The 144,179-nt window shown below is 41.5% G+C and overlaps 1 protein-coding gene and 1 pseudogene across 1 annotated transcript; both read left to right on the forward strand.

Moving 5' to 3' along the window:
* The first annotated feature begins 7,147 nt into the window (after positions 1–7,147).
* On the forward strand, positions 7,148–7,622 carry LOC114701620 (annotated as a pseudogene).
* Positions 7,623–23,510: 15,888 nt separating this feature from the next.
* Positions 23,511–114,202, forward strand: LOC114701622 (hedgehog interacting protein). Its single transcript, XM_028881753.2, has 12 exons — positions 23,511–23,824; positions 38,537–38,780; positions 39,521–39,722; positions 86,154–86,305; positions 86,808–86,981; positions 87,542–87,685; positions 91,573–91,694; positions 93,730–93,853; positions 94,686–94,816; positions 97,114–97,195; positions 109,096–109,244; positions 111,854–114,202. The coding sequence occupies exons 1-12, from the start codon at positions 23,530–23,532 to the stop codon at positions 112,045–112,047; spliced, it is 2,013 nt and encodes a 670-aa protein (XP_028737586.1). The 5' UTR covers positions 23,511–23,529; the 3' UTR covers positions 112,048–114,202.
* Positions 114,203–144,179: the final 29,977 nt, after the last annotated feature.

The following is a 144,179-nucleotide window of genomic DNA, read 5'->3' on the forward strand; positions in this document are numbered from 1 at the left end:
ACACAGGTTATATAGAGCGATGATGTGCACATTGTTTACACACAGGTAGGAGGGATGATGTACACACTGTTTACACACAGGTAGGAGGGATGATGTGTACACTGTTTACACACAGGTAGGAGGGATGATGTGCACACTGTTCACACACAGGTAGGAGGGACGATGTACACATTGCTTACACACAGGTAGGAGGGATGATGTGCACACTGTTTACACACAGGTTATATAGAGCGATGATGTGCACATTGTTTACACACAGGTAGGAGGGATGATGTGTACATTGTTTACACACAGGTAGGAGGGATGATGTGCACACTGTTTTTACACACAGGTTATATAGAGTGATGATATGTACATTGTTTACACACAGGTAGGAGTGACGATGTGCATGCCACTTACACACAGGTTATATGAGCTTATAAGACCACCTTGAGCCCAGGCTCTCTCTCTCTTTCTCTGCCTTTGACAACACAATTGCCATGTTGCAAGCTTGCCTGTGACAAAGTATTAGAGAGCACTTGAGACAGAAGCCAACACATTCTTTTTTAAATTTTTTAAAATTAAAATATAATTATATAATTTTCTCTTCACTTCTCCCCAGCTCCTCTCACGCACACACCCCTTGCTCTCTCTCAAATTCATAGCCTCTAGCTTCTTTTGCTCTAACTCGTGTGTTATGTATATCCCCGAATATATAAATACAATCTACTCAATCTGTAAAATGTACTTGAATGCACATGATCTCAGGGCTGACTGTTTTATATTGAATAACTACTGAGCACTCTCCCCTGGGAAAGACTGTTTCTCCTGCTCTCCCAACACAGTCTTTAAGCTTATATTACCCAAACTACATGAACTTAAAGAGGCTTCTTACTCAGTCTGACTTTAGTTGACACACCTCAGCCCACATCTCTAGAGCCTCTTCCAAAGACTCAGCACCAAGTCTATTCTCTTAACCTATCAAAATTCAGGGAAATGAGCGTACATTGTTTTGTAGTTCTGCTAGGTTGGTGAGGATAATTCAGAGAAAGCACATATAACTAATGGGGAGAACATCCAGAGAGAGAAATGTCAATCCACATGGGACAGTAAAGGCCAGAGCATTCTCTCAACAATAGATGGGTATGGCAACATGAAGAAAGGAGTCGGGCAGATGATAGGGGAAACTTCAAAGCCATATTGTGTTGTCTCTTCTGCAGTGACCAAAGAGCAAAGTGTGATAAGTGCAAGCAAAGTCAAGCTTTAAAGACACACTATCAAAAATAAGAGCTGAGGATGACTAGATGTGTATCTGCAGGAAGCTGTGGATTTAGCTAAATGACTGGAAAATAAGCAAGATGGCTGGACACTTATCTACAGAAAATAATCCCAGCTTGCCCCTTTGGAAGCATCCTAAGAGCAGATCAACATGGTCTTAGCCTGTGTTTGTGTTCATCACAGCTCTGTGACTTTAGCAACCACATAACCACAAGAAATCTTGTTTCTTAAGTATAAAATGTATTGAAGTCAGGCTGGGCAGATGCATTAGTTGGTAAAGTGATGTGAAAATTAAATCCCCAGAATCCATTTAAAAAAAAGAAGTCATGTGTGGCACTTTGCACTGGCACTCATGGAACTGGGACATGGGAGACAGGTGGACCCTGGCCAGCTAGTTTAGCCTAATGGGGACAAGGCCAAGGAGAGACCCTTTCTCAAAAAACAAAAACAAGCAAACAAAACCCAAGAATGGCTCCTTAGGAACACTCAAAGTTGGCCTCTGGCCCCAACATGAATGAACAGACATACACACTTATAGCCATACATATGTGTGCCCACAAGAATTCACACAGACGACTATTGGTGAAATTATTAAGGCCACTCCACATAGTTAAAATGATATTTATTTAATGGCGTAACTCACAAATTAAGGGATAGGTAGGTTGCAGGGTCTGGGGGAGATGTATCACAATCCAGCGGTGTTCTCTGGAGCTCTGCTTGGTTCACCTCCACCGTTCAGGGTCCCAGCACAGAGAGAGCACTGGCCCATCCAGATCTCGGGTCTCCAGGTGCCTCCCCTGTCCCTGCCTCATAGGCGTGACAGTTGCCAGAATCTCAATGGGGGTTGGAACTTCCAGATCCAAGCTGGAATGACTACCCACTATATCTCCCCCTTTTTGTCTAAATAAGAAGGTTCTAAACTAATACAAGACTATATACAAAGGAATGGTTATCAAATATTGTCCAGGAATAATGAAGGATAATGACCTAGATAAGATGGAACTACAACCAATGCAAACAATATCAAGCAAGAAACACATACTAAAATCCAGAGAAGTATAGAGCATAGGTAAATGGCATGTTATAAAGATCATTCCAAAAGGTGTCCTATCCTAAAGAACCTGAATCTAATACTTAATATGTTCTATCTAAGATATTATATATACTAAGTTGTAACTATAACTGCTAGTCTTCAATCCCATCAAAGACCTGAGAAGGAACATAATGGTACCTGAGAAATGGTAGATGGATGCAAGCAACTTTCAGGAATCTTGCAAGAGTAGACCAAGACAGCTGGCAGCCTGGATAGTCACATAATGTTTCTCAGGATTGTTGGTGCATTCAAATTGGCTACAGGCCTAGAGTATCTGACATACCATTTTCAGAAGCAAGAATTCTGAAAGACCATCTTACCCTGTCTTGGCAGAGTACGGTGGTCACTTTCCTTGTGTCCCGCTTGTCCAGAAAGGACAGCATTGCATTCATACTGTCAGCCGTCAAGGCAAGGGCAGTTCTTTGTCCAGTAGGCCATTTTGTGCCAAGAAGACAAACTTCCAAATGGGAATGTCTTAGAAGCCCAATATTCTCTTGGGATCAAATTGGTGTAGCCAGGAGCAATTGCGTCTCACGTCAACAGAATTCTAAGTTATTTAAATGCCATATTCTCTAGGTCTATGAAGTGTTTGAAGATTACCTGTCCATCTGACCTATGTATCTGTAAATCTGGATAACCTAACTAATGTAACTATAGAGATGACATGCATAGATGACTATAAATCTATAAGTCTTATCTACCGAAATAACCTAAGGACTAAGGCTTCACGTAAACAAGGTAAACAGTCTATAAGCAAATGTATGGTAAAGAACAATGACTTCAAAATTGTGACAATACACAAGATATTTATAACAGAGGTAGGAATATATAGTGCGATATGCAATATGACAATTATCTTAAATATATATCAATATACCAAATATCCTAAACGGAAGTAGAACATACATAAAGCATGACAGATATAAACTTACATTTGTATCAATATAAAAATATTTCAAATAAGAGTAGAAATACACACACACACACACACACACACACACACACACACACACACACACCGAGAATGTGTTAATTCACTGCATGCTGGTTAAGTGAGATAATAGAAGCACAGTTCTCATCACCATCAGAGCACCTTCCATTAGAGAAGGCTTAAATGAAGTCTTCTTGTTGCACGAACCCACTCTTGCAGGCTGAGGAGTTGGGGAATTAAGAGGTGGCTTGCTCTGCTTCTCTGATCTTTCAGCTTTCACCCTGATACCCAGTACCAAGTTTTTATTAAGACCAATTAGGATTCATGCAACATCTTCTGACGACTCTTCACTGGAGAAACTTATAGATTCAGAAACTGGACAAAATGTCACATCTGAACTCAAAGATGGACTGCTTTTAGAAGAAACCAAAGTGAGAACAAAACCCTTCAATATTCAACAACAGAAGGAACTGAGAAGTCCATTGTGCTCCAGTGAGAATAAAGAGGGAAATGGTCATTTGTGAAGTACACCAGGTTAGGCCTGGTTACAAACTTATAGAACAAAACACCAAGTTTTTTTAATACTGTCTTGTTTTTCCCTTGAGTACTAAATTGACATCCATCCTCCATGCAATCAATAGTGTGTGTGTGTGTGTGTGTGTGTGTGTGTGTGTGTGTGTGTGTGTGTGCATAGAGACCAGGGAAGACATTGGTTATCTTCCTCTGTCACACTCTTCCTTCTGTTCTCACGAAACTGAAGCTCACTTTCTGCTGGCTGGCTAATCAGCAAGGCCCTGGGTCCATCAGTCTCTCCCTCCACCCTGATTCTGGGGTTAAGAAGCACATGTGACCGTGCCCCGAACTTTATGTGGGTGCTGGGGATTCAAACTCGGACTCTCACATTTACATAACAAGGGTTCTTATGCACTGAACCACCTCCCCAGCCCTCCATCAACACACTTCTCAGGAGATGGTTTTCTTACTCTTGAGCGAAGACTCTGAGGCTGTGCTGGATCTCCAGCTTTGGGGCTGACCTCACGTGTAGGACAAGAGTAAACCTGTCCTGCTTTAGGAACTTAGTCCTACCGAGCCGTCCCTTTAAAGCAGCAAACAAGGCAGCTGCCATGGTTAAAGCAGAATTGTTTCTCACAGGAAAACAAAGTTTGGCTCAACAAGTTTTTAGATATGTTCTCACAAGAAAGAAAAACATAATTCTTAATTCTTTAATAATAAGAGAAACTATATTTTAAAGGATATGGAATCCTAATTATATAATTAACACTTGCAACTATAGAAATGTGTTTCAAGAATTAGTTGGTGCTTGAGAATATATACATATTTCATCATTTTAAATGAAAAGAACATTCTTTTTTAGTGCTGTGGGCAGAACCCAAGGCCTTGTACAGTCTAGGTAGGTGCTGGACCGCTGAGCCTACCCAGCCACTACCCCTTGTCGTATTTTACGTAATGGGAACAAACTCAACCCCAAAGAGCTGACTCTAATGGAACCCCAGGTCTCATGAAACACAAATAGATCTGGAACTTAGAAAGCTTTCCCTTATATTCAACATTTATTCTAAGTTTACACGTATGAAAACATCTGTAATGTCTACAAAATTCCCAGGTGTTTGAAACCATTAATAAATGAAAATGTTTGCAGAATTTCATGCCCTGGGGCAGGACATAAAATTTATGCTCATTTTTCAAAAAAAAAAAACTGAAGAATTTCTTTATAAGTAAGCCATACACTTTGAAAATAAAAGGATATGTATAATTCATGAATTGTGGAACAGAGCAGAATCTATGATCTTGAACTACACCATTCAAATAATGCTTTAGCTTTATCACATGCTATTAAATTGGTTATTTTGTTGCTTGGAGTTTAATGAATATTTCTTTGATCCAAAGATTTTGAATGCTATGTTTTTGTGTTAGTTAATCAAAATAACATTTCAGCAATGTCTCTACCTGTTTCCGGGCTAAAGAACCAAATGCTCTTATGCACACACAGAAGCCACATTAAATATTCGTGTCATACAACATCTTCTTCAGGACAGTTATCTCTGGGGGATGTTTTAAATGGATGTTTTTGACGTTTAAATGTTTTCTATCATATATTTAGATTTGAATTCAACCAGGTTTATAATACACTTATCTTTTGTATTTTCAAAGTAATGTTTTACTAGATTGTCTAATTACCAAAATTATACACAACTTAGGATTGTAGATGATTAATTCTGTATCATGACTAAAGTAGCTTGTTTTGAATAAACTCTAATATATTTACATTACTATTTAATTAAAAACATCCTCAAATGAAGCATGTTTTCATCAATCATAGGTTAAATGTTCATTTACATATTTTGTCTCAGTGGTTTAGCTACATGTTTAGCTAAATGATGAGTAGCTATCCATTAAGGAATTACCTTTTGCTACAGGGTGGTCTTGATGTGAGGCCCAGCCTGGAGACTAGCTCAGTTTCCGACACCTCGTGCACAGAAAGGAGTGGACTGGGCAGCTGTGGCTTCCCTTCTGGGAGCTCAGTGTGTCTTTCATCTTTTAGTAATTGTCTTCAGAGCTAAGGAGTTACATTTTCTCACACTGTATACGTATATGTTGAGATAAAAATGGAGTTCCCTTAATTGATGTGATCATTAACTACTGAGTCATCTCTGCTTCATTCATTCTGATTGTGAGGTGATTTCATGATGTAGACTGCTTTTCATTGTTTCATAATTAAGTGCCACTTCCATGCACCCTCTAGTCTCATTAACTCACCCTTCCAATTGCATCAAATGGAGGAAAATGTATTAGCAAATTACAGCACCATGGCTAGTTCAGGTATCACAGGAAACTGACATTATTGAAGAGAAACCTCTCACATGTGCTGTGAAAACCAGTTTAAGTCACTACCCCTAAATCAGGCCACCTCTTTTCAGTTAGTCTGAAAGACCCTGGTTTAAGAGACACCAACCCCAGGAAGCCCAGTCTACAGATGGTGTCAACTGTTCACTGACACTGACCCTAGTCAATGTGCACAGCAAGTCGGCTCAGCAGGAGCATCAGCAGAGCCTTGGAGACTCAAAAACTCATACAATTTAAGGTTGGGTGGACAAGGAGGCTGGGGTGGGATGTCAGGGCACACACAGCTGGGTGGACAAGGAGGTTGTGGGGTGGAATGGCAGGGCACACACTGCTGTGTGGACAAGGAGGCTGGGTTGGGATGGCAGGGCACACACAGCTGTGTGGACAAGGAGGCTGGGTTGGGATGGCAGGGCACACACAGCTGGGTGGACAAGGAGGCTGGGATGGAATGGCAGGACACACACAGCTGGATGGACAAGGAGGCTGGGGTGGGATGGCACAGCACACGCAGCTGCATCATGGTTCAGTCTTTAGTGCCAGCGGAAGAACTCTGGATCGCTCATGTAGTACCATCTGCTAGCAGGTGCTGCCCTTCTAGGAACTGTATATGCAGCAACATCTTTTGCAGATGAATTTACTATAAATGGAATAAAAGAAAAACTCATCAATTAGCGAAATAAAATTGGTTTATGTGAATTAAATTGCAACCATTAACATCTACACAGTAACTTTAAGAGAAAGTGGCATGGGGATGAAGCTTGAAGACAGCAAAACCAACTGATCAGTGTACCATTTGGGCAATTTATTAACCATGCATTTAAAAATAAGTCTTGCTCCCATATCCTGAATTCCTCTCTGGGTTCCTTTTTTTTTTTTTTTTATGAAATCAGTATGCTTTTCCTTAGACCCAAGCATGCCACATTTCCATTTCTGATATAGTCAAAGTTTTTTCTAAATGCTCTAGTGCTCTACGGTCTGTACATCATTGCTTTTTCAAAAAAATGGGCCTGACATTTCCCCTGCCATTGAGTTGCACAGAGGCGAACAGATCGGGTGCCTCAGCCATAATCCACCACACAGCCGAGGAAGGCATTGTTGCTGGAGGTGTAAGGGATGTCAACGCTGCTGCACAAGAGATGCCGAAGACCACCCTCATTCACAGTGTCATAACATGCGGCAGTGCATGCACAGCTGCCAACGGCTTCGACACGTGTCTAGCCCGTCTTGATGTGCTTGCACCCCATTGCAATGAGCCTGTGGGTGTCAAGATGGCTGAGGCACCCTGTGCTGAGCATCAAGTCAACCTATTAAGGTTGATGACAACAAGACACTGGGGGAATGGGTAGGCCTCAGCAACTGACTGCGAGGGGAAGCTGTGCAAAGTGCTTGGCTGCAGTCAGTGTCCTGGGTAAGGACTATGGCACAGAATCGCAGGCCAAGGATGTCATCCAGGAGTACTTCAACTTCAAGACATGAAGGAATAAGCCTTTGGGCTCACAAAAATAAATGGCCTCATTCTTCAGCTCCCACAAATGTACAATCAGTATTTGTAACTTCTCCACTGTAAGAATTCTATTTCAGAAAATTTGCAACACTTATAAATGTGGAGCAAGAAACAGGTATGTCAGTGGGGAGCAGATGATAAATACTCGTATTTTACTATAGAATTTGAATTTTATTTGGAATAAAAATTCACTGAAGATTTAAATGAAAAGAGTGACATGAAGTGGTTTGTGATATGCAAAAATTAACTTAGTTGCCATGGACATAATGGAGTAGAATTGAGAAAAAGAAATCAAAAGCATGGAGAATGTAAGAAGTTTTAAAGCTAATGAGAAAGGATAATCCAGGCTAGGGATACCCGAGCCATAGAGTGCCTGCTAAGTAAGCACAGGGATGTAAATTTGATCTGCAGATCTCACATAAAATGTCAGCAGTGGTGGTAGGGTCTTGTAGCCAAGAATCGGGGAGGTGGGAACAGATAAACGCACGGAGCTCCCTGACCAGCCAGGCCAGCTTAATTGGCAAGGCCTGGGTAATAATGAGGGAACTTGTTTCAAAAGAGCCAAGTAGACAGCTGTCCTGAGGAATGGCACTCAAGGTTGACCTCTAGTCTACACACTGGGGCACACACACACACACACACACACACACACACACACACACACACGTGCATTTGTACACACTTGAGCACACTCATGAACACAATGTAATGGATAGGTATAAGCACTTCCCCAATTATGTACCTAGACAGTGATCATCGACAGATGTTGAAACCACTGCATGAAATCTCAAAGGAATTCTTTTCAGTGAGTGAATTAGTATAACAGCAAAGCCACTAAAAAAAAAAAAATATTTCCATTGCAAAAAATGAAACATTCATATGTTTTGTTTCCTGATATAATAGAAACCAACCATGAAGCAATATTGCAAAAATTCATATCAAGGAGCCAAACAAGATGGCTCAGCTCATAACGGCGTTTTATGCTAAACCTGACAACCCTAGTCTGATCACCAGGACCCACGTCGTGGAAGGAGAGACCTGATCCCCAAAAGTTGTTATCTAACCTCTACACGTGCACAACTACATGCCTGCAACACAGCCCCCTTACACACACACACACACACACACACACACACACACACACACACACACACGCGCGCGCGCGAAAAAAAAACACTTTTTTAAAAAGAAGATGAAGACAGCTCCTAAGTTTCTGGACAGATGGTTTGAAGTCTAGAATTACTACTCACAGAAGCTGAAGTTGTCTGTGGAGGAGCAGGGCTGCAAAGGAGAATAGCAAGTGTAGTTTGGGCTATGCTGGGCTTAAAAGACTAGCTGGCTCTCTAAATAGAAGTGTCCAGTCAGCATCCTAAGAAGAGAAAACAGTGCAGGGCAGAAAGCTGAGGTGTGAAAACACGTAAAACTGAACAGAGAGGAAATGGATAAGAGAAGGTCCCAGATAAACGAGAGACAAGAGTTGCTGAAAGACACAATTTTAAAGGAATCGTGCCAGTGAAAGAATAAAGAATAAAATGAAAGCAGCATTCATATATACACATGTATATATAAACATATATAATATACAGTATAGTACACATCCCTAGCTAAAATTATGTTTTATATAAATTATATTTATAATAAAATATAAAATAAATTTTTATATAAAATTAATTATAAATACTAATATATGTATACACACACACGCACACACACACACATATATATATATATATACATATATATATATATATATATCATTTAGCTATGGGTATATACTCCAGTGGAAGAGCATCTGCACTCAAAGAGAAATTCTTTATGTAGAGAAAAGGAGAATATTGAAGGTTACCCACTGTTGTTCGGCACAAGTTCAGTATTACAAACTGAGCCCATGGGTCCCTCTCCTCTTGTTCTTCAGATCCTCACAGAGAGAGGTCAGTACAGAACAAAGAAATGAGGAGGGAGAGTTTGTGGGTGGATGAGCTTCATTGTTTCAGAAACTGGGAAGCCAGTGGAGTTTGAGGCAGAGTAGCAAAGGATGTTCAGAACAAACAGTTGTGTGGGCCACACACAAGGAAGGAGAATTATGCCTCCTGGGAGCAGGGCAGAGCCATCCACTCGAGAATGCAGGTACAACAGGCAAGGAAAGATGAAGGAGATTGAAAGGGCAGCTTTTTATTTGGGGCTGTTTGCTGCAGAGCTCCTCCTCCAAACAGTCAGAATACACAGCAGGGAGGCATAAAAGTATACTTTTAAGCAGAAAGACTTCTTTATTGTGTATTCTAAATAAATTCACAGACCATCTAGCACAAAAGAAGGACCCTTGATGCTGAAGGACCAGAAAAAAATAAAAAATTAAAGACACTGAGAGTCAGTCTCCTGGAGGTGAGGCAGAGGAAAGAAGGAATAGTTTGGTCTGTGGGTGAACAGAACTAGAAGGCTAAAGGTGTAACATGGGGGCATGAGGTTAGGATCACTACTCATCGTGTAGGGCAAAGGTGGAGAAGACAGAGATGAATTCACAGCATCTCTTTGTGAGGATACAGTCTGTGATATGGTCTGAATAAGGCATATGTCCCCATGGGTTTAAATTTTAATTCCCAGCTAATGATGCTGTTTTGGCAGGTTGTGAAACTTTCAGGACGCAGTGCTTCGTTGGAGGAAGCAGGCTGCTGGGGGCAGGCCCGAAGGGCTGGATCCCCCCCAGCTCCTGTTCACTCTGCTTCCTAAGTGTGGATAAATCGGAACCACCACCTCATGCTCCTGCCAATGGGCGTTGTTCCCTTCTCGATTACGTCAGAGGACGTTTCTGTCAATGAAGCTGCCTGTGTTCTGCCTGTATTCTGAGAACCTGAATAAGGCTGAATTAATAAGTAATGGGCTAGCTGAGTTGTTGAAGAAAACTTTCAAAACAGGCCCACAATCAAGCTGAGTCATTGCTGCTCTCATCGAGGTCTACGAAAGAGAGAGCAGCAGGTAAAGCAGAAAGCTATGGAAAGTGTATGCTTGGGTGAGGACAGCAACACGAATGGGTTTCCGAGCTGTGTAAAAGGAAGGTATGAAAACAACTGTGATTCTTAAAGAGAAACCTGGTGCCCCACACAGAGAGAACAGGAAAGCTCCTCAAAGCAAGACTCCACCCACCCGTCAGAGGTGCCAACTCAAAAAAAAAAAAAAAAAGTAAGCACCTTTGAAAGAAGAGAGCCTAAACTGAGAATGCCACTGAGGAGGATCCCTGCCCAGCAGCAACACAAGTGTCCCCACAGGGTCAGCACACAGGCCAGCTAAGCCTATGGGACCAGGCTCCACCTCACGTAGGCCGCAGATCTTGGTGGTATTGTCTTCCCAGTACTGGTGTTCCAGGCATGAAAGACGCAAGAGTGGGGGGCTCCAGCTGGCTGGTACCAAGCTTGGAGAAAGCCTTTTAGATTGGGCAGTGTAGAGCAGGGTCAGATTCCCTGCAAAGATGCCCTAAGGTTTTGTGAAGTTGGAAAAGTCTGTATTGCAATGGAGATCCAGGATGCTGGAGATGGTGGGAATAGCTGCAGAGGAAAGACGCAGGCGCAGAGTGAAGATGGCCCAGGAAAGACGCCTTGCGCTGCAGGCAGTGGAGTTGGAGGGTGGGACTGCCCAAGTCTGCTGCAGCTCAGATCATTCCATGAGGAGCCCACCATCCTGGGCTCCATGAAGACATGGAGCTTCAAGGTATGTGGTTTCCTTGCTGGATTTTGGTCTTGTTTTGGTCTCTTTGTTCTTTCAACATCCTTCCATTCTAGAATGGGAATTCTACTCTGTGCTACTGCGTATTGAAAGTATGTAATTTGTTTTATGATTTTATAGGGATTCAGAGTTAAAAACTTGTCATGTTTTTGGAAAGAACATTTTGGACTTTTAAATGTTGTTGGGATCGCTAGAGACTCTGGGGACTTTTCAAAACATTTTGCATTATGAGATCGCTATAAACATCCAGAGGACAGAGGTAGAATGTTGTGGCTCAAATGTGAAGTGTCCCCACAGGTTTATGTGTTGAACACTTGGTCCTGAGCTAGTGGTGCTGTTGGAAAGGTTGTGAGAGCTTCAGGTAGTGGGCCCTCCCTATGGGAAGGAGGTAATAGAATAGTCATAAAGGAAACAGAAGGTGCCTCTCTGAAGGGACTTTGGGGGCCTCACATGGTTTCAGGAAAGTTCTGACTCCAGGGAACAACTTTGTAATAGAGAGAGTATTTCAGAAGCAGATGACCTTTCAGAAGATAGGCCACACAGCAAGTCTTGATGGGGAAAGCTGAAAATGTTCAGAATAAGCTACATCTTCTTTGATAAACAAGAATAAATACTGGGCTAGAGAGATGGCTCATTGGTTAATAGCACCTGTTGCTCTTTCAGAGGACTCATGTTTAATTCCGAGCACTTATATGACTAACAATAGGCTATAACTTGAGTTCCAACAGACCTGAAACACTCTTTTGCCCCCTCAGGCACTGCATACATGTGGTACACAGACATAGATCAGGCAAAACATCTATATACATAAAATAACAATGACTTTTTTTTTAATTGAAATGAATCTATAAACGGAGGCTTCATAGCTCTGGATTATTACTAACTAGCTCTTAAACTTAAATTAATCCATAATTCTTATCTATGTTTAGCCATGTGGCTTGGTACCTTTTCTCAGTTCTGCCTTCACATCTTGCTTCCTCTGTGTCTGGCTGGTGACTCCTGACTCTGCCCTTCTTCTTCCCAGCATTCTCCTAGTCTGGCTCTTGTGTTCAATCTCTTCCTGGCCAGCCATTGGCCAATCAACTTTATTATTTACAATGAGCATAATCCACAGCATAAATCACTCACAGGCTTGGTGACTAGACCTGTTTTATGTGTGTGTGTGTGTGTGTGTGTGTGTGTGTGTGTGTGTGTGTGTGTGTGTTTAAATGACACAAGTAAAGAAAACTCAAGCAATGTATCTAGAATGGAACTGTCTTAGTAGTAAAGAAAATAATCCTTCATTACAGATGATTCTGCATTCACCAGCAAAACTTAACAACATGCTTAAGAGAACCAAACAGTCTCAACTGCTATAACTACACTTTATAGCTGAAAAAAAATGACACTGACAACAACTGAGTGTATGGTAACACAGTGCCAAGCACCCAACATCATAAAAGCACCGTTTGGAATCTGTCCTCATTACTTCAGCCACCTGAACAGCTGGAAGAACAGTATTCCGTTTTGTAGTCCCAGGGCTTGGAAGTGCAAGGCAGGGCTTCAGCATGGTCAGGTTCAGGTGAGGCCCCCCTTCCAGGATGCAGACAGCTTAGGAGGAAAAAAGTGAGAAAGCCCTCTGGTTCTCCCTTATTCTGGGAGATATTTTTTGTAATTTTCCACTACACTTTGTTAAGTTGTATTAATCCTTCATTAACTTAACGTCAATGCTTTAATATGGTACATCTGGATGCTTGCTTGATGTATGGTTTCTTCCTGTTTTGAAAGACTGTGGCCATAGTTCTTGTAATAAAGTCTGAAGGTGATGATCTTATTTTCATTTCTTAAATGGCAAAAATTTATTTTTTTTTTTTTGCCTTCACTATTGAGGTGCTTTTCACTGGTCTAGATTTTTAGGTTGACAAGTTGTCTGTTTTTGCGTTCTTTCCTTTTAGACAGGTTCAAACATGGGAGGGGTGGACTTATGGTTTGTTTTGTCCTCTTTTACTTTGTGGTGCTGTGAAATGGATACTCAGTAATATCTTTACTTTCAGTTATTGATATTCATCACTCCCTGAGGGTATGGGCTGGCATGATACTTAAGGTGCTGGGTAGCAGCAGTGAGTCACAATGACCGGGCACGAGATCTCCTGGGGAAACAGCTGATCTCTTCCATGAAAACTCTGGCTCAGTACCTAATGGCCTCAACAAAGGTCTCCCTCTAGATACTATACTACTCAGAGGTATAGTGTGTGTGTTTTTGTGTGTGTGTGTGTGTGTGTGTGTGTCCATACATCTGTCTGTCTTAATTAATGACTTGCAAACAGAATGTCAGAATGTTCTAAACTAACAGAGTAACAGCTATAGAAAGCAAAAGAGAATTAAATGTCTTAAAATTACTGTAAAGGGAGCCTATGAGAAATAACAAGGGGAAAGAAGTTTCCATGTAAAATAAGTGAGCCATTTCTAGATGGGCAAATATAATCAAGAAGATGCAGGGAAGGAAGACAGGAGGGGTGTCTTACAGGTGTCCAAGGTGCCCCTCAATTTACATTCTAGTAAACTGTAGTAGGAATTGTAATAAGGAAAAAATGAACTCAATGAAGAGCCAGAGCTCTAGTTTATACAGCGGACTCAGTACACAAGACCCAGAAATCATTGCTGCAGTTGTTTATTTCACATGTTCAAGAATGTAGAAGAAAGCCGGGCAGCAGTGGTGCATGCCTTTAATCTCAGCACTCGGAAGGCAGAGCCAGGCAGATCTCTGTGAGTTCGAGACCAGCCTGGTCTACAGAGCAAGTTCCAGGACAGGCACCAAAACTACACAGAGAAACTCTGTCTCGAAAAACAAACAAACAAACAAAAAAAAAAGAATGTAGAAGATATGTAGGAAGTAAAAAAATTGCATCTCATGCACCTAACCTAGGGTGATCACTCTAAATATAAAGGCTCGAGCCGTCTTAACCAGGAATCGTAGAGTCATAGGTTGCCACATCGCAGGGGCGGGTGGGGGAATACAAAAAACCCAACCCTATGCAGCTTGCTGAAAGTTTTTGATAAGTAAACAAAATAGGTTAAAAGAAAAAGGATGAAAAAAGATACTTCGTGTCAATGGCAAACAAAAGTAATTCTGACCAGGGATAAAGGACTTCTGATCACCTTCATAATGGCCAAAGTGTCCATTTAAGCCGTAAATCATAAACATTTATGCAAACGAGCTCAGAGCTTCAAACAATAAACTAGGTGTCAGCATGACATCAGTAAGAACTGATAAGACAGATCCGATCAATAAGAAAGAGAAGATCCAAATACCATCTACCAATGTGGCCTGACTTGCATTTAGACTACACACCTCTCCACAACAGAACAGGTATTCTCTTCTACTGTACATAGAATGTTTACCAAGATAGAAATTTTCCTGCCCACGGAAAAACCTCAAACATTTGCAAATTCAATTTGTCTTGAATATACTCTGACTACAATGAGATCAAGTTAGAACTAACAACAAAAAGTCTTCAGAAAAAAATCTCTAAGTATTTGGAAATTAAATCAGACAGTTTTCAATAACTTCTGTTTCAAAGAGCTTGGGCAGTAGTTAGGGCAGGGAGGGGAAGTTAGAACATATTTTGAATGAAATGGAAAAGAAATCATATTATTTCAAAATCAGTGGATGTGGCCACAGCAGTAATAATGCCTAAATTATAAAATTTTCTAAAAAGCCAGAGGCCAAAGGAAGAGGAACAGGACAAGTCCTCTCCTCTGAGTTTACTGCTCCTGTCTCCATCAGGCACTTGTGACTGGATCCTGTGTTATGCAAAGAATTGTTTCTTTCAAAGGATTTTTTCTCATTTTTATTATGTCTTGGAGAGGTCATACAATGTGTTTTGATCATATTCATCCTCTCCTCAACTCCTCCCTACTCACCTAACTTGGTACCCTCTTTTTTTTAAATCCATCAAATCCAATGTATGCTGTCTGTATATTTTTGGCTGTTTGACCTTCCACTCTAAGGAGGTCAGCTTTAAAGAAAACTAGGTTAGTCAGTCTCTCTTTCTCCCCTTTCTCCTCTCTCTCCCAGCAGCTGTCACTTGCCAATAGCTCCTTAGCTAGAGTAGGACTCCTGCCCACCTCCCCCTCTATGCTGGGATTGTGTCTGGTTTGATCTTCCGCAGGTCTCATGTCGGCTGTCGCAAATGCTGTGAGTTTAGATGTGCACACGACCTTGTGTGTCTGGGAAACACTGTTTCCTTGTAGTCTCTCTCTTACAGTTTTTCCTCCCCATATTTTTGCAATGATCCCTGAGCCTTGGAAGGTGGAGGTGTGATACAGACACCCCAATTGGTGATGAACATTCCATAGTTCCTTTTTTCTTGCACCTTTACCTGTTATTCAGCATTTACTGCAAACAGAAGCTTCTCTGGTGAGGATTAAGAGATGCTTTAACATACAGATATAACAATAAGTCATTAGGAGTCAGTTTAACACTGCATCTCTTTAGCAGAGTTATAATAGCAGCTTCTCCTCTAGGACCTATGTGACCTGTCTAGCCACAGATTCTTACCCTGATAGTGGTGCCAGGCTTGGGTTTTATCTTGTGCATCGGGACTTAAGTCCAATCAGAAAGGGGTTGGTTACTCCTCCAATGTTTGTGTCACCACTGTACCAGTGGGCGTGTCTTGCCAGGTCAATCATTACTGTAGCTCTCAGGGTTCACATCTTAGTGAATGATGCTTGGTTTTCCTGCCCAGTAGTGTGAAAGCAATTTTCTGTCTAGGAAAGCTAGCCAGTAGGGACTGAAGCTTCCACATGAGTACCAGCTTGATTCCTCCGTGTTCTATGATACACATGTATGGTGTCTTCAGCAACAGGGTCTTACTGTAACGTTTTGGAGGGTAACCAAGAACACTATCAATACACTTTAATGCTTTGGGGGGGGGTCTATGAGATCTCACTGGCCAATAACTATAAAAGATGTAACCTGTTCCTGACATTGAGTTTTTCATTTGCTAGCCTATGGTTTATGGTAGGGGCATTGTTACCACATTAAAAGTTAACTTCATTTTAATTCTTTTTATCGCTGCCTTTGCATATAGTTTAGGTGGCATCTACCATAATAGGTTTCCAAATGACTAGTGCTGTCTATCCCTCCCTGTATTCTCATCTAACTCTGCCTCCTCATTTCCAACCCCACTTTAACTCTTCCTGTTCCGTCATCCCCTTAATCCTTTATACCAGTGAGTTTTCTTCCCTCCCTTGAAGATTCCCACACACTGATCCTTTAGTAGTTTCCTGACCCTTGTGGCATTTCAAATGAAACACACGTATCTGAAAATCAAAACTAACATCTACAGATAAAAACAAATGTGCAACACTTGTCTTTCTGTGTCTGGGTTACCTCAATGATTTCCAGCACCATCCATTTACCTGCCAATTTCATTCTTTCCTTTTTCTTAGCAGCTCAATAATATTCCATGTGTAAACATAACACATTTTCTTGTCCATTCATCAACTTATTTATCATCTATACATCTTATAGAGAGTTAGTAGCTAAAACATAAAATAAACAAACAAACAAATAAATAAATAAACACCAACTCTCAAAGAATTCTGAATCCCTGTCAGTATCTGTGTAGTTCACCTACTTTGGAAGTAGCATCTTCACAGATGATTAATATATGGTTATTAGGATGGCCACTAACATAACTAATGTTCACGTAAGATGAAGAAATTTGGATATAAACAAACTCATCCATAAGCAAGGCACAGAGAGCTCACTACCTGCAAACAAGGGAAAAGGGTGATGGAAGTTACCAGAAGTTAGAGAAAAGTCCGGGCAGTTAAAAGGAACCAGTCCTAGACATCAGATTAATAAGTGATTTCTAGCCCTAGAACTCAGAGACAGTGAATTTCTGTTGTTTTAAGAACCTAAGTCTGTGGTGTTGGTTATGGAAACATTAAGAAAGGTATTTTTCTTGTCAGAGTTAAATGAGTAGTCTCCATCTTTCTGCCAGCGTTCTCTTGATCCATTTCTCCACCTTGGAGGAGTCAGCACTGGCTAGTGGACAGGCTCTGTCTCCACATCTCCCAGCTCTTCCCTGCTTCCTCATCACTAACAGTTTGGGCCATGGTTCCTTTGACTTCCATGTCTCCTTTATGCTGTCTAGTTCTCTGATACTCACATACTTAATTCCATATTTTTAATTCACTCTGTGAAAGCACCCAGAAGTTTATTTCCGAAAAGACAACTGGCTGGAGCAGGGCATGGAGTTCAGTGATAGAGTGCTTGCCTCCCACGGGAGAGGCATCTGCTTACGAGTGGAAACTTCAAAGGTCCTATATGGCCTGGGACCCGGCTGCCTCATGATGCTGCCTATTCTTATCCTTTTCTGTCACTCACTAGTGTCCATTCTTGAGGACTGAGCCTCTTTGTCAGTCCTTGGATATACCAAGCTTTAATCATTTTGCCTTCCTGTTCCTTATGCTCTGCGTGTTCACTGCTGTAAACTTCAAAATGGTCATTCCTCTCAAGGTCTGCACCTTTCTTCCCATGATCTCTTTTCTCTCTGGTGGACATCTGGTACAATCCAACTTTTCTACCTCCCCCATTAGAGGAAGTTCCAGGAGAGTTTTAAACACCCATGTCTTCAGTGTCCAGAGCAGAATTTGACACACAGGTACTGATTAAACAGTGTGTGTGTGCGCGCGCGCGCGCGCGCGTGCGCGCACGCATACATACCAATGAGTGCTGTGGTGCATGTGTGGATATCAGAAGACAACTTGTGGGAGTTGGCTCTCTCCTTCCATCATTCAGATCTCAGAGATCAAACTCAAATTATCAGGCTTGGGGCAAGGGTCTTTATCTACTAAGCCATCTTGCTGGCCCAGGTACTAACTTTAACAAGAAAAATTGAATAACTATATATAAATTCAGCTGGCTACCCTACCACTGTGCCAATCACTATACCTGGACTATCACCATCTATAATTGTTAAATGATCCGTGGTCTTTCTCTGTGGAGTCACACTGTAGTTAGTCATTTAATTTGAAAAGATCTTTTAATTCATTTGAAACCTTCAAAAAGTGTCAAGTAAGATGCCAAAGGGTAACATTTATTGAGAGTTGGTCACAGTAACTAACATTTATTGAGAGTTGGTCACAGTAACATACGTAAGGCCAAATTAGACTCAGCTGGGGTGATCAAAAAGAGAAATGTCTAATGCCTGGGTCTGGTGCTTGTAGCTCATTCACACATGATAAAGTTTCTGATGGTCACCAACAATACACAGATGAAAATAAATACAGTATGTGCACACTTCTGAAACAAGGTATAATGGCCGAAAATGATCCTTCGGACTCTGTGCAGATGTGCAGATGGCTCTGATCCCCTGTTGCAACTTCCAAGGAGGCTTTAAGCTTAGGAAATACCCTAGTATTGATCCTTGATTCCTACAAAATTAGATTTTTATAGAATATTATTTTAAGATCTGTTACATTTATTTATGCTGTGGAATGTTTGTTTAATAATGCAAAAATGTATTGCATTCTTTTATGTTGCATTTGTTTAACTCTTTGAAGCTGTGTTACTTTGCCTGTCTAAAACACCTGATGGTCTAATAAAGAGCCGAATGGCCAATAGCAAGTCAGGAGGAAGGATAGGCAGGGCTGACAGGCAGAGAGAATAAATAGAAGGAGAAATCTGGGGAAAGGGCATCAAGGAATGAGAAAAGGAGGAGAGGAGAACTTCCGGGGCCAGCCACCCAGCTACACAGCCAGCTCGTGGAGCTCCGGGGAGTCCACATGAAGAGAGGGAGGGAGGGATTATATAGGCCCTCTGCATATGGATGACAGTTGTATAGCTTGGTCTGTTTGAGGGGCCCCTAGAAGTGGGACCAGGATCTGTCCCTGGAGCATGAGCTGGCTTTTTGGAACCTATTCTCTATGGTGAGATGCCTCCCTCAGCCTTGATACAGGGAGGAGGAGCTTGGTCCTGCCTCAACTTGATATGCCATGCTTTGTTGACTCCCATGGGAGGCCTTACCCTTTCTGAGGAATGGATGGGGGGTGGGTAGAAAGGAGGTTGAGGGAGGGAACAGGAGAGGAGGGAAGGGAAACTGTGGTTGGTATGTAAAAATTTTTTTAAAAAGTAAAGAAAGGTACACAGAAGTAGAGAAAGATAAAAGCCCAAAGGCAAAAAGTAGTCAGGATAATTTAACTTAAGAAAAGCTGGCTAGAAATAAGCTAAGCTAAGGCCTGGCATTCATAAGAAAGAATAAGTCTCCCTGTGATTTATTTGGGAGCTGAGTGTTGGGCCCCCCAAAAAAACAAGGAGTAAAAACAACCAACTACATTAGATGACTGACCTGCTGTGGGTAAAGTTTTTAATTGGCCTCTGGGGGAAAATCAGAGGTTAGTCCACCTGTGAAACAAGAGTCAGGTACTACTTAGAAATTGTGTCTTGCCGGGCAGTGGTGGTGCACACCTTTAGTCCCAGCACTCGGGAGGCAGAGGCAGGCAGAGCTCTGTGAGTTTGTGGCTAGTCTGGTCTACAAAGTGAGTTCCAGGACAGCCAGGGCTGTTACACAGAGAAACCCTGTCTCCAAAAACAACAACAAAATGAAACAAACAAAAATAAAAGCACCCTCCCCCTAAAAAAGAAAATAATTATATCAATGACCCAAGGAATAAGCTCAAGTGTCCTACAAGGGACATGATTACTTGTTTTTCATGGTGAATCATGCACGGACCAGGTCCAGTTGCATGTGTCGACACAGAATAAGGGAAGGGATTTAGCTCAGTGGGTAGGGTGTGTGCTTTGTGTGTATGAAGCCCAGCGATTATTTTTTATTTAATTTTTCCCTCATACAATACATCCTGATCACAGCTTCCCCTTCCTCTGCTCCTTTCAGTTCTGCCCTCTTATCTCCCTCAGATTCACTCCCACACCCCATCTCCTCCCAGAAAAGAGCTGGCCTCCCAAGACATCAACTGAACAGGGCACAGCGAGATACAACAAGACCAGGCACCAAACCCCATATCAAGGCTGGGCAATGCAGCCCAGTAGGAGGAAAAGGGTCCCAAGAGCAGGCAAAAGAGTCAGGGACACCCCCACACCTGCTGTCAGGAGTCCCCCCAAACACTAAGCCAACAACCGTAACATACATGCAGAGGACCTAGTGCAGACCCATGCCTCTCTGCAACTGCTGCTCCGGTGTCTGTGAGCCTCCATAAGCGCTGTTAGTTAATTCCTACAATTCCTCCTCCCCCTCTTCTGCAGGGTTTCCTGGACTCCAAGGGGAGGGACCCAACGCAGACCTCCAAACTGGGCTCTCTCTTAGCCTAACATTGGCTGTGGGTCTCAGCATCTACTCCCGTCATGTGCAGAGGTGGTCTCTCTGATGATCGCCTGAGGCATCAGTCTATGAGTATCGCAGAACATTGTTAGGAATCATTTCATTGGGCTTTTTTGTTTGGTTTTGTTTTTTGGCCAGTCAAGTTTGGTTCTGTCCTAGTCTCTGGAAGCCCTGGGATTGTATTCTGAGCACTGCCTCAAGCAGGCACCATGGTCCTTGTTTGTAATCCCAACACTATGGAGGTGGATGCAGAAGGATCAGTAGTTCAAAGTCATCCTGTAAGTATCAGGCCAGCCTGAGATACATGAGATTTTTATCCCAAAAAGACAGGTAGGAAATACACTTGTCTCTCTATTTGATCATTTATAAGTGTTTGGCATCTTGACATTTAGGATAATAGCTTATAATGGAAGCATCATTTTGTAAAATTCAGTATTAATTTACTTTAGGTGCCCTTACTCTGTGAGTACACAGCACAGGAAGGCCTGCCCCAACACTACCAACATCAATTTATCACTTAAGAGTGGGAGCTTCAGTGACTGAGATGTGACTTTAGAAGGATCTTCATTTTAGGAAAAGACATTAAAATTTAGGAATAAAGCCTTAAACACATTCTAGACAGGTTTCTGGGATCCGAATTACATGGAATTATGCCAGTGGCTTGATCATGATAGAACTCATCTCTAAAGTGAGAGCTTTTAAAGTCTTAAAAATCCTTAGTGTGATTTATTCTATAGTCATAGACTTCTAAGAGGGAAGAATGTTAGATAAACCACATGGGAGCTAGAGTAGTGTTCACAATAGCATGTACACAGTAGTGCATGACGGTGTCCCTGTACACAGTGGTGCATGATGGTGTCTAGAAGGGTTAAGTTTGGTTCTAGGGCATTTGCTTTAGCTGAGGGCTAGGCCAAATTTTCAGTGGCTTTAGGTTTATTCTAAAAGGTCACTTCTGTTGCTTAAAAACTCTAACTTCTCACATAAAAATGTAATTCAGAATCCAGAGATTGAAACGGACAAGGCTCACCTAGCCACTAATATCACTTTCAAAGCAGTCAGTTACCAGCCTCAACCACCACCAACCTTCACAGGAGCTGGTGAAATCTGTGTCCAAATATGGTGAACATTCCTCTATTGCCAAAATGGGAAAAACAGCCTTATCTCCTCATCAAAAGCCATCCACCAGGAAATCAGCTTCACTGTTTAGTACCCAAATAGACGAAAAGCACATTTCACGTGCAGCTCCTGGGAGGCTTGTCCCAGTGCCAACTTGCAGACCTCCAGTAAACATGAAATCATAGCTCTTGATAATGTCGACATCTTTCTAGAAACGCTCTAGGCAGAACTTGCCCAGTTAGGGGAAAGGTGATTTTATTCGTGCATATGGAGCTAAGTAGGGCTTGTGCTTCTGCACTTCAAGTCGGAGACTGAATTCTTCCTCCTCTGTATTTCCACACCAGAAAGTTTGTGCACGAGTGTGTGTATGTACTTTACAAATGCGCACAGAGCTACAGGTGTCTCCCAGGCGACTTAGTCTGGGGTTACAGGTGGCCCCTCGAGGCTGTCTTGCCTAAATCTGGAACACAATCGCCTGGAGAAGGACTCCGGTTTAGCCTGCTCTGGGATACCCAACCCCACTACATGCACGCGTGTCTTGATGCCACTACAGAGCTCCAGAAACTTCAGCAAGGACCCGTGGGTGGCCCCTCAGCCAGCCTACACAAAAACCTGTAGCATTTGGGTTCCCCTTTTGTCTCTAAATCTCGGGGATCACTGTGGACCAGAGGTGTCTGTCATTGCTCCAGGAGAGGGAAAGGCACGGACAGGCTCCTAGCGCCGGCTCCAGCCCACAGAATCCATCCCTTCCTGGACTAACTAGGTAACTAAGCCCAGACCAGCATGGGCGAAGGCAGGGCAAGATCCTCCTTTCTCACCTCGCGTGGTCCCTTCTTACTCACAGGGTCTGGGAGCCTCAGCCCTGTCGCCTTGAGCTGCAGCAAGGTCCCCGAGGCACTTTCGGCCCAGGCTGGGCATCGCGGCTGGGCCACCCCCACCCCGGCACGGTGGCGCTCTGGGTTCCGAGCCCCGGAGGCTGGCTCCGAGGGCTCCCCCCTCCCACGTCCCCTGTCCTCCCTCCTTCTCCCCCGCTCCGTCCCCGCCCCGTCGCAGCCCGAGGCCACCCTGGGTCCGGGCAAGCGCTAGCTCCCGGGCCGGCTGCCCCCTCCCCTCTCCCCCACCCCGGGCGGGGGCGCGCGAGCAGCGGTGACGTCAAGGGGCGCGCGGTGGCAGCACCTCCCCGCGCGCTAGTTAAAAAGAAGAAGAAAAGAGGGAGCGAAACATGAGAGGCTGTGTGAGAAGCAGCAGCCGCCGGCAGAGGAGACCTCAGCATCCTCGGGAGCCCAGCGCCAGCCCTGCCTCCGCCCGGCCCGCCGCCGCCACCGCCGCCCTTTCGGTTCCTGCTACTGTCTCACCTAAACAACTCCCATTGAGCGGACAAGCGAAGTTCCATGACTGTCTTCTCCTATCCTTCCTCCTCCTCTTCCAACTCCTTCTCCTCCCACTTCCCAGCCGCTGCGGAAAGCCCCTAACCCAACTGACGCTGGCAAGCCTGCGGACAGTGTCATCTGCACTTTATCTCGCTGCTCCGGCTGCCCTAAGGCAAAGTTGCGTCGCTCTGCATCTTTCTCCCCTCCTGCCACCTCCCTCTGCCTCTGAAGCGTCCCGCCGCCCCGCAGCACTCTCCTGGAGCTGCGCCCTAGTGCCCCTGCTGGGCAGTGGCCACCCCCCCCCCCCCCATCCTCCCGCGCCCTGCCACTGCTGCTCCGGGTAGACCATGCTGAAGATGCTCTCGTTTAAGCTGCTACTGCTGGCCGTGGCTCTGGGCTTCTTTGAAGGAGATGCCAAGTTTGGGGAAAGGAGCGAAGGGAGCGGAGCGAGGAGGAGAAGGTGCCTGAATGGGAACCCCCCGAAGCGCCTGAAAAGGAGAGACAGGCGGATGATGTCCCAGCTGGAGCTGCTGAGTGGAGGAGAGATCCTGTGTGGTGGCTTCTACCCACGAGTATCCTGCTGCCTTCAGAGTGACAGCCCAGGATTGGGGCGTCTGGAGAACAAGGTAGGCACTCGTAGATGTGGCTGGCTGAGATGCTGGTAGCTGCAAGAGAGACCAAACTTATTTCGATAGTTCCTATAACTTTTCTAAGGTGAATAGGTGTTTGGGGTGTGTGTTCCTCAGCGGTGTGCAGATACCTCTCTCTCCCCTGGAGTCCGTTGTGGGGATGCCGGTCAACTTTGCCTATCTCTAAAGAGACGTTTCTGTGGTACCCGCGCCCTGGGCTGGGTAAATATTTTTTAAAAATCGGGATTAGCAGTATATTTTGGATCAAACCGAGCACTTGGTGAGGTGAAACTGTAAATTAGGGTAGCTGTGGTTTCCGGTTTATTTTTCTGGGGTAGAAAAGATTTGTTCCGTTTCTCCACGTGCTATAACTAGTGAGTGGATTGGATTCTAAAGGCTATCGCTATCGAGGCACTGTGGGTTTACCATCCCAAGCCCAGGCTGAGGGGTCTAGCTTGCATGACAATGGTTAAACCAGCGAAAGGAACTCCTGGTACGTTAAGAACTTGGAGATTTGACTGGAGCCTCCTACTCAGTGGTTTCTCTGTCTTGTAACGTTATAAATCCAGGATTTTGCCTGGACAGCGTTGTCTAGGAGGATTTTCTCTAGAAACTCATTTTTATGAGTGATGACATATGCACTTCCCATGCGTTGATTAGTTTAGCCAAGAAGTGTCTGTCCGGTGCAAGTCGTCGTTGGTCTTGATTCTGCATGAGATTTTTTTCTGGGGATGCAGTGCTGTGTGCCGTCTGTGGGATCCTGTCATTAACAATCACTTCACGGGGAATAGACAATCAGGTGTCTCTGCTCCCCCTGTCTTTGCCCATTTTAGGTTTAATTAAGAATTCCTCTGTTACAGTCCTGCAGTTGTCAAGGTCTGAGAGACTCGGAAGACTTGTGCTCCACTCTTGCTGGCCCAGGCATTAAAAAAAAATGCCCAGGCTGAATCTAATTTTTATGCTCAGTTCACGGTAGATTTCACCCTATTATCATGTAAACAGCTCCTGCGAATCAACATATGTGTCTGGGTGGTACCTCTCACTTTGTTTTGTAACAAAAAGCCATATTGCATCATTTAATTTGCTCAAGTCATGCAAATAGGAAAAAAATCAATAGGACAAAAAGGGGTCGACTTCTCCTCCTCCCCACTAACTGCTGCCCACACACAGCGTCCTGTTGCTTATGGCCAAAGAATAACAACACCACCATTGTATTTGTTAGTTGGTTCACTAATGGGTGAAACTAGAGAACATCATTCTCTTTCAGTCCCCAGCTCTGTCCAAATGTTCATGCCTTTTGAGGGAGCGTTTGTCCAACTCGTTCTATTCCCAGATGAGTGAGAGCTGTCTTGCTGCGGGTTTCAGCTGCAGCTCACTCTTTATTCTTACCATATGCAGCAGTAGTCTGAGATGCGGGGAACAGATATTCCAGCGTTTTATTCACAACAATGTCATTAAGCCCCAGCCTCCTAATTGAATGAAGCTACAGAAACAGCTCAGTCAGAGCATCTTAAAGGCTTCCCAGGAGTCCCCACCCCCATCCCCAAGGGGAAACTCAGAGAAAGGTGTAGAAATATTTACTCACCATGAAGTGCCCCTGTGTGTAGTGTATGCTGTGAATATAACAAGGATCCAGAGACCCCTGCAGTACTGACCTCTTCCAGAAACATGTGGAATGCAAACTTTGTTCTTACTAACTGTAGTGGGGAAGGGGAGGAGGGCAGACTTAGGGGCTTATAATCCTCAAGAGAAGATACATTAGAAAAAAAAAAACTTAAAGAAAGTAATTCTTTAGGAAAGGTCTGCCATGTTAGCTGTGCACAATCCTGTCTAAGCTCTTCCAATCTTCAACAAATTCTGATTCCTTTGGGAAATGCCTGTGAATCAAGTTGGGTGCTGCATGCTCTGAGGCTCCTTTGCAAGTGGTTTACAAGCAAACAATGCCAAAGTGTTCAAGGCAAGAGACTTGTCACAGCCGTGCTCATGAATTCTTGACCTATGTTCTCAAATTTGAATAGTTTTAAAAACATGTTGTTTTATAATAAACATAAGCATTTCCCTTTCCCTCATAAGCTTTCCTAGATTATAACATATATTAGGTATTATTTCATAAATGTGTATGAAAGAGAGACGGCGACTATTTGAAACAGTCATTTGTTGTTGTTGTTTACAAAAAAAAGTCCAGAAAGATTTGTGCGCAATTTACTGTCAGCTTACTTGGCAGAACTATTTACTACTATGCCTTATTATATTTTATCAGTAGTGCGAGAATGAGTTCTCAAAGACAGAATACGATAAGAAAAACACAAAGAAAGACGGTACATAGATGTGACTTTCACACAATAACTTTAGTCAGTGTGCATTAAAGCTTGCCTCATTTACAGCTAGCTTAAGCCAAGAGTTGCGTAAGGTCAAAAAGCACCTTATCATAGTCGTAACAAAAACATTTAGGTCAAATTTATCTGTGACACCTCCATAACTAAATCAATCTTCATATCTTTCTGAGCTTTATTTTAGAGTCAAATAAATGTTAATCAAAGTTATAAAATATGAGAGTGTATATTAACAATATGATATATCATCAAGTAATGTGTGCACATTATTAAGTAGCGTTAATAATATTTGTATACTGGAGAAAGAGAGTAATGCTTGCTGAAGATCCCAAAAATCACCTAGACAATCTCACTAAAAGCTGAATCAAATATAATCCTCAGATCCAAATTGAGTGAGTCGTACAAACCCATCCGACAAAAACCCCCATTTTCTTAAATGTTCTATATCTTGTCAGTCATCACGTATCCTAAAAGCAGAGTCCACTCTCTCTGCGCTCAATACTCAGGTCTCTATCTTCTCAACTTCTTCTCTGCGCTCACTCTCTCTACATCTCGTCTCATCAAACCCTGAGTTTTCAATCAGCTCAACACTATCATAAGGAAAATGTTGATGAACATATATAAATACGTGTTTAGATTCTAAGATGATGCACCGTTTTATAACAATCTTTTCTTAGCATCCAGGCTACCTGCTAGTGGTATCACAACGAGCACTGTAATTGTTGACTATCCATTGCGATCAAACTACACACAACTAAATCCTCTATTCACTGCTAAGATTGCAACTTCACACTAGCGGCGCTCAGTTAGCATAGAATCTAATATGGATATGATTATTAGTTCTACCCCAATTTGCGAAATAGCTGGAACTCTATTATACTGACACTAATACCTAGCATTATAGATGCCAGATGCGTACGAAATCCACAGCTGAACAGAGTATTGTAGATATTAATCCTGACTCTTCTTTATATAATAGCGTAATGACTGTATGACCAAACTCTATGTTATGATGATGATCATCATCTATAATAATTACTATTCATGTGCTTTTTTCTACTATTGTCTCCCTTATCTTATGTGATTCCAGAGAGTTCCATAGCGTTACACCTCTGTGAGACTTAGTCAAGTCCTGATATAATAGAGAGAAATGCTATAAGGTGTCGATCCCCACCCCTCTGTCTGTGATAAATATTGCACTGTGGCTTTCTCTTAGAATACACAGTGCACCTCTCTCCTCTCATAACATAGCACTTCATCTGTGAGATGAATATTCTAAGGATGCGCTCTTACCTAACTGCTTAACAAGTGAATCCAACGTGCCACAGCGCAGTACCTGTCTCTAGGCTGCTAGAATTCTCCTTTCTGCAAGTTTTAACACCAATCCAAAGTAGTTATTTAGCACTATCACCACTTACACTAATCTTATTATACTTCGGTATATATAGACTGATTAAAATTTGAAACAGAAAATTACTAACATTTCTGCTCGTTAAATATTCTCCCATTGCAGAGTAAGAAGCATTAAGAAGAACGGGCCTTACATTGACAGAGTTGGAGGGGTGAAGAAATGAAACACAATCCATAGCTCGGTCTATTTGTCGTCCTCTCCCCCTCTGGCCAACATCAAACAACAGTACTCAACAAGCCTAACCACCACAATGGTGTTAGGCTGAGTCAATGTATATTGAGACTTCACAAGTAAGTATCTATCGTCGAGTCTGAAGGACACGCACAAGCAACCTACTAATACTCGGACTTATCCTATACAATTCAAAATCAGCTCTTTTTATGACTTTGTAGACCCATATCAGAAGATAATAATGTTACCGATCTGCCATGGCACCGGAACAGCGTCATAAACTCTTAACACCACCGCAAAAAATATTCTACTTGTATTTATCATTGATAATGTATACTGAATCCTAAATTGCTCTGAAACACTTTTGCCCAAACTATGAAAGATACTTGTGGACCAGGACATATTCCAACAAATGCTAAGAGACAACACATTCTTATGCAGCGTACACAAAGCAAGGCTCTTCTCCTATGAGACACGAAGCTGGAAGTAGAAACATATGAGATTTTCAATTTCTGTGTCAGCTATATAAGAATAAATACAAAGACACAAATAGTAGCTTCATATAAAAAGCACAAATGCCCACAATACATGCCGCGATTTCGTTCCATTCAAGCATGAGATATGGTCTCGCTTTTATCCTTGCACAGTTAGTGTTTTAGTTTGAGATTGCTGTATGAGTACAAACTAAAAGCACGAACCAAGATGAACATGCACACACAAGTATCTCCTACTGCTCAAAGTTCCACGATATTAGCCTAAAGGAACTCCAGAACTGGGGAACAAAGTAACCACAGAAACTATGAAAACAATTCTTGAAATAGCAATCCTAAAGAACTGGAGCATGGTGATCTGCACTAGATTTTATGTAATTTTATTTTATGTTTCTTTTATCAATTCGATAACTTAGAAACAACATTCCTAACACAAAATTGTCATGTTAATGAGACAAAGCAATGATCTTAAATATTTTTATAAATGATATATGAACAATAACTATCGATTAAGTGAACTATATTGAAGTATCTCTAAGTATACTTCAACATAATTTACTTAGACCATAAACCGCTTACTTAATTCTGAACCTTCATAGTAGCCTTTTACTAAATGAGGTAGAATACTCACATGCAACTTTTTAAGTGATCTGAATTAAACAATCGGAAAAGAATTAACTTCATCGCCCAAGATGCCTGAATGTCATGCTTTCTAAAGCCAAGAATATATGAAGTCCTATTTTCTTCCCCCTGTTCAATATCGATGTCCTGTCTTGCCTTCCTTGGTCCTGATATAATCGACGACTTTCTATGACTCCTTGTTTGTGAATAAATAATTCAGAAAACAAAGCTAGATCTCATCTTCCTCAATTAGCTCCAACTTATAAAAGATACCTCTGTATTAAAAGAAGCTAAAAAGAATTTTCTAAAGTTTCAACTTTTTTTATATTGTAAGTGCATTATGCTAGAGAAAATACTAAGCGAGACTAACCTAGTATGAAATCAATATGAGGTGATAAATTTCCATACCCCATGTTAGATTTTACTCTATGTGATGAAATAAATAGATGTGAAGATCAGTTGTAGTGCGGAAGAGGGTAGAATCAGTGGTTGCATTTATATGTTCATACCCCACTAATTTATTTCCCAGGTATATAGTGTCTCCCATTACTGTACATGTTTTGAAGGAGGCTTCCGTTCAAGAATCAGAGCGCTCTAAGATGTTTAAAAACAGAAATACTGTATAACTTAAATCATATTAATTCCTACACATTATAAACCAACAATCCAAAGAGATTCATTGCAATCCCTTGCCAAGAATCTACAAATTCTACTCGAATAAATGAACACAGCCAAGTCGATCCACTATGTAAAAAGATATCAATAAGAATAAGAATATGTCTGTTTTTATAATAATGTTGACTACCCACGGATACAAAAGCACTTTCATTAAACTCTGTGGTTACCTACATGGCAGTATAGAAACACCTATAGAATACATAGCACGTAAGCAACAGCTGTTAATCCTGAGCCTAGCACAATTATCAACATGACACTTACTATGAAAAAAAAATAGGGCTTAAGCCCATATGGTATACACGTTTTTGGTATTTTATACGAACACGATATAGCCCAATGTATAAAAAACTTTGCCAAAGTATGAACAGTACCATTTGCAGATTAAAACAAGTCCAACAATTACCAAAAATACGTAGTTTAAGAATGTAGCGAGCTTGAAATATCATTACGTAATAGGTGAAATTTTCACAGAAGAAATTACAAATGATATTTTGTAATTTTAACTCATTGCACAGCAAAAAGGCCAAATACTCTATTTAGAGGACTACTACTCGCGACCCACAGTTTGTGATAAAAAGCCTGTACAAAGTCAATACTGATATTATGTAATTCACAGATCATGCTCTCGCGCCACTACCATCACACCTTTATCACTCAATACAGAGTCGAGACGAGTTGTGAGCTATAAACATTCTCAGGGTATTTTTTACCCAGCACCAGACTAGAGCAGAAGTCCACACAGCTGTCGCATTCTGCAATAACAAAGGACAGTGACTTCTGAGCTAAGTCTTCCCTATCGCTACTCTCTCCGAATCTTCCGCACCCTGGCGTTGATATTATAGTCACGTATACCGATGTTCTATTACGTATGATATATCTCCAGATATATATTGTGACATCGCCCTTTTATATTCTGAGATTTGAATATTTTACTACACCAATACACTTCAATGAAATATGGCACCCAAGCATGGAATAAAAACGCACAATATAGCCCACTTCCTCGAGTTCTACTAGACTAGGACTTAGGAAGCCGGGTCCTTTCTATTTCCGTGGTTGGCGTTTCATATCCTTGTATTTCCTGTGCTCGACTTCACTGACGAAGCACACCAGATATGTGTGCAAAAAGTGTATCTTGGAAGAATATCTTTCCAGTAATAGGCGCGCTCCTTGCTCGCCACACTGGCACCCACAGCCTGTTGTTCTACTCGCCTTTAGTAGAGAGTCTCTGATGTGGAATCTTAGTTTGTAGCTTCAATGCACTCTCTGACAAAGAAAATAACTTCGGAGAGACTATCCCTAAAGTCCCCACCTATGAGGAAGGAAGAGTACCCTTTGATAAACATGCTGTCCGGGCCATTATTGCAGTTTCTATTTATAATTGAATAAAGTATGAATGCAATAAGGACATAAAGCAATGCTAACAAGCATACTCACCCTTGAAAGAAGATAAGCCCCAATCTGAGATATGCCTTTGGTACAATAAACTTGCACAATTTTGTTCTCTTGCCTATTTAATACTAAATGAGTTAACTTTTCACAAAGTCTATATCTTTTAAGTCTATGGAAATAGTATGGACAAGTTCTCAGCTACACAATGGCTATACACTAAACTTGCTCTCATCCCCTTACGGCTTTCCTTCTCAAAGATATAAAATACCATAGTGTGTAAACTTTTCACTTGTTTATCATGCTTATACTGACTTGGCTAATACATCTTGATAAATCATTTACTATAGAAGCCTGCTATGTGCTTTCCTCATCTTTTCTCCCTCTTGAAGGATACCCCGGCACGCAAGTATCATTTTTTCTTGATTGGAAAATCTTGTTTTATTTAAGCCTACCAGAGATAAGTGATGCGAATATTAAGGCCAATTGCTTGAAAAAACATAGCAGAAATAGGATAAAGAGTTCCACACCATGACTGTTTTGTTGTGAGGTATTGTTTGTTTTTTTTAGTATGAATCGAGAACAGTCTTCTATTCTTGTGTAGCTATTTGCGAGCCTTTACACTGGACACTCACTTTTGTAGCCCAGCTTTGCCGTACAAGAGACTCACAAGAGAATCCGCTGCCTCTTTGATCCTCTCACGATTAGTTAGCGAGGATATTAAAGCGTTCAATGTGCCTACACCACCGCTAGTTAATTTGTTGTTTTTTCTGGTTTTTTATTTTCTAGGCGTCACCCAACTTACTTATAGAATAGCTATCGCTGTGTGATCACTCATTAAGTGTTTACGAGCTACACCAAAATTACCGCCAGAAAGCATATCTAGCCCAAAGAGAGCATGTGTCAAAATTAGAGAGTTATAGCCCTTAATGTATAAATTTAGAAACAAACCACCTAAAATAACGCATTTTTTTGGGTTGTATTTAGAAATATGGAAAATATTCTGGTAGATCATTGCACATTCCTGGACCAAGAGTAGTAGAAATATCTGACCGTTGAGAAACTCTCCTGCTTTAACATCGATAGCTGCTGGTTCATTATATAAATAACATTAAGAGAAGACAGTGAGCTGCAGATGTGTCTCTATACCTGCAATGTAGATATGAAGCATGTCTTCATAATTTAGACCAATATGAATCGACTACCTCTAAGCATCTACCATCTATGACTAGTAAGTGCTAGTGACCCTCCTTCTTTCTAAACTGACAGACTAACACAGAGTATAGTATACGTCTATCTTAGATGAGGCTATCATGTCATCACACAGTGTTATTATATAACTCTAGTCGTGGTCTGGTGTTAGCTTCCATGTTTACTCTAGTTATTATATACCTAGCCCAACACAATCATAAGACCTTGATTACAGATCCCCTAGTACTACCCGAGTGGTGAAGAAAAATTTAAAAAGACAGTCATAAAATACATTCATTCGATCTTGTTCTAGACTCTTCTCTGACTATTAGCTATGGATTTTCATAAAACAGTAAAAGATCCCACCCAATATGACTCTACTTCAGAATCAAATGTCTTCATTGAGACTAACACGAGGGGGAGACATATTATTATATCATTGGTTGGGGGATCCTCCTGATTGTCAAACCTCTGCGCCATTATGTGTGTTTGCATGCACCCCTCTGCCCAATCGACATCGCTTGACACGACACAAAGCAAGATTTGTGAAACCTTACAGATCGCGATTCATTTTATAAATTGGGGGTTGTATAATTTTATTTGTTTTGCATTGTTTAAAGTAGAAAGATAAGATATGGTAAGAATAGAACCCATAATTTTATACCACATAGACAGTATTATATTTTACCGTTAATATCCTAGTGTTCTACACAGAAAATCTACACTGTGAAACCATTGTCGTAATAGCTATTAAATCGGGTATTAAGAAAGATGCAAAGCCTAATTTGAGACTTCAGTAGTAAATGTTTCCTTCAATAATTCTTTGAAATGTCTATATAACAGGCTTAGATTTTTTTTTGGTGAGCCCTGACATATTTAAAAGTAAGCATGAGTAATAAAATATACTTATAATCTTCTTTAATTATAATTATCTACTTACAGATTTATCTTTCTCTCCTTGCTTTTTATATGTATATTAGTAGAGCGTGACACGTACTACCATAAACCATATGAGAGATGATAAATATAATTGTATTTTATTTATAAATTGATCTCTGTTTCTACTCTATTACTGGTAAACTGAATTATTTTTTGCCCCTTTATCACGATTACCTCAGTATAGCATAAGATGATGCTTCCCAGTAGCGTCCTCAGTTGCTCCACAGAGACCAATTTTATACAGGTTTATAGCATTTGTTTATTCTCATAGATCTTTCTCTCTACTTAACTCTTAGCATAATATTTTATTTTTTTCTCATCACTGGTCTTCTCCTTTTTTTTACTTTTTATTCATCTTCACAGAAAATTTCAAATTATGTCAGGTTCACAGTACTCCTCTCACATCATTGTTGTCTTTATTATCTCCGAAGTTTCATTTAGCATCCAATATTAATACAACAATCTATATCTTTACTTATCAGTATGCAACTGATATATATTTTTTGGCCCAGCTAAATCTGGAGGCTTCAGACGCCCATAACGGCTAAAGCACTTGTCACTCCCAGTCTTGTTGTATGATGCAGCTATGTTTATGTTTTTACGAAATAACAAATTGGATTGTGTTCTACAAAAGTTTGTTTCTTTTATAGTGTTTAAAACTGCTGGAAGTGCATTGTCATTAATGTCAAGTGTTGCCTTCGTGCCACCAAGGCTGTGCCTTTTGAGAGATAACTCAGCATAAATGCGCCACTCCTGAGTGTGAAATGCAGTCTTGTTTTTGGTGATCGTTGGTTTATTTTTTTTTTTTTTTTTTTTCCTATCATAACTCAGGAGACTTATCTGCTGTGTCTGTATCGACCATATGTTTCAAAGGATGCAGCCTCTCCATTTGTCACATTGTGTCTTATAATCATTTAAATTACTTTTTTGAATAAGCATACTTCTTTGTTGGGCAGTTATTTGATTATTATTAGCCAGGCTAATCCCTGGAAGTTGGCCACCTTTTCCGAAGTTTTTGGATGGATAATGCCAGAGTCTGTCCTATCTAGCTCCTTGCCCCCAGACAAAAGCATTGCAACTTCTAGCGCATCTGGGTTGAGAATATGATGCAAGACAATTTCTGTTATGTAATCTATTTCACTGCTGAATTCTGTTTTATCCTTTACTCTCTCAGAAATTCAAACCTCGGAAATAGATACTTTGAGGATTTCTAGGTTCCGTTCCCAAAAACTTGGACATATGGTATCAGCTGCTCATCTATGCCAGTATCCCTCTCGTCTCTTACAAACCCAAATAATCCTGAAGAAGTCAAGTCTTGAGGAGAGTGTTGTTTTATGAAAGATAGAATTGTGAAAGTCTGTATGGGGTTACCATAAGAAAGCAGAATTCAGAAATCCCTTCCCTTGTCGCGTATATCTGGCTGCGTAGAACAGGTGGGAAAAAAAGACAGTCATCATCTTGCTTTAATGAAAGTCAGATCCACTGTCATTAGCATCTTGGGCGCTGAAAGAATAAACTCATTTCAGAATTTAAATTCAGAAACGATCCTTTTCTACTCTATTAAAAAGATATCAAAACATAAAATTTGATGGGTAATCGTTTCGACTGAATTATATCCAAGAATTTTTCTTTCCAATTCTTGTGGACTTTCTAAAAAGATATATTATCCTAAAATTCTTTCTCTCCGAGTCGCCATTCTTCCGCTTATGGTCTTTTCCTCTTGGTTTTTTTGCTGTGATCAGAGATAGCTTGTTCGTGTTTCAGTTATAGACTGCTATAATTACATGCTCGAGATATAGCAGGATAAAGTACGTCCGATCTGCATTGCTTGGTATTTACTTTGTACTATTATCTAATGATTTTTTGATCACTTCTAGGATCATTCATTGTTTTTCCTTGATCAGTAGGTTCCAATTTGGAAAGTCTGCACCCAAATTAGTTCAATTGTTTAATCCTTGGCTTAATTAGTCTCAATTGTCAAGGTTTGTAGTGCCACTAGTTTCCTCCAGTTGATGATACCCCGTACGTTTCCATCGAATACCTAACACCTGGTTCTATTAGTCCCAGGAGGATAAATCATAGAGAATTAGGTGAGATACAGCGAAAGCCTCGGTTTCCATTGACTCTAGAAGTCGTTCCTCTTTCTGTTATCGGTATGATGGTTTTTTTTGTGCTGTATTAACATTAGGGGGGTGATTTAAATACAACTTCTCTAGAATTAGCACTGTGTAATAATAAAGCTGATAGACACAAGGTACATGCTGTTGGGGGTGTTTGTATTTATTTTCCCATAGTCTATATATCCATCAGCGCTGGATTCTCTATCTGAAAATGGGCACAGACCTGAAACTTGAAAATAATCAAGGATGTTTATAACAAATACGAGCAGTGCATAAAGTATTCATATCTCTCTGTATTGTAACTCTACGCATAGCATGTTTTTATGCTTGCATTTTGCTGGGGGTCAAACACATTGACCTGCTAGGTAACAGCTTCTCCATGAGTAGTTACTTAGATATAGTAATTTGAAGGTAGATGTGTTTGATTCATAGATCGATTATCTATCTGATACACGTAATGTTATGAATATGACATTCTATCTTAAATTAAAGATTCATTTCTATTTAATAATGAGTCTCATTTGCCTATGTTTATCCTTCTAGCTACATTGCTCGTAGAATGAATAACCTAAGCCACAAGTTTCCGATCATATATAGCTTTAGAGTATGTTCAGTTGCAGATACTTCCAGTCATTTTAAAGTCCAAGCTTGAGTTTTCTCTGGTATTATCTGTTTTTGCGCAATAGACTTGTTTTTAGGTCACTTGCAGTTTCACTTGTTGTCTTGCCATTGTAAGAGTATGAGTGAGAGAAAAGTTATTTTTGTAGTGAATATTCACTCTATGTCCCTTCGTGTTTTGATGCTGGCATAGTTTTGTAAAGGAAGTAGATGAGAGTTCTCTCTGTAGTTGCCCTCTAAAGGAGTATTCCTCTACTTATGCCTTCTTTCTCTATTCGCCTGTAACTCTCTTTGTTGTACACCCTCCCTTGTGGGCCAACACACTATATACCCGGGTTTGTTGTTATCCCCTGATTGTGTGCACGACCCTCTCTTAGTGGCATGTTCATCTGACTATACCTTGTTTCAACCCCTGGTGTTATTATACGCGTCCCTTCTGTTAGGGCCCCCCTGAGGGACACATCTTATGTACGGCCCTTGCATATCTTGTGTCACACAGCCCGGGATCGCACAGCTACGGGATGTACCCTTGGCATATACGTTGCATTTTACATCCCCCTGAGGCAGCACAGCAGATACCCTGTACTCCCTGTGCACACAACCCCACGAGGGCACACACGAGTACCTTTGGGTTGGTTTTTACTGCCGGCTGTGTGATATCACACAGTACCCTGAGAGCACACACAGTACCCTGTACCCCTGTGTGTATACACACAGTACCCTGAGGGCACACATAGTACCCTGCATACCTGTGTACACATGCTCCTGTGGGCACATACAGTACCCTGCTTCCCTGTATACACACACTTCTGAGGGCACACGTTTTTCCCAGCCTTCTTCCCCAACTTAATACATTTCCCAACATCCTAGACAGAAATTGCTCTTGAAGAGTCTCTGTCAGCAATTTAAGGGTAAGACATTTCACCCAAAAGTGAGGTCAAAATGTATCCCAAGCTTTATCCTGTGGGCCTCTTACACCCTCGGGGTGGTTTGTTTTGAGGTGTGTGCTGACCACTAGCGATGAGCTTTGAGTGTCTTGCAAGCTCCATCGATAAGCCTTGCTTGGCTGAGCTCCAAATCTTGTTCTTAGAAACTCTTGCAAAACCTAAATATTTTGTATAATTTCCAAACTCCGACTAAGGTACCTGATACTTTTATCCCAAGACTAGTAGGCAGAATGAAAAATCCAATTTGTTATATAAAAACCAGAACTTCACTCTGGTGAAGACGGGTGAGAGGCATCCTTCCGTCTGGGTAAGCAAATGCTCTCTCCTGAGGTGACTCTGATAAAAACAGATCAAGCAGGGCTTGTTTCTTGTTTGTTTGCAGTGTTAAAATCAAGCCTGGACTTGGAGTTGCTGGATAAATACTCCAGCAGTTATATCCTCTGCCCAGAGCCTGATTAAAAAAAAAAAAAAAAAAAAAAACATACTTGGAAAGCAGAAGTCTTCAGAATACAGAAGCAGTCTTATTGACACGCACAATAAAACGAGCATCTTACTACCTCAGACTATAGATTTCAAATGTTTCTATAGTTTTCCTCCAGTCTAAGGCTTTTAATTTCAGATTCAAGGAGAGTTGTACTTTCAAACAGTCTGTGTGGGACTGGGGAACAGCTCAGTCAGTGAAGGGTTTGCCCTACAAGCGTAAGGACCTGAGTTCAATCCCCAGAACCTATGTAAAAACCTGGGCACAGAGGAGTGGGCCTGTGACCCCAGTGGTGGGGAGACTGAAAGAGGGGGCTCCTTGGGGCTCACTGGCCAGCCAGCATCACAGAATCAGTGAGTGTCACATCAGCGAGAGACCTTGCCTCACACACTGAGGAGGAGAACAGCAGGTGTTGGCTTTCCACACTTGCATCTGTGTTCACACACACGGGCACACGAACACACACATATTCACTTACACATATTCACACACATGCACCAACAATTTTAACATGAAAGAGGAGAGAAATGATCTTTATTTTATCATTTGTTCAGTAAATCCATCATGGAATTTTGTTTTGGTTCAGGGATGTGTCAGTTTTCTTCTTAATAAGATGGAAGATCTTTTAAATATATTGTCCCTTAGAGAAAAAAGCTTCAAAGTATTTGAAATAAGAGGCCTCCTCTTAGCATCAATTCCTTGTTTAAAGATTGTACAATGGGTCGTTAATTTTATGTGGAGATATTTGTTATCTTCATTAATGCATTGCATTAAGACAACTGGCAAACAATAGACTATGGCTTTTCTAGTTGTCATGTGTTCTTTTTAGGAAAGTATTTAGTACTGTAGGAAAGTTAGACTAATTAGTGATGAGGTAAGCTCATAAATACAACCTGTGATTAGTGAGGCGGCTTGAGAAGCTTCAATACAGTGAGATTAACCCTGAGTTTATAACGTGTGTCTCATATAACCTTTAAGTAGTAAGCACAGGGCTGGATGGCTCCCTGGTGAAGAGCCCTTGCTGCTCTCTCAGAGGGTCTGGGTTCAGTTCCCAGCACCCACACTGACATCACAACTGTCTGTACTCCAGTTCCAGGGGATCTGATGCGCTTCTGGCTGCCTCAGACTCCTGCGCACACGGTGCATGTAAACTCGTGAAGGAACACGAATGGATAAGTACAGCTTTTATAAGTACTCAGCATAAGATTACACTTTTTTGGAATTCTTAAATGTATTTACGGAAGAAAAGGGAATCCCACTCCCCACCCCACCCCCATGCCTTTTCACACTGTTGTAGGATGATTTTCCTCTGTGAATATTCATATACTTTCTAAAATTCCTCTTTGGCCAGATGCCCAAATGAGCTGGTTTTGCTAGCACACTTCACGGTTCTAATGAGTCTTTCTCCATGTCTGTTTAAAGGTCTTCTTCAAACAACTGCTGATGAGTTTTGCTTCTACCATTCGAAAAAAGATGGCGGCCTGTGCTTTCCAGATTTCCCAAGAAAGCAAGTCAGAGGGCCAGCATCTAACTACTTGGACCAGATGGAAGACTACGAGAAGGCGGAGGAGCTAAGCAGGTCCATACGGTTCGACGCTCTTCTCCCCCAACCCTCCCCCTCTCTCTGTCTCTCTCAATTCTCTTTATTCTTTAAAAAAAAAGTAACAAATCTGTGATTTGGACAGGACACACCTCTCCATGATTATGCTTGGGAGCCATAGACTCCACACACACACACGCATTAACTTCTTTTTCCTCTCAGGGGTTTGTCCCTCTCAAATCAGCTTAAATGCATTGAATACTCAGACTCCTAATCCTATGTTATGAGCTTGGCTTCTCCATGACTCATGGGAATTTTATGGGCACAGTGTTCAACTTGAATTTTATGATTGTTGTTAGCTTTATGGCACCATGGAAATATTCAGCACATTTATTGTTAGCAAATCAGTTTTGCTTTATATAAATGGATCTTAGAACTTTCTCCTTAAATGCCTTCTCATAAAGGCTCATTACTGTGAGTAAAAGCGAATTTTAATTATAGTCACTGAAAGATGAGATAATGAGCGAGTGACATTCCAGAACAAAACGTTTGCGGCCTCACTTTTACTTTCTGAGAAAAGGATATCTTGTTATTTTTCATTGAAAAGATGATACGGATTAACAAAAAGAATCCCATTAGAGGCCGCCCGTGTGAGCAGCCCTTCCTGGTTTTCAAGACCATTGGTTCTTGGAGGAAATGAGTACTTTTGGGGAACTGTGCTGTGTGCATCGTTTGTACCTCCGTCAGGAGAACTGACTGGCGTTCTCTGGTTTGTTTAGAAAACACAAACACAACTGCTTCTGTGTCCAGGAGGTGGTGAGTGGGCTGCGGCAGCCTGTGGGTGCTGTGCACAGTGGGGACGGATCCCAGCGCCTCTTCATTCTAGAGAAGGAAGGGTATGTGAAGATTCTAACCCCAGAAGGAGACGTTTTCAAGGAGCCTTACTTGGACATTCACAAACTTGTTCAAAGTGGAATAAAGGTTGGCGTTTTCTATTTCTTTATTTTGTTCTGGCTGCGTAGGATTGATCTTAAATGTCTTCTTCTTCACTGGAGGTTTATTTTTGTAATAAAATAAAGAATATCTACAAGGGGAAATAACGAGACACCCTAAGAGATCAACAGTCACAACTCAGAAGGATAGTGACATTTTGTTTGATTTACTGGCTATGGAGAAATACAACCAGGGTGATATTTTGACATGCTTACCCTATGTAGTGTTCATATTTAAAATAACTTTTGCCTTTGGCTCTTCGTTAATGGGCATAAAATTTCATATTACACGTTCACATTTCTGAGGAGAACAAAGATGTTATTTTGGAAATCGTAATTAATTCTTTTATCGTGCCTTCTTGTTTGGGCCATGAAAAAAAAATGTTTCTTGTATTATGACTTCTTTGTACAGGTAAGTCAGACATTTTTATCAATAATTAGTCATCTGTAGAATGCGTAAGCATACCCATCATTTCTTTCCCACTAGTCAAATAACCTAGGTACGTAAATTAAGTGTCCTGAAGTTCACATGACTAGCAGGTGATGTTGGCGGTAGGAGGCTGCATGGCCGCTCCAGCGTTCTGGAACCAAGACACACAGACCAGCCACTGGCTGTCAGAGTGAAACAGAAAGTCACGGGCATCAGGAAGAACTGCTTATCCTTCTCACTTTGTGAGTGGAAACAGAACTAAGGGGGCTCTACATCCTGAGACTCATAGATAGGGAGTCCTTGATTTGTGTCCTGTTCTCAGTGGGGAGACAACCAAAATCAGAAGGGACCAATGAAAGAAAGGTAGATTCCCAATATCTGTTCAGTAAATACTGGGTTAAAAAAAAAAGTTAGAATGAGTCAGTGAGAACACAGGTCAGTGAGATCACAGGGAACACTGGGATCAGTGAGGTCACAGGGGACACTGGGGTCAGTGAGATCACAGGGACACTGGGGTCAGTGAGGTCACAGGGACACTGGGGTCAGTGAGGTCACAGGTAGTGTTGAGATTATTGAGAACACGGGAAATGCTGAGATTAGTGAGAACACAGGGAACACTGGGGTCAGTGAGGTCACAGGGGACACTGGGGTCAGTGAGGTCACAGGTGAACACTGGGGTCAGTGAGGTCACAGGTAGTGTTGAGATTATTGAGAACACAGGAAATGCTGAGATTAGTGAGATCAGTTAATGCTGTACACGTTGGAACCATGTGGACTTGTGATGTACTGACGCATCTAAGACATACTTCATGGAAGAAGTAAACCTGGAGCTGGAATGTAGGTCAGTGGGAATCCACTTGCTTAGCATGTGTGAAGTCCTGCGTTTAATCTCCAGTACCACTAAAACGAAGCAAAACACAAGAGAAAATAAACAAAATCGCTGGACCAGCAAGACGGCTCAGCAGGCAAAAACACTTGCCATACAAACCTGCCCACCTGAGTTTGATCCCTGGACCCCACAGTGGAAAGAGCAGACTCCTGGACACTGTCCTCTGCCTCCATGTCTGCACCAAGGCACATCCACATCTACAGCCATAAGCATACCCACAGACTAATAATAAATTGTACATATATGTATAATATATATACACAAAGATATACCTCTGGGGCTGGGCTCTGTATAGAGGGTTAACCTAGTGTGTATGAGGTCACTGGTTCAATCCTCAGTCCTGGGGTGGGAGATTAAACCTTTCCTTTGATACACACCTGTGATCTCAGCCAAGGCAGGGAGATGGTAAATTCAAGGCCAATCTGCTTTAGACAGTGAAATCCTATTGTTGTTTGTCATTTTTTTTTTCAATTTTTATTATTTTTTTCAATTTCTCATTATTTTATGTGTAGGGGTGGTTTTTTTGTTTTGTTTTGTTTTTGTTTTTTGCCTGCATGTATATCTGTGTACCACTTGCATGTCTGGTGTCTATGGAAGCCTGAAAAGGCCTGGACTTACAGATGGTTGTGAGCCACCACGTGGGTGCTGGGAATCTAACTTGGATCTTTGAGCAAAGTGGCCATTGCTCTTAATGGCTGAGCCGCCTCTCCAGCCGCCACCCCTCCCCCTTTATAGATATATATCAGGAAGGGGAGGGGGAAGGAGGAGGCTTTTGACAGGAAACAGCTTGGATACCAAGACAGATTATTTGGGTGAATCTATTGTTTGGACTTTGATAGTTTCAACTTTTCCCCCAAAAGAAACATCATTAGATTTCACAGCAGATAATCAAAAGCAACATTAATGGGTTTCCATCTTGTGTTCAATAAATACTCCCTGAAATTGGTCTTGGTAAGTCTCTGTGGACTCAATGCAGACCAAAGATAAAGAGAGACAAGTGTGCGCGCTCCTCACAGTGGTAGCTTCCTCCTGTGAGAGTGACATGTGACATGTGACTTGCAAGAGAACAATGGAGAAAGCATGTTAAAACCATCCTTTGTAGTTCCACTGATTAAAGACAACCACAGTTCAGTTTCCACACACCTCCTTCTGGTTTTTATATTAAAATTAAATGATCTTTTTCTTAGATACAATTTTTAGCTTTTGTCCTAAACAACTTTTAAATAACATTAAAACTAAATCACACACACACACACACACACACACACACACACACACACACACACACATTTTCCTCTTATATTTTGGGACTTTCCTAAGATTTGGAAACTTTTCTCACAAACTTACTTTTGGGAGCTGGAGAGATGGCTCAGTGGTTTAAAAGTGTTTGTTGCTCCTTCAGAGAGCCCAAGTTTTGGTCCCATCAAGTCAGATCTAAGTCCAGCTTCAGAGAATCTGAGGCCCACTTCTGGCCTCCTTGGGCACTAACACGTGCACACACACACACACACACACACACACACACACACACACACACACACACACACTTTGCAAATTTCATTGAAGACTTTCATTTAGATGTCTTCGTCCCTTCTTATTTGTCTTTAGGATGGCCCCATCGTCTAGTTCTCCCACTGTGAGCAAAGTCCTGTATCACTCCTGTATCTTCTGCTTAACCTGGCTGGTGGACTATTCTCTTAATATCCATTCATAAAAAGAATGTTTCTGAGTGATGTATATTTCATAAATACACATTCTCAATTTGCTTTAAATCAGGCTTTGAACTATTTAAGGTTATAGTACAATTCTTTCTAACACTATTTCAGAAAAATGTTGAACTTTAAAAGACACATATGCTCAGAAGTAGCTGTAAGAAAGGGCTCGGAACCCCAAAAATGTGCTACATAAGTCAGGAAAGTGATCATCTTATTTCTACTTCAACCTAACTGCCTAAAGAACAGATGGGATCCTTTAAAGTCACAATGACTTTGAAGTCCTTCTATTTCAAATTACACGTGTTCACTGGGATACTGAATGAAAGATCCAGTGGGCTATTCTGTTCTGGCAGGGAAACATTTCCTAATGCAATAAATTGCCCAAGGCAGGACATCACAGTGGGGTGGGGGGTGCTGCGGTATGTTTGCACTGGAGTCTCCAGGAACTTTGCAGAGCATGAGGAAGTCCTGTTGAATTTGGTATCTGGCTTTCCAGAGGAGCCCCAGAGCTTCTGGAGCTTTAACGTAAACTTCAGAATCCATTATTCCAGGGAATGGCTAGGACACACTTAAAGGGCGATGTTTTAAATTCTCTTAGGGTTTGACACTAATGATACCACTGAGATAGAAATCTGTCCCTTAGATATTTGAGTGTGTTTAGTGAGGAATGAGACCCTGATAAAGCAGTCTATGCAGCATGCGCCTGTATCTCATTCTCTAGGGAACACTTGGACTAGGAGCGCTCGGAGGCCAGTGTAACGGGGTGGATGCCATCGCAGCCATGAAGAGATCAGGAATTATATCACTGCTCGTGATTGCTTGTCTCTCAGAGACCTGGGAAACAAAGACATCTCACAGCTATCTCTCAGGCCTCTTTGATAACAGATAATTTTAGCAAGCTCATGTGTGAAATTTGTGCTTGTCTACAATTATTTTGTATAAATGATACAAGGAAGACTTTTCACAAGTCACTTTTACATGGTATTTCTTTTCTGTTCTTTCAGTTTTAAAATCCTAAGTGGTGGCATAAAGCCATTTAACTACAACACGCAGATCACAGAATTAATAATACATTTTAACTCAGCCTCCACATGCCTAATTAAATGAAAATTATAGAAACTTCAGGGGAGAGCTAAGCCACATGACATCAATTAATGACCTGTGGGAGTAAATCAAATCAGACATAAAGAAGAATTACTGATTACAAGACTTTCTGAGAGCGAGTTCTGGCTACAAGAGTTCTGGAATGTTCTCTCTTCTAATTATCAACTTAGAATGGATAGGGATTTCTGGCCCATAATAAGGCAAGTTGAACTCAGTTGATCTTAAACTCCACCAGTCCTTGTAACTGTTTGTATCCAATGCCATCTACAATTAGTCAATAACTGAGATGCTTAGGCACAATTCTTCTCCACTTGAGTTTCTTGTGTGTGTGTGGTGTATGTGTGGTGTGTGCATGGTATGTGTGTGTGTGTGTGTGTGTGTGTGTGTGTGTGTGTGTGGTGGGTGTATGATGTGTGTGGTGTGTGGAGTGTGTGCTATATTTGAGTGTGTACACTTGTGTTCACGCAGGTGCATATGCACACATGTGCATATCCAGAGGCTAGAGGTAGACATTGGATGTCTTCCTTGATCACTTTCCACATTGTTTTTTGAGACGAAATCTCTCACTGAGCACAGTGATCACTAATTTTCTAGACTTGCTGGCCAATGATCTCTAGGGACCCACCTGTCTCTGCACCCACAGCACTAAGGTTATAGATGTGGCCACTGGGCCTGGATTTCATATGCTTGTGAGGTAGGAGCTCGCTGACAGCAAGAGTGTGTTGCCTAAAACATAAGAGATCATAATATCCTGGCGGCGGGGGGGGGGGGGTGTAACTATGTTCGGTTCACATGACAACAGTGATCTGTGAATAGAAAAAAGTTTTCTGTGAGAAATAATCCTGGAATTTGCGATTAAAGCGTCCTTCTGAAATACAACTTATAAGCCCATCACCACTAGTACTGATACTAAGGAGCTGGGGAGCAGACACTAACCTCTGCAATGTCTGGCCTTGTGCACACGTATTGTTACTGTTGATCTTTTGGACAAAGGGCACAAAACTGTACTCTCTGTCTCCAAAAAAGGTCTTTAGATGCCGGCCTGTGATTGTTTCAGTTGGCTTCTCTCTGGGTTGAACCAGAGCTTCTAAAGTCCAAGAGTCAGCTTCCCCTTTCCGAACTCCTCAGAGACCACAGACAAACAGCGTCAAGAATGGACGCTTGCTTGTCATGCTGACCCACGAGCTTTCAAAGCTCCGGCCCCAAATCAGATTGAGTAGATCAGGCTCAGACAGAATGCTTCCCACATCATTTTAACGGCTGGTCAGTTTCACAAGGGTGAGACTCATTTTCTCTGCCTGGTCTATAGCCAGGAATGAGTAGGATCAGGCTCAGACAGAATGCTTCCCACATCATTTTAACGGCTGGTCAGTTTCACAAGGGTGAGACTCATTTTCTCTGCCTGGTCTGTAGCCAGGTGCCACGTCCCCCAGGATCACTGAGAGCCAATGGCAGCGTACCAGTAGTCTGTCCCTTGTGTCTTTTTTACTTACTCCCACTGTGCATGTGACACTTGTGAGTGAGTAAGTAAGTTTGAGTGAGGAGATGCCTTAACTGTGGAGGTGTAAAACACTTGACATGGCATTTTGAAAAATAGTATTTTTTACAGTTTTCGTGTGTGTGTGTGTGTGTGTGTGTGTGTGTGTGTGTGTGTGCATATGCACACACATGTACATATGCACACACATGTGTGGACATGTGGAACTTGCAGAAGTTAGTTCTTTCCTTCTACCATGTGGGTCCTAGAGATTGGGCTCAGGTCATCCATCAAGCTAGGCAGCAAGCGCCCTTGATCCACTGAACCACCTCATGGAGCTGACACCAAGCTTTGAAAACTGCACTTTAAAAAAGAACTATTTAAAAAAGAACCACTCTGTTTTTATTTTTATTTGTTTTCTCCATGTTGGAATCTGGTGCTTGGCTGGTTGACAAATTGTTATCATTAGTGGTCTTGCAGTTTGCTGTTGTCTCTGTAAATCCTACCTGCAAAGGACCTGGACCCCGGAAGGCACTCCAACATAATCTCACCAAACTAGCTTACACTTCTGGGGACCCAGAAGCCAGCCATGGCCTTGCAAATGTACAGAAGGAAGGAGCACTCTGCATCTGACCCTTGCAGGGAACTGGCAGGCATCACTCACCATTTGGTTCTCATGAGCGGTCAGCAGACAGAGGGTCACATTTTCAGCCCCCAGCTTGCAGCATGCATCAGAGCTGAAAGACTTGTCTGTCACTGGAGCAAGTGTCGCTGGACCCCTGTCCCTCTCTGTCTACTTGGATCTTCCCTTCAAAAGATGCTTTTGGAAGCAATCCTTTTACGGGGGGAGGAGAAGACATAAGGCTGAAAGCCACTGATTGTCCGGGTGACTGAGTCCATTGAGGTAGGGCTCTTGAGAGACCCAGTCCTAGTGGCTGGCAGTCCCAGGAACATGTGGAGGACAACAGAGGGTGTTTGGGGGCCAGCCCTGCCTGCGCAGCCCCTGGCTTGTAACTCACACGCAGAATTACGAGCATTTAGAGTTTGCTAAAATCCAAGTAGTCACTGTCTGCCCACTGGAGGATGTTCTAGGTTTTCAGAATTTTCGTGTTTTCAGTCGTTGAGTCACAATCTTAGGGTAGCCCCTGAAATGTTGGTGTGTTACTGTTTGAGTGGTGGGATTCAAAGCAGAGGAAAGAAACAATTTGCTCTTTCTAGGAGTGTTGTGAACGTAGCCTGCACATGTGTGTCCATACAGAAGTGATTGGACCACGTGTAGAAAGCTCCCTTGAAGAAAGAGTACCTGGGCTTTCTTTTGAGAGAAAGCACATCCTGTTGAAATAAAGCAGCAGATTATATTTGTAAAACATTACAATGGGGACATGACCATTCTGAGAGGTTTAAAGGGTTTATACTTGTTTATATGTTTTTAAGATAGGGTCTCTGTAGCCCAAGCTAGCCTCAAATCTGTACCTTCCTCCATCAGTGTTGGGATTACAGATGTCAGTCAACACACCTGGCTTCATTTTAAAAGTTTTTGCCATATCCAACAGCTTCCTATAAGTTATTAAACTGTACCAGAAAGAATTACTATGGCAGCAGAAATAAACATATTTTTAATTCTTATGAAAAGTGGTAGACATTGTCTTCCCCCAAACACAAAATTTTAAGCATCTTCTTTAATTATTTAGAAATCTAGTCTCAAATCAGTCAGTTAAAATGTAAACGAAGTGTTTTACTGCAATGGGTCTTGTTTTTTTGTTTTTTATCAAGGCAGTGTCTTTATCTTATTGGGTATTGTTGGTGCTTTGTATCAGAGTGCTCTGAACTTTATGAAAACAAGGTTATTTTCAACTTTCAAATATTTAATCTCATTTTAATCTAGTACCTAATATTTTTCATAAAACGAAAAGATCCTTGTTCCAAGTTGAACATCTCAAATCCAAAAATCTGAAATCCAAAATGGTTCAGATTCGGAGACCTTGTAAGCTCTTACGTGACACACTGGGAAATCTCAGACTTTGAAGCTTTTCCTGCACAAAATTATCGCCTTTTATGAGGTGCTGTGGAGATAATTCAGTGGATAGGTGCTCACTCTCCAAGCACAGAAACCTGAATTCAAATGCCAGAAGCCTGGTGTCAAGCCAGACACATAGCACAGGCATCTCAAAGAACCTCTGAGGGAGTGAGAGGTGCAGCAGGACAGTCCCTGTGAGCTCATGGGCCGGCCAACCTGGCATACAATGCAGAAAAGCAGTGGAAGGCAAGAATTACTGTCCTGTTGCTAAGATCGTTGTAACTAGTAGAAACGTGTCGTGGTTTATGCCACGCTAAGTCAGTGTCATCTATAAATTCATCATGCATCCTATCTTAAGCTACAGTGGCCCCTTGGTGTTCTTAGACTGAGCAGAGGAGGTATGCTTTCTCTTATATGTTAGGGGAAGGTGAGGAAAGTTCCTACTTGAATATTTTTGTATTTACTCAAGATTTCAAGGGCAAAAGAAACTGCGAATCTGATAACTCTTAGGGCAATCAGGTAAAGCAAGGAAATTCCAAGAAATAGGACTCTAGAAACAGCCTCTGTCACCTTTGAAAGGCATCAGTCCTGAGGCAAAGTCCACTGTCTCCTCTAGGCTGTTGACTAGAAAGAGCAGAGCAGACCACTCAGGGATGTTGGGTGTCAGATGCCCCATGATCTATGACCTCATGTAGACACAACACTGGAAACCATTATAAATGGTGGGTGATAGCATGCCATTCCCTTTTATAGATACTCAATGCATTTGTATGTTTAGTATGTGTGTGAGACACCTAAGATCTACCCTTTTAGCAAATATTAAGTACACAATGTAGCCCAACACTATAATCCTCAAGCAATCCCTGATGTCTACAGAGATGCCAGGCTCTTTCTTTTCAAGCACTTTTTTCTAAGTCATTGCATAGATTACCTCTTTTGTCCCTACAGGACCCCTGTGGGGAAGCTATTAATATGCCGTCTCACAGATAAAGATGCTGGGGCCTGCTGGGCGGTGGTAGCACACGCCTTTAATCCCAGCACTCGGGAGGCAGAGCCAGGCGGATCTCTGTGAGTTCACAGCCAGCCTGGGCTCCCAAGTGAGTTCCAAGAAAGGCGCAAAGCTACACAGAGAAACCCTGTGTCTCAAAAAAAAAAAAAAAAAAAAAAAAGATGCTGGGGCCAGAAAGTAAACTGTGTGAGATGACAGAGCTGAAGGCACCAGGGCCAGATTTCAGCAGCAGATTGTGTTTGAACCCCAACCCTGAGCTGCCTTCCTGATCTTGATGGAGCAGGTGCTGATGGTTGTTTGCATGGCTGAGGGCCTCGGACCTAGAGTCAGGTAGATCGGTTTGACTTCCGGCTGCTGCACCTGCTCCGGATTGCTAGTTAACCCGGGACAGGCTGTATAGACGCCTCGTTGGTCCAGTGTCTTCACCAGTTGAAGAAAGAAGTACCAGGGAAATGTTTACACGCAGGCTCTCATATAAACATGAAGTGCTTTGGGAGCCTGAGCTAGTATCAGGATCTGCAATATTAAAATGAAAAGGGGACCCAGAAGAAAGGAACAGCAGCCCCTGGCCTGACTTGGAGGCTCTAGTGACCACTGATAAGTCTGCTTTGTGGTTTTAAGACAATTCTCCCTTAAAAGATGCTCAAATATACTTATAGAAAATTTCCAATGGTATTATCATTTGTGTCAAAATTAGATGACAGTTCTATAGAAATAAATCACACAGATACATGTGGAGTTTTCCTTGCCAAAAAATAATAAGCCTGGGATGTGCCTTTTTAAAAAAATTTAATTTAAATGTGACTCCAGGAGCTGGAGGGATAGTTCAGTGCGTAAGAACACATGCTGCTCTTACAGAGGACTGGAGTTCAGATACAACCCCACTTTAGGTGGCGCACAACAGTGTGACTCCAGCTCCAAGGAATATGACATGTGCTCTTTTGGACTCCATGGGCAGCGGCACCCTCGTGCACATACCATGTGCACATACCCATGTGTACACACCCACACACAGACACACTCATTCATACAGAATTAAAAATAGTCTCTGAAATTCAGAAGAAAATAGAGAAAAAACAATAACAATACCCGCATTTCTCTAGCCTCCCCTTTGGACACTAGAAGATAGTGATGCAGCGCCCCACCCCACCCCATTCTGGAGTTCCTCTGAGTGCATATGTGGTGGTGAGGAAGCCCTGTGCAGCTGACCCAAGAGCTCGACCTTTCATCAGAATCTGCTTGCCTTTGTAGTAGTTTTTCTCAACCTGGGTATTCTAGTAATGTGGATCTTCTCTGTGTTTACTTTGGAACGTGCTTTGTGTCAATCTGCCATAGAGTCAATAAATCATGGGATTTGCAAAGGAAATACACTGAGGCTGAAAACTAAGACCACACATATTTTTTGCCCATGAGCAGCTATTGCTCAAAGCACAGGTTTAGACTGTCAGAAGGGGTGGGGCCATTGGGTCAAATTACTTTAAGATTGACATATAATGTCATGTTACAGTGACTGTTTTAGTCAACTGGTTTTTTTGTTTTTTAAGCAGAGCAATTAAACCTCTAAAAGAAGGTTTTTCTAGCCAAGCAGTGGGGGCAAATATCAGTCAATGCAGTCCAAGGTGCTGGGTGCCCATGGAAGAATGTGCAAAGAGAGTGCCCTCAGCACTCCCTCTCAGACCTTGACCATGGAAGCGGCTATTCCCTTCACTTCCTCTCAGTGTGTTAGGGACACCTCCACAGTCTATACACAAATTCACAGTTTGATTTGTTTCCACATTCCTGTGATCAGCTTCTGAGTTTGCATCTGTAGCAAGTGATTTTTCACGGTTCTCTCTCTGTCTCTCTGTCTCTGTCTCTGTCTCTGTCTCTCTCTCTCTCTCTCATATATATATGTATATATACACATTCTATCAATATATTTGTTATATATACCAAACATGTACAAAATATTCTCCGTTACTACAATGATACCTTAATGTAACTATTAATGATCTCTATCACTTGATATTTAGTTTTTTTTAAAGACTGTAAAAATCTGCAATTATACAAAGCTGTCATAATATCGAAATCCTCAGATGTGGGGATGTATCTGAAGTAGTTTTAAAAGCCAGATTATTAGTTAGAAATTAAACTCATCTTTACTGTTTTCAGTCAAAACGTGCTTTGAGAGTTCACCTGTTTATGAGGACTGTTTTACAGTTATCATCATGCAGAAGATTTGAGAAACCCTTTTCTGAGCCACGTCAACTATCCCCATGAGACTCTGTGACTGAGGCACAGCACATCTAGTTACAGTTGTGCTCAAAATTGTCACCAAAAAGGAGTTAAAGTTTCAGTCCTCTTTCGAGCAAATTCCCATTTTACTCTGCCTGGGCATGCTGCATCCAGTTTAATCATCGGCCTCATCTATGCACCTAATTAGTGTACAGACCTAGACTTCAAATCACAGAAAAAAACTATTAAAAGTCATTTCAGGCAGTATTCATTACTCTGTCCTCACTATCCATGGCCACACAAGGGTAAGATTGGACCTATGCTAATGGCTTCACTGCCAGCAATTAAATTATTTAATTAGATGATAGAACTGAGTCTAGAAAGCTGGAGCTAAGAGAAATAATGCTGTGTCTAAAAAGACCATGCAGCTCCATACATGGCTACAGAATTTCTGAGAAAAGAGCATTCCTTTCAAATATTCAACTGTAGATAATGTTGTCTTTCTCTTAAAGACGAGCCAAATTATTTACTTTTTCTTTTCCATTCTAATAAACTCTTTTAAACCACCCTCTTAGCCTAAAGCACCTTTGATCCAAACAGGATCACAAACCTAAATCAGAGACATCTGTCCTCAGGCTATTTCTAGATAGGGACCACATCTGCACAGCAACCCCGGAGCCAGCAGCCAGTTGGAAGCCACAGAACAATGTCTGAAGAGGGCTGGGGTTACATCCACAGAATGAGTGTAAGATACTCGAGGTTTGAAATAAAATCAGAGTGCTGTTCTTCAGAGGATTTAAAGGTAGCTGAATGTCATTCCCATTAAATGCTAGACTTCCTGAGAATGATGTGGGGAGGAAGCAAACATCTTTTGTGAGTGAGTGTGGACACACCTGTTCAGGAAAAGTGAGGCAGAACCCGAGCCCACTTCTCTCCCAGCCCCCAAGCATACACAGGTCACCAAACATCTGTCACAAGTCATCAACGACTGTCCTGGACTCCTGTGTCACAATTACAGCTTCTTTTTACATCTCCAGGAACTTGAAAGGTCACATCACCCCAGGATGTTAATAATGTATTTATACCCATCACCCTGGGGCTGACCTCAGACTTCTCTGAGAGTTCCACCAAAGACTTTACCTAATAGTTGGGATACTTCCTTAATTGCAGCCTACAAGGTGGCCTCTCTCAGTTTTTTTATTTTCCAGATTCTTGGCTTTGACTGTGTGTGTGTGTGTGTGTGTGTGTGTGTGTGTGTGTGTGTCTTCTGGCAAAATAATAGGTAAATGCAAAAAAAAAAAATAAAATAAAACCAACAACAACAACAAAAAAACCAGTCACCTAGACATGTTGTTCAGCTTTCCTTGGGAACAATTACTAGAACTTCTTCTAAGTAGTCTAAGTAGGCGCCTCAGTGGGTAAAGTGCTTGCCAAACAAGCACAGGACCTGAGTTCGATCCCCAGAATCCACATAAAAAAAGCTAGCTTGTAGCCAGCCAGGCATGGTATGATGACTCAAGCTCGTAAACCCCAATGCTGGGGAGGCAGAGACAAGCAGGCACCTGAAGCTCACTGGCCAGCCAGGCTAGCCGACCATGTGATACCACAGATGCTTCTTGGCTCTAAAATTCTGTACAGAAGAAAGCCATACAGTTAGTTCTAAGAGAAGGATGGTCAAGAGAAGTGGCCTGTGTGACTCATGTTTGCCTGGACTCAGGGAAGGTGGCCTTTGCTTTCTTCTTATTTAATGATCCAGAAAAGAAACCGGAGGCAACCCTCCCTCAGGCAGAGCTCACTGGGCTCTTTACACGCTGACAGATAGCACGTTCTACCTTGCTGTGTGGTCAGCACTGCTCTGTGTGGTTTTCAAAGCCCCAGCTGAGGCTTCAGGTTTCAACTAACAACAGGGTCATGTCTTAAATGTTCAGGATAGCAACACAAGGATTGTCCAAACCTGGATTTGAAGGTGAAGACACTCAAGGACCTTTCAATAGACAGTGTTTAGTGTGCTGGCAGAAGGGACAGCCTATGGCCATGCAGAGGTTGGGGGAGGCACAGCAAAGGAGTTTGCTATGGACTGGCACGGGGTAGGAAGTACACTGTGGATTGCACTGAGTCTTACCACAATAGTCTTTGGCTTTTTACACACGGTGAAAAGGGGAAATTGCTTCAAGGATTTAGAAAAATGACATGATCTGAACTGGTTGGGTTTTTTTTGTTTTTTGTTTTTTTAAGATTTATTTATTTATTATGTATACAGCGAGTATTCGGGCTGCAGGCCAGAAGAGGGCACTAGATCTCATTATAGATGGTTGTGAGCCACCATGTGGTTGCTGGGAATTGAACTCAGGACCTCTGGAAGAACAGCCAGTGCTCTTAACCTCTGAGCCATCTCTCCAGCCCCTGAACTGGTCTTTTCTAAAAGCAAGATCAATAACAAGCATGTTGGGAGTAGACAGGGAAGGGCAAGAGTGAAAACAGGCCATGAGTCAAAATCAAGCTTCTATCTACTTCCAGCTCTGGTCAAAATGCTTTGTGCTCACGGGCCCACCATCTTACCCTACCAGCCTCAATTAACACCTACAGAACGAAGTCAATAATAACTACAGTTATTATTGGCAGTTTCTCCAGCTATAGGGTTAGTACTTGGAGAAATATTAAGATATTTTTGCTAATAAACATTTTATACAAGGGCATTTCCTGAATTTCTGCTTCATTCCTAAGACTTTTAGGAGCAAGTTTTGAAAGTGCCTTAGCACCCTAAAATGTTTAATGGGATCCAGGAAGAGGTTTTAAGTCATACAGAATTATCAACTGGGGTACAGAAGGGAACCCAGCAGTTACCATTTGTAAATACTAGTTCATAAAAACATCGATTGCTACCCAAAACTCATCAAGATACCTGTGCCCATGGTGCTCTGAGCGAAGGTACAGCTAAAGACAGACACGGGACCCAAGCCCAGATTCACAGAAGATTAATGATAATGAGATCCAAAAGTATACATTTCTCATAAGGAAGGTGAAACAAGCTCCTGTGAGGAATTTGACATTTTGAATTGTCCAGTAATGCAATTATTTCTGAAATACCTATAATCCACTCTCAAGAGCAGAGTCTTTCCAAATATGCTCAGTAGATTCCTTCATCATTGGCATTTGGACAAATAGTCACAGCTTAACAAATCAGCTTTTCAAGCTGTCTGTTAAACTACCAAGAGTGGTTTCTTCTCCTACCTGCTTCTGTGTCTACAGAAGTTAATTGGGCTGTGGACAGCGTAATGAGATGTGAAAAGCTGAATGGGGAGGAGGGTGGTGCTTGCTGATTTTCTTACACACTTAAGGGTTTCTGTGCTCAGCATTGCTTTGAGAGAATTCCCTTGGTGCCAATTGACCTGACTTATTCCCAAACAATTCTCTGTTTGGAAAGAATAATTTTCATTGTGGGTGTTCCCTGAAATTGTGTGCCTCGTCCCCTGTTATTACAGAGATGTGTGCTGTGTGATTGAAAGTCCCGGTTTCATTTCCATGTTCTGTGTAGATTAGCACTACATCCCACACACAGAGCCAAAGAATCGGCTTTAATTTTATCCCATGCACATATAGTTTAACTCTAAACAGTTTTTTTATGGGCAAAATTCTTCTTTGCCTAATATTAAAACAAATTTTTCATATTTAAACTATTAAAAAAAACAAAAGGCAAGAGACTTGTTTCAGTCACAAAGTAGTTTTTTTTACAATATTTTTTTAAGTTGGCTTTCTTGGATTGGCTTAAATGGCATCTTCATGCTCCTTTGAAATCATGTGAATACATTTTTCCCTAGTGTGAGAAGGAAAAAGCTGGAAGAGGACAGTTCAAAAAGACCGTAATGAACTTAGTCGGTGCATTCTTTTTGTTGGGCAGTGGTGTCTGTTGGGGTTTCCGCAGTGTTTTTTTAAACCCCAATAAATCAATTAACCAATATTCATTCTAAGATTTAATTTGGTGAATAGAATATATGTGCTTTTCATCAGGGCACACATCTTTTTAAGTCTGGAACCACCACACACAAAGAATTTAATTCTGACAGACATTTGTTCTCAGCATAAATACTCTGGGGCCAATAGTTGCCCCCTCTTAATCATGCCTCTTAAAAGTAAATTCCAGAAAACGCCAAGCTCCCAGTGACCCCTGGTAAGGTGAGTTGTCAGTAAATTACTTTTATGATGTGCCCTAGAGAAGCAGTTCTGCCAGGACTTAGGGCTGGGGAGCTCTTGCCTGGAGGGGATTGGGCCCTTTTCTTTATCTGACCTTCCCACCACTAGTTCCACATTGCTGGTTGGCTGCTGGCTGCATTGTTAGGTATCATAGTAGAAGAGACTTCTGAGCCAGGAGACCATGTTCACAGCCATTTGTTATCTAACTTCCAGATGGAACTTGCTAGTGAGCATTTGATTTCTGTGATTAAATTTAAATACTGAGCATCTAATGATCTCAGAACAGATCGGGGTAAATTATGACTGCCTTGGGTGACAACAGGAACCGGCTGCATTCAAGTCTGCCCCGCTCATTTTGCTAATTTGAATTTTTGTGACACTCTAACATTTATAGGAACCAGGAGACATGTATGAAGATGCCATGTCAGAATTGTGTCCTGTTTTTGTTTTGTTTTGTTTTCACAAACGATTAAGCTATTGGAGACAAATCTCGATAGTTTTATTTTTCTTCGTTGTAAGATCTTATGGTGCCTTGGTGGGGTAGCAAACACGGAAATTCATATTGTTTTAGTTTTTTTTTTAATCAGACTAAAAGTATTACAAAATAATACTTTTATAGGCTATAGAACACAAAATGTTATTCATTTCTGGTTAATGGTTAGGGTATAACTTCTGTAGCCTTAGACGTCTGTCTCAACTTCATGAATTCTAATTTTCCTCTTGTCCCATTAGTTTTAGCTGGCATGGGAGGAACCATATCTCAAATTCTTTCATGCAGTCCTTTATAGCTTGGCTTTATTTTCTATAAGTGTATCATATCATTAAATGATTGTGTGTGTGTGTGTGTGTGTGTGTGTGTGTGTGTGTGTGAGTGTGTACATCTAAAACACTACGTGGTGGCATGAAATCATGATAAAGGTAAGCACAGACTAAATGTAGACTATTTGTGTAATTGCTTCAGTTTATGTCCTAGACTATAGAATAAGTGAATCAGGTAGCTCGGGGGTTGACGTCAACCTTTTCAGGCAGACCAACAGTCAGAACAGCAAAGATGGAGTTCAATAGCTCTGCAGTGGGGAAGGGAAAAGGTCAGCCAATACCTTCCTGTAATGGAAGTTTCTGGCTCAGGAGCAGATGTAAGCAAAAAGGAAGCTTTAAACTTCGTTTACATGCCACACAGAATAACTCCAAAGTTATCAGCCCCAAATAGTTGTTAAACTGGGTGCAGTCTTTAAATGATGGGAAAGTATTAAATTGATGACCTTATATTATAAGTATAGTCATGTGCTTTCAAGCACAGGGTGCCCCCAATATTAGCATCTGAGAGGGAAAATAAGAGTAGAGAGCAGTGTAGAAATCGCTCTCTGACAACACTGGACAGATTGTACTGGAGAAATTGATAACCAAGCTCAAAGTCAGAAAGCAAATTTGGAATCAATAGTTAAAATAGATGTCTCACCAAGTTGCTGATGTCCAATCTTAGACTGTCTACTTGTTTTCATCCCACCCAAAGTGTTCACTTGTCATCATGTGCACATGGTCAGCCAGATGTTTTGTGAGCTTGTTTTGTTGAAAATATCCAGGTGATTTTATCCATTACAGAGTGCTCCATGCTATCATTCCTTGGAGATTTGCTGTTCAGTTACCATTAAGACCTGGACCAGAGGTTGCATTAACACTGTGGGATGCCCATCAAAGGTTCCATCTCTGAAACCATTTGTAGGCCCATCCCAAAACCCAGGACCTGGAATTTGGAAGGCAGCTTCCCAGATGGAAATCTGAGGGCTTTGACCAAAAGAAAAGAGATAGACAGTAAGTGCACACACACACACACACACACACACACACACACACACACACACACACACACACACACACACACACACACACACACACACACACACAGGGAAATGAGAAACTCAAATATAAAGATAAAGAGGAAACAGAACTTGAAAATGATTGGTGTCTCCTAACGTCAAAGTGAAATTTGAGAGATGCCAGAGGAAGGCGCAGGTGACTCTATCTGTCTGAGGATGACTGTGTCTTCCTTTGTAAGTCTGTCTTCAACAAACATAAGTAAAAAGGAGCCCTGGGGGTAGGCGACATGGGGCAGAATGGAGACCAAACCACACATGGCAGCTAAGGCCAGAGAGGAGACGTGTGATGCATCTCACAGGCTCCGCTGAGATTCTGAATGTCGCCAGTAGATAGCAAGAACAGTATGGCCACCCCAGCGCAGTGTCTGGCCTCGGTGCCCACTTAGCTTTTGAAGCAAGCATCACTTTAGCTGTGCTAATTGCCCCTCAGCCCATGTATGCAATTCCATAGTTTTTCTTTGTCTGAAAGCAAGAGGTTAAGAACTAAATCAAAAACTGAATGCAGAGAGAATCCAAAGAGAAACTGAAATTCAACTCAAATGGGCTTAACTAAAATAATTCCTGATTTTACATCCCCTGAACTTCACCTCTCCTAGTATACATTGTAGCAATTCCCAAACTCACCTAAGAGTGTAGAAAATCCTGGCTTTTCCTCTGGAGAACAAAGACAAGTCCAGGAAGGGATGGACACTCCCCCCACCCCTGACACACACACCTAAGGCATACCTTTCCTGAAACTTTGTATGTGTCTTGGTTACTTTTCTTTTCTTTTCTTTTTACTTTTTTTTGGGGGGGGGGCGGGGTTCCGAGACAGGGTTTCTCTGTGTAGCTTTGCACCTTTCCTGGAACTCACTCTGTAGACCAGGCTGGCCTTGAACTCACAGAGATCTGCCTGGCTCTGCCTCCCAAGTGCTGGGATTAAAGGCGAGCGCCACCATCGCTCGGCTTTGGTTACTTTTCTATTACTGCGACAAAACACTATGATCAAGACAACTTAGGAAAGAAAATATTTAATTTGTGTTTGCATTTGAAGAGATTTAGAGTCCATGACAGAAGAACAAGAATATGGGAGCAGGCGTAGCTGAGGGCTTACAACCCTGCAAGTGGAGAGACAGAGAGACAGAGAGACAGAGGGAGAGACAGAGAGACAGAGAGAGAGAGAGAGAGAGAGACAGAGAGAGAGAGACAGAGACAGAGAGACAGAGAGACAGAGAGACAGAGACAGAGAGACAGAGAGACAGAGACAGAGAGACAGAGAGACAGAGAGAGAGACAGAGAGACAGAGACAGAGACAGAGAGACAGAGAGACAGAGAGACAGAGAAAGCACTGAGTATGACATACAAGTCCAACCCCAGGGACACATGTCCTCCAACAAGGTTACATCTAATCCTTCCCAAACATTTCCACCAACTAGGGACCAATTATTCAAATATGTGGGGGAAGCAAGGTATCCTCATTCAAACCACCAATGGTATGTCCTACCAGTGTTTGGCTGGGCCTGAGCCAGTAATCCTTTCCTGGAGCCAGTGATAGAGACTCTAAGCAAGGGAAAAGATAATTGTTCCAGCTTAAACTGCAGTGTCTGTAGGAGAGGAGAGGGTGGGATGCTGGGCAGCCTAAACCGTGGCTTATTAAACCTTATCCACTTTCGACACCTGTTCATTCAGGACATTTTTACACAGCTACTCCTATATTTTTGTAAAAAATTATACAAATCAAATGCCTATTAATAATCAACCAGAAAGAAAATTTATTTTAAGACAAGTCTTTTTCATGTAATTTTACCACTTATTAAAGACTAAAGCAAATTTGTGTACTAATACAATGGACATATTTGTTTATTTTTACATAAAAATCTTGTCTGAATCTTTGATACTACAGGGTGATGAAGTACCTTTGACCTGTTTCAGAGTTGATTGATATTTTGATTTTATAATTATCAATACTGAGAACACAACTTCACATAAATACATAATACAAAATGGCAGATATTGTTTTAGAAGGGATATTTCAGAAACTGTTGGAGGAGGTCTGTCCCAATCTCAACCCAAAATTCATTGAATGATTTTCCATGGAACTCAATTTGGCATCTCAAAAGGCAGTTTTTAAATAAAATATTCAACTACAGTACAACCCAATGATCAACTAATTTGATACTTTCGTGCCGAGGAATGACAGTAGGAAAGTATCAGAGGTTTTTATTTTCTATAATTAAAGCACTGTGCTTCTGTGAGAGAGAAAACTCTCCAGATGTTTAGTATTTGTTAGTACCTGGGAGTGTGCAGGCATGTGCAGGGAAAAGTACACATGCAGTGTGTTCACAACCAAGGCTGCAGCAAGTCATGCGTGTAAAACAGGCAAGCATTACCAGAAGCAGCTTGCATCTGTTCCTCTTGGGTTTTGTTTTCTAAGATCTATTTACATGTGTCTGTGTGAGTATTCATGCACCTGTAGGTGCTGGTGTCCTCAGAGGCCTGAGAGGGATATTGGAGTCAGCCCTCTTTGGTTTTGAATTTGGGGTCATTGTGCATTCAAACATCTTGCATTGTTACTAAGATTTGTCATGAACCTCAAATCCAGTTCCAGTCTAGTCTTGATTGTGATCCTAACAGTTTAAGCAGCTGGGATCTAAGATAGACACCTCCTCATCAGGACCTGAGACTCTTGATAAGGTCCTGACTTTCTTCCTAGACATCTCATCACTGAGCTCCTGAGCTTTCTTCTAAGGCTTGTCTCGGTACATCTGAGTATTGCAAAGCAACCCATTAAAGTATTCAGTTGGTGCAGTGTGTGTGATTCAGTGTCTTCTCAGTGTATGTGTGTGTCTAGTACTCATTCTTCACCTATTTTTAATCTGTCTTCTGTTTAATATCATGTAGTCCAGACGTCCACATTTCATGCACCAATATAACATGCACAAGAGAGCATTGCTGAGCCTCTGGGTGCGATACAGTAAAAAATGACTGACTTTTCAGTTGTGAAAATGGATCATCTCCAAAGCTGAGGTGGCTGAGGTTTGGATGACATGCATCTACACCACCGAGTCTTCTCAATTTGAAAGACTTTTGTGACATATCTAGTTTTCTTCTGTCCATTCATCATATTTTTTAGTGAATCACTATGGAGTCTGCAGCCAAACCTCCAGGAAAAATGGAAGTATGGAAAGAGCTGCCCCCAAAAGGCTTTCCTAGGGAATAAGAACCAACTAATGAAAAATATGTAGTATTGTAACATAGTTTTGATATTTTTTTGGCATCCTACGGTTTGAAGGTTTCCATTTTCTAAATAATGATACTGAGTTCCATCATGTGCAATTTAATTAACTTTGGCAAACAAGTTTGACACGTTTTAATTTGTCTTTAGTTGTAATGGTATGATTAATGTGCTGCAAACTACCCAGAGTGTAATGTGCTCATTATTTCTTTACATTTTGAAATATGATGGGTGTTCTTGAATATCCCCAGAGTCAGTTAGCATGCCTTTGCTAGACAGCTAATGTTCTTATTAAAATCTGTTCTTATTTATTCAGTTAAGTGGAAACAAGAGAAAGTTTGCAAGGCATGAATCCTGACAATCTACCCAGGAAATGTGTGTTTTCATTTATTCTCTAACAATTAGAAAAATATTTCAGTTATTCCTTTGTTTATTTCAGTAAGAGCCTTTGTCACATTTAAGCATGTTCTTGAAATTAATGCTAACTCTACTTAAAAAACAAAAACAATCAAAATCAAAAATATAATTTTTTAGTGAAAATGATTTTTGTTTTAGAAAGAACTTTTTATTTATTTAGTTTTTGTGTATATGTGTATATGGGTGTATGCATATTCTTTTGTACATGAGTGTGTATGTGTGCATAGTCTTGTGTATGAGAGTGGTCACATGCATACCATAGTGTGTGTGCAAAGGTCAAAGAACAACATCAGGCATCAGTTCTCATCTTGCACCTTTCTGAGGTGGGGTCCCCATTGTTCACTGCTGCACACAGGCTACCCTGCCTGTGGGTGTCCAGGATGTCCCTGTCTCAGGCTCTCCATTGTTCACTCTGCACACAGGCTACCCTCTCACCAGATGAAAAATGTCTAGGATGTCCCTGCCTCCACCCTCTCATCTCATGCAGGAAGACTGAGATTACAGGCACAGGTTACCACACCTGAATTTTGCTTGGGTTCTGGAGCATTGAACTCGAGTCTTCACACTTGGACAGCACACACTTTATTCACTGAGTGATCTTCCCAGCCTGTATGTGGATGGGTTCTAAACAGGACTAGTGATTTTTATGTAGGCAGCAGATTTTTTTTGTCTTTATAGCTCTTTCTTCTTGAAAGCCTGCCTGTGTTGGCAGGATGACTTAATGACGTATTTATCTGTTTCCAGTAGTGTACATTATGTAAGTATCTGCCATGTTCCATCCTTCTCAGAGTGATGATTAATTTGTTCCCATGGAAAGCTGAAGTAACTTGACCTCAAGCTTCATTTTCACTGCTGTGATTCCTTGTCATATTCTGCCCCCTTGACCATGTTAAATGATGGGATCATTTTTCTTTAAAATTGTCTTCTCACCCATGGGATGTGTAGGTGAGATCCAGATTGTTAGCAGAAGGTGGCTGTGAAGCCACTTTCCGTTTGAGTAAAACTCAACAGGAGCTGTGGCATTCAGCTTAGTTGAATGGTATGTTTTCTGGAAGTTTCTGTGTAAGGACTTACTAGATAGTGTCCATGTGTTCTATAGCACTACATAAAGTAACATGGGGCAGGCTTGCCACTCGGTGGTCCCCTGGGTTGGTCATTGATAGAGACTTTTGGTGAGCAACTGACTGATTCAGCATCTCCTAAATGAGCCAGTAAAACTGGGGGGAGCCCAGAAAATGTGTCTTTATTTATGATGCATTATGATAAACTAGGTGTGAAGATTTGTGTAAAGATGTGAGTGTTGGGAAGAGAAAGAGAGAGAGACAGTAGGGCCATTTGGAGTTTGTCTCTCAGGATTGTTTTATAAACAGGTGCAAGTGTCTCCCCATTGACCAGTTTCTTAAGGACAGCAAGACTGTCGCATTGTTCCCTGTATTAACTGGAAAGTAGTAACATACATAACATTTCCAACTACCTTTAAAAGTGGGAGCTTCTCATTAGCTGATAAGTTGAAAGATGCATGATAAAAAATGTCACAATTTTGTGACAGTATCAGGAGATGTGCACATTATGTCCTCTTTGTCTTGGTTACTTTTTATTGCTATGATCAGACATCATGACCAAGGCAACTTACAAAAGAACGAGTTTATTGGGACTTACAGTTGCAGAGAGTGAATCCATACCCGTCATTTGGGAGGGTGGCAGCAGGCAGGCAGACATGGCACGAGACCAGTAGTTGAGAGCTCACATCTGTGACAACAGCCATAAGGCAGGGAGAGCTGACTGGGAATGGTGTGGGTTTTTTGAAATCTCAAAGCCTGCTCACAATGATACATCTCCTCCTTTTGTATACTTCTGAGGCATTTTTGAATTTAAGTTTGGACTTTAAACAACTGGTGTCAATTATACTTTTCTTTTCCTCTAGGAATGGTCAAGAACTAACCAAATGATGCCATGGTTACAATAGCTGTTCTTGGAAATTAAGACTATAATCCAACAATTAAATAAGATTTGTCCTAAATTATGCCAACTGCTTCCACACATGTGGATATTATAGTATGTGGACCAATGTGAAGATGCTTCAGATGCAGTGTGTGACAATGACTTTGATTAGGAGTTGACAGACAACAGATGGAATCTGGTCCATGGCTTGCTTCTGTAAATAGAGTTTCATTGTGACACTTACTGATACCCGTGGTGACTTCTGTACTCGACAGCAAAGCTGAGTAGTTGCCATAGAGATTCAATACCTTCTGAAAAAGTCACCAAATCCTAAATATTCACTCTCTAGCGCTTTAAGGAAGTACTCTCAAATACACTATTCTTTGAAGTCATGTTGCCATTAATCTTTGAAGACACTAAAATAACATTTTAGGGATATTTGAACAAAATTATGAAAACTATAAAAACATTAGCATTTCTCTACACATTTTAGTATGATCTGAAAGAATCCAAATTTCTTTACAGACTGTATTTCTAGGGCTCCAAAATTTTTAGAACATCATTACAGTTGATTTTTTTTTTAAACTTACAAGCAGTTGTAGTGATGTATTCCTTTAATCACAGAACTTGGGAGGCAGAGGCAGACAGATCTCTGTGAGTTCAAGACCAGCCTGATTTACATGGTGAGTTACAGGACAGTCAGAGCTACACAGTGAGATTCTGTCTCAAAAAAAAAACCTAATGAATTCATTTATTTTGGTAGCACATACCATGGTGCATGTGTGAGGTCAGAGCACAACATGTGGGAGTTGGTTCTCTCCTTCCACCATGTGGGTCCTGGGGAGGAAACTCAGGTTGTCAGGCATGGCAGCCAGTGCCTTTGCCTGCTGAGCCTTCTTCCCATCCCATATGACTGATCATAGTGTTTGCTGGTGAAAAGATGATGACAGAGATACTTGTAATGTGCTCTGTGACTCTCAACTCTGAACGAGCTGATATGATTTATATTAGTATATGTGTATATATTATGCATATATATGCACATCTGTGTATATGTATACATATGTATAGGATTATATATATGTAATATACATATAGTCCTCAGTTAGTTATCTTGGCTCCCTGGATATCCCATTATGCTAATGGCAAAGAGTAACTGTATCTCCATGAAGTCAACCATGTCAATAGGACATCTTCTCTATATTCTACAGCTTAAGGCAAGATAGAAGGTAGTGAAGAAGCTCTCCTCATCTCTGCATCATTCACCATGTCACTGAACACCCTGACCTGTCCCTTCACCTAAGGAGAGGGACTGTACCCATGTCATTAACTGCACATCATCCTTTAGCATTCTTGTTTTACAAAACTGACATTTTTATCGAGAACAGTTTTCGAATTTCCTTCTCTGCATAAGCTCAACAATTGAGCATATGTTAAAGGGATCTGCTTAGTTTATCTTTAAATTTAAAACTCTTGGGGACGCAGGAGAGTCGGAACAGTTTAACTGTTTATAAACCAGAACCGAAGCTGCACATAACAGCACGTATGTGACTCTAATTTCTGTAGATTGAAACATTACAATTCCTTGCCTATGACACATGACATCATTAAAGTGGCCTTAGTGGTCCGTAGGAAATGACTAGGGCCAAAGTGGCTTTTAAATTGGGGATTTTAGCCGGGCGGTAGTGGCGCACACATTTAATCCCAGCACTCGGGAGGCAGAGCCAGGCGGATCTCTGCAAGTTCGAAGCCAGCCTGGGCTACCAAGTGAGTTCCAGGAAAGGCGCAAAGCTACACAGAGAAACCCTGTCTCGAAAAAACAAAAATAAAATAAAATAAAAATTAATTAATTAATTAATTAATTGGGGATTTTAGGTGACTTGGACTCAGCATCTTCGGCCTGATAAAGCAGCGCCATGCCTGAGCCATCTTTGCTCTCCCACCCCCTTAGAGCTTCCTGCTCCATTTTGTCATCAGGAAAATCAGGAGTGGGCCAAGAGAGAAGGCTCAGCAGTTCAGAGCATTTCCTGCTGTTCCAGGGGGGACCTCAGATTTGATTCCCAGAGCCCGTGTCTTTCAGCTTACAACTGCCTGTAATTCCAGATCCAGGATCTCATGCCCCCTTCTGGCATGCATGGGCACCCACACCCACGTGGCATATGTTCACACACACACACACACACACACACACACACACACACACACGTGCAGAAGGAAGAGGGCGAGAGAAACTAGAAGGGATTGTATCAGAATTAGGAAGTACTATCTTGCATAAGCCATCCTGTTTCGTTTTCCTTCCTCTGGTCATCATGTTTTTCAGCATCATGGGGAATGCATCGATCTTACAAGAAGCTTTACTTCTACGGTAAAATTTGAGTATGGCCTAAATTATGCAGTCCACTATATTAAGCCCAGACTTTCCTGTCCACCCAAAGTTTTCAGTAAGTTCTATCTGACCTTTATATAAAGGCCACCTTCACTAGGTGACTTATTTTTGCTACCCTCGTGGGTGGTCGAATGAGGCAGATTTCCCCGTTGAACAACACAAAACTTTCTCTTTTGCCAACTGAGCATTACACAGGGATGTGGCTTGGAGGAGCAGTTTCTCAACGCCATCATCAGCTGCTGCTTTTTGGTTGGAACAGCCTGTTGCTGAACTGTGGAGGTTGCTCTCGGGTTCCCCTTGAGTCATGTATGGATTGGTTAAGGAAGTGAGTGTGGCTGACCCACCAAATTACAGTGGTCATGATGCAATTAAGTTCAGTGTCCTCCCAAGAGATTTTAAACAGTATCATTATAACACCAAACCTAAAGAAGAGGAATTTCCAAGAGGAATTTAGTGAGAAATAGTCTTTGGGGAAATGTTGCAAAGTTAGAAAATAATATTAATCAGCAAAAACACACTATAATTATTCAAGAATATAACCGGTTCAATACAAGTTTATTATCTGTCATCCTGAGTACATTTTAGCCAGTAATTAAAAAAACTAACTGGGATGAAGGGATGGCTAGAAATTAATGATGCTGTTGAAATTTGGATAGAAGGTAAAAAACATGTTAAAAATTTTTAAATAAAGAGAAAATAAAAACACTTGTAAAGAAATGACTGAGTGGGCATTTGCTCTGTGATTATTTAATTAAACTGTACTGAACAGTCACAGTAACATCTTAGACTATCAAGTTATAGACAGTATAAAGTACTAAAATACAATCTGAGGAATAAATGAGCATGCAGAGAGGGTGGAGGGGAGGAAGGAGAAGGGAGAGCCTCCCACCAGCCCCAACCAGTCAGAACCTTCACAGCAAAACCCCATGCATGCTTACCAGCCTTCTGGTATGACCCTAGTCTGAGCTTAACACTCAGGGACTTGACCATGTATGAAGGCTATGTGCTCATGGATGATGCTCTGCTAGTATTTTGTCTTGGATGGTTGTTGTTCAAGGTCCTGCTCTTATCCCTTCAGCGTCCCATGAGAAATTTTCTTAAAGTGACTTAACAAGTCTTCAGGTCAAGGGTAATTTATATTTTGGGTAATATGCAACAGCTCTGTCACTCTATGCAACTGTGACAACCAGTCTGTGTCTCACAGCTTACAATGTCATAATGCAGGTAATAACACTTAAGTTTCACTGTCTAGCTTTCAGATATTACAGTCACGTGTGGGAAAGCTCCCAAGATAGCCTGTGTCCAGACCAGAAGCTACATTACAATAAACATCATTTCCTCATAAGGAGAGGACCCGGGTAAAAAAGGATGACCACTTGATATACAGGGTAGGACCCCATGGGTGGTTCTAATCCAGTGCACTAAAAGACTATAGATAAGCCCAACAAGATGGCTCACTGGGTAAAGGTACTTGCTACCAAGGCTGACAACCTGAATTTGATCCCATTTATGAAAGAAAGAAAGAAAGAAAGAAAGAAAGAAAGAAAGAAAGAAAGAAAGAAAGAAGAAAGAAAGAAAGAAAGAGAGGGGGAGGGAGGAAGGGAGGGAGGAGGGAGGAGGGAGGGAGGGAGGAGGAGGAAGGAAGGAAGGAAGGAAGGAAGGAAGGAAGGAAGGAAGGAAGCAAGGAAGGAAGAAATTTAAAACTTCAAAGTTGCTGGGCAATGGTGGTGCACACCTTTAATCCCAGAACTCAGGAGACAGAGGCAGGTGGATCTGTGAGTTTGAGGCCAGCCTGGGCTACAGAGTGAGTTCCAGGACAGGCTCCAAAGCTACACAGTGAAACCTTGTCTCGAAAAACCAAACCAAACCAAAACACAAACAGAAAACCTCAAAGTCTGAATCATAGCCCTTGGCAAAGCCATCTTTATGCAGCCATTCCTTCACATTATATGGCCCAGGATAGCTCATGTTATATGTCATGCAAAATAATCATACATGTGCTCTTGCAACCTGTAGGCCACAGGGTGGACACTCATGGTTTTAACATGTGGACCTGCAGTGTGGCCTAGAGAAGTGGGCAGGTTGGACCCCTGGCCTGGCTTAAAGCCCCCTTTCCAATGCTGCTCTCTTTTACACTCACCAACCTTCCAGAGGATATCCCAGCCCCTTCGAGAAGAGCTCAGGAAAGATTACTGTACTTCACTGAGCCTCTGTGGAAAGATGCAATAGTGTCCAAGTCTCTGGAATTTGCTCTAGACCAGAGGTTCTCAAACTGTGGGTCTTGACCCCTTTGGCAAACTTGCATCTCCAAAAAAATATTCACATTACTATCATGATACTAGCAAAATTACAGTTGCAAAGTAGCAACAAAATAATTGTATGGTTGGGGATCACTGCAACATGAGGACCTGTATTAAAGGGTTGCAGTGTTAGGAAGGTTGAGAACCTCTGACCTAGATAAAGCAGATGCTCTCAGTCTTCTCACACAAGCAACTCCCATCCTCACTTGACCTGTGACATTCTTTTGCTGTTGGCCTATGCCCTATTAGAGGACAATCTGATGCTTTACACTATGCTTGTATGTGTGTGCTCGTGTGTGTGTGTGTGTGTGTGTGTGTGTGTGTGTGTGTGTGTGCATGTGTATGTGCATGTATGTGCATGCATGTGTGTGTGAACATGTGCAGATGTGTATGCATGTGTGTGTGTGTGTGTGTATTAATGCGCTAAACCAGAATGTTTAACCTTTTGGCTTATCTAAGCTACATCACATGAAGAATTGCCTTGGGCCACATATTAAACCCAGGAATGTCCAGCCTGTGGCCTCTAAGTTGTGAGAACATACCCTTTTTGATAGAAATGAATCCTCTTTTTTTGTGAAGTCCCACTGTAGTCCAGAAATCTTTTAATATATCCTTCATTTAATCATTGCCATGGTCCTATTATCTAGGTTGTAGCAATCCAACCCAGCTTTATAGACAAGGAAACTCGTGTTCAAAGAAGCTAAGAGATCTTCCCAGTGGTTCGTATAGTGTGGTAACTGGAGAGACTAAGATTAAACTCTTGTCAATCTGATGTCAATCATCAAATACAATCCAGCCAATACCCACGCTGCATCCAGCCCCTGACCACATCTGAAGAAATTCTACTCCAGAATCGGCACTGACTTCCAGTGTGCCTGTCTTCTGGGAATACTGCATACGGGAATACCAAGTTAGACATAAACCGTGACATCCCTGCGGCAAGCAGCCTCTGCCCCTCAATGTGGTGGCTTGATCTCTGAACAAACAGCTCCTTGCTGAGGCAGAAAAAAAGCTGCCCTTGATCTGGCCTTGAGTGGCAATATGAATTGTTCAGGAAGTAAGTGTGGCTTGCTGGGAAAGCCCCCTACATGGTGCTGGTTTGACAGGGTGGCCTTCTACAGAATTAATTGGTTTGTTTTGTTTTGGTTTTTAACTCCCAAACAGCCCACAATTGAATTCATTCAAGGCTGGGGAGAAGTCTCACCTGTGCCCAGATAAGATTTTCCCATCCTGAATGAACACAAAGTTTGATGTTTCTGCCAATTGGGAGGGGCAGTTGGATTATACTGCCTTTGAAATGTACTAGAAGAAATGGCTCTTGTGCTCTCTTGCTCTGTTGGTTTTAATATTTCGAAAGACTCACCATGAAGGGGTCATTAACTGTCCAAGAAACTGTGGAAACTGGCGAATGCTAGTGAACCTTGTCAGGTGGAACAGTAAAAAGAAGGGAACGATGGAGCACCATGCTCGGATGCAAGGGTTGAGAACGTCCACACAAAACTCAGCTCCCCTGTGTCTACCATTCTGCTTTCTTTACTGTTACTGATACAGTGAGTCTGTGGGTTTAAAAGGGGGAGCATTTAAAACATGTCACTGGAGTGCTCTTTTCTCCAAAGAGCATGATATGTCACCCATGAGCCATGTCCTATCAGTGGGCACTTAAAGCTTGTTTTTTTCTCATACACAACTCATTTCGGTGATGGATAAATACTTTACCAAGAATTTGAGCTGTGGAAGTTGGAGGGGAAAAGAAAACCTTTCATAAATTTCTGTATTGAGTCATATAACTACCTCTGTCCACTGTGAATTTAAACCACACCTATGCACGTGCAATTTGTGGAGATAGTTTGATTTCCCAGAGCTGTTAGGAATGTGTTTGATTTCACACCAAACTGTTCCGTATAACCAACAGGAAACTCCACTATGTTTAATCCAAGGTTTGAGCAATGGAAAGGCATATAGATGATGTCGTGCATTATAAATATTTTTTGTACTTGCTGGTTTATTTCTAAGGAAATTGTGCTGGTGACATCATAATGATGACTGACTTTTATTAGTGTTTTGCTGTAAAGCTCTGGACCAGTCTTTATAAAGAAAAACAGATTGTCAAGTGGTATCCCTTACTACTTTACAGGATGTCTTCTGGAGACATTAATCCTAGGAAGTATTTCTGGGATTGTTCTGCCCCATTAGCCCTTTTATTCTATTATCATAAGATACAACAAGGAGGCAAAACAAAACTTCATAAATTTCAGAGTGCGGAATGATGACTGTGGATTTTTGTCTGAACTACTCACAGTTCCCTAAACATCAGTCTTACACAGACATTTTCTGGTCACCACTATTCATTGTCAAAGAAAGGCATTTCACACAGGTTTAGTATGATTTTAAATGTGTGGCTTCTACTGGCAGCCAGGAGGAATAGTTGACATTTTACTAACTCCTTGCTTCAGCGTTTTTTTTCTAGATGAGTTCTTTCGTTAGATTCCTGTCGTGAATTCCAGAATGTCATACATTGTGTTTGAATCATATTTACTCTAACTTCTCCCCCAACTTCTCCCAGATCCACCACCACCCTGACTCACCCCCAGTTTCGTATCTTCTTTTTTTTTTTCCTTTAGCAACTCGACTCCCATTTATGCTGCTTCTTTCTATACCCTGGGTGTGGGGCATCCAGTAGAGCGTGTCGAGCTACCCAGAGCCACACCTTTAAAGAAAACTGACTGTCCCTCCCTCAGAAGCTATCCATAGTTCCTCAGTTAGGCGTAGGGACCCGTGAACCTCTTTCTGTTCCATCTGGAATGTTCTCTGACTTGGTCTCGTGCAGTACCCACAGCTGCCATGTGAGCTCATAAGCACAGAAGCCCTGTCATATCGGGAAGACACTGTTTCGCTCCAGTCCTCCACGACTCCCTTCCAATCTTCTACCTCCTTTTCCTGGATTGTTCCTCAGCCTTAGGGAAGATATGAAATGTCCCATTTATGGCTGAGCATTCCACTGAAACTTATTTTCTGCACTTTGACCAGCTGTGAGTTATCCATTAACCACCAACCACTACACTAGAAACTTCTCTGAGAGCGGCACTATGGGTAGAGAGATAATGAAGTTAGAGGGCAGTTTGATATTATGCCTCGTTAGCAGAATAATAGCATTAGGTTCACCCCCAAGGCCATGAGCTCCTTAACAATGGGTTCTTAGCCACATTTACTGCACCAGGCATGTGTTTTCTCTCTTAGAGCAGCAGACCTCACATCCAACCAGAAAGTGATTGGTTACCCCCATAACATCCATGCCTCTGTTGCACCCGTTGCCATATCTTGCCATGCTGGACGTTTGTAGTTCTCAGGGTTCACAGCTGGGTACAACTGCTGATGACATTTTTTAACTGATAAATCCTTTTAAATGATTTACTTGACATGGCTACATTTTAAAAGAAAAGTAAAAAATGTGATAAAATACACATATGTATAAAATAGAATTATAGATTGATTGTACTGCCTTTTATTCATTCATACTATTAATCTCTTAATGCCCAGAAGTTACAGTTAAGTTTTAGGGATACAGTCACAGAATAATAAAATGCAGTTCCCACTCAAGAGCCTTTCTTCACATAAAAGGAAGACTGGTAAACACAATTAACACTACATGATGAGAGGTGAATGGGGTCTTAGGCATATGTGGAACATACTAGAAAAAAAAAAAGAGAGACATGCAGAACGCTTGAGTCTAGACTTATCAGGGAAGCAGAGGCTGACCCTTGAAACACCAGGGAATTCTTCCAGAGAAACTACAACCGAGAGGAGAGGCCTTCCTCCACTGGAGGGAAAAGCCAGCCCTGAGGCACTGGGTGCTAAAGCTGACAGGGTGTCAAGATGACTCTCTGGAAACACATAGACCTGGGATAGAAGGACCAAAGCTGAGGTTGGAAAAGGAGACCGGAACCTTTTTGGTGAAGGAGGCCTCGTGTGTTCTCTGAGAGATTATTTGGTCTTGTTTTGTAGATGATGTGAGTTGAAAATGTTCATTGATTTTTATTTTAAGCAAATGGAGTAAAATAATCATCCTGTTTGTAAATCTATATGAGGGATGGAGCAGTGTCCCTGCCCACCACCATCAGATCACGGCCTAGCAGAGTGAAAACTCATACAACCAAAGAACAAGTTGCCCTTTCCTCTTGCCATGATGTTTTTCTTACCTCCATTTAGATTTATATTGGAAAAATGCTTGATTCAAAGCAAACAGCTTCATCCATCTTTCAACCACCTCCATAGCAACAGATGCAGTCTCTCCAGAATTAATAAGGGAGTTTTATATCAGGCCACTTTTCCATTTATACACCATTCTGAAATGATGGACAATGTCATTCAAAATACTATTTCATGGTATATTTGAGGCTCCTTGAGAATTCCTACATGTGTTTGTGGTACTCTCCCTTTAATTGTGGTAAGGGAAAGATTGCCAATATTCAATAGAAAAAAAAAATAACTTCCTCTGTCGCTGTTACATTGTTTATGGTCATAGCACTGACAGAATAAGTCAGTGATGGATGCCATTATTCATAATTCATGAATTCATGAACTTTCAATCCTCTGTGCAGTCAAAGATAGCCCTCCTGTCGCCCACTGTCATGGTCACAGACAAACCCGGCCCACACCTCTGAGAGGAAGAAAACTGATTGGCTGACACTCAGCAAGCCAACGGAGTGCTAGGAGCTTCAACTTTTGCTCCCTAAGTTATTCATTGTGTGGTGGGTGCCTTGTGAAAGGAACTTACAATGCCTATGCAATAGGAAAAATAAAAATCCAAAAGCTTGAGTGTGGGTTATCGTGCCATAGTCAAACATCCTGCAAGCCGTAAGGCAAGAGTTAAGCCAGTAAACTTCTGCTAGAACTCAAATTCTCTCCACTGTGTTCACACACCCTCACAGCCCTGAGTTCAACACAACCCAAGAGCAAGAGTGGGAGAATGCACATTCTTCTGTGCCTTCTTTTCATTCCTCCTTTTCTAAAGAATGGTAAGGGTTTGCAGACAGGGAAGGCTGTTGTCTTTCTCCAGTTCCTTCCATGAGGTGCCTCTCTGGGAGAGACTGCATTTTCTCTCCTGGCAAGCTTCAATTTGCATGCACAATCCAGGCAGACCTTTCCCAAGCCCTTACATTAAATTGATCCCCAACCCTGTGCTCTTTCCCACAATATCCTATACTTTTATGTTTGAATTCTCTCTAAAAGCTAATTACATGTTTATTTGTAACCATCTTTCCTTAAAATCTGGCTTCCCAAGTAGAACACACTAGCCTAGGCCATGGCATGTGAGAATAATGTAGAGTTGTACTAAGCACCAAGAATGTGTCAGAGCCATTCCTTAGTCTTTCTGTGAGCTGCCTCACAGTGATCCATGAGACAGAAAATGATCTTGTTTGCATGCTGAAAATGCAGGGATTCTTAAAAAAAAAAACAAATCAAAGGCTCTTAAGTGGGAAGCTGACTGTACACTTTGGTGTCTGAACCCCAAGTTCATGCTCTTCAGTGTGGCAATATGACTGAACTTGGAATTTGGTGCCCCAGTCTGGAGAAAAAACTGGTTTACCTTATCACACTGGTGACTGAGGGAAGAGCTGAACTCCCAGGGCAAGCTCTGGGAATGATGAAAATAAATGTGAAGGAGGCCATGGGTGTTGAAAACAGTAGAATGCTGTCTTTAAGAAAATGAACACTGAATTTGCACTGTGCTTTTGTACCAGAATCTCTTCTCCCTCCCTATGGGATGTTGGGAATTATTATGGGATGCTGGGAATTAGCAGGGGATGCTGGGAATTACCATGGGATATTGGAAATTAGAATGGAATGCCAGGAATTAGAATACACAGCATCCATTTTCCTCAGTTTTGTCCAGATTGCCTCATATGTGAAATTATGAACATACAAGAAACCATTGTTTGTCTTTGACTAATTCTTCCCTTGGTTAATTGAGAGCACAGTCTCACATGATTTAAACATAAGAAACTCCTGCAAATTGGTCCTGTGGTCCCATATCACATTTTCCCTAGCAATCTAAAGTTTCTGTTGAGAAACTGTAGGAAACAGCATTTATTTCCACTGAAAACTGGCGAACAGCAATCTTCTAATTCAAGTAAAGACTCTGTTCCTCCTGATGTTTCTTTTAAAAACTTACAAAATCTAGGAGGTTGGCAAGACAGCACAGGGAGTAAAAGAGGTTGCTACAAAAGCCTGGTGACCTGAGTTCAATCCCGGGACCTCATGTAAAGATGAGAAAGGATAGAACTAATTTTACAAAGTTGTCCTCTGACTTCCACATAACAGTATGGCATGCTATGCTCCCACATATCTCCCTCTTTCTCTCTCCCCAACACACACACACACACACACACACACACACACACACACACACACATACACGCGCGCGTGCACACACGAAGAAGAAGAAGAAGAAGAAGAAAAGAAGAAGAAGAAGAAGAAGAAGAAGAAGAAGAAGAAGAAAAAGAAGAAGAAGAAGAAGAGGAAGACATCAAATCCTCTCTATAGTCTTTCTTAATGAATCCTATTCTGATTTTATAGTCTTTAATCTAGACTTCATCCAAATTAATATACATATCATTCCTACAATTATGCTAAAGATACATTTATTCACAAATATTCACTATTGCTTTCATCCAGAATTAGTATAAATACATAAATACTAAGCCAGGGTTGGTGGTGCGCACAGCTGAAGCAGGAGGGGTCTAGCCTGGGCTGCACAGAGAGACTGTGTCTCAAAAGAAAAGCCATAAAAATAATTAATGTAAGTACATAAGATATAAAATATCAAACATATTTGCTCAACTTAGATATAGGAGGCACACGGGTATTTTTTCTAACTGTTGATTATAACGGAGTTTTTGCAGTAAACCAGTAAACACGACACTATGTAAAAATGAATGATTTGGTCCTTCTGACGCTGCTCTCACTAGAACTCTGCATTTTGATCATTTTATAAAATGGTGCTTCACGATAATATCAAAGAGCCAAACAATTTGATTTTGCTACTTTGGTAAATTGCAAGTTTAATTGACACATAAATCATATTCGTTCAAACTCTAACTCAGAAAATAATTTTTAAAGTGCCATAATTTTTATGTGACCTTGAAGTTCCAGCAATCTATTATATAACTTTTCAAAAGAGGTCACATGAAGGGAACCTCATATTTCCTTAAATTTATTAGTGTTCCTTGGTGGTCTAAACTGCTAGGGTTGTTTTCTTCAAGGCTCCCTTTTAAAGCAATCATCTTATTTAATTGCTCAGTTTTGTGCTCATGGAAGTCAGTCGGAGCTCTTATTTAGAGTCACAGAGGAAATCCACAATGGGAGAGAGCACAGAAACCTGACTGGGAAAGTCAAGTGCACCAGCCTGAGATTTCCACATAACGATGTGAAGATAATGCTTTTAGCTGAATAATCACCGTATTAGCCACACATCATAAAACGCAAGCTTTATAAAACCAAAAAGTCAAATTCATTAAAAGCAATTTTATACCCTTTGCTAGAGTGAAGCATTTATCTTTTATATTGTGATTTTTCTTTTTGTCTTTATTGAAAAAGCCCTAAATCTCTCCTTTTCTGGCAGGAAAAAAATTATTTTTCCAACTGCACAGATATAAATCACATGGAACTATGAAGGAAATATGCTTTATAGTCCTGTGTCTAATGTTTAAAACCCAATAGGAAGACCTAATGCCTCAGAGATTCCAGCAGTGAATGAAACCTTACAACTCTACTTTATTTCATTAGTTTTCACTATAAAAATCGAATATTCCAAATAACTCATAAAATTGACTTTCATCCTTATGAAAGTACAACCCTGATGCTTATGTGTTCATTAAAGTTTGTCTTTATTATAGACTAAGTCATTCAAAAGAAACTAGTTTCAAGTATTAAGACAATAGAAAGATACTTCATCCATGAGGTAAAGTGAACTTGAACCTGGACTTGTTCACTCACACAGCCCTTAGAAATCTGAGGCAGCAGAATTGTGAGCACAAGAACAGTATGAACAACATAACCAGTTACAAGCCCCTCTGCGGTGCACAGTGAAGCTCCTCCTTCAATAAATCAATACATAAGTCAACACATAAATACACAAGTGACAAATATGTAGAGTTATAAGGAAGTCTGGAGAAGTTAATATGTTTTCTAAATTCCCCCCTTTATCTCAAGGGAATTGTTTACAAACAAGATTTGCCCAGTATGTGTGAACCAACAGGGTCTTACTACATACTCTAGCTGTCGTGAATTCACTGTTAACCAGAGATCCATTAACCTGCTTCAATGTCCACAGTGCAGCAGCCAACACACCAGGCTCAACCCAACAGCTTCTATTTAACTGCTAATACCTTTGAGAATGGTCCTAAGGAGAGCCCTCGAGGGAAGGCAAAATTGATCCTGCCCAATCATAACAAGCAATGTCATTTCATTCTGCTACATGATCTAATATTCTGATACATGGATCCTTTCAGTGGATAGCACCCCTGCCTAGAAGGATCTCACAGTCTTCTTCAGTTTATAATTGAATAGCCAACTTGAATCTAAATTTAGCAAGTGTGGAGTTTAAATAAGCATAGGTTATACTAGTCAGCATCGTTCTAAAGTAATTTTCAGAGCCATAGGTCACATCAAAAGTGTATTTTTTTTCCATCACGAATCTTGGAAGCACCTTTTATGGAGGACTTACTTGTAGTGTGGAGGAGACACCGCTGGGATTGGCTTTCAGTACACCCAGAGAGCACAGCAATGTCGGGTCGAGTTGTTGCTTCAGATATTGTCTTTGTTTACTAAATAAACTGCTTTATGTTTAACTTCAGAATATATAGCATTTTTAACTGACATTTTTTTAAAGTCAACTAAATTCCTAAAATGGCCCAGTGTACATGCTTGCAAATCATTAATAAACTACCATTAATACACACCACCTAAATCTCCTGAGATGAGAGACATGGATTTCTCAAAAGTGGGGGCCCTCTGCTGAATAGAAATCAAAATCTGTCTTCCCATGCCTACAATTTTGTAAAGTCGAGACGTTGTTTGGATGGCTGGAAGCAAGACAAGACTCCTTCTCCACAGCACACAGCTTCTTGAAAGACTGAAATGGAGGGCTTCACATTCTTTTCTTCAAAATCCCATTCCCCTATCTGAAAATCTTATCTGTGGAACAAATAATGTGCCATGGAGCCTCCCTTTCCACCCTTGACTACTGCGCTCAATTCAAGTATTGCTCTGGACGTCAGTGGCTTACAATCTTTATCCTCCCAGGTCTCTGAGCCATCTTGGATGGCTATTCCCGAAGAGATTCTTTATGAACCCCTAGCCAGACAAAATGACAAAGCAAATTCTACTATATAACCTGTGGGTGTCTTATTCCATTTCAGAAAGTAGGTGTGACTACTTTGTGTGAATGTTCCATCTAAAAAAATCAGGAAGACACACTTCTTCCCCACCTCCTCCCCGCTGTGCTTAATGGGTTGTTTATTTAATCATATTAAACCTTCGGTTCCTTCACAAAAGTGCTTGTGAAACAATGAAGGAGTAGGATTTGAAAACGGGAAAATGGAAACACCACGGTAATGATGAAGGGCGAGTGTGTCTAGATCAGTGAGATGTTCCACAGTGATGTCCACAGGCTACATCTGTGAAGAACTGACTGCCTACAAATCCTCACACCACAACAGCCATGGCATCAAACAGCCGATCCTCACTTGGCTTTGGTAAGATTATTTGTAGCATACCACAGAAATTGATACAAGTCAGTACTTGTTTTTCTCTGATAGTTTCTTTATTAATATAACACTGCATTGTTAAAGATTAAAAAAATAACCGTTGGGGGAGGGGTGTCAAAGAAACTTAGGTTTTATTGTAACAAATCTTAGGAGGGGTGATGAATATTACATAAGACAAATTCAGTTAAACTCGCCTTGTGCATCTTTCTGTTCATTGTTCATATCCCTTTGGTATGATAAAAATCAATAATCTACATAAATATTTCTCATGTTTAATTCTGTCTGTGCAGACAATTCTTTCTCCAGGTAAATGCCTTACTTGTTTCTTCTATCTCTGTGTTTAAAAAATAAATTACTATTTTCCCAGGGAGAAGAACATTTGCAAAGATAACTAGACACATACATGACTGTGTAAGTTAAAAATAGCTGAGTTGTTTAAGTTCAACTAACCACCTACTAGCTAAAATAACTAAAATACAGAGGTTACCATTTTCCCCCTATAGGACTGATAAAACCTAAGCCAGACTGTTTCAAACCCTCTCAGTCCCTGAGCTGCACAGAGAAAAAAAAGAAAGAAAGAAAGCTACCCCACGTGTCTCATTAGTTTTAGGAAATAGTTGGTCACAGACAGTGAAACACGTTTTAATTGTTTGTACTCCAATCAGAGATGAGCCCTGCACTGCCCTTTCTAATTATGCATTCTGAACAAATTCATTAATCCCTTGTCCAAAACACCAGGAGTACCAGTGAAACGCACTAAGCCCTGGGATTGCTGTGGAGTTTCAACTAGCACTCCCAAGTTCCTGAGCCAAGTCTATGGGACATAGTAATGGGGCAGCACAGGCTGCTGTCATGACATGTCTTCCCAGGGAGCTGAGGCTCACCTTCCAGAAGTTTCCAGCCTCAGGGAGAATTGTTCTAATTCCTATTTTACATAACTGACATTCAGTTGTGTTTAACAATGCAATTACCCAGTATTTCACCCTTTTACAGTTATCTTAAAAATGGTGTGTGTGTGTGTGTGTGTGTGTGTGTGTGTGTGTGTCTGTGCGCGCGCACGCGCGCGCGCGCGCGCCCATGCATTGTACACAGAGCCTTTTATGCAAACTAAACACACCTTCAATACCAAGCTGCTCCCTCATTCAGAAATACTTCACAACCTAAGGACCAACATGTACTTAGCCTATAGGTCATAACAGAATAATTTAGTGAACCATAATGCTTGTCTTTAACAAAACAATTCTCACTTTCCCTTACTTCTCAATCCCATGAAGTTCCTTTAGTTTGCCTTATACTTTCATTTATTTTTATTTAGCCAAAAATCACAGAGTATGATCTTTACTTTCCCTAAATGGTACTGGCGTTTCTAAAATCTTTCTTCAGAAAAATGTGTGGCACTGTTTCTGAGAAGAGCTAACTTTTGTAAGCTTATTGTTTTGTTCCTTTATCATTGCAAATATATGTTTCAAATAGCTTAACTGTATTGAAGTCTTTCATCTTTTGGAAATGTTTTAGCAAACTGAACTTCAGAATATCTCAAAATTATTACCACGTGGAATACATGGAACCAAACATTCCTAGTGTTCAAGCCATTGCCTGACATAACTTAAATTCCTCTGGCACATATATTAGCAGTACTACGACAGATGGCCACTGCTTAAATATGGTAAGGAGTGCAGTGAATCTATTTTTCAGGAGGCTGTACTGTATCAAATGAAGCCTGGGGAAAGACATGAAAGTATAAACATAGTTTAATTCTACTTGACAAGTATGAATTTAACATAAAATAAATCACAAACACAGGTACAAAAGTATTGTAATTATAAAGTTTCAGTATGAAATGTGATAGAGACATGAGTCTATGGAGAAGTAGGAGCCATGAAGATGAAAATTCTAGAACGCAGGGCTCTGTGGCTGTGCCATGCCTTCCGTGGAAGCATGACCCTTGCTTGACTCCATTGTTCAGGAGGGATTTTGTTTTTGTTTTATTGTTTAAACTGTGTCTGTGTGATGGGAGGGAGGATATATGTGTGGGGGCGGGTGTGTATGTAGAGGACACAGGATAGCTTCATATGTGAGTCCCTGCCTTCTACCTTGTTCAAAACAGGGTCTTTTACTGAGTGCTGGCCTACAAGCATTTGGGAATGCTGCTTTCTCTCTTATTCTGCAACAGTAGTGCATGGACCACCTCTAGCTCTATATGGACTCCAGAGATTCAAACTCAGGTTTTCACACTTGCTCGGCAAATGGTTTGCCCACTGAACTAGCTCCAAAGCCCAGGAGTTGTTAATGAAGATCCTGTCATTACATAGACAGGATAGATTCAATTGTCAGCCGTTGGTGACTGAACTGAGTTATCAGCTCCTCTCTTGGGATGAGGGATGAGGAGCACTGATGGCTTCAGTCCTCTGTACATGGGGTTGACTTCTCTGGCCACTAGCTCCACTCCTGTCCTGCCTGGGGGCCACCAACAGTCAGCCCATTAACACGAGCTCAGGTGTTGTTGAAAGAGGGCTCTATAAATAAAATGACATTCCTGTCACTCAGGAAGTTCCAAGAGGTTTTGGGGCTCTGGGCCAGGAACTAGAGACAAAGACAAACTGTGCTTTTTATTGGGTGCATATTCCTTCCCCTAAGTTCACTCAAGATCCCTATAGATTGTCTCTTCTTCGGTGATTAAATTACACTTTAAACTGTTGAAAGGCCATACTTCTGACCTTTTCCAGAGAGTATTAAAAAAAAAGTACCCTATACCCTATAGCATATTTCAAAATTGCAAACAAAAATAGTATAGAACACAGTTTTCTTTGCTTAAAATGTGAAGATTTGCCAACAGGCAGGTGTTCCCCTGGTCAGCAGTGTCTCCTGCGCCCTGAAGACCCATGCGGTCTGCACAGGAGTTTGGCTCTTGACTAATAGATACACACAAATTTCATTTGCCCACTTTTTGTAAAACAGTCTTCTCTTTCTCCCTCACTCCTGATGGCTGCTTTAACTCGTTCTGAAGCCCATCAGGATTATTTCTATGTGGCAGCTACATGAACAGGTGTGCCAGGATTGATTCCCCTTCTGTGCCTGTCAGTGACTGTAGATGCACTTCACCGCTAGAGGCCATGGCCAAAGATACTCAAGTTTTAAATACTTAGGGTCAGACAGGTTAAACTATTCTTGTTTAATTTGTCCAAAATATGTCCTCATTCTTATGATTTGTTACCTTGGCCATCAATGGAAATTAGGTTACAAAGGGACTGAGAGAACTAAACTACACATAGATGGGGAGTCTAACCTGAGCAGGCTATCTGGACCCACTGAAGGCAGAAAGGGAGGCTGGGAGGATGGGATTGATGAGTGAGGATTCAACCTGCCATTGCTTTCTTTGAAGATGGAGAGAAGGAGGCATAGACTAAGGAATGTAAGAGGCTGCTAATTGGAAAGGGGGGCAAAATTATCCCCTGGAGACCAGTAAAGAAGGCAGTTCTGCTGACAATCCCTTTAACCCTTGAGACCCATGTTGAATCTTCATGTACAGACCAAGATCACGAACGTGTCTTGTTTACAACCGTGAGCTTTGTGAAACTATAATCTGGTACTATGTTTGAAATAACAATTCCAAAAATAAACAAATAAATATGACTTTTTAAACAAAATCACTTGTTTTCTCATTTCTGGATAGCAGAAAGTTCCAGACAAGAAGAAGCCATGCTGGTTACCAAGTCTTCCTTTTCCTCTTATTCTATGTACCAGCACAGACAAGTGAGTGATTCCTGATACAGGAAATGAGATAGTCAGCATGATAGTACAAGAATGTGTCTTATAGACAATCAAAAGTGCCACTATTCTATTCTTCTGTTAATTCTCAGAGATTTCGTTGGCATTAAAGGAACAACAGTTTTACCCAAGGCTGTCCCTCCTACATATGCCCTGGTGTCATGTAAGAAAATGGTCTTACTATCTGTAGAAACTTACCTAATTCTTCAAGTAATTTAGCTGCTCAGAAGGCAAGTTCTTTCTTTTTGTTACTAAGTCTTGGAGTTACTAAGTCTCTGAATATCTGAGAAAATAAACCTTTTGTGAAAAGATACCCCCAAATATTTATGAACTCTCTGCGACTCCTGTTGTTCAGAAAGGCCCATTTCTAATGATGGAGCACTGCTTCACCACTGAGAACACCAGCATCTCTGAGGAGTGTTGCGGGGATGAGACTCCTGAAAATAACAATGCAGTCTGCTTCCATGCTCTTTGAGGACCAGGAGTCCTTATCCTTACTGCCAAGTAAAATCTGACATCTAATAGGTACTCAATAAACATCTGCTCAACTAATGTTAATTTTCTAATCATTAATGCAGCAATAATTTCTTGATTATAGGACTGTTTAATGCTTCTTCACTGCTTAGTGCCATAGATTCATGTTATGGAAGTCATGCCCCAGAAGGCTAAGTCTTATGTGCTCGGGATTCCTTTTCTTGTTTTTGTTTTGTTTTGTTTAGAAACAGAGACACAGGTGACCCAAGCCAGTCTCAGACTCATTATGTAACAGACACTAGCCTTGAATCCCTGGTCCTCCTGCCTCCATCTCCTAAGTGCTAGGATTACAGGCATGTTCAGCCACCCCTGTCTGTAGTAGCCTTTTTAAAAGCGAAGTGTCCATGCAGTAGGCATGATAACCTGCCGCAAAGGTACTCTTGTCCTGATCCCTAGACACTGTGACTACAGTAGACAGCAAGGGTTCCAGGAGAGGTAAGTCTGGACTTGAAGTCAGTTAGTTAGTCATGTATCAAAGAACACTAAAAAAAAACTATGTACAATGGAGCAGTGGTGTTTCCAGCTTCCGGTTCCATGTTGCCCCTTCCGAAAATACTCAAGCCAGCATTTCCCAAGGGGGATGGAAGCAAATGTAAGAGAAAGAAAAACTCAGAATAAATTAAGTTTGACCCATATTGAAAGTAGAGGGAGGGAGCTAGAGAGATGGCTCGCAGAGAAAGCATGTGATGCTCTTGCACAGGACCTGGGTTTGGTCCCCAGCACTCACAGCTCACATCCATCCAGGGGGTCCAGTGCCTTCTTCTGACCTCTGAGGGCACCAGGCATGTAGGTGATACACATACATACATGCAGACATATATACATACATACATGCAGACATGCAGACAAAATACTCATACACATAAAATAAAGATAAATAAGTCTAAAAATTTTTTAAAGATAATGTTTTCTTTAGATGGCATCACAATAAAAGACAAATACCTCAAAATTTTCCTTAAAGAGAGAAAAATGGCTGGGTGGTGGTATGCACACCTTTAATCCCAGCACTTGGGAGGCAGAGCCAGGAGGATCTCTGTGAGTTCGAGGCCAGCCTGGGCTACAGAGCGAGATCCAGGACAGGCACCAAACTACACAGAGAAACCCTATCTCAAAAAACTAAAGAGAGAGAGAGAGAGAGAGAGTTCTCTGTTCTAATCATTTTGTTTACCTCTCATTTTGTTTTCAATAGACATTTCTTATTATTCAAAGAAGAATACTCTTCCACAATTTGTTAGAACTTGGTTCTGCTCAAAAGCATAAAGTTTATCCCAACATTACAAGAGAAGAGATGGTCTGCTAAAGTCTTCAGTACTCTGGTGCGGGTGCTAGCTGCTTATTCTGTGGACCTGTGAGGCTGGTCCCAAGACCTCAGTGACAGTTACCTTTCTTTTTAAAAGTCCCTGGAGAAGCTTTTCTGATGTACCTGAAACATGGGTCAATCTCAACATTTTAAACAGTTTAAGGATATTGTTTTCAAATCATTCAACAATTCTATTTTGAGTACCCACTTGTGGTTGGTGTGGAGCTGTCCAGACTATTGGGAAAGCTGAGGAAGGAGAAGAGGAGACGCCAGGCTCTAGTCAGAGTGGCAAGCTTGTCCAACCTGAAGCCTAACATGCTATCATGATCTTATGTATGAGGGCTTTCTTGTAAACTTCCTTCCTTCCTTCCTTCCTTCCTTCCTTCCTTCCTTCCTTCCTTCCCTCCCTCCCTCCCTCCCTCCCGTCTTCCTTCCTTCCTTTCTTCCTTCCATCTTTCCTTCTTTAGTTTGAACTTTGCAGAAGATAACCCTGTTTGGCAATGTCAGAAGTCTCTTGCTCTGTTAGCATCTGGTCTGGGTCTCATGATGTTGTGCGCACCATCACTTGAAGCACAATTTGCCTACGAAGCATCCAGTAACTAACCATGAAGCCCAAAGTTCAACATGAGGATTTGGGGGAGGGGGGAAATCACTGCCATTCACATGGGCGATGATCACTATTTTGAACATTGGCTAACAGATTTGAAAAGCATTGTGTTAGAAGCCATACTTTTTTGTAAATGGCACAGCTCCCTGGACTATAAGTCTTCCTACCATGAGCTGTTCAGTGAGCTCAGGTCAACTCAGCTCATCTTGAACTCTTCATTCTCCTTAGATGCTCTAGAGATCAGTTTCTACCTCTAAGCATTTCTGGATGGAGTTCATAGTTTCCATTCCATAAACCCTGAGCCGTAAAGCCATCCATCATGAGGGGAAGGATGAGAAGAGTTAGGAGGAACCTCTGTGAAGCTGACATAAGGACTGGTTGATTCTTCCCGCTGAGCCTCTAAAACTGACTTAGCAGAGATTGCACCAGAGGGTAGGAAGATGAGGCTTTGGAACTGGGGGAGACAGAGTGAGGCTGTGAGCACACAGCAGAGCTAGGGTGAAAAGGACATATGATCACAGGAGGAGCAGAGGTCTTAGGGAGCTGTCTTCAGCTGTCCCTCATGCTGGGACAGTGTCTGTTACTGTCTAAAGCTGGAGCCATGTAAGGGGACTGAGGCTTTAAATATCTGATGGCATCGCTGAGAAGCCCTCTGAGTCTGCTGTAAAGTCAACTTTCAGTGGCAGTCAACGTGTTTCTTCATGTAGACCTTGAAAACTGAGCCAGACCTCAAAGGCAGGTTTTCATTTGGGAGTTCAATCATGATTTGATCATAACATATTTTAATTAAATAGATAACATCACTGTGAAAGCTAATTCAGGTGAACTGCCTATTGATATTTTAGTCTCCTGGTTCGGTAGGAGTTAACAGAACTTCCCAACACTTGAGCCTTGGCTATCATTAGAGACAGCCATGAGATTTCTACAACACATGAAATTTTCTCACCAATATAGTTATGAAATTTTTTCTCAGAAATGACTTTAGTAGTCAAGTTTTAAACCAATCAGAACACAACTTTATACCAGAAGGTTCTTTGAAAAGAGCAGATCCTATATCCTAAATTAATCAAATGTCAATTGTGTAACTTGAAAAATGTTGGAATTTTTACTTTTTAAAAAATATACCATCTATTTTTTTTTTTTCATTCACAACTCATTTCTTTTCTGAATTTGGCACCGTACTAAATGTCCGTGATGCTCCTGGATTCACAAGTGTCAAGCTATGTGTTTCTAAAAGTGAACAAAAGCCCACTCCCACTTGTGGATTTACTTGTGGCTCTTTTCCATTTGCCTACTAATGACCATTCTTTTTAAATCCCTAATTCCTGAAAAGCAACCAGCTCAGTTTAAACCATGTTGCTCTCCTCCTCAGGCTGTATTTCTGACTATTTGATGAGCAGCTACAGAGAACTACTTTCAAGCAAAGCTTCCTGCAGTGACCACAAGCACTTGTGAAGAAGGCAGGCGGCACTTAACCTATCCCACAGTTTTAGCTAGAAGTATATTGGGGAGGAGAATTAATCACAGACAAAATCCCACAAAATTCCTCACGCAATCCGTCAAAGTGGTTTAAATGTGCAGACACTCTCCATTCAGATATGAGTTAGTTATACATCTCAGCTTCTGGAGTTCTCTAAGACAGCCAAGGGATATTTATCTCCTGATGATGGGAGAAGTGAAACACCAGCATCGAGGCTGTATTAAAACCATCATCACAAAACAGAGGCGCATTCATAAATCATAGTCATTAGCATCTGACTCTAATGATTAAACTTAAAATCAGGCACATGGCAGTGTGCAAAAAGGTTAACACTTGAATAAATGATTCAGTAGTTCCCGGTTATTTCTAGCCAGTGCATCATTTATGCAGCACTCAGTCTGAATATTTCTACTTTGGATGCTCTATAGTCAAGCACATTTATTTCTGAGCCATGAAACAAATCAAGCAAGGCTGATTTAAAAGGAACTTTTATGGCTAGAATTTTATGTTCTCAGATTGATGTATCACACAAAATGCACCCAGAACTGTTCTGTGCTGGTGACAGACTCTGTTGAGCGGGACTCAATATGACAGTCGACCATTGCTGACCATGACCCTGCAAAAAAGTTTTATATTACTGATATTTTCCCCCATTTAACACTCCAGACGTTAAGAACTCATTGTATTTTGTCAAAGCAGATGTGATGTTAAAGACATAAACAGGGGATGAGCAACTGTAGACTTCAGTTTCTGTCATAGGATGGCACTGCTGTGGATAACTCACCAGACTGCAGAGAAAATGTTCACTCATTTCCTAAAATACGGAATGTGTTCTGATCCACGTCATCTGAGACGTTTTCATTCCAGGACGGACACTCCTAGACTACCCGTGGGATACAGCAAATGCTAAGACCATATCGGATTTCCACAAGCTGAATTAGCAGAAAATGAAGATAAAATGCCTTTCTATTTCCGAACATGATGATGTTTTAATTGCTTTAGCATTTGGCATGTCTAATGTATACAGTCCTTGACGTTCATACAATAACAAAGGAGAGCTGCCTGAGATCTTTATTGTGTTTCCTAGCATCCCCTTTCTTTCTCATGTTTCTCCCACCCCCACTCTGGTCCTTCCTTTTGCTCTCCTCCCATCTCTTCATCCGTCTATTCTCTGCAGAGTTAGGGTGCATGTAAAAATGCCTCCTCTCTGTGTAGATGGCCTAGGCTGCTGTTACCTAGCTGTGATGTACAGACCACCATCGCTGTGACAACTGATGTCGATGCCTCCGGGTGAAACAAAGGTTTATACATTACACAAGCAATTTAACTGCTTTCTAAACATATTGCCAAGACAGTGGGAGCTGGCAGCAGCACTACGTTTTAGATTTGGGTGAACTGGATTAGAAGTAAGCATTGATTGTGAACTGGTTTTATTTGTCTCCTGTGCACCGCAAACAACCTTGTAACTCAGGAAAGAATTCCTCGTAGCACTTACACTGCTCTCCCCAGCTTCCCAAGATGACATGCACAAATCTCTTGACCAAAGTGGCATAAGAGCCTTGCACACAGATAACTGCACAATTGTCTTATTCTAACCTTTAAAGAGAACTACATAGAGAAGCGTTTTATAATCCTTTTCTGTGCAATCGGCAATGGAGAAAAGAAAGAGACTGGGAAAAGATTACCCAGAAGAAATAAAGAGACTCTTTTTGGGGTTCCAGTTGAAACACAATAAAGAACATAATTAACCTCACAATTCTTTGTGTTTTTCATTTGACTGCAGGGAGGAGATGAACGGGGCCTGCTAAGCCTTGCATTCCATCCCAATTACAAGAAAAATGGAAAGCTATATGTGTCTTACACCACCAACCAAGAGCGGTGGGCTATCGGGCCTCATGACCACATTCTTAGGGTTGTGGAATACACAGTGTCCAGGTATCACTAACTAACTAACGTTCATGGAAGTCTACAAACTCTGCCATGATGTTTTCTCCTCTTCATCTTTTCACAAACTATTTAGAAATGATCGCCATAAATTGGTAGTAATTAAAGCAGAATCTTCTCATGGCTTAAAACACGTGTATGTGTATGCATATCTCTCTCTCTCTCTCTCTCTCTCTCTCTCTCTCTCTTCTCTCTGTGTGTGTGTGTGTGTGTGTGTGTGTGTGTGTGTGTGTGTGTGTGTGTATAAGGGAAAATAATGTAAAATAATGTCTTTGGCACTTTTACTCAATTATTTTTAACTTCAATGACGTTCCTAAAATTAATGTAATTAAATTAATGACGTTCCTAAAATTAATGTAATAAAATTAATGTAATTTTCCAGTAATTCTGATTAGCTCTGTTTCAAATGCGGTTCTTTCTGTACACTGCTTCCTCCCCAGTGGATTCACATTATGCCTGAAAACTCATGGTGCTTTTCCCCTCCATCTTGCAGGAAAAATCCCCATCAAGTTGACGTGAGAACAGCCAGGGTGTTTCTGGAAGTTGCCGAACTCCACCGAAAGCATCTTGGAGGGCAGCTGCTCTTTGGTCCTGATGGTTTTTTGTACATCATCCTTGGGGATGGTATGATCACACTGGATGACATGGAGGAGATGGATGGGTTAAGGTAACAGGCTGCTTACCAACAAGTACTCATTGACATTAACATGCTTTCAATGCCTGGACACGCGGTCTGAATCAGCAACTGGAAACCAGAGTTGATGATTGAACACGTGGTTATCTTATGCTGAAGGGTTGCTTTGCTTTGTCCTAAAAGAGTTATTGCTTCAGATGCTGCCCCATGACACACAGCATTGGGGAGGGCACCTCTTCCTCTGGGCCCAGCAGCTGGGTAGTAGACTCTTCCTGACCCCCATACATCCATGCTGCTGCTCCACCCTCTGCCTAATGAACTGATGTCTAGGGGACATAAAACACAAGACTGGCAAAGATGAAAGAGGACAGATTTTTTAAAAAGCAAGGAGCAAACCATGCCACATCCTTGGCCACCCTCCATCTGCACCCAAACTACCCCTGGTCTCACTCCTTGCCATATGGAATATGGAACTCAAGTAATTCCGTGTCAAAAGAGGGGACAGTTTCTTTCCTTCAGGCAGCTTTACCCCATGTTTGCAGGTGGAACACACAAGCCGGATATGAAGTACTCACTCCCCTCCAATTTCTCAGTGATTTCACAGGCTCTGTGCTGAGGCTAGATGTGGACACCGACATGTGCAATGTGCCTTATTCCATACCACGGAGCAACCCCCACTTCAACAGCACCAACCAGCCCCCAGAAGTGTTTGCCCACGGGCTCCATGATCCAGGCAGGTGAGGACATCTGCCTATCTCATCCCTACTTTCACACACACACACACACACACACACACACACACACACACACACACACAAAGACAGAATTTGAGATCTAGGAAGAGCAATGGGATGTTTGGCCACCACATAGCAAGGGGTGTTTGCCCTCTGTACTTCTAGAATCATAGTGGGCTACTAACTGAGCAAGTCTCTAGCCTACTTCCTAGCACTCCTCTGTGACGAAGATTAAAAAAAAAAAAAGGTTAGACAAGGAAAACACAAGTTCTTAAAGAAGATTGGGGAACTACTATTAGAGGTCATTGGCTTTCTTCCTTTAAACACCTCTAAATTTTATTTTCCTGTTATTAGTCTGTTTTATACTGCTTTAACAGGATACCACATACGGGTAATTCATTACAATAGATGGTTTGGGGCTCACAGTTCTGGATGCTGGGCAATCCGAGGCCACCTGCCAGCACTTGCTCAGCATCTGCTGGGAGCCTTCTGGCTTCCTCATGTCATGGTGGAAGATGAGAGCAAAAGAGAGGGAGGGAGAGAGAAAAGTTGCCAAACTCATCCTCCTATGGGGAGCTCACTCCTAGGATAACCAGCCCCCTCTCTCCCGATCACAGCATCAATCTGCTGGTGAGAGCAGTGTTCTCGTGATCAATCAGCCCCTAAAGGTCCCATCTGCCCCACAGGCTGCAGCGGGGACAGGGTGCTGGGATGTGAGCTTTGCAGGGTATATTCAGACAATACCACCTGTGTTAAAGAGGAGCGGTAGCGAGCTTGCTCCACAGGCTCTGTCGGGACTATAGAAAGAATCGTAGATAAAGTACAGAGTGGTGTCTCGTGCCTCACACCGGGGCAGTTCTTACCGCCATGGTTTCACTTCATACTAGATGGTGTAGTGTTAATTTGCAAGGAATTGAGGTAAATGTTAATGTCTTTCATGCTTTAAAAAGTTAGAAATACTAAAGGAATCCATGTTGGCAGTTTTCTGCTTATACTATAATGAACCATAAAGAACAGAAAACTAAGAAGTCTGTAGAATGCAGGGTTTCAGGCACACTTTAAAAATTCTATGAACTGTAACAGAAATTCTCTGATGAAAATCCCTTCCAGTCTGGTCTATCATTTGACTAAGGGGTATGTGGCCACATTCATTCATTTACTACATTAGTTAGTATTGCTATTTAATGTTTATTAAGTGTTCACTATGTGCAAGGTGAATATTTCTCAAACTTTTTATTTTTATAATCCCTTGTGCCCTTCATCTTCCCTCCATCAAAGCCCAAGTCCACAGTTCATTTCCTTTCTGGCAATCCCCACAGATCTTAAAATCTGTTCAGCAGGGAATACTTAAGGTGGGGTCAGGATGTGGAGGAAACTGTCACATTCCATTCCTATAGCTCAGGACGCACAGACACCACAAAGCAGCACTTTGAAGTGAGGGGGCCTGAGTCACGATCCTCCCACCAGAACATTCTTGCAGCCTTCCTGGGGGTCCCAGCCTCAGTGTGAAAACACAGGATGAGGCGCTTTCCAGACCCTACGCATGGCAAGATGCCTGTGTGGAGCACTGCTTCCTCTGGCAGCCGAAGGCTAAAGAGAACGCCTGTGTATTCTGCTACCCTCGCAGAGAATCTCAGACAGAGAAAGATCTCATAGAGAAAAAAGAAACTAAAACCATTATTGGCTAAAAGGAAAGCTGGCCATCATTAAGCACCTTGCTGCAGGGAGCTAGACTAGGTACTCCTCTTGGTCGTGCTCTGAGGTCGCTGCTCGTGCAGCACCCTTCTAACTTTTTGTGTGTGTGTGTGGTGTGTATGCACACCCACACTTATACATGTAGAGGGCAGAGCCCAGGAGGATGTCTTCCTCTACCATCTGCCTTCCTCCTGTCCTTTATTTTTAAAGACAGATGTGTTACTGAACCGGAAGCTCGATATTTCAGTGAGCCTGGCTGGTCAGCAGCTCTGTCTTTTCTAATACCCCCACACACACACCTGACTCGTGTCTGACTTTCATGAGGGTGATGGGGAATCAAACTCAGGTCCTCCTGCCTGCACAGCGTGTATTCTTACCCACTGGCTCATTTCCCCAGTCCAACATCTTTTTTTAATTTTAAGAATAAGGAATAGGCTCACAATAATGTGACCACAGGTACAAGGACCAGTGGTAAGTCCTGTGCCCACATTAACATAGTAAACTGCCCCTCCCCCCCATCATCATCCCCAGTAGAATGACTTTCAGTGAACAACTAAGGAGACAGAGTTGGCACATCAGTTACCAAGAGTCCCTGATTGACAGTGGCAGCCACTGTGGATGCTGCCCACTCTGTGCTGCTTTTAGACAAATGGATGGAGACAGGTACCCACCATCATAGTCTCACCTGACTAGTTCATATCTGGCTGAAGGTCAGGGAATGGAGTGGAGCTCACAGCCCCCAGCAGCTCACCTCAGCGAAAGCTGGCCTCTGCTTCAACATATGAGATGCTTCTTACTGGAAACAAGTCAAACTTCTTTTTGTCATAAATTCTCCATCTTCAGAAAGAGGTACTAGAAAAAATCCTTTCATCTGTGGGGACTAAAGTTCCTCATGAAGTCATAACATGCCTGCATCTCCATGCCTGCCCGACACTGTGCTGTGCTGTGGAATCACTGTTAGGACAGTGGTTCTGTCTATGGAACAGTCCAGCTCCTGCTTCTTTATCAGGAGTGGGCTGGTTGGAGCTCTCAGGGATTGTTCTGTTTTATTTTAATAATTGCTAAATGGCTCTCTATTTCTGAAGCCCCTCCTCTCCATTTTTTAACATTTTTTCATTTATTTAAAGCCAAGTTTGATTTATAAGTAGTTAGTGTATTTTGTTCACCCAAACAGCAATTTTCAATGGAAGGTTTTTGCCTCCAGGGGACATTTGACAATGTCTAGAGAAATTTTTGGATTTCACAATTGGAATGAGAGGGGCTAAGAGCAGGGCAACACTACTGTCATCAGGGTCAAGGTCAAGGAGATTGCTAAGAATCATAAATCACAGAATGGTACCCCTTCACCTCTTATTCACTTAAGCATGCCAGGAATACTGTGACCTCTTAGACCTAGACCAGGTAAGAAGAATGCAATGACCCTTGACCCCTGTGGCGCCCCACCAGTGGTTAGAACTACAGGGATATTCTGGTCTCCACATTAGGTATGGAGGACATGAAGACAGAGTGGATGTAAAAGACCTCCACACTCCACACGTGCACAGGCCAGCTGTGTTTTGTTTTGTTTTGCTATAGCTCCCTGAGTATTAGAATGTAACCATTCAGGGACTGGTAAGATGGCTCAGTGGATAAAGGCATTTGCCAGCAAACATAACACCTGAGTTCAATTCTCGAAACAGAAGAGGGAGAAGAAAGCCAACTTCCACAGATTGTCCTCTGACCTCCACACAATATACACCATGGTGCACCTCAAGCGCGCGTGCATATACATGGTAGATAAATGCATGTACTATTTTTTAAGTTAGCATCCCATGTAGGGAACACCTCACTGGTTCTGAGGCTAACACATTACATACATTGTGTGGCACAGATGGGTTGACGGTAGCACTGATTCATATTTCCAAAGCCTGCCAATGTGTCATGCATGAGGTAATCCTTACCGATAGGCTAAACAAAGGTTTTTAAGACGATGAGAACATTCCCATTAGAAGACAGATAGCCAGAAAAATTAAGAAACACACTCCTGAGGTCATTAGCTTCAGCAGGGTAAACAAACACATCAAATGTTTCCTTCAGTTGGTTCAAGAACATCGGAACTAAATTGCTCCCAGGATTCTCGCCAGCCCACAGAGCATTCTATGTCAAGAAGAGACCCTGGCAGGCATTCATGAGTATCTGTCTCCTTTATTGTGTAGATGTGCCGTGGATCGACATCCCACTGATATAAACATCAATTTAACAATACTTTGCTCAGATTCCAATGGGAAAAACAGATCGTCGGCCAGAATCCTACAGATAATAAAAGGGAAGGATTATGGTGAGTCAAGCCTACGGTAGATGGTTTAGGTGAAGATTAGTTTTAGTATATTAATTGGAGAAAAGGGGAGTTTGCATAATGAGCTTTGAAAAGGCATAAAAACAGTGGCCTTTGTCATGCCAGTGAGTAAATTGCTCCATTTTTAAAGGTTCAAGGACTCCTCCAAACCCTGAGGATTCCTCTGCTTAATTGCCTTTCCTAGGGATTGCATGGTTCCCTGTGTTCAAATGGTTTAATGGTCTCAAAAGTCGGTGGCTTGTATTTTGCTCATCTGAGACTCAAAGTGAGGATCTTCTTCTCTTTACTCACTCTTATATGGGGGAACTTGTCTTAACATCTTACACGCAGAGAAATAAGCTTAAAGGTAAGAAATGGCTGAACACTCGACATGTAAGTCTCAGCAATTAGGAAAATAATGTTTCTAATAAAAATAATTTTAAAATGGGTTTCTTTTAGAGAAAACAAAGTAATTGACTTGTAAAAACAAGTCATGGGAATAAAATGTTTAAACATTATTTTTAATAACATGATTACTGAGTATTCACAGAGAACTTAAAAACATAAAGTTGGGTAATGAAGTCCAAAACACTCAGTTATTTTCAATGCTCTAGTGCATACTCCTTCTGAAGGCCATAATATATTAAGTATTATTATGACTTAGGGAGTGCAGTAGATTGAGATTATTAAATTGATTGCTCCTTCTACTTACTCATTCAACAGAGCGATTTTAGCACTAAGAATGGGCAGCTGTGTTAGTTCATGCAGTGGTTGGTTGTTTTACTTTGCTTTTTTTCTAGATATTTCTTTCTCTCTTTCTCTCTCTGCCTCCCTCCTTCCCTCCCTTCCTCCCTCCCCCCTCTCTTCCTCTGTGTGTATGTGTATATGCATAAAAAGCCATACCAAAGAATAATGTTGTTTGGGGAAAAAAAATCTAACAGACCACTAATTCAATGGATTTTGGCTATATCGGGAGATTAAACTATATTTTACTAATCACTTTAACTTCCAGACAAAACCAGTTAAAGTATTAACAGCCTTATAGTTGCATATTTTCAAACACATCCATGGCTCCCACGGCTCCCACTGTGAACACACTCACAGAACCACTGTAGGTGACGGGCACTGTAATCGGCCACATTGTGCAGAGGGGAACGCTGAGGTACAGAAAGGTTAATTGACAAACAAAATTGAACAGCAAAGGATGGATTTGAAGTGCAGCAGCCTAACCCCAGTATTAAATCTTAGTCATTCAATCACGCCTTCTGTCCGGGTTTGGGATATTAAAAACTTGACTTTTCCAAGCTTTGCTTTATCGTGATCATGTGAGAAGAGTAGGTAGGGCCTTTAAAATGACTGTGTTACCACAAAAGTGCTTATAAGGTACCGTCTGTTGATTGTACTTATTTGACATTAAATGCATGAGAAGGAATCCTCAGGTGAATTTGCCACATGTAATTCAAAGGAACTCCTGAAGCCCATTTGTTAAGCTTAAAACTCTATAAACAAAACCATTACCGTGCCTTAAGCTGAGATAACGCAACTGAGTGAGTGTTTCTAAGAATAAGTAAATGTGGGCTTAAAGACCTTTTATTTTTCATTAGAGTGTGAACTTACAAAACTTTTTAAACATATTAAATGATTTGATAGGTCTGTTTGATTTACTAAACATAAGTAGAACCATTTTTACAGATTGTTCAAAACTCAAGTTTTAAAGTATTTTGGCTTTATAGTAAATAACAATGATTTCAAAATACCTGGATTTAAATTGTGTTGGAATCTTGGTGTATCCTGACATATAACAATAGCAATCTCCTGAAGGGCATTTTGATTTCTTTAAACTTATATTTTGGTGCTATTTTAAGCGAGTTTCATTATTCTCATGCGTGTATCTGAAAAGGATCCATGTCTTGCCTTTTGAAACACAACTGGGAATTAAATTATTGTGACACTCATTAATTGGTCTGTATCACTTTTGCTTCTGAAAATGATTTATTTGCTCTAATGTTTAGTTTTTTGTTGTTTTGTTTTATTTCAGAGAGTGAGCCGTCACTTTTAGAATTCAAGCCATTCAGTAATGGTCCTTTGGTTGGCGGATTCATTTACAGAGGGTGCCAGTCTGAAAGATTGTATGGAAGCTATGTGTTTGGAGATCGTAATGGGTATGTTTCCCAATGCCAGTTTCTTGTATTGGTTGGCACACTACCAAAACCTATTCAAGTGGATGTCCCCCTCAAGTCACACCTTGGACACACAAATGTTATTACTTCCTTGTGTTACACCACATCTGGAAGCTTAACTGAAGAGACGCTTCTAAAAAGATTCTTCAGCAGGCACAGTCACTTCTACGGGGTGACGTTTAAAGGCAAAGAAGTCTTTGCGTTTATTTCGACTGTTCCCTTTATCCTCAACCTCATTCCAAAACATGTTTTACGGGAGTAGTAAAAGCTGTCTTAGAATTACCCCAGAAGACTAAGAATTTTGGTAGTGCCAAACTCCCAGGACTTTGTGCAGCGGAGTGTAATCCATCTACATTAGCAGCTACTACAAAATAAAAACTCAGCCTACATTTTCAAGGTCTCATGGTGGGTTTCATCAGCTCCTTCTGATGGCACTCATGTCTGCGTTCTGCAGGAGATGGGGCAGACTGTACCTACCCTGTGCTCCACCCGCCCATCTCACAGTTTTAGTGGCACAGTTTGCAGCTGAGACCTGCCTGCCTGGGCAGTACCCTCTCCTGGGGAGAGGAGAGGAAGGGCTTTCTCTTCCTTGGACTTTTCAGAGCCCTCTCCAGACCCCATCTTACCTTTAGGTCCTTTATCCTCATCTGGCCTTTACAGTGCTCTCATACAGGACAGAGCACATTCCTTTTCCCTTGAGAAGTGATGTCTTCTGTGTGATAGTTCCTTGTTGCGATTTCTATTTTAAAACATTTTAGAGTGCCCAGTAAGCCAAGGTGTATTCACTGTAGGTCTGTGGTGTGTTTTGTTACAGGAATTTCTTAACCCTCCAGCAAAGTCCAGTGACCAAGAAGTGGCAAGAAAAGCCACTCTGTCTGGGCAGCAGCGGTTCCTGCCGAGGCTACTTTACAGGCCACATCTTGGGATTTGGAGAAGACGAATTAGGTACCATATCTATTACCCCATTAAGTTCTAATTTCACTCATTGCTTGGAAAACTTTGTTCTGCCCTATAGAATAGCAGTCTCTTCTTCCATTTGTTGGAAATGTACCCACAGCAAAGGTGACCTTCCTAGAATCTGAAGATGGTACAGTTAGGTTTTCTTTCTCAGAAACCTTCCCCAAGGATCTTTACACCTGGCTTATATTTTGGAAATATTAAAGTAATAAAGCAGAAAAAAAACAGGCAGAAACAAGAAAAAATTCGGTCCAAATGGAGAACCTTTTCATATTGATATTTTTCACTCTGTGCTATGATGGTCCTTTTGTTTTCTCTGTAAAAACTGTTCCACTTGCCCATGCTCCTTTAGTATATTTTAGAAGGGTGGAATCTGAACCTAATTTACTCTCTTTGTTGTTTACTTATTTATTTTGCCCATTGGAGAATAAAATTGGTGCAAGATAATCTGGGGGCTAGCGATCCTTGCCAATAGAACAGAAATTATCTCACCGAACATCGGTGCAACCATATTTTTGGCCTGTTTCTCAATGTCCGGAGCCAATGTGTGTTGAAGGCCTCCTCATCACCTTGTTGTGGTGCTATTGGGAGGGGGCGCCACCTGGAGCAGGTGAGCCTCACAGAGAGGAAATTGGTGCTCTTTAAAAGACGTTTTTTAGATTATTTTATTGTTTCATATGTATGGTGTTTTGCCTGCATGTGTGTGTACACCATGTACACAGTCAGTGTCTGAGGAGGTCAGAAGAGGGTGTCAGATCCTCCAGGACTAGAGTCATACGTGGTCATGAGCTGCCATGTGGGTGCTGGAAATTGAACCTAGGTACTCTACAAGAGCCCAAGCACCCTTCACCTCAGAGCCTTCTCTCCAGCCCCCCAACTGGTGTTCTTGAAGGGAGAGTTAGAACCTTGTTTTTCTCTGTATCTTTGCTCCCTGGCTGCTGTGAGGGCAAGAGGTGTTCTTTACCACACACCACTGCAGTGATGTCTCCCAAGCAACAGAGACAGGCTAACACATATTGCAATCCCTAAAACCAGGAGCTAAAATAAAACGTTCCTCCATTGGAAAAAAAAATACATATGGAGCCTAATGAGCAGAAGGGAGTTGGAATTGGAGTATGATTAATTGGAGAGTGAAACTGTATACTGTGCACCATTTTAAATTACAGAGTGTAGCTTTTGTGGTATTTTACTTAACTACACCCTAACAAACCATGAGGACTATGATCCTTCAGCCTCAGAAATGAGTTTTAAGGCATAAAAGAAAAGAATGTTTCTTTCCTAAGTCAGAATATTCTCCCTATAATGAAAGTCCAGGCTGCTTTTTTTTGTACATTGAATGGGGAAAATCAACAGAAATAGCTACATGCCATTCACTTAGGTTAATAAGGGACTCAGGCAACTCTCCCCAAAATGCATAGGAAGTACTTGAGAAACACGGAGATGTAATAATTAGGAAAGAGATTTGTCTGCTCTTGTTCCAGAGTGAAAGCATCCCCCTCCCCAGATGGGGTTTCTCTGTGTGTCCTTGGCTGTCCTGGATCTCGCTCTGTAGACTAGGCTGGCCTCAAACCCACAGAGATCCACCTATCTCTGCCTCCAGAGTGCTGGGATCAAAGGTGTGCGCCACCACCACCCAACATCTACAGTGAAAACATTTTATATCTGAGTTTTTTCCCTGTGATGTGCTTCTACCCCACCCAAGAGAATCAGAAAGATATTCATCTCTTGTTCATATGCTCTGTAGAATAATTTAAATGTCATTGGCAGACTCTAATTTTGAGAATAACTAGGGCTATGGGTGGGCATCGGAGGCAGAGTGCTTGGCTAGAACACTCAAGGCTCTGAGTTTGTTTCTAGGCATCACAAGAAAAGAGAGAGGAGAGGAAGTAGAAGGAACGGGAAGAGAGAGGCACGGGCGGGGCGGGGCAGGGCGGGGAAGGAAGGAGGGAGGAAGGGAGGGGCTTCTCCAGGCAGCGTGATGAGAAGGCAGGAAACTTCCACTTGACTTAACTTACGCCATTTCACTTTTGAAAAGAATCACTGGGTAAGAATAAGCTCACAGAACAAAGACAGAGACAGGATCCCAGGGAGGAGGCTGTTGGCTATGACCCAGGTGAGGAGCAATGTCCTCCTGAACAGGAACAGTCTGGGGACAGGGAAGAGGTGACTCAAGGTATGCACAAAGGAGGACTTGGAAGGTACTGTTACAGCCTGTAAGCACAGGGTCTTCCTACTTGACTATGATGGATACTCTGAATCTACTCTATTGTTTCTCTTTTCAACAGGAGAAGTGTACATTTTATCAAGCAGTAAGAGCATGACCCAGACGCATAATGGAAAACTGTACAAGATCATAGACCCCAAAAGGTAAAATTTCACTTTCCTTCTGAGTCCACTCAATGTCCATCCTCCAGTTACTTTAGTTATAGAAGAGACACAGTTTTCAATTGGCTAGAGTGAGCATCCCGCCCTTCCCATGACAGAGGGCTACACTTGACCTTGAAGGACTTAAAAAGTTCATTCATATCGTTCTTGTCCTCTCAGAGCTGGCCTGGACTTGTGGAATCAATGCTCACAGTTAAAAGTCAGGAGGGGACCCTAACATGCAGGACAGTAGCTTCAGCGCTCATGTGAGAAAAGGAATAAAACCTTCAGTTTTGAGAAAATGATAAATGTTCTAGCAGAATCTATCTTCTTAGTATGATTTTTGTTAGATAAGCAAGGCAAGTTATTTTAACAGTTCAACAAATGAGCCTCACAGTTCACAGTGTTCATAAAGATCGTTTGATCAAGCAAATGAACTCTAAAGGGGTGTTTTGTTATTTGCTTCAGCAATGGGAAGGTATGGAGGGGTTTGTCCCTTAAAGAGTATATTTGATGGCTTAGTAGATAAAATGTCTGGAAAGCATAAGACCAAGAGTCCACATCCCCAGAACCCACACAAATGTGGAGTGGACATGGTGGCTACATACAATCCAACACCCAGAGACAAGGCATCCCCAGCAGACTGTCTGCTAGCCCAGCCAAGTGAGTGAGCTCCTGTTTCAGCCAGAGACCCTGTCTCAGGAAATGAAATAGAAAATGATCTAGAAAGATACTCAGTGTTAACATCTGGCCTCCACACACACACATACATACATACACAGATACATGTTTAACGTTCTATCGTTATTCCAATCATCATTCATCAGTCATGATTTTCAAATATGACAGCTCAGCTTTCAGAAACTGTTAAAATTACATGCAGCCACATGGATGTTGGTCATACAGAACCTAATCATTTTTATAGATACAATTAGTGACAAACTAACTAGTACTCTTTACTCACCAACACCATGCTGCAAACTTCAATCTTCTTTGAAAAGTTTCTCAAGAGAATCAATTCTAGTGATTGGAAAGTTAGCCAAAGGCATGGGCATCATTCAACTCTTAAAATACTATTTGTAAGTTGTCAATTGTGTGTTTTCCCAGAAAAGCCAGGAACTAGTGACTGGGCAGACCTACTCTTTCTATAACCGAAAAACATTTCCTTTCCTGAGAAAACTACAGGTTAGCATTGGTTACCACACCACAAAGAGGGGAACCCATGAGAAACGAGAAGCTGTCTCTGTCCCCTGCTCACTGAGAGAGCATGACCTCACTTCTTTACAACAAGAGACACACACACACTCTTGTTGTTACGTATGTAGTTGCAGTGAGGTTTTCCCTCTTTATGTGTGAAATCAGTGTCTTCTTGGAGGACAGAAAAGAAATGAAAAACTGTCAGACATGTCGGAGAGTGCTGAATCTGGCAAAAGTACACAAACCAAACTAGTGAGAGCTGTGGAGCGTTCTGATGGCCTGTAGTACAGGGGACGGGCTTTCCCCGGACCTGCGGCAATCAGTTTCAAAATGGTCCCTGTTGCTCCATTATGCTGTCAAGATTGATCAACCTCTGAAGCTTCCCCATAGGAGGGTAATGAATTCTCTCCCCATCTCTACCCACCCCCACCTCACACAAAATCTCTCTTGATCTGGATTGTTTAGTCTGTTGGTGAGTAGAGGTGAATTTTACACCTTCAATCTATTATTAGGATCTAATTATCAGGGTTACCATGAGTGACCTTGGCTTTGTGATCTTAGGGCCCTCTCTAGTAGGGTGGTCTCAGAGTGACATACCTGAAGGCCAGGCTTCTCATTATGGGGCTGTTTCTGGTGATTCATGTCATGTGTGGGGCCAGGGTTAAGATCTGTGTTTGCTTTGCAGAGGTGGGGGAAGTAATAGAATACCAAAGACCCATCCTCCTCCACAGGCATCAGCATATTCTAAATTAAACTGAGTGTAAGAAAGTTAATGTTTTCCTAAACGTTTGTTGGGAGCCTCTTACTGTTTTGATGTGAATGCCAGCAATTATTATTACAGTGTTTTTTTTCCAGGAGAGGCTGGTGCATGAGCAGACACTTCTGGACAGACAGGATTATTTGGGGCAACACAAGTTAATTGCTAGCACAGGCACGCACAAGAGGTCAGGCAGTGTAGAAGTATTTTTCTAAAACTGAAAAAAAGAACATCATCAAATTAAAGAATTCCTAAGTATGCATATATGGTTATTCCTTGTTATTTCAAAAACCTAATTCAAATTGAGCAGTTAAGTTCATTGTCTTCATATAGAGAAGCCCCTAGACTTGTTAGAATATTTTCAAAATAGCTTTCATATGTCAATTGCTTTATGACCCTGGAAGAGAAAAGTACTAACTTGCAATTTGTTATATTTTTATATAAGTAAGTACATAGAAGTTATGTATTCATACTACATTTTCTTATACACACACACACACACACACACACACACACACACACACACCAAACTTAGAAAAAAATGTAATAAATCCTAATCAAGTTTGGCAGAACATATAAGGTCCCAATATTGTCACTCCAATCTGTAAGGACAGTTTGGTCTAAGGCTGTAAACTGCAGAATCATTTATATAAGTTTTAAATTATTTACAGTGAAACAGCTCCCTTAGGACGTCTTTTAGTAAAAGTAAAGATCATTGAATTTTAATTAATTAACTTTTAAGTTAGTGTATAAAATAATGGGGCTTCTTGTCCATTTTATACTCACATCTTTTTACGTCACTCCTCTCACTGCCCATCACCCTTCTTCCCTCCCCTTCCCTCTCCAATTGGCCATTATCTATAATGAAAATTTGAAAATGAAAGATGACCAGCTTTCCTAGGTTATTTAGGAAAAAGCCTCCCCTGGGGAGACAGCACAAGAATGGATTTGTCTTGAGCCAAAACACTAAACATTTCAAGGACATCTTCAGAGTTGGGAAGTTGCCTCTCATGTTAGAATGGAGTTGGGATCAAGCCAACAGTTCAATCCATTTTGGATTCCCAAACTCCCTTGTACTCAGTTCAGTGTGCCCTGAGATCTGCCCTTGGGGGCTCCATCAGCTGACATTCCTGGGGATGGGTGTAGATGCACTGAGCATACAATTTGGGCAGTGGATCTCATTTCACTCACTGGTGCGGAGACTTGTCTGAGTCTTCCTTGAAACCGAACAGCACACAGGTTGCTACTGGTCTGTGCCCTTGATCCACCAGAAATTAGTACATGGCCATTGCTTCTTGCCTCTGGACTGCACAGGGCTCTGAAGTGAGCTGAACCATGTATTTAAAGTGTATTCTAATCTCCAGTCTTGTTGGGCCTCATTCTTTGCATTCCATAATTATTTTCAGGTGATTTCTCAACTTTTAAGTTTCTCTCACTTCCAAAATTAGGATGCAGGTGTCCACAGAACTTAGAAAAGCTGAACAAATACTTTCAGGTAGTCATTCCTCACATGCTTGCTCTTTATTAACTCTTTTCAAACTCAATCAAATGTGTAGTGGGGGTGTGAGATGGCTCAGCAGGCAAAGACACTTGCAGCACAAGCCTGATACCTGAGTTCGAGTCCCATCATCTGAAGATAGAAGGAGAGAAGCCAGTCTACAAAATTGTTCTCTGAACTCCAAATAGGAAACCCCCACGCACTCAGATAAATGAATGAACAAATAAATAAATACAATTTAAAAGAATTGGGATCAAATGCTCTCTAGTAATGGTGGAAACTTCAAAGTTCTGACAGTTATGTGACTTTGAAGCTTTATCTCTATAGAGCACAAGACTCTAGTTTTGTTTCAGGTTAACTGAAACCAAAATGCCTTTGTTTTGACTTTGAGATGTTCTGGGGTTAATTCTCCAGGAATGTGGAAAGCCAAGCTATCCCTGTTCCTTTCCCTCCTGGAACCTACTCTTCCTGTATTTCAACACCTTGCTTAGCTCATCTCCAACCAAGATGCCGGGACCTTTCCTGTAAGAGGTCTATAAATTAACAGTGCAGGTTCCAAGCTTGAGAGGTCGTTCTGCAGAGATGCTATGTCCCCGAACTCCTCTGTGACCAGTATCAAATCTGCTCTTCTGCAGCCTCTGCGCTCCCATCGGGTGCCACTTACTGCCCTTGTTTTGATTTTTTTTCTTAATCATTTCATCCTACTCCTCATTATGCAGGATGCTAACGTGTTGCTTTACAAGAAATCATTTCACAAGGGTAAGGCAGTCCTAGCCTTTGCGTCTGAGAGCCCACCGACAGCTCTGTCATCCTAAAGAAACTTATACATAATAGAGCAACGTTCATCCAATAAGCCAGTGGAGTCCCAAGTCATCAGTCAAAGTTTTATGCAAGTGGCCCCCTAAGTTGATAACTTCCCACAGTGCCTGTTGACGCAGCTGCCCAGAACTCTTGCGGCAGGTGGTGTTTTCATGGCCACCCTGACGGTAATACAAACTGTTTAGCGGCTCCATTGACCTTGTAGCTATTAACTGGGATACAGGCTCCACAAGGGACTAGTTCTCAAACAGGACAGAATTTCTTAACACTAGGGGTCATGAACAAGTATATGCCCTATAAAAATCCATCCAGCATGGTCAATTTGAACACTAAAAGACAAGCAAGCATTTGCCACATTTTTACTGTTATTTTTATTATGTAAATTTGATAACCAAAAATGTGAGCACATTCATCTCCCTGCAAATGTTTTCATTAATGATAAAGTTCATTTCATGTGTAGTTTAAAAAAAAATGTCTTTTGGCTAACAAATCTTTCTAAGCTGCTACATACAGATCATCTGAAAATTTAATGGTATTTTATTTTTAAAAATAGGCAAAATCAAGACCAAAACGTGTAATGAATGGATTATCATGGTTACATAATCTGTTGTGACAACTTTGATATGACTAAACTTTCCTCAGACTTTGACAAGATTTGCATATGTGTATATGCGTGTGTTTACAGGCATACTTAGACATGTATGATCTGTGCAGTGTTGTACAGAGCCTTTACCTACTTCAAAACAAAGTCTCACATAACAGATGAAAAACTAACATGTCCATGTTATTCTGAATACTTTTTGTGTCCTGTTTTTGAAAATAATCATGCTTTTATTCAAAATGGTGACAGATTTGTATTTATAAAATGCTAACCTAATTGTGTTTCTCCCCTCTTAAAACATTCACTGATTTTGTATTCCATCACAATGAATCTAAACTGTTTTCCCTAGATCTTTTAGGGTGTAATTAATTGACCAACAAGAATTGTAGATGTTTGCAGTGTACACACCCCAAGCCTTACCCTTGGGGGATTTGTTTCAAGAACCCTGCTGGGTGTCTGTAATTGCAGATAGCATCTAACCTTGTGTACACTTTTCTCCAATACACACCCATGATAAAGCTTAACACAGAAATTAGGAACAAAGAGAGTCACAGCAATAATTAACAGTAAAGTAGAAAAGTCTGACAATATGCCATATTGACATATTTTAAAGTATTACTACTTCATTTTTTATTTATGGAATTTTCCATTAACATTTTGGACCACTATGAGCAACAACAACAACAACAAAATCACACAGAAAGCTGTAGGGATAACTTGATTTTCAATAGTTATGTGAATAATGTGAAATTATTAAGTCAAGCTAATTAGCATATCCATTAGCTCACATACTGACTTTTTATGGTGAGAACACATATAAATATTTTTATATGTATTTCCTAATTTCTATGTATTTCCTAATTTTTATATGTATTTCCTAAAATTCAACATATAAACAAATATTCAAAGGAATTTCCATTTTATTCAATTATAGTCTTTCTTAATCTATCAATTTTGAATGCTGGACCGTTAGCAACCATACAGGCTGCCATGAGATTTTAATCAAATTGCCACCTACAAATGGCATCTATTTGCAAATATATAAAATGGAGAGTATAAATAATTAAAAAATATCCTTCAAAATTAGATTCATTTATTAAGAGGTCAAGATTCTTAGAGGCATTTCTAAGATCCACATGTCTTCTTTCACCCACCAGCTTCCTCTGGCTCAGTGCTAGAACCAGATAGTGTTCAATCCACTGAAGAGCTTACATTTCCATTATATTTTTTATTTTTATTACTTTATCATTAGATGTTGCCTTTGTGATCAGATGAAAATAAAGTTCGGGTTTCCCACCCCTGTGGAGACCCTGGCTTGGCTGTTTGATTTTTCCTCCCTCCTGAGCTGAGAGTCTCACTTCCATCAAGAGCAGCTTCTCCCCACAGGCGGCAGGCGAGCTTCCGGCTACGGTTGTACTATTACTTGAATTGCAAACTGTCTCCCAATCTCCAGTCCTACGATAAATCTGTGACTGTCACTTAAGCTTCCTAGATAATTTGTTATAATATCACCAAATGATGAAGGTGGGAAAAGTCTGGTTGGGTTGAAGCGCTAACCAAGACAAATGCCTTGGAGACAGATTGTTTTCTGGCACATGAAACTTTGAATTAATTTTTTTTAACGTTCAACACTAATAATGATAGTAGATGAGTTTCTCCAGAGTTAGGAGGCTGCAAATGTATCAAATATCTGAGGTTATATGATAAGCTTGTCTTTCCATTGAAAAGCAAATGACTTTAGCATTCTGTTTTAACTACTTTGCCTAGATTAAGAAATGTTACATTTTTTTCCTTTTGGTTTTTCAAAACAGAATTTCTCTGTGTAGCTTTGGCCGTCCTGGAACTCACTTTGTAGACCAGACACAGAAATCTACCTGTCTCTGCCTCCCAAAGAGTATTGGGATTAAAGATGTATGCTACGACACCTGGGGGAAAAAAATCTCATAATTTTTACCTCCTGATTTTCCCATGGAGAGAGATTGATGTAAGCTAAGTTTTAGTGTGAGAGATTCACACACCATTTTAGATATTTGTGGATTCAGGTGGTGACTGGACCATCACCACATTAACAGTTGTTAGTGCCTCTCAGCCCTCTTAGTGAGCATGTCAGGTAAGCCGGTGAGTCTGCTTTGTGAGGGAGAAGACCCCAGGAGCCCACAGAATGGACACAGTCAGAGAAGACTGCCCATTTTGTTCCATGTGTTTCGGAGCAGAAGTTTCTAGCTACTGCTTAGAAATAACATAGGACATTGACCCTATTTATCTAAATTATAGCTTTAGGAAACACAGTACAAACTAAAAACTTGCAGTGCGATTGTGTATAATATGACCTATACAAAATCACAGTTATTCTTGAATGGAAGTCTGCCCTCCCCTTTGTGGTGCATGTCAGTTACTCAGGAATTGCTGGAAACCAGAATAGACTCCACACCTCAAAAATCATTCAGTATCTCATTGGCTCCAAAGAGAAGAGCACCATTAAAACACCTCTTCCTATTCACATGGACTCCATGTCCAAGGAAGACAGCTGTTTCCTGGTCACACAGGAAGAGTCCATCTTTCTGCTCTACCTGGAATATGATTGTGCTCCAGATGAGGAAGAGTCCTCACAGCCTAACTGAATTGGTTAATTGTCAAGGTGAACTTCAAACTTACACAGTGCCTGTGGATAGTCACACAATATTGTGGCCAGTCCTTTGCACTCTGAAATTCTCTCCCCATGAGTACCCTGTAAAAGAAAAATGCTACCCTAACTAGCCAGACAATAGACCATTATAAGGAAGAAAAACAATTGATTTGTGTATTGACCTTGGAAAACGACACTAAAACAAGATTTTTACAAGATAACACAGCACTTTTTTTTCTCTGCTTTGTCTTAGACAAATGAGTATCAGTCAGATCTACACAGTCATAAGCAATTTCCCTCCCCTAGCCCTCTTGAAGTGGAAGAGTTGAAGCTGCCTTTAGACACAGTAAAGGTGATTGCAGAGTATCACGCTGTTGGAGAATTCACTAAGCCATAGGATCAGCTGCTGTGATCAGCAAGATGGCTACCTCTTCTGCTGAGAACAGACGCCACCCAATTATAAGATCCCAAAGCTTTCTGTACGGAAGTTCCCAAACACACTAACTAATGACCAAATTAGTTGCTCCTGGCTAGGAAATGGCCCCCAATGAGAATGGTGTTTGAATTCATTAGGTCTGACTCCACCCACCACCCTGCTAGTTGTCATTTGATACTAGACTGTGAGCAACAACGGTTTATAGACAACTGATTTCTCTTAACTGTTGAAAACGGGAAAACGATGGGGGAGAAACAGTTTCCTAAGTGTGACAGTGGCTAGGGGACACTTGGCCATGAGCTCCAAAGTGACTGTGGGTAAAGAAGTGAGATAGTTCTTATGTCACCCTCCCCCTTTAGGAAGTCACTAAGACCTACATTATTTTATAAATAAGTAGCATTTAAGATCCGCATGTCTGGTTTTGCAACAGAATGAATTTGAAATGTGTATACCTTTGAAAAAATTAGAATGAACTTTTGTTGAAGGTACAAAGTGGATGTCAACACTACTCATTCAGGACAGTATTCATCACAGTGTTTCAACACAAGCTGACAGATGTTTCATCTATTAATTTATTGGTTCATTCATTTAATTAAGTGCCATTAAATTAAAACCACCCAGAATCCCACTACCCAGAGACAGCCACTGCTGGCCTTTTCTAGTCAGTTGACAGAAAGTCAATACAGACAATGTGTGTTGTAAATAACCCATGCTTCCCACTGTCCCTCCTCATTTCAAAGAAGGATCCAAACCTGTGCACCACTACACAAAGCCAGCCAAAGTGAGTTTCTAAGAAAACGTCTTAACTTTCTGAAAACAATATTTTCTATATTAAAGAATGTTGGACAATTATCTGTGATAGTCCCTCAGTGTTTCATTATTTGTCATGTGAGAAGATGAGGAAATATGTTTTTCTGATTCAAATTAAGCTTAAGGGCTGTCGGGATAGCTGTCAACACATAGGCTCAATATATTTTTTATTGCAAACCCAAACACCCTGTTGACTACATTTTCTATTTTGAAAGTTACTTCTGAGTCCATTCAGTAAAACTCGGAGTCCAGAGGCTTAAAAAAAAAAGATTGTTTAAAAGAACAAAACTATTCCAATGATTCTAATTAGATTATATACTAAACACACAATTTTCTAGCCCAATGAACATAAGTATTAAAATTAGTTATATGATGGATGCAAATACTATCAGTTTTTGCTTAGCTGTCATCTAGGTATAGCTAGGTAGTATTCATGCACTACCTTGTCCCTCCTCTTCTTCGGCCCATGTAAAGGATCCGGTTTATTTTACTGGAAAGGAGGCTGTCATAGCAAACACATGGGGAGAGGAAGGAATGCTTGACTTTACCAAAGACCTTCGTCATACTTTATCAAATATCTTCCTAGAGAAATTAATTTCAATACATTGACTCACCTCCTCTCTGGACAAGGAAACAAATCCCTGTCTTCAAGACATGCTGACCTTGACATCTTAGCCTTTGATGTACTAATATTGTAGTTCACATAAAAACATGATTTGTGATCAATGTAACTATACCATAAGTAAGAATTGTTAGGCAATAAAAAAAAATGCAGCAAATGTTTTTGAGTTTTATGGTGATGATATGAAAGTATATCAGCTTGGTCCAGTGTGGAGGTACACACCCTTAATCCCAGGACTAAGGAAAGGGAGATAGGCAGGTCTCTGTGACTCTAAAGACAGCCCAGGCCTCATAGTGAGCTCCAAACTACCCAGGGCTACATAATGAGACCCTCCGTAGCCCATATATTCCTAATATCTCTACTCAGTAGCGTGGGAAAAGACACACTTTCAAACAGTCGGTCTATTAAACTCATCCAGATTTCATTAACCATTTCCATGGGCCACATGTTCTTCTGTGTCCTTATGAACTACCAAGAGAGAAAAGTTTGTCTTCATGGAGTTCATTTGAAAAAGTTACACTTAGTGTGTATAACACATTCTGTTTAATAATGAGCTTCAAGGCTCCTGAAACTTGCTTTGTTGGTGATCAGAAACACCATTGCCTCACAAATAAAGTAAGAGTTTTGTACAAGAAAGAAACAGAGAGAACTTTGGGTGTTTAACTCTAGCCTAGTAGGACTTTTATTGATGAAAGGAGATATAGAAGTTTCTACACATCTTTGGCATTTGAAATTTTAATACATGATTTTAGATCATTACAGAAAACCCCCAAATTTGATCACTGTTCCTTTTGGCAGGAGGAGATGACTAATTTAAGAAAACAGAATCTTACTGTGCAGCAGTGGTGGCACATTCCTTTAATCCCAGCACTCAGGAGGCAGATATATATATATATCTCCAAGGCTTAATTCTTTATCTGTCTAGGAAAGCCCTATAACTTAGTTTTTGTGGCTAAACCTAGACTCTGGAAGCACATGACAGTCTAATGACATCTGTTTAGACTCTTTACTGGAAGGCCCTTCTCACCATGTGGTAACATGGAAACCAGTGAAGATAGGAGAGGAACACTGAATACTTTTCCCCTAAATATTAGGTCATGAACATTTGAAACTATGATGCCAGCTTGATCTTGTTTGAATGACAGCATTAGAAAAGCAGAAGAATCATTAAAAACCTTTGATGGCTTAGTTTTCTCTAAAAATAACAGTAGTATAAAACAATACGAAGTACATAAAGTTTCACATTGCAAATGATATATTTGTGCTTGCTATTAATAATGTTCTTTCTCTTCATAATAGGGGCCAATAAAATTATTATATGACAAGAAAATAATTTGACTTTATATAATTCATAAAATCTCCATCCTATACATGACTTTCTTTGCATTAATAGTTTAGATATTTATTCAGTAGCGTAAATACTCCCCTGCATATTGGATGTCTTTCAAAGAGAAGGAATTGGAAGGCTGTTATCTCAAAATAAATGTAAATGATCTGAGTGCAGTGGTACACAGCTGGAATCCTGGCAACTGAGAGGCCAAAGCAAGAGGCTTTCCAGTTCAAGTCCAACCTATGAAACAAAGCTGAGGCCAGCCTGAGCTACACAGTGAGAGCCTTCCCCAAAAGTAAGAGAGCAGATAGGGAGACCCTGCCCCAAAAGGAGACACAGAGAGACAGACAGATAGACAGGCACAGACAAAGAGAGAGATACTAGGAGACCCTGCCCCAAAAGACAAGGTTGTGGGGAGCAGAAAGGAGAACAATCAGCAGCTTAGCAGCAGAACTCGCACCTGATGTGTTCAAAGCCCTGGGTTTGACCCCGACAACCATTAAAAAAGAAAGAAGAGAGAAGAGAAGGGGCAGAACAGAAGGGATTCGTTCCCGTTTGTTAGGCAGCCAGTGCTCACTGTGATGGACAGAACAGGCCCTGTGGTATTGCCAGCTAGCCCAATAACAAGAGCAACTCCCGAGTACCATCCCAGGAGTGTTCGTGGGTCTGGGTGGAAGGAAGCTTCAAAATATGCATGTCCTTCGATTTTTAAAACTGCAGTCTGAGGGCTGGCAAGAAGGCGCGGTGAGTAAAGCACCTGCTGAGCAAACCTAGTGACGTGGATTCCATCCCAGGAACCCATGGAAAGGTGACAAGAGAGAGCTGACATCACAGGTTGACCTCTGACCTACACACAAGAACGGCACACACACACACACACACACACACACACACACACACACACCAAAGATACACACCGTCAAATCAAAATTTAAAATTACAGTTTCTAGAATTGGAGCTAACAAATACAAAAGAGCTGTGTTAGTCTTCTATTTTTTAATGGAGAATTTTGATAAGGTTTCTTAGGCTATCCCACATCACTGGTATATTTTTCTGTTCTTCCAAAGTTGTGAGTTAATTGTGTCACTTGCAAAAAAAAGATCTCTTTTGAAAGCAGCAGACAACCTTTGTAAGCTATAAGACTACTAAATTTCATCATACTAATTTTCAACTGACATGCAATGTCCACTCTTGTTTTCGGGTGAAGACCTTTAATGCCTGAGGAATGCAGAGTCACAGTTCAACCTGCACAGACCCTGACCTCGGATTGCTCTCGTCTCTGTCGGAATGGCTACTACACCCCCACGGGCAAGTGCTGCTGCAGTCCAGGCTGGGAAGGAGACTTCTGCAGAGTTGGTTAGTATTTCTGTTATCACCCAGAACACTGAAAATGGCCCTTGGGTGTTTGAGAAACTAGCATCCCCCTTTTCTAGAACTATCTAGTATGCAAGTGGCTAGTGCTTTACAATATCTCTTTCTGAAGTTACAAACGGAATCTTTCCTGTTTTAATATAGGACGTTCATATATTTAAGTTAATCATAAGCATAAAAGATCTTTAAATGACTGAATCCTTTCAAAAAAGAAGAAAAAAATAAAAACAGCACGCCACAGCCCTGCATTTGGAGCATTCACACTCGCCAAAGACTTAGTGTTTGCCAAACCCCAGCCAACTGCAAGCATTTTCCAGACACCCCATAAATGCCTGCTCTGGCTTTGCTGCTTGCATTTTGCTGTGATTTTCAGGAGCAGAGATTTTCAGTGGGTATTACTAACTAACAGGGGAGAACGCAGTTATCTCGATACATACAAGTCCTTTCTATTCTCTCCACTCCCTTGTGACCCATCGTGAAGGTGTGGAGCTGCTCAGAGAGAGTAAAGCACATTTGTTCGGGTTATTCTAGCCCTTCATGTGAGATTTCCTCAGTTCTGTGCTACGTTAAATTCTAATTGGTATGATGTTAAGAAAAATGAATAGGGGCTGGAGAGATGGCTCAGTGACTAAGAACACTGGTTGCTCTTCCAGAGGTCCTGAACTTAATTCCCAGCAACCACATCATGGTTCACAACCATCTATAATTAGATTTGGTACCCTCTTGTGTCCTGCAGATCTACAGGAGGACAGAGCACTCATATACATAAATAAATAAAAAAGAAAAATGAATGAATTTTGAAACATAAGAGTTTAAGATTGAGTTTGAAATACAAATTCAACAAGGAGTGTGCATGGCATTTATCAGAAGTGATTTTGATCTCTAGTGTTTCACACATTAGAACCAAAATCCAAATTAATATTTAATATTTCTCTTGGCTCATATATACTGCTTTTTTTCTAAAGATGTATTTGTTTCAAAATATAATCATGACTTGTCTAGCTTGTATATAGCTTAACAAAAACAGTCAACGCTTCAGAGTCATATAGATGGTACATATTTTAAGCTTAAATTGCTTCTGCCCTTTAGTAACATTACTAACATTGGATTAGAACTAGAGCTACAAATCTAGATGAGAGGTATGTAACTACAGCTCAGCAGAATCTAGGTAGTTATTCAGAACAAGAACATACACTCTATTGACCAATTCCATCTCCCTTTTGGTTGGTTGAGCCCAAAATTAAAAATCAATGTACAAATGTGCTAATAGTCATATACCTGAGTATTATTCCTCTACTTCTTTTGGTGTTTGATAATGTGGACTCCTCTTAACTCCTTGTTTCTTCATTTAGCAACCAATTCTGTTAGATTTTTTTTTGTGCTTTGCCTAACTACTATGTCACCTCAAACAAATGTAGGTTAAAAAATATTTTCCGAGTGCCTTCTCTGTACAGCATGCTAAAGTGAAGGTGAACAAATTATTTTAAGTACTGATGTGTTATACAGTGTCTTAATGGATATTCACAATAAGAGAAATGTTAATTTTGGTTAACTTTGCTTAACATTTGTTTTGTTTCTATAAAATCTTCTCAATTAAGATTTTCTTCTGATTAAATCTAAATATTTTCAATAAATGAGAAAAAACAGTTTATAAAAGTAATCTGGGATGTCTCCAATGAAGAATTTTATTTACACACCTATGTGGTTCACACATCTCCATAAATTTGAAAGAGAAAATGCTTTTCATTTTTTTTCTTATATTTTTTTCCCATGGGTCAGTCCCAGAGCCATGAATTTTGAATACTGTATCTGAAAAGACGAAAGTGATCCTGATTCTGACAAGGAAATGTATTCAAAGAATTTTATTGTGTCTGTGGTGGCTCCACCCCCCCAGACTTATCAATAAGTGACAATTCATGGATATACCAAACTGTGTCTCTCCATACCTTTATGGCAGTAAAGCTTCACATTCTCTTCCTAGATGGTAGTAGGAAAATGATTTAATAGAAACTATGCTGTAAAATAGCCGTAAAGAGCATTATTCAGAATGTCCTCTGCCAGTCTCTTGTACTCCCAGGATGGGGCTTCAGGCATAATCAGAGAGCAATGTGTCCCATGCATCCCCTGTCTTAGCATGGGAAAGTGGGGATGCCAGGGAGAACAGATGCCAGATACTGCACAAAACTTCTTCCCCAAACTGACCTTCTTTCAGTGTCACATTGGAACTGCTCCAGCCAATGGCCCCTTTCTCAAGGCCAGCCTGCTTCCCATGAGGTCCTACCCTGAGGGAATGGAGTCGCTGTTGGCTGAAATGCCCCGTTGAGCAGGAGCTGAGAGGGCCGACGTTGCTGTTAGTGTCAGTTCTGCAGATGACCGCGATAATTTCTCAGGAGCTCGGTTTCTCAGTGTGCCGACATCTCGACCGCTAGCTCGGGTCTGGAAACTGTCCTGCTTGTGTACCCTTCCCCAATCACTTTGTGACTGTCTTCCGGCTTCTTTTACCACCTTTCCTTATTCATCAAGTACCTGATCTCATACATGACATGACTTCTCACACGAAGATTAAGAATACCATGGTGTTTTCTTTCTTGCAGCCAAATGTGAGCCAGCATGTCGTCACGGAGGTGTCTGCGTCAGACCCAACAAGTGCCTCTGTAAGAAAGGCTATCTTGGTCCTCAGTGTGAACAAGTGGACAGAAGCATCCGCAGAGTTGCCAGGGCAGGTATTCTGGATCAGATCATTGACATGACATCTTATTTGCTGGATCTCACAAGTTACATTGTATAGTTTCTGGGACAGTTTGAATATTCCTTCCTGGTGGGCATTTATTTTGATCTTGTCATTAAAAAGAGAGACTATCCTCCTGCTACACACTCCCATGAGTTCATTTTCATTTAGTAATTTAAAAGCAGTTTCCAGAAATGTGCAGATTTCAGTGTGTATGTTGGCACATTTGTTCACATACACGCATCCACACGTGCACTCACAGTCCCCAAATTCAAGGTTGTATAACAGATTTTTGTTTTGTTTTGTTTTGTTTTGTTTTTTAATATCTACTTCCTGGTGTGGAGTACTTCATACAGAAGTTCCACTGTGAATTATCACAGAGGTTTTTATGGCATCAGAAGATATTCTTTTAGTTCCCGGGTAATTTCTGTCTGTAATTACTAAAGTTGACCATGGTAGTGTTTTGAAATGTGTTGTGCAATGTGGTGGAAATATTTTTATATTAAAGGTCTATAATAAGAGAGCATGTTTCCAAACTCCTTGGTGAATTTCTGAACAAGCAATGTGATGTAAGTTTGTAATCTGCATTTCTGTTGATGTATCTTGTTACAGAACGTTGCACACTTACCTTTTTATTTGGCAGAGCAATCTGGTTACTTCAGCTTAATCTCAAGATGGTTTTCAAATGTTTTATGATTAAATTAGAATGACCTATTTGAAAAAGCAATCTTCCTGAATGGACTGCTTCTAGTGTACATTTTGTGTAACAATAAGCACTGGGTTTGTGTTGCATATTTATTTTTTTATTTTATTTTTATAATATAGACATCACCTAGATGAAACACCTTTACCCTGTCCTGTAAAACACTAAAGTTACATTTTCACCAACTTAATTGGAAAGAAGGAGAGTAAGAAAGCAAACAGCCTTTAACGTGCTGTGGATCTAATCTAGTGTCCTTGTGTCAACACGTAATCACGCTGGTTGGATGAAAAGCAAGAAAAAAAGCCAGTCCTTACAGAATCCCAGCTTTGCACACTTGTAACATGCTCTCACCATAGCAAGACTGTCAGAGTCTGTGGGATTAGAAGGTTCCAGTGTGCACTCTGAATCCGCCCTCCATGGAGAAGAGCTTGCTCATTCACAGTCAACGCAGGCTGTGCGTAAGCTGCCAAACACACAGATTCTTAAGATCTTCATTCTTGGCAAATCTGACTTCTACTACATATGTTCCTTCAGGACGCTGTGACAATACCCTTTGGTTCTTGCCTCAATAAATTTTCTGCAAATGTTCTGTTCAGATTTTCTTAAAGAAATGATGTACTCTAACTTTAAATACAAGAGTCTGACAGACATTTTTTTAATGGTTTTCCATTTGCCATTCTCTCCATGCTTGGATTTTAACTAAGTATAAGGGATTTTGTACTACTGACCATGATAAGCACACACCCTCTACCACAACATGCATTTCTCTGGAATCCAAATTGTAGACTCACCGAAGTGTTCAGTACTGGCTGCTATTGCACACATGCGCCTCATCCTTAGGAATATGAGTCTTAATTATGAAACAACAACAACAGGCTCCCAGCTAGTATTCTTCTGTTGTGAGAGAGCTGCAATTACATTGTGGAGTCTAAGGAATTCTAAGGAATCCACACCATGGAACAATTGGTTGGCTCCACTGCTCCTGTCTTCCATATATGATACCTTGGGTTTCCAGTGACCTCATACCAATGGAAATGGGTTGAAAAATCTTGGTGCTTAGTGAACAATAGCCTGCATTAAAAAGTGCATGCATAATTTTGCACAATTTAGGTTCAATTGACAGTCTATTCAAAGAAGTCTTGGGACTAAATGAGCATGGAGACCAAATTGCCCTCTTACCCCAGAAAAGGGGTGGTCCCTTCTGGTCTCAGCAGCACTTCATTGGCCCAACACTGTGACAAATCTTGCAATGAACCATGCAGTAGCCTGCATCTGTAGGTTAATAGCAATCTTTTGTCTCTGTTGCTTTCTCTTCATAGTCCTTTTACTGAATTCCATCACAGAAAGTTTTACAATTTCAAAAAAGGAAAAACTGCCCTGACAACCTTACTATCAAATCATCCCTTATTCATTGTGGTGACACTGGCAGAATGTGAACATCTCATGAAGGAGCCAGCTGTCTAAATCTGTCAAATCGTACAGTTTTATTGCACATATCCCCATTTATAGTTTGAGCAAAAACAAGAAGGATACCCCTGGAAAGCCAGCGGAGTCTCAAAGCCCAAGTGCTTCTTTCACATCTTAAAGAGAAGATGTTCCATTGGGAGGCCTTCTACTCAAACAACCTAGATGAAGCTGGCCAGCCCAGAGCTGCTTTACATATAACCTTTTCTCAAGTGACTTAGTGATCATTATGTACCCCAGATGCCATTGCCTTTTCTAGCATGAGCTATTCAAATGAAATACCAGATTCTCTTTAAAGAAGAGAGTAAGATCCGTGGATATTTAACCCAAGCAAAGAACGTCCCTAGACTCCTTTCTTTCTGTCCTTAGGAGAGAAATAGACAGCAACGATTGGTGGATGACTGTGTGTTTTAGACTATGTGACCAATTCCAAAATTTTCTTTGACCTATTCCTTGAAGCTGATTTTTAAATGTATGACTGGGGGTTATCACAAATGATTTGTGAGAGATAGATAGGAAAGGGTTTAAAAAGTGTGAGCTAAGAAAAATAAATTTTTAATCATTTAAAGGTCAAAATCTACCCATCTAACAAAGTACACAATCTAAAATGGAAGAATGATGTCATTTACGTTGATGCTAATGTGTATGAGAGTTACTGTTATTCCCTGCCCATCCTAGAGCTTAAGCTAGAGTACCAGCTGAATGTGAAATAACCTTCCCACCAGTATCGTTGCCAAACTTTTACCCTGATTCAAAGCATGTAAAGCAATGTTAGGAAAACTAAATTGGTATATAATAAAGTGAAAAGGGGGGACATTTAAGAACGTTCAGTGACGACAAAAATCTTTCTGTCTATACCTTTTCATCTTAGAATCTTACTTAAGGTATTGGAAAATATTTCACAAGCTTTACTCAGAAGTTTCTACAATTTAACTGATCAAATTCATGAAGGATGGGCAAAGAAATGTACCCATGTCTACAAAACCCAGCTAGAAAACTATTTCATTATCATTTGCATACCTCTGAGTAGTCATGACTTTCCTGTTGACTGTCTTGGGATATCATACTGCTATTTAGTACATTTGTTTCTGACTTTTGTTTTAATATCTGAACCACAAAGTAGCTAACAAATCTACTCAGGATGAGAAATGAGGTGAGACGCTGGGCTGAGGTCTTCCCAAACACACACTAATGTGTGAGGAGTCGCTCTACTTTCTCTTGGCACATTAAAGAAGTCCAGTTTAAGTTGGTGAGGGGAGGAAGTATACCAATCAGATTATAGGAGGTGCATCATCTTACTTCCTTACTTCTGTCTAGAACATTACCTAAGTTCTCTCTCTCTCTCACCCTTCTCTACTCTCTCTCTCACCCATATCTCTCTACCCATCTCTCTTTGAATCTTGTCTTCCTCCACTTTCCTGCATTTTATGTTGCTTTTCACTAAACAGACATATTATGAGTGCCCATCATGAGGTTGTCCTGGGACAGATACCTATACATTTTTGCGGAGTTTATTTTCCTTTGTTTTCTCTCTTGGAGTCAATGTTGACTTCATTTCCGTATCATTGAGAAGAGCAGAGAACCAGCAATACTGGGTTAGTCTACTACAGTCATGAAAGGAATGAGGAAAAGCGCACATATCCACAGTGGAAGCACCCCATGTCAGTCCTCTAGCCAAATCAGAGGGAAAACAAGGAGCGTCACCCTAGTAGAGAGCTTGAGCTGACAGGAGGGACATTCCTAGCTAGTTCCTACCAAAGTGACAACCATCTCCACAGAGTCTACTTTGAAGAAAACCATTCCAAGTCCATGTGAAAGGAAGCTAGCTAGTGTCCTGGTGATGACGACCTCAGACACTTATCCTCCCTGCCATGAGGTCCTCATGTCAGAGAACGCAACCAAATTTAGATGCCCAGAAAATGAACATATTTTTATTCCCTGAGGAAATCGGTGGCACTGTTTCTGGGAATGCCGATGGATTCCCATCAGAAAGTTCCTCTTTCCATATTTGAGACATGCATTAGCTCTCTTTCTTTGTCATGCCAGCACAAATTGGCCACACATCTGATTGGTAGTATGACGTGAGATAAGATAGGAAGCCCAAGAGTAGACACATACAGATGTTGAAAACATGTTCTTGGAGCCTGTCAGATGCAGGTCTCGCCAAGTTCTGCCTATCTTCCTTGTTTCCATCTCCTCTGAGTAACTTCTGGAATGGGCTTGAGGTTGCCTTCTAGGGGAGTGCAAAGGACTCATGGGAAAATGAAGGGGAGTAACCTGCTTGATTCCAATTCTAGTAGCCTTGGAGAGATTCATTTATTTATGAGTTGGCATTTTCTTAAGTTCTATTAAGTATGAAGCAAAGATCTACCCATCATTTACCTTGTTTTCCCATGCAATTTATGTAGGGCATGTATAATCCAGTTGGAAAGATGCAACTAAGTAATATATTCCTCACATCAATAAAAAGCCTTATGCCTAAAACTTCTCATTTGTCAGTCAACAGCAAAATTTTAAAAAATGGCACCAATTCAGCATTCATTCTAAAGTAATCTTTCATGCACATCACAAAGTAAGATGTCACTGTTTATTCAGGGTTTTCTTTTTTGAATATGTATTCTTTATAGATTTGAAATACATAGATCCATATGCTGGCAAGTGAACATACCTATATAAAATATATTATCTCAGTTGGCTATCGTCTTTTAAGTAAAAAGAATAACATTTTATCTTCTAATATATATGTAATCTAATGTATATATTTAATTTTCTCTATAGTCTATGTATATTATATCTCAATAATATATGTACACTATATATTGTGATGGGAAATTCACAGTTGTCAAATATAATATAAGCTTTGTCTTCACAGTTAGAAGTTCATTCTTGATAATTTCTGTCTGTACTGAAAATAACTAGTCAGTAGTTTCCATTCACATGAAGAAGGTATGATTAGGCTTGGTATGGTCTGTGCCAGAATAAACATTGGATGTTTCTTTACTCCACAATCTTAAAATCTGAGCATGAATTTTCTGGAATGAACTAAGAATCCATGTTCAGAGGGTTCATTTCACAATATTATTTTTTGAGAAACTAAACTGACAGCCTCATGAGATATCAGATATCCCCATATCTTATTCTAGCCAGCAGATGTGTTGGATGTGCGTGTCACTAAGAACCATGAAGTAACAGTAATACTGAAGTACTGTAGAATTTTGGGAACTTGATTCCCTGGAACATGCTGCAACAGACTATTATTTAAAATATATCTGTCTAATTACAATGAAAAAAATTATTGAATCATGGCCATAAGCATAAAAGAATTCTATTAGGGAAACCTTGTGTCCTCCTTGGATTTATCTGTGATAGATTTTGTTAAGTGTTAAGAGGTGGTTTTGTGTTCCATTCTTCTCACATGTTTTGGTGTTTTGAGTTGTCTGTTTCCTTCAGGCTATTGACAGTTAAAGCAGTCTGTCCATAATCTTACAGGACATTCAGAACCAATTCATCCTTGGGCTTCTGTTAATAAGAGGCAGCAGACAGTAGGAACAGTTAGTAAACCCAGATGCAAGCTGAAAGGATCAGGACTAGTATAGGAACTACTCTGATTTCTCGAATGTTCTAAAATTAATATGCATAATTACTGATTCACACAATCCCCCTGAGTTTGGACAAATCTGGTTCACTAAATCAGTTTGTAAAAATATGCAGTGTTCCTTGATTGATCTTCTACTATTCAGTCACCCGTCTCTTCATTAATGCAATATAAATGCTGAAGTGCCTTGCATACTTTCACACTGCAGAGAAGGCAAGGGCATCCTCCAGCGCAGGGCTGTACATTCGCTGGGATGGTTATCATGTGTGAAGCAAAAGAGAATCTCACATTCAACTAGCTCCAGTTTGGCTCAGCCTCAAACTCCAGCAGTAGTACAGATGGACAGATGGCCTCAAGTACATCTGTGTGTATCTGTGCATGAGCACACATCCATGTATATATATATATTTATCTATCTGTACAAACACTACATATGTATACACACTATCTATGTAATATATGATATATGTATAATGCATATAAATTCTAACAAGTGTATTTGTGTTATCTTTAAAATAGAACAACTGTATCTTGAAGAAGTGGTAAATGCAGAGAATTGGCTTTATTGTTGATCTGTGGATTTAATGTTTTTTAGGTGAAAGGATGTTTTAAGTGTATAATTTCTTTTCTTAATTTAATATATTTATGTAAATGCATGCCTGAAATTGGATTAGATTGGCTGTGTTTTGTGTCTTAACATGATCAAATGTATTAAACTTTATCTTATAACTTCATGCTATGTGGCCTTTCAAAATTTGTTTTTATTTTAAAATTTTAAAAAGTTCCTCCTAAATTTTCAGACTGGTTATCCAAACACTGTTTTTGAAATATTCTATATTCAGGCTACTTATAAATATTGTCTCTTGTCATTATTTATGATCTAATTTTAACATTTCCCACCCAAATTAGAGCTAACGTCAGGGTCAGTTTCATTGCGTAGACATATTAGGCAACGATAAAGATAGTTCATTGGTTTACATTTGTTCTAAGTTGCAAATGACTTAAACCTAATCCTTTTAAGTATGAACTAGTGGTCAAGTTAAAGCTAAGACATAAAGAGTGTAGAACATCTGTGACACTAAGTACCCTAGGGACAGGAGAAGCTTGTGGGGACATGGAAAAAAGGGGAAGGCAGACACCCCACTCTTTGTGGCCTTGTTATTTAGCCTTTACCTTAATTGAAGCAAAAATTTTTGTCAAAAGTCTGATCAATAGAGCCAGAGAGATGGCTCAGTGGTTGGACTGACCCAAGGTCGGTTCCCAGGGCCCATAGGGCTGCACAGCCGTCTGTAACCTCAGCACCATGGGCTCCAATGCCCTCTTTTGACCTCCATAGGCGCCTGGCATGCATGTTGTACATATAGGTACATCTGGCAGATAATCACACATACGTGTTTTAAAAAAAACTGATCAGTGGGCCGGGCGGCGGTGGTGCACGCCTTTAATCCCAGCACTCGGGAGGCAGAGTCAGGTGGATCTCTGTGAGTTCACGGCCAGCCTGGGCTACAGAGCGAAATTCAGGACAGGCACCAACTATGCAGAAAAAAACTGTCTCGGGAAAAAAAAAAAAAAAAAAAAAAAAAAAAAAAAAAGACTGATCAGTGAATTTGAACTTAGATTAGAAGAGCAATCTGCTTCCCTCTCAAAGCTCACCCCTGCCCTTTGTTCCTAAATGAACACAGCTCACTGGCTTCCTGAGAGGAAAGAAAGCTTCTGTAAAATGTTATTTCTAAGAGAATAAAATGTGCATCAAGATCCACTCACAAAGTGGCCAGAACTTAGGTTGCTTCCTAGAAGTTCAGGCAAAATGACATCAGGAAAGCATCCTTTAGCTGGTTCCCATAGGGACCCAGGAAGCACCAGGAAGCATCCTTCAGTCTTCCCTTCCAGCTGTTAGAGCACATCCCCCTGCCTCAGCCCACAGAGCATGTGATACCTGCATGTGCCTGCCACATTTTGAATTCCCGACAGGCCTTGAGGGCTTGCTACAGGAGTCAAACAAAACTGCACCTGCACAGCTAGAAATGGAAGCATGCCTGCCTTCACTGAGCTCTCGGCTCCCTCCCCCTCGCTCCCGCGTTTGGCTCCTCAGCTCTGCCATCACTGGTTAAATCAATTTCTTGTTTAAAATTCCCTAAGTTATGAACATCTGAAGTTGCCTCCATACCCATCTTAAAACGAAACATACATTAACATGTGTGCTTTAGAGAGGGGTGAGGAGAGAGAGGGTGCTCCTCAAGGAGAGTGGGACACAGCAGGCCAGGGATGTGGCTAAGCAGCAGGGTGCTCGCCTAGCATGCGCAAGCCCCTCGCTCAGTTCCATCCCCTGCATCACAAAAAGATGAGTAGAACAAACAAATGAAAAGTCAAAAAAGAAGAAGGAGGAAGAAGTGGGAAGGAGGAAGGGGAGGAGAAGGGAGAGGAGGAGGAGGAGGAGGAGGAGAGGCATGGTGGAATATTCTCTGGGATATCATAAGAATCTGCTCTGTTGAACCCCAGTATGGGCACAGTAAAATGAGATTAGGAAAAAAATGGAACCTGGACATTTCCAAGGTCTCAACTGAGAGCAAAGACCCCAGCAGCCATCACTGAGGATTTGCATAGGTCATGTTTGTATGCCTACCAGCCGCGGTTTTCTTCGGGCATCACAGTCAACATGCCAGGTATTTCTAAGCACTTGCCTCTTTACACTTGTGTTTTAAAAGAGAAAGGGAGAGAAAGGAGGACGGCTGAGGAGTTGGCTCAGTGGTGACATGAATCCTAGCACCTTCATAAAAAGCCAGGACATGCCGGGCGGTAGTGGCGCACGCCTTTAATCCCAGCACTTGGGAGGCAGAGGCAGGCAGATCTCTGTGAGTTCGAGGCCAGCCTGGTCTACAAAGCAAGTTCCAGGAAAGGCACAAAGCTACACAGAGAAACCCTGTCTCGAAAAACAAAACAAAACAAAAACAAAAAGAAAAACAAAAAAGCCAGGACATGACTACCATGCCTGTAACCCCAGCACTGGAGGAGGCTGAGACATGGATCTCATGAAATAGCCAGCCTAGCTGAAAAGGTGAGCACTGGGTACAGAGAGAGACCTTATCTCAAAAAAATAAGGTAGGAAGTGACAGAAAATGCCTCCAAGTTAACCTCTGGATTTCACACTTGTATGTGCATGAGTACACACACACATCTGCACGCACTCACTCATACAAACACACTCATTCATAGACACATATACGCACACTCACTCATACATACATACAGACACACTCACTCATACACACACACACTGACACATATACACATACTTACTCATACAAACACTCAGACACATATACTAACTCATACACACATGTGATCACACACACTCGTACACACACACTCACACATACACACAAAGCAAATTTGAAACTATGTCCTATTTCCTGGGAAATATAATTTAAAATATCAGCCACAAGTTAGCGTCTCATTTAAAATTTGCTTTTTTTTCTATTTAGCACTCAAAGAGGTGTCTCTAGAGATTAAATTGTACCATCCTTCAAAGAAATGAAAGGAAAAAATAAGGCAAACACTGTAAATGAAGTATTTCTAATGTATTTTCATAATTTGATTTATAGTTCATTCCTATGCACTGTTTCTTATAATTAACAGAATTTAAAAGGGAAGCGGGACAGGGAAAGGGGATGAAAGACTGGGTTGGCAGTGACTGTAAGACTCCTTCGGGGACCGTGCCAGCATCAGAAGCTACTTGAGCTCAGGTTTGTAATTTAATAAGGTGCTGTCAGACCTCTTTGACATATTTACAGCCTTGTAATTAAGACCCCTTGATACAAAATCCATCTGCTTCATAGAAAGCAACATAGCTTATCATAGACAGTGATCTCCAGCTACCAGAAGCCACGCATGCCAGGTACACTGCAAGGACCCTGGGGGAGGCTGTGAGGTGTAGCTACCAGGCCTGGATCACTAATGGATTCCCTGGTTGCTATACACACCTCTCTCTACACTGAGGAATCGGCTTTCTTCTGTTAAAAAGAAGAAAACTAGGTTCCTTCCAAGCTGGGGCTGGGAAGATACCTCAGTAGGTAAGATGCCTGCTTGCTCAAGCATGAAAGGCTGAGTTTGGATCCCCAGCACCATGTACAAAAGCTCAGCACAGCAGGTCATGCCTATTAGTCCAGTGGGGGATCCCTGGTCATGGCCAGCGACTCCAAACAAAATGAGCCAAACACCAAGCTCCAGGTTCAGTGACAGACCCTGTTTCAATAAGTAAAGTGGAAAGACAACTGAAGAAGACACTGAATGACAACATGCCCTCACAGGCAAGCATACTCCCCAGACACACAGACACACACACACACAGACACACACACACACACACACACACACACACAAATGCTAAAGAGCATCTTTCTTCATCATCCTCTTCTTTCCACTCATACCCATGGCTCTTCTTGCCTTCTGTGGGTCTGTCATTGAGGTCTCTGACTTTGCCACTATTACCTCTCCCGTCCTAGGTGGCTCATTCAGACTCCCTTTCATGTCCTAGCAGGTCTGATCGATGCCTCTTATATCCTCAAGTTGTCAAGGGTGTGGTCACAGAGAAGCAACAGCTCCTTTCAGGGTCCTTCATGTCCGCTTTGTCTCTGTCAGTTACAACAGGTCAGAGAAAGCTGCAACAGAAGGTTCCCTGTTGACCTAAATCCTTCCCTGTGCCCCATCCAGTAAGGCCTTTACAAACACTCACTAGCTCCCAGCTAAGAACCAGGCCTTTAGCTTGAATGCCTTTCCAGATCTAAACTACAGCACACTGTAACTGTAAGTTCCAGGCTTGGGCTTCGCAAAGCAGAATTTGTGGTAGTACTAAGTTAATGTGTTGGTGGCAGCTGTCAGGAGCCTGGTTCTGTGAGGATCATCACCACAGTGGCTGCTCTTCTCACCAATAGAACTATGATCCCACAAACATGCAAGATTAACATGCTGGAGTTGTTCTAGCACCTGAGCTGAACTCATGCTGGGTTGTATAGTAGTATGCATGATCCATTAATAGAGATGAGCTTTAAGCTGTGTTGGTCATGCCAGTAGTGTGTAGTAACAAGAAGAATTCTTGCTAAGAGTAAAGAGCTAAAAAGGAAAATATCACCATAAATTAATGTGCTTAAATGAAAAGGCAGAGCTTGGAAAAATGTAAGTGAGACTTCTAAATATTATTCAATCTTCCTTAAAAATTATTTAACAAACTTTATTTCTTAGTGTGGTTTTATGTTCATAGCAAAACTTAACAGAAGGTACAGAATTTTCCCCTCTCCATACACAATGCATTGTCTGCACCAATATCTAGATTTGTTCCCCAAAATCTCATCTGTCACAATGGACGTGACAACTGACATAATGCATCCACAAGTGGCACATCATCCCCCCATCCATGGTTTACAGTAAGGTCTGCTTTTGGTATTCCCAGCCTATAGGGTTTGGAAGACAGGGATGACAGGTACCCAGTGACAGTGCAGCACAGAGCAGTTTCATTGCTGTGCAAGTGCCCTGCCCATTCACTCCCCTCCACCAGGCCTGGTTGTCACCGGTCTCTTAGTGTCTCCATTGTTCTGCCTTTTCTGGAATGCTCTGTGCTTGGGCTCAGGCAGCATGAAGCTACTTTGGGTTGGTTTTTCTCTTTTCATGCCCATTTAACTTTCTTCTGTCTCATTTTTATGACTCAGCAGCTCATTACTTATTCATGCCCAACAGTTATTCCATCATACATCCACGTGGCACAATTTATTTCTTCTTAATCCCACTGAAAGAGATCTTATTTGCTTGCAAAATTTTGACAACTATAAATAGAGAGGTTACAGACATTAGGGAGCAGGTTTTTCACTGAAAAAAATAGATTTACATACCCACATTATTCCAATCATGCCCAAAAGTTTTCCAATTGATAATGGAATCAACTGTTTCTTTTATGGTTAAACTATTAAAAATTAAGTCATTTAAGTATTCCATTTAGAGTCAGAGTAGCCTCATCCTCAGTGTCTAATAACCACGCGTGACTAGTGGTTTCTGAACTAGACAGCATAGCTCTAGAGCAGTGGTTCTCAACCTTCTTAATGCTACAACCCTTTATACAGTTCCTCGTGTCATAGTGACCCCAACCATAAGATTGTCTTCATTGCTACTTCATAACTGTAATTTTGCTACTGTTATGAATCATAATGTAAATATTTTTGGAGACATAAGTCATGACCCATAGGATGAGAACCTGCTGCTCTAGAGCCTGGGCACACGTCTTTGGTCACCTGCCTCCCAAGGAAAGAATATTAAAAATGCCCATAATTCAAACTCGGTTCTTCATTTTCCCATCACTTCACAGAGTCACGGTTGATTATTTTAATATGTCTGCCCATGAGGGGTATGGACAAAAATACAGTCATATTGAAAGATCACAGTCCAGGATCACATTCAATCTGACCCATGTTCCATTATTCTTGTCCCTTCTTGGATGTGTGATCATACACATATTTCCTGGCTTTCTAAATGCTCATTTAGAAAGAGTCATAATAAATAGTGACCAAAAGATTAAAAAAGTCAATTCATTTAAGAAGCCTAGTACAATGTCTGCATATAGTTTGTGATAAATACCTGTTAGTCATTATTGATAAGTGGAATACATTTAACTTGGATGACCAAACATATGTAGTCCATCTTCAAGATGGCATTTCTTTTCCCTAGAGGGGGCTTACCCACTTATCTGTGTAACCCAATATCTCCCTCTAGTGCCAAAACCCTTGAACAGCAGGCCTCCCTACAGCTAGAGAACACACACTGACCCCCTTGCTTCCTCAACCTCAGACACCATTATGAGTTCCCTTAACAAGTACTCATTTTAAATCAGTACTTCTCAGAATTCATCTTCACCAACCCATTAACTAGGGGTCATATTAAAATGAAATTTATGACTCTCCCAGGACAGAGTAACAGGACTCTCTTAAATTCTTGGGTAATCTACATTACCACAGATCTTCCTCTGAGTAGCAATGTTTTAATCAATTCTATTTATCAGCCAAGCTCTTTATAAAGAAACTGCTAGACTGTTAGAATAAAGAATTGAAAAGCTAAGTGATATGCCATCATCTTTTTCCTGAAAACATGTTCTTCGAAGAAAAGACCTGAAGAATTACATAAACTAAGATACACTTGAACTTTAAAAAAGATGGTGTCAAAGAGAACCAGCTCTTCTAGAACACATTTTCAGCAAAAAATAACAAGAGTATATGGAATAGCATGGCAATTCTTCCATGCTCTTCACCTCACAATGGAATCCGAAGTCAAATGCTAGACTTGACCTAATGTCATGTTAAATTACTTTGTGCCCATAGTTTGTCTCACCGTCGCCTGATGATGGTATGGAAGGAAGACCCTTGGCCAGTAGTGAAAGAAGTTGAGTTAGCTTCTGAGCATGCCTGGATTGGGGGCCTTTCTGGTGTCTTTATGTTCAAGAGACATTGAAACACCAGCCAGTATCTGGAAGACAACATCATCTGTGCTTCATTTCATTTTTGACAGAATGAATATAACAATAACTGTCACGTTTTTGCCAACATCAAACAAGATAACACAGTGAAGGCATTCTCAAAACAGCGCTCTGTCCACATAAACACGATTTGCTAAAAGTCTGACAGATCCAACTGGCCTAGATTCTCATAGGCAGAAGAAGTAACATCAGTTCTTCCTGGTTGGGATATAAGAAGGAGATGGTGATCTAAAGTTTATTAAAATGTATTCAATTAGTATTTCCTAAGCTAATTAAGGCCACAATGATTTAATTACTCAAAATTCCTGGATATCTGTGTTGCCTCCTATAATGAGATTGCCAAGTTAATGACAATGTTTATTTTCATCTTTTTTCAAGTATTTATTTCTGGTGATGAGTTTAATATACAGGCACAGTTCATCGGGAAGTTTGCCCTTGTCTTGTTAAACTCACTGCATCCCCAACTTTGATGAGCAGAGTCCATAAATCAGGCTGAGTGTCAAACAGCAGTCATGTGGAGGCTCTGCTGCATTTATCTCACAAAGCATTGTGATATTGTTTGGGCAGGAGCTTCAAGTTTTAAGTTCACTTTCAACATCTTCTTTCATGGGCATGTGCAAAGACCAGCCTCCACCCTTTGTTTCACAGTAAGAAATTACTTGTTTTGCCTCTATTGGTTTCTTAGAAGGTTGTTTTATTTTTTTAAGTGGAATCTAAAAAAAAGATTTATTTTAAAACTATGTGCATGTGAGTGTGAAGGGTAGGGTATGAGCATTGAGTGTGAAGGGCAGGGTATGAGCATGTAAAAGGTAGGGTATGGGCATGTGAATGTGAAGGGTAGGGTGTGAACATGTGAGTGTGAAGGGTAGGGTATGAGCATGTGAGTGTGAAGAGTAGGGTGTGAACATGTGAGTGTGAAGGGTAGGGTATGAGCATGTGAGTGTGAAGAGTAGGGTGTGAACATGTGAGTGTGAAGGGTAGGGTGTGAACATGTGAGTGTGAAGGGTAGGGTATGGGCATTGAGTGTAGGTGCCTGTGGAGGCCAGAGAGCACATCAGATTCCCTGATGTGTGTGTTGGGAACTAGACTCTATAAGAGTAGCAAATGCTATTCACTATCTCCTCAGCCCCTTAGAAGCATCATTTAAAATATTTTTCTTCAACTTGTTTAGTCTTAGAATCTCATAGTAATGGATCCCACTAATTGATCATCCTCTCTATAACATCACATGTTTTTGCATATGTGTGTTTGTGTGGTGCAGAATCCATGTGTATTTGTGTGCGTGCATGGTTTTGTGTGTGTGTGTGTGTGTGTGTGTGTGTGTGTGTGTGTGTGTGTGTGCATTTGAGGCAGGGTCTCTTGCTGAACCTTCAGCTCATCTTGGTTAGTCTGACTATCCAGCTTGTTCTGGGGATTTCCTGTCCCTGATCCCCATATGCTAGGATTACAGGTAGGATGCCATACCTGCCCTGCTTTCTTCTAGGAATCTGAGCTCTGTCCTCGCGCTCGCATAGAAAGCACTTACCCATTGCAGCAGCTCTCCCACCTCCTGTAACACTCCATTTAAAGAAAAACACTGACCTGGATGCATTATAATCACTACACATGTAAAGGGAGTTTAAAAGAAAACAAATGCAAAATAAACACAGTCCTACATTTCTAAATGAAAGAAAATTAAGGAAGAAAGGAGGAAACAGATAGGGAGAAAGAGAAGAAGATGTTTCCAGGTTGTTTCTCACAGTCTTTGTCTTTCCCTTTACACAATAACACCTAGCATCAGGGCCAGGAAACACTGATTTCATTGCAGTCATGTGAAGAATACTTACACAATCCACCACTCAGTTGATAGATGATTACTGGAGACCAGACTAGCCTTATTGGGAAGATAAAGACATGTAAGACAGGCTCTTCAGTCTCACAATGCTTAGCATCCAAGAGGAGAAACAATATCCAGACATGCAAAGAAAACATTATTAGTGTCTAAAAGTACTTAGCAGGCAAAGTGAATTTTTTGGCTTATATCCAGTCCACTTTGGTTATTTACTTAAGTCCTGTGTTTGGGTCCTGGGTCAAGAGAAAAGGGTGAGATCTTACTTATGTCATGGTTAAGACTGCAGGTGAGATTTTCCTTTAGTCCATTAGATGAGCCAATCATCATTTGTCAGTCTGGGTGTTGTTAAGATTCTCTGCTATCATCACATGCCATAGCCAGCCTGCCGGAGTCCTGGGCCAGGCAAGCAACACCTTCTTACCACCTCCAGACTCCTAACTCCATCTCTTTGTCTGTTTACCTGGAGTCCATTAGCACTGCTTCTCTTTGGCTATTTGCTACAGGAGCTACTTCACTGAGATTTAGAAAAATTGCAGGTAGGTAGCCTGGACCAGCAACCACATGCCTTCAGCTCTCTATTGAAATATATGTATTCAACCAACTTACTCTAAAGTCAATTTTTCTCATGAAAAGAAACATGTGAATGTTGCTGCAGATGAGAAACTGGAATCTGTATTTTCTCAAGATCAGTACTTTATTCTGCCAGGCTGGCTTCATGATCCAATTAGTTCCTATCCTGAGTATGGAAGAAGAGCAACAGTTCTGGAAGAATCCTCATCTGGAAGTTCCCACACAGAGATACATCATCACTGTCCTTATGGAGATGATCCAAGTGCAGTTAGTACAGCATCTCTTTGAGCAGTTCATCACACTCCTTACTGGCATTTCAAAAGTGCACCTGGACAATTTTGTCTAAAGTCATTCATATCAAATTCCATTTGTTGAACAAAACACTTGTGGCAAATGTGGTAGAAAGTCAAGTAAAGAATGGAAAAGAAGTCAGGGAATGTTCATAAAGTTGACTTACCCAATACCTAAAAAATTAGAAGGAAGTGTAACCTGTAGTTAGATCATCAATAACCAATAATCCTCAGATTAAGTATCGGTAGGAGAGAATTTCTTTCACTTGCTCATTGCCCTGAACTGGAGAACTTGGAGAAGGAGACTGGGAGGAAGCAGGCCAGAGGGGAGTACTTACATGCAGAGCAGGTAACTCCAAGAGGCAGGACAGTGGCATGGGCTTCTGAGCCTGAGAAAGCCTGTGTCTTTCAAAGGAAGATAGAACATCTTCAAAGATCTAAAACTGGCCTAAAGACCATGAGATCACAAGAGAGAGATTTCTTAGAGTCAGCCCTGACTCTGTTCCTTCCCCTATACTTGAGGCAGTAGAAAATCAGAAATGTTGGTAAGTGGCTTTCCAGGCTGGGTCAAAAAGATAATGTAATGTCTGCATTTCACCCACAGGAACATTTGACTGTTGGAGACTTCAGTTAGCACGTACATTGTTGGACTGCTCCACGGCCATGAAACTATGAAGATACTAAAGCTGGTCCACATGGAGAGACCATGTCATTGAAAACACAGGGTGTCTAGCCTGCCTAAATGTCCCAACCTCAAATTATTCTAGCTCCACTCATCTCTACTGAAATTTTGTGGGAGACCTGAGCAAAGCCACCTGACCACACCTTCAATTCCTGTCCCAACAGATGGAATGTGAGCTGGGAATCAAATTACAGCTCTTGATTTAAACAACTCAGTTTGAAAGTGCTTTTTTTCTTGCATGGGAATTGGCAAAAGAACAGTTAAGAAGGAAATGAACAGGGTGATAATGGATAGTTGCTGGGAGCAAAAATTACTTTAGACAAGATGCCACAGAAATCACATCCTAGGAGAAAGATAAGAGGAATTGAAGGAAATGCATCCCAGGCAGAAGTGAAACCCAGTCCCAAAGGGAGAAAAAAATGTGCAGGGGTCTGGCCTCAGAATAGCTCAAGTATTGGCGGTGAAAGGAAGAATGAAGTTGGAGATGTAGACAGGGGGCAATTACATAAGGCCTTTTGGAATTGATAAGGAGTCTGGGCTTCATTTTAAGTGCACTGGAAAGTCCTTGGACGGTCTAAAGGCCCTGGAACACTTACGTTCACACTCGTTACTCCAGATGCTTTGGGTCCCTCATCCTTTCTGCACCTCTCTTGATGTGTGGTAGCCAAACAAGAAGCTTCCAAAATGAAATAAAATGGAGTTACAGCCAGAGAAAGTATATGCATGACCCTATTCATCATTTTCTGCCCACGCCTCAGGTCAATACCTCAGCGATGAGAAATTCTATCCTTCACAGGGTCTCCTGATCACTAAGATAGCTTGTTCTGAAGTCTTTCAGCATTACACTCTGTGCTTTTTCTTTTTTTTTTTTTTTCTATAATTTTCCTTCCTGAGGAATTTCACCTTATAATTCCCGTGGTCTTAGCCCTTGGTGACTGAAACAGTACAAACAGCAAAAGGCATGCCAATTTTTTGATTAGTCACAAAATGTATACATTTAGCAAACTGTAATCTAACCTCACCCTTAACTGTAAATCTTGATGGGTCCTTCAAGGTGACACCTTTGGCTTTACAATCTTCATTTAATCAGACCCTGTCTCAGTTGGCTCTTTGTTTGTTTGGTTGTTGTTGTTTGTTGTTTTTTAAACAGCATTTACAAGTCCAATGATACTTCAAAGACTTGCAGCTCTATGTGCGAAGAAAGAGGTAGTACAAAGGTGTGTGTGTGTGTGTGTGTGTGTGTGTGTGTGTGTGTGTGTGTCAGAGGGGGGGGGGGGAGGGGGAGGGGCTGGGAAGGGGGACCGGGTGGTCGACTGGTTCTTATCATAACTGTTTAAATTTCATTTACATTTTCCTCTGGGTTGCTCAGGTCCAAGACAGTGTTATTTGATGTTGGACACCTGCCTCCCCACCCAGCACTGTGGCCAGCTCCGCCAAGAGCAGTGTTGACATTTCTGTGGCATAGAATTTAGAGAATTGTACAGTGAGGCCAAAATGTGGCCACCTTAGGCTCCCTATGGTTCACAGGATGCTGGCTCACAAAGAGTCACAGCATGCTGTCCCCTGGGACTTTGGGGCTTCTGTGCTGAAGCAAGCTTCTCGGTGTTCATAAGCCATTTGTGCTCTCCAGCCATTCTGGGTCCCAGTTCACTGAAAGACAAAACATCAGGGAGATGAGGGAAGCCTGGCCTCCACAGTGCTAAGCCTCGGTCATTGGCCGCTCTGTCAGAGCTGTCTTTACCTGGAAGTGATGTGGCTCAAACATCCCATCCTGGAATCTGAAACAACTCACAGGCTGTGTAAGAAATACGCAGGAGACTTCAGAGTGGTCCTTCTCAACGTCAGAGTCTATACTGATCACCTGGTACTGTGGAAAACGCAGACTCCAGGACAGTATGTCGAGAGTGGAACATGAGGCCGCATTACGAGACGATGGGAATGTTCTGGACCAGACTTGGTCAGACTCAGATTCTCCAACCCACAATCTGAGCACAGGAATTCACAGAGCAGTTGCTGGGCCTGCTGAGATGGCTCCGCACGAGGACCTCAGGGTGGATCCCAGCACCCATGTGAAATGCCAGGTACATAGGAGCACGGGGGAGGGGGGGTGGACAGAGCTAGGTCCTTGAGAAGTCCATCAACTAGTGAGTCCAGGTTCAGCAAGACTCTGTCAAAAGTAAAGTGGAGAAACAATCGAGGAAGACACCCAACAATGACCTCTGGCTCCACAAACATCTGCACAGGTGTGCGAGTGCGCGCACGCACATACGTGTGTGTGTGTGTGTGTGTGTGTGTGTGTGTGTGTGTGTGAGTGTGTGTGTGTGAGAGAGAGAGAGAGACAGACAGACACAGAGACAGAGACAGAGAGATATACAGAGAGAGCATACTTTCAGTTCCAGTAGCATCAACTTTATCCAGAAACTTCTTGTAAGTGCAAACCATTGGGCCCAACACTAAAACTACTGGATCTAGAGGTAAAGCCTGGGAGTTTGCTTTCCAATGGACTCTGCAGAGGATGCTGACTCATGATTGCTGACATTCAACAACAAAGATACAACCAAAATACCAAGATAGGGATCAAAGAATTTCAGCTGTTGTCTCCAAGCTTTCCTCTAATAGTCAGCAGCTTTGGGGTCAGACTGTTTCAGATACAGAGATTTAAACTCTAGATCTAGAGTTGAGCCCTCACCAGAAGACAATGACTACATAAAATTCCTCAGCAAACGTTTCCATCTAGAAGATGAATCCAGAGCCAGCAGGATGGCTCAGTCGCTAAAGGAACTTGCCTTCCAGCCTGACAATCTGAGTTCAATCACCGAAACCCACTTGGTGGAAAGAGAGAACCAATTTCAACAAGTTGTTCTCTGACCTCCACCTGAGCACTGCGGTGTGTGTGTGTGTGTGTGTGTGTATGTGTGTGTGTGTGTGTGTGTGAGAGAGAGAGAGAGAGAGAGAGAATGTGTGTGAGTGTGTGTGACACAATACAATAAATAAATGAAAATGTAATAAAAAGGATAAATTTCTTCAACCTTCATTCAAAAACTTTGTACAATAATATGAGCTTAAGGCAAATCATCAAAGCTGAAGTCCTGGTGTCGAAGGATGCTGGAGCTGTTGGCTAGCCCATCCCTGAGTGTTCCCAGTGGCCTGTGCTCATCTCACTTCTGCAAGGAAATGGTACAGAAGATCAGTATTGTGTGAGACTGAAACTGCAGACTCAGGAATCAATTTCTTCTGCTCAAATAGAGCCAGTCAAATGTACAGCCTGCTAAAGTGATTGGCATTTTCGGTCAATAAGGCTAGTAATAATTATGCTGCCTTCCCAGCATCGGCTGGAAAAACATCTCAGACCTCAGACGTTTAGCATAATTTCCAGAACCGCCAAGACCACGTTAACTGCCTATCACCTCTGAAAGTGCAGAAGGGCAGGTTATCCCACAGGTCACCAGAGAAGGTGGAACCTGGAGCTTGTCCAGGCCACATCACACCACCTGGGATGCCTGTGAACAGGCATGGAGCATTCATTTCTACACTGGTTTCAACTTTCACAACGGGGACCACTTTGCAGTTTCGGCTTAGAGTAATCTTGGAGAGAAATCCATAAACCCCTGACTAATGCCTTCTTGACTGTGGCTGTGAATGGAAGACCGGGAGGCAGTGTAAATAACACTGACTAGTATGCTAGGCCATTGCAACTCTTTTCATCTGAGATCCTCAAAGCACTCTGCTTGTACGACCTCACTTAAGCCTTGCAACAACTTCTGAGAAATACATGGAAATATTATCATCTCCATTTCTCCGGAGGAAAAAGAAAGCACGGTGAATGACCGGGCTGTCACTCTGAACTCCCAATGAGGCTCATGGCCCACCAAGAGCAGTGGGAAAGGTTCTGGATGTTAAGGGTCTCCAGGAGAATGGAAAGGAGGGAGGAAGGAAGGAGATAACTTAGTGGCAGGAGCAACGTTGACCTTGCAAACCACAGAATTGCTGAGAAACAGAACTGCCTTTTGGATGCCGTGCTGGGGGTTGATGAGTGAATTTGGGGGTTCCCCACTTTATCTCAGAAGACACCTTTTGCAGCCCCGTGGTTTGCACTTGTGGCTGTGGAGGAACGGATCACCCCTTTGCTTCCTTCTCTCCACTCAGTTCTCCTTGTGAAGTTCCACTCCTGGGTGGCAGCTAAGCTTCTACTTAAAATGCTCATCCACTGCTTCCTTGTGCTCCTTTGACTCCAACTTTTCCCCAATGTTGCCCTTGAAATCCGCATTTTATTGACTCAGCAATTGCAGAAACTGCCCCAGGAGGTCATTGAGGATATTATCAAAAATACCTCAGAGATCCTGAACTGGTAGGTTAACAGTTAAAATTACTAAATCCTGTAATTATCCTCTTCCTCCTCTTTTTCCTCTTTCCCCATCCTCTCCTCTTCCATCTCCTGCACCTCTTCCTCCTCTTCCTCCACTTCCTCCTCCTTCCTTCTCTTTCTCCTCCTCCTCTTCCTCATCCTCCTCCTCTTCCTCCTCCTCCACCTCCTCTTCCTCATCCTCCTCCTCTTTTTCATCCTCCTTCTCCTTCTCCTCCTCCCCCTCTTCCACCACCTCCTCCTCTTTCTCCTCTTCCTCCTCCTTCTCCTCTTCATCCTCTTCATCCTCTTCCTCCTCTTCTTCCTCTTCCTCCTCCTCTTCCTCCTCCCCCTCTTCCACCTCCTCCTCCTCTTTCTCCTCTTCCTCCTCCTGCTCCTCTTCCTCCTCATCCTGCTCCTCTTCCTCCTTCTCCTCCTCCTCTTCGTCCTCTTCCTCCTCTTCTTCCTCTTCCTCTTCTTCCTCCTCCTCCCCCCTCTTTCCCATTTGAAAATGTCAGAGGCTTCTCGCCATGCTCTGGCCATGGCCATGGAACACATTTTCTCATTAGGTTAATTAATGGCTCTGCTTGGGTGGCATAATTTGGTGTAAGTTTCCTTTTAGAATTCTGTCATAACTAAAAAGGATCTTATTTTTGTTATGTTTTGTGGTGTCTTTAAATTTTTATGACTTCTACTTTGTTTAGTCTGTGTGTAATCCTTCTTTGAAACCTAATGTCCTAGAAAATTTACAGTTTTCTCTCAAAACCATCACTTTTTTTACATTTTACAGTGATTCCTGTTTCTTTGGTTCCCACTAGAACTCCATTTAAGTCTTTAAGGTGTGAGTCGAAGCTCAGGGAATTTATGATTACATCGGCAGAGTAAACTCCCCAGGTGCAATGTGTTAAACTTGACAAGATGCTCTTCATTAATCTTTGAAATCTAGCCAGGTGTGATGTAGTGAAGGGAGGCTTCCAACTCAGAGCAGCTAAAAAGGGCCAAGCTGCCCCACTGGAGAGGATTCCTTCCGATGGCTGCCAAGGCCGCCTGGGTGGGGATGGGGAGAGCCAAAGATCTTTTCTCTGCCAGCCATGGTGTTCCCTGTCTCTGCTGGCGCTGCTACAGCTCCTCAGCTTTTCTCGTCTTTCCACACATTTGGTGATTCAACAAATGTTTACTGAGAGCCTACTATGTGCCAGGAACCAGGTGGGCTTGGAAAAGGAACAGTGACAAAACAGACCCCACTTCTCACGCCGTGGGGCTTGATACTGGTCTCTCTATGAACAGGGTGTCAATAGGCCCTCCTCAGTACCACCCCTCTCTGCCTGTGTGCCTGTATGACACTTTGATGCCAGCTGAGAAGGTAGTTCTGCTTGCTGAACCCACAGCTAGAGGTTGGCCGATGACACCATCACAGAGGAACAGGAAATGTGGCTGTGGGCAACCACTTCTCAGTCGGAAGAACAAAGTCCAGACAAAAGACGATACCTCTTTAAGGGAATCTGTAGGTCCTTCCCCAGGCCCTCTGTTTGCCTTTATGGAATAGTGGACTGATTCGATGTGGAATCCCAGAATGAGCCCAGGAACAGAAAAATGACATGAATGAAAGAGAAGAATTTCTTTACCAGCAAATATCAGCAGCGGTGCCCTTGTGGCAGCCTTAGGTGTCGCAAAGTGCTGTCGTAAAGTAGGTGCTGACTCAAGAAGAGCAGGGGAGGGTCATTTAGTTCTCTTTGGAACTAAGTCTTTGGAGCTTTTCTGAAATTACTCCAAAATTTTTAAAAAACGTTTAAAATAATTGCTTATAAAATAGTATTCATGAAAGTATTTTTGTTTATTATTTTCATTTTGTGTGTATGAGTGTTTGCCTGCAAGTATGTATGTTCACTACATGCATGCCTGGTGCCCACAGAGGCCAGAAGAGGGTATCAGATCCCCCAGAACTGGAGTGATAGACATTAGCTGCCATGTAGGATGCTGGAAAACAAACCTAGATCCTCTGCAAGAGCAGCATGTGCTCTTAACTACTGGATGAACCATTTCTCCAGCTTCCAAAGAATGAATTTGTTTTGTTTTTGTTTTTTGAGAAAGGATTTCTTTGTGTAGCTCTGGCTGTCCTGGAACTTGCTCTGTAGACCAGGCTGGCCTTGAATTCATAAAGATTGGCCTGCCTCTGCCTCCCAAGTGCTGGGAATAAAGGTGTGTGTGCACCACCACCACCCGGCCAAAGAATGAATTCTTAAAACTACTAAAGTTACAAAAAAAAAAAAAAAAAAAAAGCAAATGGTGTACATAAGAAAATGACGTTGCCCCTGGTGACAAGCTATACATCTTACACCTCTTTCTTGTAACTCTGGAACCATGGATCTGGAAACCCGAAGCCCCAAACTGATATTTCACAAATGACAATATTCTCCCAGGACATCTCTCTCCTGGTCTTCCACACCACATCCAGTTTGCCACATCAGTTTTAAGATTTCCTGTGTATGGGGGAAAAAAAGGACATGGATAGAAGGACCATCATTCTCCAATTAAAGAAGAAATGCCTGTCAAAGAATTTCTTAATTCTCTTATTCTTAAGACCACTGCCTCCCTTCCCTCACCTCTCAGCCCCCACCTCTCCTCCCCCCTCTCTCTTTCAACTCTCTCTCTCTTACACATACACTGCCGATGGGATGTCCAAAATGATGTCTAAAACACAGCCCACTGTTCTCCCTGTCTGCACATTCACTCCTAATTTTTCTGGTTAGAGTAACATAAGCACTTATAGGTGCAGATTGCCGCTACTCCTGGTTAGAGTTCCATTCAAGAAGACTTGGCTTACAGAGCCCAACCGTGATTCTTGTTAGACTGGTTATGCTGTGAGGTATTTATACAATACAACACAACACACACACTCTAAATCTTTTCAAGGAGAATTTTCTGTTTCAGAATAGAAATGGTGGTGTTGAAAGCACTATTTTCATAGCTAGCTGAATGCTTGAAGATAGGGCTCTGAAAACCAAATGTAAACCTCTAAACAAACCATTGGCTACAATAAGGACTCCATCAAAGAGCAGAATTAGCTCTTCAACATCCAAATGGTGCTTTGTTTAGGATGAAAATTTATGCCCGTCTAGGGAAATGGGTCACAGAATTGGACCACTAGAGTAGAGCTGAGAGGATTCTTAGAGGTCATCGAATAGTCGTTTTATTTTATTATAGATGGAAGGGGGAAATGAAGCTGGGGTTTGTGCCTTGTTCAAGACTTTAATGGCTAAGCTCAGAGGCAGGTGCCAGATGCCAGGCTGCCTGTCCCCTCCCTCAACTACAGTGACTCACTTCCTGCAGCCTAGGTCCTGGAGATTTGAATGTGACTGCTACAAAGTTTGCATTTGGCCTAAAGAAATTCCTCAGCAGTTAAGAGCACTTGGTGCTCTTGCAGAGGACCCACATCAGATGGCTTACAATTTTCTGTTACTCCAACTCTAGGGAGTCCGACACCCCCTTCTTGCCCCCATACACATGCATGCACGTGTTTGTGCACACACAAAGAGATACACAGATTAAAAAATAAAATAAATCTTTAAAATTTTTCTTTGTGTTATTTCATACCTTCTTTACGTTGAATGAACAATATGGGCCAGCACTGGGAAGTCCCATGAGTGCACATTTGGAATCAGGAAGTGCCTGTCATCATCGTCTGTACTGGACTATAAGAAGGGTGTGTGCAAATGTCACCTCTGCTTTGAACAGAAGGGCGCTTTCCACATGCCAGCAACTATACAGTGTTTTATCCTTTCTGGTTCCATTGCTTTCTCCTGGGGTGCTCTGTTCTCTCCAAGAATCTGCTTTTGAAGATTCTTTTCCTTCTTTGGGTCTCACTCTCTTTTGAAAATATATACCAGCCAACAAGGAGGACTCATTGAAGAACAGAGCACAGGCTGTAGAAAGAAAGGCTCTGGAAATGGGCAGTGAAACCACACCACCTGAGCACAGGCCAAGAGCAACAGACCCAGCCAGCCTCAGCACCCTCTTGACGTCGTCAGCACTAATGCTTCTCATTTCTCTCTTTCCTTACAAAGGAAAATGCGGGGGTAGGGGGTGCCAGGCAAATCAGACCATGGGGAAAATAACACCTTCAAACTCAAGGCAAAATTCTCATTGCTAGTCTGTGCTGCAGATGCCGCATCCAGTATTGTTTGGCAGCAAACACAGCTCTTGGAACAAGACAGGTTGGAGAGAAGATGTTGGCCAGAGATGGTTTGTGATTTTTTTTTAAGTTCATACTGGTACAGCCTAAGAAATATCACTGTGATTCGGTTTTCTGCAGCAATCCAAGCAAATCCATATAAGCAATATTTCCTCAAATGACTTCAAGAAATGGATCTTCTGGTTTCCCACAAATTATTTTAATTACTTACTCCCCAATTCAGTTGGTATGTATCATTAACTGGTAAAAAAAAAAAAAGGGGGGGGCAAACTCAAGATTCAGTATTTCAGTTTTTGTCCCAGGGAGAAATTGCAGAACAGGGATGTTCCAGGCTGAAAAGAACATTCTTGATTGTGTTCCTAATTCCTACTTGGTGTTCCCTCTCTTCCTAATCAGAAGGAGAGCACTGGAGAACAGGAAAATGCAAAACTGCACCTTCCTGAGGATGTTGGCTTTCATCCTTCTTGTCAGCCAAGAACAGCAACTGAGAGTGAAAAGGAAATGCCCTGATGAAAGAGACATTTGCATCAAGTCCAGAAACTGGAGCTTTCACCTGTGCCCTGCCGGGAGCTTTGTGTGTGTCATCCCCAGACTGTCAAGCTCCTTGTGGCCTCCAACGTGCTCTTTTAATAAATATGGACAACCCTTTCCAGGCTGACCATTCTGACTTTATTATCGCTGACATTAGATTTTTATCAAGTAGGCAGGAGTACCTTCAAAAATAGTTATCACATGTGCAGAGAAAATACAAGCTTATATTTCAAGAGATGGGTGCTGCAGTGGTTTGAATAAGAATGGCCCCCACAGTCTCATAAATGTGAATGCTTAGTCATCAGGGAATGGCACTACTTGAGAAGGATTAGGAGAAGTGGCCTTGTTGGAGGAAGTGTGTCACTTGGGATGAAAACCTCAAAGCCCAAGCCAGGCTCGCGCTCTCTCGCTCTCGCTCTCGCTCTCGCTCTGCCTACAGGTCCAGATGTAAAGCTCTCAACTGCTTCTCCAGCACCATGCCTGCCTCTACGCCTCCACGCTGCTTGCGCACTGCCGTGACCATCACTGACTAAAGCCCTGAAAAGCTATGAGCGAGCCCTGTTAAGTGCTTCCTCTTACAGGAGTTGCCTCGGTGTCTCCGCACGGCAATAGAACAGTGACCAAGAGAGATGCCGGGTGGGAGGACCTGAACCAAAGGAAAGCAGTCTTCCTGATTAGAACATCACTCGCGTTTCTAGGACTCTCCACTCACAGCATTGGCTCCACTGCTGCTTTTCGTGCTCCGTGATTTCTCCAGGGAAAGAGTGACACCAGAAGAAAACTCAAACATCCCCAGAAATCTATAGCAGTGACTGAGAATGAACCAAGAGGATAACGTTTGGAAGCACTGCCTTGTAGCTAATCCTTGTTTTGAGAGACGCTGCATGGGCTGTGGAAGGAAGGTGGTAGCCACCAGTGAGCCCACACTCTGTGTTTGAGTGAACGCCTCTTGTTTAGCCCTCCCCCACCTCCCCTCCCACACTCATCTGATCACGTGGCACCAAATGACAGATACTACTCACCCCCTTTGACACACATGAAAAACAAGGCACAAAGGCATTCAATAATTTGTCCAAACTCACATATTGGGACAAATTTAAAGCAACTGTGCCCAGTTTGGAAGCCTTTCCTTCACATATCAGTGTATTTTCAATCCTTTCTCTGGTCAGAGTGCTTACCGAGCCGTGTACATGCAACCATTGCTTTAAACGACCAAGCAAAGACTATTTGGTTTGGTGAGTACTGACCAAGTCAAAATAAGAGACGAGAATATTCGTGTGTGTGTGTGTGTGTGTGTGTGTGTGTGTGTGTGTGTGTTGCGCAAGTCTGTATGCAGGTGTGCTTGCCTGTGAGTGTATGATGGAGGCCAGAGGTTAATCAGTATCAAATGTCTTCCACTATTGTCCTCCACCTTGCTTTTGGAACTGAAGCTGGTCTTTACAGCCAGACTTGCTGGCCAGAGCTCTCTGAGATCTCCCTGCCTCTACACAATCCTGAGTTACAAACAAATGCCACCTTGCCCACATTTCACATGGGTGATGGGATCCAAACAAGGGTCTTCATGCTTATGCAGAAATCCCCCTTTTACCCACAGAGCCATGTCTCCAGAGTCTATCCATAATTCATATGTGAATTAATAAATGTGTGATCTTCCTGGTGGAAGATACAATCAGTGACTAAAAAGCCACAAAAATATTATTACTCATCAGATTGAGCAGACTTCTTGTTAGTTATGTTTTTCCAATAACATTTCTTTAGCTAACCAGGCTTCAATCCAGAATGCTTCTAGGGCAGGAGAGGCAAAAGGGAAGTGAAGGACTGTCAGGATTGGGGGTCGAAGCCATGTGTTATATATCTTATATCTCATAAATGTAAGAGTCGCCAAAATGAGATTCAGAGAACCACCCCCTGTGGCTTTGTTTTCATCCACGAAAGGTCTTTAATGTTTCCTGGCTGGGACTGAACCCCCTTTCATTCCATCCCTTGTCCACAGAAGTGCACCTCGGCTTCTCTCCAGGCTTTTCTGTCATGTGGACACAGGGGCCATGGGAGACAGGAGGCAGGAGGAGATTCCAGGTATCCCACACCATTGGGGTTACAACAGCTTAGATTTCAGTTCACCACCACTCACCCATTTATTCATATTGTACCATCGCCCACTCTGACAGGCACGCCTTGCTTTTTCTGCTGCCTTCATGGGAGGTGCTTACAAAGAAAAGCACCTGTCTGGGAAAGTCAGACATTTACAGGAGCGGCTGGGGAGACAGCGGATCCCATTTGGGAAGTTTCTGGGCCTGAACTTTTGCAGCAGCTGTATCTGTGCTATACTCAGGCTTCGGTGAGATTTGGTGTTGAGAGAAATATGGTGCTTGTCTTTGCCTTGGAAACACATCTGAAAACCTGTCACAGTCTGTAGCAAGTGAACCAAAGGTAAACATTTTATAGGACTTGGAATTCTAGGCCTGCTCCCCTAAGGAAGGTTAAAACAGGCTGGTTAAATGAAAAGTTTGGTTGAAACTAGATTCTTCTCTAAACACAAAAGATTATAATTTCAAGCATTTTTCCTCCTTGGATTTAGTCATGAATATTAAGTATTGGTACCCAAGTGCCAGAGTGACAAACCCAAGCAAAGACCACCCATTAACTTAATTCCAAAGGATTATTTCATGTAACTCAAGCTCCATTTATCCGAGAGGGAGCGATGCGCCTCACAACTGCCTGTGAGAAAAACTACAAGGCTTTACAGCAACTTGACCTTCTCCTTTCTTGGCAGTTTATGTTCAGAGAGAGGGGAAAATATTTCCCACTTTTATTTGATGACATGATTTCCAAAATATCTTCAATTAGTCAAGATCACCTCAAATGTCACTCACTCACATGGAATCATGAGCCAAAAAGATCATTATTCAATGTCACAAAAATTTAGCAAAACATCATTTGAATTTGGCGATCCACAGAGCCACAGAAGCAGTTCACTTCCTCTTACAGCTTTAGGATTTACCCCCATCTGAAAGCCGCTCCTTTATTTCCTTTTAACCATTCTTATTTCAGCAGCAGCAAATATCCCAGGCCTCTTACAGGAGCCCTGCCCTCACCCTCCCTGGCCGTTTCAAGTGAAAAGAAAGATTATAGGTTTTGCTGGTCCAAAGCCTAGAATACACCCATCTTTCCTCCTGAAAACAAGAAAACACAGATGTTGAATCAGTTCTGTGATGGAAACAGGATGCCCAGAGTGAAAACACATCCTTAGTGCACTGTTTGCCTGGAGAAATAAACTGCATTTCAAGGAGGAATGTGGAGCAAGGTAATCCTAGAAACCCGGGGCAGGAGAAAGCTTAACAGCTTGATCTGCAGCAACTGTTCACAGCTGTGAATGTTCTGTTCCAAGACAACTTTCTGGGACACTGGTTGTAAGGTTACTAAGAGTCTTGCCGCCTGTGGAAGGAGTCAATCAACTGGGCCCCAGGTAGCCTGTCAGATGGAAAGCCCCCCGGAGAAAAACAGCTCCTGTACCAAGAAGATATCTCCTAGAAAGTCCATTGCCTTAGCTTTGGAAATGAGTTACAGACAGTGTCAAGATTAGTAAAAGGGGTCACTTTGCTAGTCCTTGTTCAAGAGCCTCCCATACAGAAGAAGAAAAACTTGAGTTCAAGCCGTGGGAGGTATGGATGGAGTCCGCAGATATCTGTGGCAATCGTTATGTTCGTCTGCTTTAGCTGACGGTTTTCAAAATGGATTCCTCAGTGTTAAGAAATAGGCCACATTTCTACCAGCTTCCCTGTGAAGGAACCTCCACTGAGCACTTAATTAATCTCGCAAAGGCTCAGCAGGAGGGCTCTGTGTAAAAGGGAATTCTTTTGTAAGCTAAGGGGAAATATCTTGTGTGAATAAGAAGGTGGGTCATGAGTGGCCAGACCTCACAGATGGCCACTGTGTTTCTGAACAAACTTCATAATGAGTCAAGCCAAAGAACTTTGAGAAAACCTTTGCACAAAGCTCTGTTCTTGGTTGAGATCTTCTGCGCTTGCTTCGTCCCAGTCACACTAACAGATGTCAAATCCTTGGTGGCCTGAAGGAAAGGATTTGCCTCCCTACCTACACAGCTGAGACACACAACTATCTGTCATGGACAAAAATCATAGATGGTGTGTGATTACTGCACACTGAGAAGGAACATTTTCCTATGATATGAATCCCTGAACACACTCATGGTGTGTCACAGGATACTGTAGATTCTTCCATATCCACAGGTAAGCACACACAGTGCTCAACAAATACCTGCTGACTCATTCAAGAAGTCGAGAGCTATTCTCAAGGAACTGTTGCTTTCTTCCAGTAGAATAACGAGTGTAGACTCCACTGCTGTGTCTTCTGTTCGATCTCCCATCCGCTGGCAGACACTGGGGATAAATCATCTGTATGAACATGTGTAAGGCTTGACACTAACATGCATGAATTACTTTGAAGGAGTTTGGAAAGACAATATTACCACTCAAAATTCAAGAATTCTGTCCTGTGCTTTTCTCCAAACTTCCTGTTATTTGTTCAGCTTTTAAAAACAAACACCATTATTTACAGAGCCAAATTTGATTTCACAAAGAATTTATTTCACAATTTCAGGCCAAAGTGCTTTTCATAATTTAATTATTAGTATTGCTACATTCAAGAAGGGTTTTCCATCCATCCTCCAGAATAATAATTTCCTAAACGTGTTTTTAAACAATAGAATCTTTAAAACTCATTCAACAGAAAAAGAACTGTGTTGTGTCCAAGGAATGTGAAATGGGTTTTAAACAAAGGGTAATTATTATTTTATCATTTTATCAGTCATTCCTAATGCTCTTCGTGATGATTTCTGTGGCTACATGATCTTCTTTCTGAAATAAATTAATGAGAAAGCAGAAAGTGAGCTTGAGATGTGCCCTGAAAGAGTGTTAATGAGGGTCCTTCAGAGCAGAACCAAAGGACCCAGAGACTGACTTGCACATGAAGAAAAAAGTGTGCTGTGGCCCAAGCAATTGTACAGGTCAAGATAAAGGACATTATGTAGCTATTAACTACATAAAGAATCATGTAAATCATAAAGAGAAGGATGGGGGTAAAATACTTGTGTACTATTGAAATTAAATTGGGATTATTCTGAAATAAATTGTTGTACTCTGTGGCTTCCCAAGGTATTCCTTAAAACAATATATAGTTAAAGAAATGGTAAGGGCATTCAAATGAATCACCAGAAAATAGGCATTTTATTTAGCACAAAAGAAAGGGAGAATAAGACAAAAGAGGAATAAAAAGCATTGAGACATACACGAAACATTGAAAAATAGACACAAAGTATTAGTGACTACATTAATTATAAATGAATTAAACATTCCAGTTGAAATATAGTAACTAGAAGAGTAGAAGTTTTGTAAATACAACAATATGCCATCTTTAAAAACGTACTTAGGGGCCAGAAAGACGGCTCAGCAGGGAAGGTGCTGTGGCACAAGCTTGGCAGCAGGAGTCCTGTCCTGGAACCCACATGAAGGGGAGAGGAGAGAACCAGCTCCAGAAGGTTGTCCTCTCGCCCACACTCCCACACTGGCACACATGTGCTCTCAGCCACATACACATGCATACACACCACACACACACACACACACACACACACACACACACACACATGCACTCACGCGCACATACACACCCCATGCATGCATGCACACACACACACACACACAAAAATTTCAAAAAAATTATAATTAAGATACTACTTAGTTGAAAGTAAAAATAATGAAAATAAAGTACCACTCAATTAGCACATATATGCACTTAACTAGAGGACACCAAAATACATGATGCAACAATTGGTGGGATTAAGGAGAGAGGGAGACAGCATTCTGTCATTGTGAATAGAGGAGATCACAAGGCCCACCTTCCCTGAGGATTTGTAAGCCGTTAGTGTTTGGTGTGGGGAAGGTTTACACAGTCCAACCCATCCTGGAGGAGCTACTGGCAGTTAATGTTTGCTGAGAAACTGGGAAGGGGGTGGGGAAGAGATCTCTTTCAGTGATGTAACCACTGAGAAGATGCTCATGCTCCTTCAAATAACCCCTCACCCATACAACACGAATTAAACTTTTTGGCCAATATAAATAGAGAGATAGAGAGATAGAGAGATAGATAGATAGATAGATAGATAGATAGATAGATAGATAGATAGATAGATAGATAGATAATCAATAGAGAGATGGATGGATGGATGGATGGATGGATGGATGGATGGATGGATGGACGGATGGATGGATGAGTGGGTGGGTGGGTGGATGGATGGATAGGTGGGTGGATGGGAGGTTAATTGAGAAGGGATGGGATACATGGGAATGAAAGAGGAACAACAGAGGGTAATAGAAAGGTAGATATGAACAAAACACTTGATGTAAAATATATGAAAACATAATAATGAAACCTATTATTATACATAATTAATATATGCT

This window comes from Peromyscus leucopus, chromosome 5 (assembly GCF_004664715.2).
Source record: "Peromyscus leucopus breed LL Stock chromosome 5, UCI_PerLeu_2.1, whole genome shotgun sequence".
NCBI lineage: Eukaryota > Metazoa > Chordata > Mammalia > Rodentia > Cricetidae > Peromyscus > Peromyscus leucopus.

What these genes read in the sequence shown, in the direction of transcription:
- LOC114701622 (XM_028881753.2), top strand. Translation starts at nt 23,530, where the DNA reads ATGCTGAAGATGCTCTCGTTTAAGCTGCTACTGCTGGCCGTGGCTCTG. An exon ending in GAGGAGATGGATGGGTTAAG is followed by an intron (nt 86,982 to 87,541) that starts GTAACAGGCTGC and finishes CCAATTTCTCAG; the next exon opens with TGATTTCACAGGCTCTGTGC. An exon ending in AAGATCATAGACCCCAAAAG is followed by an intron (nt 97,196 to 109,095) that starts GTAAAATTTCAC and finishes TTTCGGGTGAAG; the next exon opens with ACCTTTAATGCCTGAGGAAT.